General features: G+C 37.6%; 5 protein-coding genes and 5 pseudogenes across 9 annotated transcripts; 6 read left to right on the top strand and 4 right to left on the bottom strand.

The window, feature by feature from the left end:
• The first annotated feature begins 14,656 nt into the window (after nt 1-14,656).
• LOC143549329 (putative carboxylesterase 12 pseudogene) lies at nt 14,657-15,655 on the top strand (annotated as a pseudogene).
• Nucleotides 15,656-17,396: 1,741 nt separating this feature from the next.
• On the top strand, nt 17,397-24,680 carry LOC143549325 (uncharacterized). Its single transcript, XM_077040242.1, has 4 exons — nt 17,397-17,536; nt 23,148-23,265; nt 23,362-23,560; nt 24,458-24,680. Exons 1-4 carry the CDS (start codon nt 17,397-17,399, stop codon nt 24,484-24,486), a joined length of 486 nt encoding a protein of 161 aa, XP_076896357.1. The 3' UTR covers nt 24,487-24,680.
• A 6,461-nt stretch (nt 24,681-31,141) lies between these two features.
• On the top strand, nt 31,142-38,316 carry LOC143549336 (autophagy-related protein 2-like; annotated as a pseudogene). Its single transcript, XR_013138125.1, has 13 exons — nt 31,142-31,363; nt 31,675-32,636; nt 32,720-32,862; nt 32,951-33,087; nt 33,186-35,910; nt 36,001-36,113; nt 36,194-36,347; nt 36,438-36,551; nt 36,637-36,744; nt 36,841-36,973; nt 37,092-37,291; nt 37,721-37,917; nt 37,997-38,316. The product of XR_013138125.1 is annotated as an autophagy-related protein 2-like (transcript).
• A 3,283-nt stretch (nt 38,317-41,599) lies between these two features.
• LOC143549324 (pentatricopeptide repeat-containing protein At2g15690, mitochondrial pseudogene) lies at nt 41,600-43,420 on the top strand (annotated as a pseudogene).
• Nucleotides 43,421-43,594: 174 nt separating this feature from the next.
• Nucleotides 43,595-45,583, top strand: LOC143549323 (serine carboxypeptidase 1-like). The gene is made up of 8 exons (XM_077040241.1): nt 43,595-43,970; nt 44,043-44,150; nt 44,227-44,498; nt 44,573-44,818; nt 44,886-44,992; nt 45,056-45,151; nt 45,226-45,331; nt 45,412-45,583. The coding sequence occupies exons 1-8, from the start codon at nt 43,598-43,600 to the stop codon at nt 45,553-45,555; spliced, it is 1,452 nt and encodes a 483-aa protein (XP_076896356.1). The 5' UTR covers nt 43,595-43,597; the 3' UTR covers nt 45,556-45,583.
• Nucleotides 45,584-46,655: 1,072 nt separating this feature from the next.
• LOC143549334 (serine carboxypeptidase 1-like) lies at nt 46,656-70,844 on the bottom strand. The gene is made up of 8 exons (XM_077040245.1): nt 70,379-70,844; nt 70,207-70,314; nt 69,870-70,141; nt 47,468-47,713; nt 47,297-47,403; nt 47,078-47,173; nt 46,890-46,995; nt 46,656-46,804 (listed from the first exon to the last, which is right to left on the bottom strand). Exons 1-8 carry the CDS (start codon nt 70,749-70,751, stop codon nt 46,661-46,663), a joined length of 1,452 nt encoding a protein of 483 aa, XP_076896360.1. The 5' UTR covers nt 70,752-70,844; the 3' UTR covers nt 46,656-46,660.
• On the bottom strand, nt 47,736-48,723 carry LOC143549313 (serine carboxypeptidase 1 pseudogene; annotated as a pseudogene). The gene is made up of 3 exons (XR_013138118.1): nt 48,297-48,723; nt 48,124-48,231; nt 47,736-48,058 (listed from the first exon to the last, which is right to left on the bottom strand). The product of XR_013138118.1 is annotated as a serine carboxypeptidase 1 pseudogene (transcript).
• On the bottom strand, nt 57,940-63,248 carry LOC143549335 (serine carboxypeptidase 1-like). 2 transcript variants are annotated; one of them, XM_077040247.1, is made up of 8 exons: nt 62,844-63,248; nt 62,665-62,772; nt 62,316-62,587; nt 61,988-62,233; nt 61,813-61,919; nt 61,620-61,715; nt 61,442-61,547; nt 61,223-61,362 (listed from the first exon to the last, which is right to left on the bottom strand). In XM_077040247.1, the coding sequence occupies exons 1-8, from the start codon at nt 63,214-63,216 to the stop codon at nt 61,228-61,230; spliced, it is 1,443 nt and encodes a 480-aa protein (XP_076896362.1). In that variant the 5' UTR covers nt 63,217-63,248; the 3' UTR covers nt 61,223-61,227. The 2 variants fall into 2 exon arrangements, with proteins under 2 accessions (XP_076896363.1, XP_076896362.1); XM_077040248.1 differs by lacking the exons at nt 61,223-61,362; nt 61,442-61,547 and adding an exon at nt 57,940-58,211.
• A 15,499-nt stretch (nt 70,845-86,343) lies between the features above and the next one.
• On the bottom strand, nt 86,344-88,301 carry LOC143549322 (serine carboxypeptidase 1-like; annotated as a pseudogene). The gene is made up of 6 exons (XR_013138122.1): nt 87,792-88,301; nt 87,620-87,727; nt 87,283-87,554; nt 86,941-87,186; nt 86,572-86,868; nt 86,344-86,487 (listed from the first exon to the last, which is right to left on the bottom strand). The product of XR_013138122.1 is annotated as a serine carboxypeptidase 1-like (transcript).
• Nucleotides 88,302-108,802: 20,501 nt separating this feature from the next.
• On the top strand, nt 108,803-109,489 carry LOC143549328 (uncharacterized). The gene has a single exon (XM_077040243.1). The coding sequence runs from the start codon at nt 108,803-108,805 to the stop codon at nt 109,487-109,489; it is 687 nt and encodes a 228-aa protein (XP_076896358.1).
• The last annotated feature ends 34,690 nt before the right edge of the window (nt 109,490-144,179 follow it).

The raw sequence follows: 144,179 nt of genomic DNA, 5'->3' as shown, positions 1-144,179 counted from the left end.
GAAATGATATTAGAGTGCATTGTTGGACATCCTTTAACATACTCAAAGAATAATTACACATATACTCGAACTATAGGTCGAGCAATAATCACATCATGCAAGGTATTTCAAAAATTCTCCTTCTAAAAGTTCTGCAGTTTCTCTCGATGATGCGTACATCATCCTGTAAACTGTGATTATATAAACTTTTAAGAGTAAAATTTTGGTAAAAGTATGGCTAATTACATCCAACTTATCTCCCTCTTTATCAAAATATTTCCTGATTGTACGTGCTACGTTGAATTTGACTATTTAGTCCATATGCAATATCTTAACCTTGTAGAACATTTATTGATGCTTTCATGCCGATGCTTAGGCATTTTAAATCCAACACAAAATTCTTTCCATCTTAACCAATTATTGATGTGCATTCACTCCTCATGAGTTTTGATACATGAACTTGCTCATTTGCCACATCAATTTATATATCATATATCAAAACTCATATTGTACCATTCCATTAGGTACAATTTCTTCTATGTATACTTATTGGTGCACAAGAATTACATCCTTAAGATGTTTCAATTAACCTTTTAAGCATTCACGTGTTAGGAACTCTCCAGGAGTTCCAGCTATATTTAACATATAAAGTAATCATAGCATATTCAAATATGAATCTGTATACAACATGAGTCATAGTGTTGTCGAGAACATAATTTACATGATTTGATCATTCAAATCCTTAATAGACTTTCATGTAAACTTTCACTATTAACTGAATCTCAATATTTATTAGACGCATATTAATTCTCTCTTTGTATTACCAGACTATTTAGGTATCAGAAAGTAATTGCTTCCACCATTGGAGAATGTGTCTCCTAAAAATTAATCATGGATCTTTGCAAAATCCTTGTGCCATCAATTTTGCCTTATGTCACTTAATTGAATTTTCATAACTCACATAAAAGACCCGTTTGTATCTAACACATTTTACAAGTTCTGTTGTACGGGCTACTGGTTCAAAAAACTTTATGTTATTTAGAGAATTCAACTATGTCATATTTGCGTCTTTCCACTTTGGCCAATCATTAACATGTTTTTATTCATAGGCAGATCTTAAATCTTGATCCCTATCATTCCATAATTTTAAGCGCTATATTGTATACAAAAGTATAACGACGTCGAGTTTATTTCGATTCCATATATCTCATAGACATGATAATATATATTTATTGAGATCTCTTTGTTTTTAGGTACCCGAGGTTCTTCAAGAACCATCATGTCTATTGTCTTTCAAGAGACCTTTCTACTGTACCTCGACTTGACCATCTTTATTACTTGCTCCAATTTCGAGGAAATTTTACCTTTGGAACCAATTAGTCTATCACGCTTCATGCGTATGTTGGACTCATTATTAATATGTGATTGCCCTTCTTGGACAATAACATTAATTGGAACATTAGCAGTTAATATAGGTGTCTTAGCTAGACGCTCTATTTTGGTCAGTGAATCGTCTTGTGATTGATTCATTAAGCTTTATGCATGAATTATCCATTGAACTTTTAGTTCATATAATTTAGTTTGAGGATCAATGATAATTCATTCCAACTAAATTCGTTTTTCAACTGCTTTATATCTTCCCCTAATATTGGGAATATTGATTCACTAAAGTGAAAACAATGAGTCATAAACACATATTTCATTAGTGGCTCTAAGTATTTAATCATAGGTAATATTTAATACCAACATAAATTCCCAACTTCCTTTGTGGTCTCATCTTTGTGCGTTATGGTGGATTAGTTTCAACATATAACACACACGAAATATTAGATAAGAAATACTTGGTTACTGACCAAAACCAATTGCAATGGGGAGGAAGTATCATAACTTGTTGGCTCGATGTGAATGCATGTAAAATGATAAATACCCAAATAAAACATGAACTTTTGCTCTCATGATCATTGACGTTGCAACCAATTGTAGACGTTTGACGATCGTATCAACAAAATCAATTCGTCTATTAATAGTGATTTACCAAAATAAATATGAAAATCTAGAATATTGTGCTTGCTATCTCATTAGCTAAGCCACATATCACACAAACTTTATGTTGTGAAATAGATAACCATTTAGACGATGCATCGATTTAAAACACTAAATGGTATCATGTTAGGATATGTGTATCCTTTTCTCATTCCGTAACATTTAGGGATTCACACCCTCCTTTAGTTGGTAAATAAATAATTCCCCCCTGAGAGCAATATTACATGTATAATTACCAGGAAGAATCTTTTGATTCTTCAATAAAATTCACATTATTGACTCGGTGTGGTCTAACCAGTCATGCCATTAGGTAATTATGATCCATAAACTTCAGGTTTATGATCGTATATATATTATGTTTCCTTAATACAAGACTATAAATATGAAAGAGCATTGTATTATCGCTTCAAGCGGTCATGTGGTTTCACATTTGTATTTTCATATTTTGTTCGGTGGATCTAATTATTAGTATGATCATTCTTACAATCTTTTCAATTATGCCAATGATCACAACAATCAGTATATAGTCGCATTCACTTTAGGGAATGGAGTATAACCAAACCAATTTCATGGTTTGTCGTTATTTATCAAATATACTAATATAAAATCACTTCAAATGTTTCATGCACTTTAATGATATGCTAGGTTTGACTAATGAAAAATTCCTTTGTTTGATTTTTCCTCATGATTAATCTTCTCCTAATATAACAAGTATTGGGAAGTAATTATATGAATGAATCATGTAAGTTTTATCAGGCTAATATTTTAAAACCTTCAATAATGATATTTCGTAAGTGCAACACTTCGAGCGTCATATCTAAGCACGTTTATACTCATTCATGACGGTGATAATAAATCATAAATTTAATTTGGTCATGCATATAAATAAACAATATAGAAAATTATACACGAATACATGATGCACTATTATATCACTATATAAAACGAAAAAACGATAATAAAATTTATGAAAATATTGTTCCTTAGATATTATTGATAGATACAAAGGGCAAATAAAAAGAAACAAATCAAGAAACTTAAAAATTAATTTAAAAGAAAACATATACAGAAGTCTCGTGAAAATAGAGCATACCCATCCATACATGCTACATCCTTAGGAAACTAAAAAACATCTTTATTGGTTTCTTGAATAGGGATGACAATGGGTCAGGTTTGGGTCGGGTTTAGGTATTTTCAAATCCATACCCGGTTATAAAAATTCATCCCAAACCCGTCGGGTTTTAATCGGGTAATTACCCGTCGGGTTTCGGGTTTTCCCATGGGTTTTCGGGTTTCCTATCGGGTTTTGACGAAATACTCGTCGGGTATACCCGGCTCAAAACACGTAGGGTTTCTACCAGGGTTTTGAAAAAATATAATTAATCGATTACAAAGATGGTTACCTTAAAGGTAAAATATCTCAAATAATTGACATAAACAAGTTTCGACAAATAATATATTTGGAATATAGTAATATATATATATATATATATATATATATATATATATATAAAATAAGCTATATCGGGTACATAGGGTATATAATCGGGTAAATGGGTCTATGTTATCGGGTAATCGGGTCGGGTAATCGGGTATATTAGAAATCTCAAACCCGTCCCAAACCCGCTAAAAATTTCAAAACTATTCCCAAACCTGTCCCAAACCCTAACGGGTCGGGTATTACCCGTCCCATTTATGTCAGGTTTCGGGTTTTCCATCAGGTTCGGGTTTCATTGCCATCCCTATTCTTGAAAGAGTTTTAACCATATAATTAAATCAGACCCATAAATTGGATTAGAAACAGTTGATCAAATTTTTCAAAAATAATTATTTAGACACAAAATCTAAATTTTAATCAAACCTTCATAGTTAATATCTAAATAAAAATATATAATCAAATTTATCAAATCATCTTCAAAAAATCAAGTCATTAAATCTCTAATTTTGTAGATCTTTTATCAATATATAAAATTTTCTGCAAATAAATATATTCATCTTAAGGAGTCGACCTATTTGATTAATTGATATAAAATCTATGATGAACATATATATATGTTTTACTAAAGTCAAATTTATATACAAAGAAAACTTTGTTTTTAAATCAATCACAATAATATATGTGTTAGTTAATGGGCTTTGGCTGTACTACATAACTATATGGCTGACTTGTAAATTGTAACCACAAGTAGAAAACGACAGTCGAAAAAAAAATAATTTGTATGATCACATACTCAACTAATAAGATTCAAGAGTAAAAGCATTTATATGATCACCACACTCAATAAAAGGGCTAATTTATTTTATTATTTCAAACTTCAAAGTCCTTGAACAACAAAAATATTAACGTAAAACTTTTGTAAAATACGAAATCAATTTTCCGTAGCTAATTAGGATCTACTACTCTAATAAAAGAATACCATTTTGTACCACTTGTCATTCTCTTAGCTCTCCTCTTATTTTTAAACTTGTTTTGTTATTTGGATCCCGTGTGAATCATTACCCGACCCAAAATATCCATAACTATCTTTCTATCTAATAAATTAATAGGATTTTCACCAAATCTCTTTATACTATCACATGAAATTCTAAACATTGCATCTGTCCATGTGGCATTTTGTAATTTTTCCTTTCATTTTTTGACGAACTATTGTGACGAAATTTTACCCGATTTGAATTTCAAATTACCTTTGCATTTACTATTAAAGGGTTGTTTTAATCATTAACAAACTAAATGCAGCGACCAAGCATAGTATGTCTTCTTCAAAGCGTATATTGTTACTTCAACACCAAATTCCTAATTAGCTTAGTTGTTCAGTTGGTAATGTTGCTTTAACTGAAAGTACTACATATATTCTTATTAAAGTACTTCTTTTTTACTCAAAACAGTATTTTAATTTTTTCAAAGGTTCATTATTTATTTTTTGTACAAAGTGAATATATGTGATCTTCAGTGGCGACTTGCATCTTTACCGATGCGCTTAGGGGGTTTAGGCCTTCTTTCGGCTCATGATGTCGGGGTTTACGCTTTTGTAGCGTCGAGGGCTCAGTCTTGGAAGCTACAGAATCACATCTTAAGGAATAGCGGAGTTGTCGACCTGGACCCAGACTACGTGCAGGCCCTGGAACGCCTAAATGGCGCTCTCCCAGACTTTGACATTGGCGGTTTCTCTAATATGGACACCGCCCCACCAAAGCCTCAAAAAACTTTGGCGAATGCCCTTTTTGGAAAAATCGCTCAGAGCCTGGGAGAAGTTTTTGGATTGTCCCCCCGACAGAAGGCGGTTTTTGAATGCTTACAAGGTCCTCATGCCCAAGATTTTCTGACCGTTATCCCGATTGATGGCTTGGGCCAAAGCATGTCTGCGGTTGAGTATAGGGCCATTCTTAAGTACCGTTTGATGGTCCCAATGTACCCCGAAGACGAAACATGTCCGATCTGCCGTAAGGCCTGCCTGGATAAATTCGGAGAGCATGCGATTCATTGCAAGGAGATGCCTGGGTTCAAATACCGACATGATTGGGTGCGGGACGTTCTTTGGGACATCTTAAGGCGAGCTGGGATATCAGCTAAAAAGGAAGCCCCCGTAAACTTCCTTACAGACCCCACGGAAGGGAGATCCACTCTACGACCGGCAGATTTGCTCGTCTTTGGTTGGGCCGGGGGAAAACACGCTTGTGTTGACCTCACAGGGGTATCTCCCTTAGCTGGTTTGAGGGATAATGGGTTTGTAGCTGGGCAAGCAATAAAAAGGGCTGAAACGAAGAAGGTGGAGAAACATGCTAAAGCCTGCGAAGAGAACCAACATGTTTTTGTCCCTCTGGCTTTTGATACATTTGGCTCCTTGGCACCGGAAGCTATCCGTTTTCTAACCAGGGTCCAACAGGTTGTGCATAGCAATGTGTCGACTCCAAAGGAGCAGGGGTATGTCTTTAGCAGGTTAGGGTTTGCAATTCAGAAAGGGGTGGCGGCGCAGCTTGTTGCCCGCCTACCTGCTATATTGATGTAATATCTATGTTTCATCAGTAGAAATAAATTAAATTTCACAACAAAAAAAAACAAAGTGAAGAACTTAACTCAAGTGACGTTGAGGTGGTGGAACTGAGCTCTAATGATGATTGTGAGAAAGTTACTCCTGCTGTTGTTGATATGGTAGTTCATGATTGATAGGTAAGATCATTTATTTACAACCTTTATTCTTTCATGTTATTTATTTTATTTTTTTATGCCACATATTAGGCATGAACATAGATTGGTCATGATAAATCTTGAAGGCGTTGACTTTAATACTCAGGTTCGTGTTGAACGCAATATTTGCATTTGAGAAGTTCAGGGTTCATAATTGGGTAAAGTTTGCTTAAGCAAATGATCTTTAAAAGAGTGACCATTGTGTTTTTTTATACAACATAGACAAAGGTATTTTGCAACTTATTGATGTTACCAAGAACACCAAATCTATTTCTTTAGATAAAAACATCAATCTTTTCAAAGTTGTGATGTGGATGTTTGTTTCAAAACCGATTTTGTTTAATATTTTGTGACATAAAAATGATAATGTTAAATATTTAATTATGCTATTACTGTATTTTTTTTATTATTTTGGTTTTTATTAACCTACATTCCTATAAATAGTATTTAATATTACCCGTCATTCATATCAAATTTTTCGAAATTTGATTTATAAAAAAACCCCTTATATTCAGTATTTCAGTGTTGTTTTTATAGTTTCTTAAAATAAACAACGAACTAAAATTATAAAACACTAATATCATTAATTTTTAAAATTATTTTTGTTAACACTTGCTAAAAAAATGTAACCTATTTATAGGCAATTTACCGGGTTTTCAGAAAGCAAGTAAATGATAATATAATATTAAAGTATTTAAGTAAATCAATTTAAATTCTAAATTACCATTATTTTTGGTAAATATTGTTAATTGAATGATTTAATTATATTACAGATTATACTGTTATACTACTTTTATTTTTAAATTTTATGTTTATTTTGAACTTCAAAATAAGTTCTTAAAAGTTAAAACTTTACGTCACCTTTCAAGCTCAAGATTATAAAATATTTTTGTAGAATTTTATTATTTCATTATTTATTATTACTATATTGTAATTGTAATAATATTATTAAAATGTATTACTGTGTAAATTGGATGCCAGTGATCAATGATTATATTTCATTAAACCTTTTGTATTTTAACTTCAAAACTTTTGTTTACCAACAAAATTTATCATGAAAAAACTTAAAATATACAAGTTGGTCTTAAAAGTTGATGTCCCTGTGATGTTATCAAGAAATATTAATGACAAAGGTGGCATATGTAAGAGCACATGGTTAGTAATTACATCTCTACGAAACCAAAACGGCCACAAATTATATGATTAATTATGCGTAGTCATAACTTTCCACATTTAGGTGTTTTACGACACGTGACGGTCCAGCCAGTATTGGAGAGCTTTATAAAATGTGTGTGTAGTGGTAAAAAAAACCATGAATCATTACCCCTCTTTCTCTCTCCCCCCTCTCTCTCACAAAACGCCAACATTAGAGAGTTATGTACCCAACTTTGCACCCAAAATGACGCCGGGGGAGGGGGTGGGGGAGGTTGGTGTTGCTCTCAGCGTTTTAGCCCAAAACTCCACAATAAGGCCACCACTATGGATGGTTTTATTATCTCATTATGTATCATAATTTTCAAATGATAAAATAACTTGTGACTTGAAATGTTTGTTTAATATTATTTTTTACTGGCCCGTGTATCACACGAGTTCTAGCCTAGTTTCATTATAAAATTATCAATCAAATTGTTTAACTTCATTTTGATAAAACACATATGTATATTACATTATAAAAAATACTATGCACAAATATATTACCATATAACTGTCATATAATTCAATTGGAGAGATATTACCACATAATTTAATAACTATATGACCACGTCATTGAATAACTATTTTAAGTTATGGGGTAATGCAATTGAAGGAATATAAAATTTTAGATGGCAAGATATCTATTCCAAATTTAACTAAATCAATTCCAAATTTAACTAAATCAAATAAATTGAAGACATCTATTATATGATTTCCATTTTTTTTTCAATATCATACGACTGAAATATCGTAATAAATCAAACACCAAAATTATTTATAATATGTTCTGTATGCACAGTTTAAATTTTGTATTTATTTAACAATCAATTCATTATTGTACCTAAGATTTTGGTTAATGCTCTACTAATTTATCCGTCTTTACCAATTTTTTGTTTATTCTATTATTACTCACAAAAGAACTCAATTTGGCCTCAAATACTTAAACATCATTACTCCATTAAAATATTATTTTTTGTTGAAGTTACTTTACTCCCCTACGAAGCCAGAGCATACTATTTTATTTTTATTTACGGCTTCAGAAATAGGTATCACATGCAACAAAACTAAATACGATAATTGACACGATAACTCAGACCATAAGAAAAAAAAAAGAAACCTGGGCAGAAGAAAAAGAAGCATGGACACATATCCGATATAACTCGTAGAAAAAAATACGGGCCTACCTTGTGATAATACAATCCAACTCTGAAAGCAACCCGTGCTGATAACATGTTGTGAAACAAACTTAATAGCCAAACATGTGAGAAAGAGGTGTATGGAGAAAAATAGAGATTTTATTAATTATGTACATACTACAATGAGGTATAATAAGATTTATATATAGAATAGGAAAACTTGGGAGGAAGCTAATCTATATTAGGTGTTGATAACCATAATATTAATATATTTATAACAGTTTTTTTTTAAATTTACTTTATTTTATTTTTTACTTTAAGTGTTTAATGCATTTAAAAAGGAAAAAAAAAATGGTCCTCGCGTACTATGCTAGACAAAGTGAATGCCTCAACAATATACACGCCAATGGATTGATTTAATTAATGACTAGGTTAGAGCCCATGTTTTACACGTGTGAAAATATAATAAAAATAAAAAAATTATTATATGTAATACGTAAATTTAATTGTTTCATATAATAATTTTTATTTATTACTTTTCTACTAAGTTTTTGATATATTATGCATTATAATTTTAGTTTAAAACCAAATCTTGATGTTTGATTTATTTAAAATAAAACATTCATACCGATATGTTATATTAAATATTGTGTGTATAACAAAATGTTGTCACAGATTTAAAATTAAATTTACAAAGACTAAGATTTTGTTGTAAAAGAAAATAAATAAAAATACATTATATTTTAAAATAAAAAGAAAAACGATGAACAATCGTAAATGGTTGTGTTAAAGAGATATGAGAGACAATGTGATATTGTGAATTATGGAAATGCTAACAATTAAATATAATTTTAGTTTTATGAGGTTCTTATTTATATATGTTAATTCAAGAACTCAAACACAATTTCCGTTTTAGTGGAGTTGGTAAGCATGTTTGGTTAGAAACATGAGGTCTTGGGTTCGAAACTCGTATAACACAATAATTTATTTTTCAAAAATTTATAAAGCCTTACGAGTCATGGTTATAATAGAAAAATGGGTCATGGGTCATAATATAATAGGAAATAGTGACATGGCATCTACTTGACATTCTATGTAGATTGTTTAGTTAAATGCCATATGAACAACCTGTGTTGCTTTAATATAATAGTTAGATGATAAATGGTCAACGACTTTTTCAATTGAGTATGGTAAATGTATGGTCCCTTCGAATTAAATTGGATTTTGGTTCAATGTTTTTGAGGTACAATCAACTGCATTCACATGTGTGAGTGTATGAACCCAGTTGAGTTTCTAGAATGAGGGGCCACATCCTTTCGGACCTCGAGATGTGGTGCATGTATTACCCGGTTTTGTAAAAGTCCTTACTACGCTCTGAATAATCCCCGATCTGTAACGTCTCGGATTTTTCATATTTGTTTAAACCGATTCGAGAATGTAATTCGGATCTTTCGAATTATTTAAAACTTGTATTTATTGATTTTTAACTTATTTTATTTCATAACTTTTAATCATGCCAAATAGTCCTTAACAACCTTTAAATTAACTTATTTTATTTCATAACAAAATGACTAAAAATTGCATTTTCGGGAACTACATGGACTAATTTTGCCAATTCTTTCCTATTTTTGATTAAATTAACGAAACTTAAACTCCAATAAATGTTATAGCTGGCCCAATTTCGTTTTCTTAGTGTCCAAGCCAAATTTTGTTAGTTATTGTACCAGCTTTTCTCATTAAATAGCTTATTTTGTTTCCTAATCAAGCGGATTACTTCATAAACAAGCTATAACCTATTATATTCAAAACACATATCTAAACCCTAAAAACTACTAAATACCAGCCCCCATATCTATATCCCATGAAATTCTTCTTCCCCCATTGTCGGTTTCTTAAAGTTTTTCAAGCGTTCGTTGACTTTCAAGTTTCAAGACCCTTTGACACGATTATCTCTTGTTACATTCATCTTTCGGGTAAGTTGTCTTCTTCAATATTGTATATTTTTATTTGTAGGACAAAAGCCCTCAATCAATTTTTCTAATTGAGGGAGTCTCGGTGGTCAATTGGAATGAAACCCATTAAAGGGCAAAACAGTCAACAAGTTTGACTATCCGTTTTCTCATGCTTCTGGCCGGAACCGACTTTCGGTCCAGAATACTTTTATTCTCATAACGAAATTTTAAGGCTACTGCCCAAAACCTGACTTCCGAATCGCTATTCGGATTCTGGTCAGTACCGACTCGCTTAAATCTTTAATTTAACATAATCGGAGTTCTAAACATCCGTTTGAAATGATTCCAGCGGTCGCAAGTACGTTTTTACCCATATTTTCTTATCTCAAAGTTTCAGGATCTGTTGGTTTGTTTCGTTCGACGCGTTTGTGGACAACTCACTAAATTGTTAACTCGTTTATCATTATATTTATTCACTTGCCTTAGATTAAGGTGAGTTTTGTCATTCCACTATTTTACTGAATTTTCACAAAGTTTTGGGGACATATGCGCATTATCCGTATTTTGTATTATCTATATATCACAAAATAGCAAACGTGTAATTGTGTGTGAACTATCAAATATACTTGCTACCTGCTTATTTGTTTACTTTATCGCATTCGGAGAGGTCCAACATATTCTCATTAGTAGTATGATCACACTATTGGCCCACGCCCGATTCGCTTGGCAACGGTCTTATTACTTGCTCATGGTTGATTTACCGACGCCCGATTCGCCTGGCAATGGCTAATTGACACCTTATTTGCTCATGATTTGATTTAATTACCGCAATTTATTACATTTTGCTTATTTCTTTTATTTATTATATTAAGACAGAATTACAAATTTTGTCCTTTAAAAAAAGCCAAATTACGGTTCGTGTCCTTTTTTAAGTTTCCTTGCAGGCGGTGTACTTTAAACTTTTTTTTTCTACAAGTTTTGTCCTTTACGCTAACTGGGTTAGAAAAAGTCAGTTAAATCCCCTCACGTGAGGTGCATGTGAGGGCATATTGGTCTTTTTGCCTACCCTGCAACTTCTTCTTCTTCATTTTGCAGATCTTTACCTTCCCCTCCTTTCTCTCTTATTTCTCTCTCTACGCCACCACCATCACCATACCACAACCACTCCGCCCATGGATATCCTCAAACACCATCACCACCGCCACCACAGCTCCAGCTCCGACCATTCCTATGACCCAGACGCCGCCACAGCTCTGCCACCAGCCACTCCGGCCATGAATTAAGATCTGCGATTTCGATTTTTCAGATCTGCGACCACCAACCACAGCTCCGTACACCGCCGCCACCAACCACTCCGGCCACCACCACAGCTCCGCCACCACCGCTCCATCTCCGTCACTGCTTATTCGCCACCACCACAGCTCCGCCACCACCGCTCCAGCTCCGACCACTCCTATTTTTTTGTTCATGACATCTAGTAGAGATCCCGGTATAGTCCCGAGAAACGCGTCACCACCCGACCCTGATGAAGTTTATGATATGCACACCCCTTCAATGGAGTGGATTCATGGAACAACTCCTCATTTAAGATTACCGAGAACAAAAGACGTTATTGTCAAACATCTGGTGTGCATTCCGATTTGTTATTTTAACAAATTCACTCAGACGAAATGAGGCGATTTCAGAGGGGATTGGTTTTTAAGGGTGGTTGCCCTCCTCTGTGTCAACTCCGATTTTTACTTTTTTTAAAGTCAAACATCACGCCAATGATTTTCTTCACAAACCAACAACCCTTAATATTTTATGACAATGGCTGCTACTACTGTCTACATTATTATTATAATTATTATTATTATTATTATTATTATTATTATTATTATTATGACCCGTGTACTAACAGGCTATGATGATGATATTATTTCAATGTGCCTGAGTGAAATCGAACAAAGTTGAGATTATCTGTATCTTGGCGGGGCAACCCGGATGGTCATGTGATTGACTTTGCACTTTCACATGGCAACCGGTAAGTAACTATGCAGCCATGGCAGATTTATCCTCTTTGCTAGATTGTTTACAGATCTGAGCCTCGTAATTGTTTTGTCCCAATTTTTAGTCACTCCATGGGCGGAGTGGTTGTGGTATGGTGATGGTGGTGGTGTAGAGAGAGAAATAAGAGAGAAAGGAGGGGAAAGTAAAGATCTGCAAAATGAAGAAGAAGAAGAAGTTGCAGGGTAGGCAAAAAGACCAATATGCCCTCACATGCACCTCACGTGAGGGGATTTAACTGACTTTTTCTAACCCAGTTAGCGTAAAGGACAAAACTTGTAGAAAAAAAAAGTTTAAAGTACACCGCCTGCAAGGAAACTAAAAAAAGGACACGAACCGTAATTCGTCTTATTTTAAAGGACAAAATTTGTAATTGAGTCTTATATTAATATTATATCATTGCAAAAACTGGTGATAATCTCACTCAACATGTGTTGTTGACAAACTCTATTTTCTACGCATATGCAGGTTGCCTTTGAATTGAAGTTTAACGTGAAAAGGACATCTAGTAAAGACCATAAGGAATTTAATGAAGATTATATTTATCTTGATTGGATTATTTGTTTTAAATTACTTATTTGTGTTATGGATATTTATGCACTGTAATTTGAAATAATTAACTTAATAGATATTGTCATTTATATTTATGATAGTACCTTTGAGCTGTGAACAATCAGCTTACGCCCCGGCATTTCCGCCTTAGGTTGGGGTGTGACACGATCAACCGCTAGCCTTCACTCCACCGATTAATATTGGGCTAATCGGTCAATGATCAAGTCCGACCAAAATCATGATTGATCAGACTTAGTCCACTTTTTCTGACGAAGTTTTGGCCAAAATCAGCAGTTTCCAGCGTGATTTTGGTCAAAATCAGCGGTTTCCAGCGAGATACCAACCAACTTCCGGCTAAAATGTGTTTATGTATATATAAATTTGAAAATTCTACATTAAAGGCTGATCCGATTAATCCCAATAAATCTTGATTAATCTCAATTAATCATTAGTCCCACCCCACCGCCTGACTAGCGATTTCTACAATACTGATATTACCTCACATTAAAAGTTTGTAAGAGTATAAGACATGTAGGGTATTAGTTGATACTCAACTCAGTTATTCAAAATATGAATATGTGCTAACTAGTTCTTTGCCCGACGCGTTGCGCCGAGACAGGTCGATAAACCTTGGACGGTGATAAACTTAAGGGTTGTCGGTCCCGAACGTTTATGCGGTAAGTCGACGTGAATTCGGTCAGTTTCTATTATTTACGTTATGATACCGGAAATAAAATCCAAAAAAAATTAAAAAATAAATAAATAAATTAAGGTGGACCAATGGGGTAGCATCGGTCGTGAAAACTTGGGCATCGGGAAGACTCGACGTTGTTGATCCCTGACATTGAGGCGGCGAGTCTATGAAAATTCGGTTGCTTTCTGTCACGTTTGTTATGATACTTGAACTAAACCAAAAACAAAATTGGCATGCGATCGGTTTTCGTTACGTTCGTTAGGGTACCGGAATTAAAATAAATTACGATAAGCTTACATGAATCCGGTCGGTTTCCGTCACGTTTGTTATGATACAAAAACAAAAATAAAAACAAAATTGACATTACACCTGTTTTCGTTACAATACCGAGAGTAAACCAAAAAAGCAAATTACTTTGTACGAACATGGTGCCGCCAAGGTTATAGATAATAATTCAGACAATGCATATAAATTTTTTCTTTCCTTTTCTATGAGATGCTAAACTAATCTACTAATTTTAATTTTTTATATTCTAATTTTACTAAGTAATATAATTGTATAAAGGTTAAAATAGTTAAAATGTATTAGAGAATACACTATCCGATTCCCAGCTTGTTTAAAACTCAAGTTGAGTATGAAACTAAAATTAACCATATCTTTCTATTTCCACACTTTTTATGATTTACACTTTATTGTATCTTATGACTTATGAGTCATAACTCATAATCGTTGCAACAACATTTCTACGCGCATAGATGATAAATGTAACGGCTCACCAACCACCCGAATCATCATTCAATTTTAGTTCACAAAACCATAACTTCGTTCGCCTTATTTCAACCACAATTTCTTCCAATCCTCCATCAAATCATCAATGGCTTCATCAACCGAAATTGCTCATGACTTCCCACCATTCATTCGGGTATACACCGATGGTCGAGTCGAACGCCTACTCACCACGCCCCGTCTCCCACCATCCACTGACCCCGTCACGGGCGTTCAATCAAAAGACGTCATTATTTCCTCCTCCGAAGTCAAATCACGCATTTTCCTACCGAAAGTCAACCCCATTGACCCGCCACAAAAGCTCCCTCTCATAATCTACATCCATGGAGGCGCATTTTGCATCGGATCACCATTAAACATCGTCACACAGAACTTCCTAACGCTGTTAGTCTCCAGGACTCCTGCAGTCGCAGTAGCCATTGGGTACAGGCTCGCCCCTGAACACCCTCTCCCTGCAGCGTACCAGGACTGCTGGGACGCGTTCCAATGGATCGCGTCCCATGCAACTGGGTCAGGACCCGAGCCCTGGATCAATGACTACGTTGACACGGCCCGGGTTTACCTGTTGGGGGAGAGTGCTGGGGCGAACTTAGCCCATTACATTGCGGTCCAAGCGGGCGTCAATAACACCCGTTTGGGTATTCGTGGGTTGATTGCATTGCACCCGTATTTCTCTCGGAAAGAACCCGATAAGATGATTCAATACTTGTACCCGGGTGGTTCGGGTTCAGATGATGACCCGAAACTGAACCCGTGTTCAGATCCGGATCTTGATAAAATGTGCTGCTCAAGGGTTTTGGTAGTAGTGGCGGAGCATGACTATTTGAAACCGAGAGGGGTCGGGTATAGAGAGACATTGGAAAAGAGTAAATGGGGAGGTAAGGTGGAGTTTTTGGAGAATGAAGGCGAAAATCATTGTTGTTACTTGTTTAATCCATCAACCGAAAAGACCAAGGGACTAATTCAAACAATTTATATCGTTTTTCAACGAGTAATCTTTATCTATGTGTATATTGGTCATTTTCTGGTACAAGGTAAAGTTATTTTAAGTCGTTATAGTTCAACTAGAAGTCAGTGTAACTTATGATTAATTAATTAAACGGATGTACTATGAACATCTTGATTTGGTGGTTGTAAGGCTTTTGATATTGTCATCTATTATCATGTAGTGGTGGATGCAGTAATTGTTTGCATGATCTTTAGATCACATGAAACACATATTAGTCTGGGTTCTTTTGTCTAAGATAATAATGCTAGGTGTACTTATCGATTGTACCAAACAAGGTTCAAGGTACATCAAACTACAATCCAACTCGACGGTGGTTGAAACATTACTCCTTGTTTACATTCATTAAATAAATGTACGTGGGATGTGGGCTCGATTATAGATAAGGAGTCATAATTAGTTTGAGTTAAAACCTTCCGTTTAAAAATAATATCAGCTAGGCTTGGTGGAAACTTGTCTCTAGGATCCCACGGATATCGGTTTTATAAAATTTTCTTTATACTTCCTAGAGAAACTTGCGGTTTAGATTCCGCTTGATTTATTAATATATGCCATCAAAGGGTTTATAACATAGTGATATCAAGCATGTAGTAATGTGTTTCTTTAGGAGTTGGTTTGGAGATTTTGTGACGTGTGAGTTGGCAGTTCAAAGGAAAAGTTTCATCATGTACATTGGTGTACATTTAGGAGTTGGTTTGAAGAGTTTATGACGTATGAGTTTTTAGTTCAAAGGAAATTTAACGTTTGCTCACCATAGTCTTTTGTCAGCATTGTCTATTTGAGAGTATGAGATTACTTATTTACTTACGATGATATCTGTATTTATATTTAAGCATTCAACTCACATGCTAACATATTTGTTCAAGAAACGAGTGTTACTTATTTTGCCGGGAGTAACTTTGAAATGACAAAACAAATATAGCTTTTCGTTGAGTGCAAAAAAATAGGAAAGAGATACATACAGTTGGATCGCAATAGTTATGCTGGTTGAAAGAAGCCACAACTTCATGTGGGTCAATTTAAGGGTCTCACGGTTTAAGCGATTCACATTGGCTGGTTCCATGGAACCTACCAGTTTGAATAAGTCATATCTACTAAGGTTTAGGTTGTTAAAATGCGATAGTTTAATGAATTAATCAACCATCATAACTCTTCATAGAGGTGTTCATTCGAAGAGGTTCTTGGTCATCCAAAGGTTACGAAGACGCCTTTATATAACATTCAAACTTCATTGTTAAAAAAAAAAATCTTCATACACGCTGAAATTTCGTATCTCTTATACTAGATTACTACTAATTCTGTTATTGCCAAACATAATTTTTAATCACATAAAATCAGAGCCATCTCTAAGGGAAGTAAAATCAAGTTAGGCCTTTAGACCCTACTTGGATAAGCCTCCGTTTAGACTAAAGTTAGACAAAAAATATACTGAATGATGAAAATTACATCATAGTTAGACAAAAAAAATACATACTAAAAGACAAACATATTCCTGTTTTGTTATTTTTTCTTTATAACAATAAAATTCAAAAAAGGCCCCGAATTCTCGTTTCGTTTTAGGACTCTGAAAGAATCAGGCCGGCTCTGCATAAAAGAAACTCTCGTTTTGCTTTTCAACAAAGAAACAAACGTGCATGGGATTAATAAGAAAGTAAAACAAAGTGTTGAATCAAAATGGGGACCACAAACGTATAACTGGGCTGGTCGACAACGGCCCAATAGTGAATGGACCTGAAAATATTGGGTTAAAACAAACAAACGTACAAGGTAATAAGCATACCTTACAAGTCAGAAGCAACCAGTAGCAATACCATCAACGACAATGGCAAGAGAAGTATCAGAGAGCTGTATGGACAGTTTGTTGAGGGAGATAGTATCCTCCTATTCCAATGTACTCTACGCCACTAAGCCGGAGCTTGCGGCTCGGAGAATTGAAGCCATCGGCTATCAGCTCTCCGAAAGGTATTCCATCAGATCACATCGCAATTACTAATTCATTCAATCACAATTACAATTTCAGTAATGCTAATTGATTTTAGGTTTCTAGATCGAGTTAGAGGTCCTAAATATGTTTATTCGTTTAGATCTTAACCTGTTGATTTGTGAAATGTGAATGTACGTGCATTTGATTAGTTTTTAGATCGTGCTATTTATTCGTCTGGATATTGTTGTAGAATGTTGATCTCTGAACTGTCGAGTTGATTAGTTTAGATTGTGTTAGGGCTTGCTAGCAATAGAATCATGTTTATTCGTCTGGATCTTAGGATGTTGGTTTGTGAACTGTCAATTTACCGTCTATTTTATTAGTTTTCCGTTCATGTTGGGGCTAGCTAGCAATGGGATCATGTTTATTCGTCTGGATCTTAGAATGTTGATATGTGAACTGTTAATGTGCTCGTATTTGATTAATTTTTAGATCGTGCTAGGGCTCGCCAGCAATAGAATCATGTTTATTCATCGGGATCTTAGGATGTTAATCTATGAACTGTTAATGTATTTGTATTTGATTGGTTTATTTTAGAGGATACAGTATACGAGTGGTTAGGTTTACAGATCTGGATATACATTACCAAATCGATTGATATAAGCATGTTTCTGAATAGAACCTTAATATTAGCTATACATTTTCAGAATGCAACACTAAAATCAACCACAGATACATTATTTCTTGGACAAAGTTGTTCTTAAATTCTGAATGTGTGTTGTTTTAAGGTAGCTAATGAGGGAAACAGATATGATATGATCTGAATTTGGTGTTATTTTCCTCCAATCAGGTTCTCAATAGTGGTTCAACTAGGTTAGAACCCGTGTACTACACGGGATGGGAATAAAAAAATGCATTAAAGTAATTAAAATTAATAGCACACACAATGGATGCATACGATATAAATAATTACAATGTTAAATAAAGTTTGTGTCCTCTACTTTTTACCCTGGATAACGCTACAGATAACTGGTCATGCATGAAAACTGGTTCCTTTAAAAACAAACCTGCGTGATAGAGATTCTCGTTGACTTCTTTGTGCTATTAAATAAACATACTTTCAACGATGCTAATAATCCACGTTAAAGAGTGTCTTGTACGAGATGTACTCTTAGCCAATTATGTCTAATTAATCTCAAAGACCTTAGATACAACGTATATAAAGTCACATAATTAATCTCAAAGTCACATAAACAAAAACCAAACTTAGAAAACAAAAGATGTTTCAAAGGCCACATATTTATGAAAATGTCACATAATTGGCCTTTTACCGATACAACACCACAACGACTATCAAAACATAAATTCGAAGTTTGACAGTCATATTGGTAGCAAAAACAATGTGCATTTAGCATGAGTACAAAAGTGAAAAGGGTTGCTGTTTAATAGCTAATAATAAATGAGCATTTACAAACATCTGCCTTACCCTGTTTTAGGCTTCATAGAATCATAACTTGTACACACTACCAAAAGATGGATCAAAACAAATAAGGGTTTGCATCAAGATCACAACAAACAATAAAAGTAGTGCACAAAATTCAATTGTTTCCTAGGAGAAGAAACACCATTTGAAGAATTTGGCTGCCCCAAATAACAGTAGACATGACCAAACAATAACCACCTGTATCATATAATAAAACCAAAATGGTAAGAGTGTATGAAAAAAGAATGAGAAAATTATGACCCGAATTCAGGGTAGATGTCTTACAAGTTACAAATAAGAATTTCTTTGGTTTGCTGGTGTTATGGCATTCAATGCTAGTAAATGAGTTTTTAGACCTGTGTAACTCTAATGAAGCATCCTGAAAACCTGAAACAATATAAGGTGGTGATTTCAAGTTACATACTCAAGAATAATGAGTAGCACGGATAGAATTTAAACTGACTTGTGTTTTTAATGCGTAAAACTTCCTAATCATTTTATTAAAAATATTTTCTTCTTATTAAAATAATATATTTGGCATACTAACTATTATATAAAAGACTTTACAAATGTCAGACAACATGCGTTTCCGGTAGCCCAACCCAACTCATTTCGACCCGTACTAAATAATAATATTACTCATTTTGCCATGAGCATGTTACCCAATTTGTCAGTACCAGGCATTTGTCTATGATGTTGTTATTGATGACATGATAACTGATTAAGTGCCAATAGTGTGTGTTAATATTACCTTTTAGACAAACATGTCTCTACACCATTGTTTGATGCCATTATCAGTTTCTGGCAGTTCACAAATGAAGCGTTTCTTGATGTGTATACCTACAAGAATCAGTGTTCATAGGTTTTTGTATAGCATGCAGCATCATACACTGAAAATGACTTGAAGTGGAAAAATATATACTTGTAGGGGTATGGTACTAAACCCGGTTTTACGACCCTAAATTTATTATGTTTGGCTTATTTTATTATATGGACTAATACAATGTTATTGGGCTGAGGGGGTTTTGTGGAGGTAACCCTAACTGGGCTAGGCCCATTAGGGTACCATGATGGTGGCCATGAGACTCTCTATATAAGGAGGTCTCCACCTCCTTATTAAGGGGTCATGCTCAATAAGAGCCACCACCACTTTTTTATGTCTGTAAACAAGAGATCTTCAGGATTTCTTAGCAGTCACCTCCACACCCCCGAAAAACCATTGCAGGTCTCAAGCAACCGGAGAAGAAGATCAAGACGTGGTTCGTTCATCTCGAAAATCCGTGGAAACATCGTCATGGATCAGGTCAGATTCATTTCATGCTTCGACATTGGCGCCATCCGTGGGACGCGCAAGCTCTATTATTATAGCTCGTAAGCCGCCTCACGCGCAAGCTTCATTATTCTTACAGCTCGTAAGTCGCCTCGCGCGCAGCTTTTTTATTATTATAGCTCGTAAGCCGCGACTCGCGCAGGCTTTATTATTCTTACAGCTCATAAGTCGCCTCACGCGCAAGCTTTATTATTATTATAGCTCGTAAGCCGCAACTCGCGCAAGCTCTATTATTATAGCTCGTAAGCCGCCTCACGCGCAAGCTTCATTATTCTTACAGCTCGTAAGTCGCCTCGCGCGCAGCTTTTTTATTATTATAGCTCGTAAGCCGCAACTCGCGCAAGCTTTATTATTCTTACAGCTCATAAGTCGCCTCACGCGCAAGCTCTATTATTCTTATAGCTCGTAAGTCGCCTCACGCGCAAGCTTCATTATTCTTATAGATCCGTAAGTCGCCTCGCGCGCAGGCTTTATTATTCTCATAGATCCGTAAGTCGCCTCGCGCGCAGGCTTTATTATTCTCATAACTCATAAGCTGCCTCGCGCGCAAGTTATGTTACATTATTATCAAGATGCGCGCTCCATCTTTTATCAGGCCTCGCGCCACTATGATGCGTGCTATATCTTATTTATGACAGGGCACCATCATTATCATAAGGACCGCAACATGTCACCATCATGAGGAAAACCTCCCAAAACTCAAGACAATAAAGACAAGGCCAAAGAAAAGGGAAAAAACCGCCTCATAGCCTAACACACCTCATAAAGTCCAGCGCTCCACCTAGACGCTTGCGCGCCCAGGAGCAACGCTGGACTTGGGGGGCTTGTAGGGGTATGGTACTAAACCCGGTTTTACGACCCTAAATTTATTATGTTTGGCTTATTTTATTATATGGACTAATACAATGTTATTGGGCTGACGGGGTTTTGTGGAGGTAACCCTAACTGGGCTAGGCCCATTAGGGTACCATGATGGTGGCCATGAGACTCTCTATATAAGGAGGTCTCCACCTCCTTATTAAGGGGTCATACTCAATAAGAGCCACCACCACTTTTTTATGTCTGTAAACAAGAGATCTTCAGGATTTCTTAGCAGTCACCTCCACACCCCCGAAAAACCATTGCAGGTCTCAAGCAACCGGAGAAGAAGATCAAGACGTGGTTCGTTCATCTCGAAAATCCGTGGAAACATCGTCATGGATCAGGTCAGATTCATTTCATGCTTCGACAATACTTAAGCAAAGATGTCGATGTATTGGTATTTTAAGCCAAGAATATTGAGAAAATACCATCTACTTCAGGCTAAGAAAATAGGTTTCCCCAAGTCCTTTTGATCCTTAGCAAAGGTGACCATAAGAATTGTACATTAATAATGCTGGTTCAGCTACGCCTAATATAAGAAGTTGCTGCCCTCTAATTATAGAGTGAATAATCCCACAAATTGCAGTTGAGGCTAGAGTTTGGACCGCACTTCCCGCTGTATCAAATAAACATATTCAATTTTATTAGCAGGGGTGTGCAAGGGTCAGGTCGGTTCGATTTTGGGCTAAAACCAAAATGTTGGTTTTTGAGTTTTTGAAAACCGTTCAGTTTTAGCTTTCTCGGTTTTTGATTTAGGTTCTACTCGGTTTTGGTTTCTCACTTTTGCCATTTGGGCTAGAAAATTTTGGGCCGACAAAAAATGGCTAAAAATATTGTAAATGATTTAACAATTGCCTCCCAAACACAGGAGGTTAAAATTGGTCACCATCCTAGAAAGAAATAAGCACAAAATGCTCATGTTATACATTATATCCTTCTGAACTTCAAATCCAGGGTATTTTTGTCATTATCAAAAAAAAAAAAAAAAAAAAAAAAAACCTTACGAAGGCGATTGCTTGGATCTATAGCAGAACTGTATATTTTTCAAAAAGAAATTTCAACCCAATTATCCACTCTGCAGAATATTTGTACTAACTTTTTATTGTAAAGTGAAATGTAATATTAAATGGAAGTATATATTGTCAATGTAGTATAAGAAGGAAAAGAAACACAGCCAAATGAATTAACTTTAACATGTAACTATAACCCTAATAATTGAACCGCATAGCACCAAGATTATGATATGCAATACGACTATTAAATTTTGGGACAAATTAAGGGATTTTAAGTTAAGAAATTGTTAAACGAAATAGAAATTTTTATTTAGGGTTTATATGATTGATACACGAAGATAGATTTATATGAGAACCAAAGTTCTTAAGTTAGAGCATACCTTTTTGAATCGAACGGAGAAGAATGTTGAGATGGCGAATGTTAATCGATGATGGCAGAATTGAATGAGGATACAAAGATTATCAAAATACTTTTAAGGGTTGAATGTAAAGCAGCGAATTAGGAAGAGGAGCCGATGAAGATGAATCCGCAAATCAGAAAACGTAAGGATCCACCATGAATCGGCTAAGATGATTTCAAGGCATTAGAAAGATCAGGGAGATGAATTCTGGAATTGTGAACAGGGAGATGAACCCTAATCGTGAAAAAGGCTTCGCTGGAGTATAGGAATGTTAGTAAAATTAATGACCTGTGGAGAATAAACTCTAAATAAGGTATGGGCGGGAAAATAAAAATATGGGTGATTCTGGATGGGACAGCTGTCCCATATTGGGTTCCTTTATTATAGAGGTTAGGTTGGATGTGCGCTTAACATAATTGCTTCATGAAACTGAACACTCATATGCAATCTGACTGGTTTTTGTAAATTACTCTGTTAAAAAGTTCCATATTTTGTTTCTAGTTTCTAAATATTTCTTGCTGTTAAAGATAATAGTTGTTACCGAGTTTAAATCTTAATTAGGTACACAATGGAACGACCACGGTTTAGTGATCACTTGGAGGCAATCAAGTTCATCTGTAAAGATTTCTGGTCTGAGCTTTTCAAGAAGCAGATAGACAATTTAAAGACTAATCATAGGGCAAGCTTCAGCTTTCAGTTTTCACACTCCATATAGTGTATTACAGTTATAAATTTTGCAGAGGATTGATGAAGTGGCTTATTTATATTCTTTTAGGGTACATTTGTTTTGCAAGATGATAAATTTGCATGGCTTTCACGCATGTCGGGTGAGGGCTCTACTACTGATGCTGGAAACAAAGCTGCGGAAACAACTGGCATGCATCTTTACTTCCCTTGTGGGATTATAAGAGGGGCTCTTTCAAATCTGGGCATTCCTTGTGCTGTTTCCGCAGATATATCCAATCTTCCTGCTTGTAAGTTTTCAAGTGCTTCTTAGTAGGCCTGTAAACGAACCGAATGTTCATTGAACCATTTGTGGACCGTTTACTGAGTGTTCGTTTGTTTAGTAAACGAACAAACATGCACAAATGTTTGTGTTTAGTTTAGCGAACAAGCATGTACAAATGCTTGTGTTCTTTAAGTTAAACGAACAAACATGTACAAATGTTGGTGTTCATTTAGTTAAACGAATGAATATGAATGCACGTCTGGTTCATTCATTAATGTTCGTGAATGCTTATTATGTTTGTTGTTCATGTTTATTTTTGTCGGTTTACGTTTGTTTATATATTCGTTTAAAATATTTAGGCCTATTAGACTTTAGTCTAGTTTTATGAAATGAAAATATCACATCTTACAGTTTAGTCTAATTATATTGACTGTTTGTGATCAACAGATTGATGCTCACATTTTTTTTATTTGTGTTCTGTTGATCTGTTCACACCATTATGTTCGTCCATCTATGTTTATTTGTTTGTGTTCTTTTACTTTCGTGAACCGTTCATTTATACTATTACAAACGAACACGAGTGCATTCATTTTCTTAAGGAATGAACGCAACAAGAAAACCTTGTTCGTGCTAGATCGTTTGTTCAGCTAAAGTTAAACGAAGGAACACAAAGATGCCTCGTTCTTCTTTGTTCGGTTCATTTATGGGTTGAAAATCGCCAAAAGTTAAGCGTAAAATGTAAATAAAATATAAATGGTTGTACGGGCTAAAAATCATAAAAAGTGTATTCATTTACATAAGCCTGCCTTACTTACGCTAGAAAAAGGTTAGATTAGTATTGCTATACTATTAGCATCATCAAAATATAGTATTTGCAATGTTATTTAACATGCTATTTATTTTGCAAAAAATTGATGAGCAGGTTCGTTTGTGATCCGGATAAAGGTGTAACAAACATCAACTTCTTTTGGGCTGCAATTCAAGCTCTGTATTTTCCTTTTTCAGTGCTACAGCAATGTAAGTAACCAAGTTTGTAACTGTTGTTTCTGTTTTAACTGTTGATAGTTGAAATCAATCAACAAGACTTTTAGAAGGTTGGAAATGTGTGAGATTTTATTATTATCGTATCAAAAAGACGACCATATGATCATTTTTATGTGCAATGTGCTCGCAAGTGAGACTGACTGATTGCTTCAAATGATTGTGATTGCTTCAAATGATGCTTTAAAGTACTTCTAAATTTGATTGTGATTGCTTCAAATGATGCTTGAAATAGCTTTGTTTTTGTTTGAAACTTTAAAAAACCGGCGGGGTTTGCAGTGACGGATCCAGAAAATATTTTTACAAGGGTCATTTTAATAAATGAGTTAACCTGAAAATGGCTTGTTTAACATGCTAATCTGTTTAAGGGTTTCATATTTAAATAACAAATTAGACTTTAGAGATAAAAACTTTGTTATAATTTTATTGTTCGATATATTGATTATTAATTTTCATCATAACTATTCATTTCTAGAAGCGGTCTTAAATTTACCTCTTGAACTTTTCATTTTCATCAATTTATTGCATAAGTTCTAACCCATCTTTCAACTATCTATTCTGCATTAGTGTTACTTTTTTTCGTACCTTCTCACCCATCGCAAAACCCATGATATTCGTCTTTTCCATCCCTAAACCTTTTTTTAATTGATAAATTAAAATACACAAAAACTAGTGTAGAATTGATTTAAAAAATATATAACTATAATTACAAATAAAATAACATTTCGCTTACTAGAAACAAACAAGAAGACTCAAGACTAAACACAATTGTGATTGCATCACGCATATTCGTTGTTACTCTTTCTAAAGGCATAACTTCTCCGGTCATATCCATTTTGTTTTTGTCATTTATCTTTGTTGAGTGCTAAATATGGAAACACTCTTTATCATCTCTTGTTGCCTTGGGGGTATGTTTATTTTGCGAGAACTAGGGTTGATTTTGCGAGAACTAGGGTTGATTTTGCGAACCCTTAGCTTGTGTTTCGGCTTTGATTAGTTTTTGGCATTGTAAGGGCTGAATCCATTGATGGGCTTTGAAAATTTAAGAATCCGAAGAAACAATGATTTAAGATTGGTGTAAAGAAAATAAATATTTTAGTTGGTTTATACAATGATTAGGGATGGTTTTTAAATTAATTAATGGCTCCATTTTTAACGATGTTATGGTCGTTGCACATTGGGATGGTGTTGTGAGCTACTCACCGATTAGGGAAAGATAATTGTGGTGTCCACTAAGCATGCCAATGCTATCGCATGCCCCTAGCTCTCATGCAACACCCATATCGTGTCGCTAACTGTTGATTTTTTTGATTATTTTATTTGGTTCCTCTAAACCCGGCAAGATATGTAACCTAGTTTGTTGATTGAAAATTACAGATCAAGAAGCAAAGAATAATAAAAAAAGATGCCATATACAAAATCGTGCATTTGAGCTTGAGTTATTGGTTGATTAATTTGTTACTAAATTACCATGTATTACTCACCATTAACCAGGTCAACCTGAAACACGATACAAACCGATTTTTATTATGTCCAATACAAATGCAACATGAATAAATATATGGGTAGGGTTAGGATTCGTCTATTCAACCCGCCAATTAGGCACGATTGACACCCCTAGCAAAACCGGCATTTTAAAATGAAATTTAGAAATAAAAAATCCAGTTTATTAAAAAATAAAAAAAAATATATATAAATAGATGTAAAATATAATTTACAAAAATGTTAAAAACTTACAATTCGTATAATATTAGATGGTTATACGAACACGTAATAATGTCACAAAGAGGAATCAATACGTTACAAAATTATTTACGTATATGATTGTGACATTCTGAATAACCAGAATTATTAAAAAATTGTCCTTTTGGCACATTTTCCAAAGTGTTTTTTTAGTATAATAAAGCAAGCAAAATCAATTTTGTGTAAATAAAGAAAAGAAAGAAATAATGCAATCGGTGTTTGTTTTAGGTTATAAAGTCATTAAAAAATTACAAAATGTGTGACATCTTTTTTTTTCAAATTGGATTTTAATGGCGATAATAATCTCAAGTTTATTTTTATTAGTGGTCCTAAATTTTGAAAAATATATTTTTATTGGTCCCGCGTTAATAAAAAAAACTTAACGGGGGCGTTAAGTTTTTTCGAAATTCAAAATAATGTTTTAGGGTTTTTGATCGAATAGAAAACAGGAGGTTCGACCCAATTGTTGATTGAGTTTTATCTTTGTCGGTGACTCTTTCTCACTAAGGAGGAAAATCGTTGTGAGGATCTCAATGGTATTAATTTAGTTATTTGCTGAAAAACCAACTGATGTGCCATAGAAAAAATGAAAGAGTGAGGAGCTAAGGAATTGTCTGGCAACCGAATGATCGATCGGTAGGTGGTTGTTGTCTTTGTTAATGGTATTAGTGGGAAGTATCAAGGAGTGTGACAGGGCGATAAAACTGCAATCAAAAGGCTTTAACCGAAGAAGTGTAATAGGTGTTCAAACCCTGAAGTCCTAGGATGTGACCATGGTGGCGGTCAGGGGTTTTGCAAGAGGTTGATGGCAAGTTTTAGTACGATAAAGTCTGTATGTATGTATGTATGAAAGGAATATAAACAGGCTAAGTATGTAATGTGTATCTCCGGATACGTAGGTGTAAGTATGTGAATGTATGGTATATTGCCTGTTAAACTATAACTCACTCAGCGTAGTTGACTTTTAGTATACACGCAGATAGATAGAATGAGACAGCTGGCTTGAGGAGCACACATGGCATTGAAGAATAAAGGCTGGCATCGGAAGAAGGAGACCTATCATGTTTTATTATGTCTTGAATTTTAAGACATGGTTGAATGTTTGTTTAAGTTGAGATTATGTAATGATCGGTTGAAGTTTGTTATTCCCCAAATATAATTCACTCTGATGTTTAGAACTGCATTTATAAGTAAACCAAATATCTAAGTAGCACATTCGGATCCAAGGCCTTACAATTAGGGGTGTTAATCGGGTCAACCCGATCAGGTTTCGGGTTAATCGGGTCGGGTTAGTCGAGTTGTGAAAAAAAATAATCTAACCCACGACCCGACCTTATTAAGGTTCGGGTTTGTCGGGTTTGGGTTAATCGGGTTTCGGGTTATTCCGGTCTGGTTAGTCGGGTTGCTATATATTTTTAAGTTGAATTTTGTGTTGGTAACCAGTGGATTACAATATTTATCTTATTATTGCATATAGGATTGTAGACAAACCAAACGATTAGGAATGTTCATGGTTCGATACTTCGGTTTGAAACTGTTTAAACTGATCATTTGTTTAGTTTCATGGTCGGGCTTTCTTATTAACTTTCGGTCGGTCGGTTTCAAAAATTTCAAACCGCAAAGAACGGTTTGGTTTACGATTTTAAAATTTTCAAACCGTATAACCAGATCAGACCGTAAGATGAATACACTTTATTTTTTGAAATATATATATTATACTACATGTAGTTAATTAGTTATATTTTGTGTTAGACTTAATAAAAGTAAAACTTGGCTATGACTATTAACTTGCTTAAACTGTACTACTATAATGAGGCGTGTTTATGGTATTAAAATTTTCAATTCTATTTGTTATTTCATTTCAGATTAAGATTGAAGCTGATTTGTTGCATATCTATTATCAGTAGATCTAGTTGATTATTGTTAATTTTTAAGAACCTTACACATTTTCACTTTAGACAACACCACAAAACTTGAGTAGATCCTTTGTAGCATGATGGTATGCAATAAAGGAATTTTTGTAACTAATATAATTTGTTTCGTACTTTTTTTATATATATACCCAAACCGTGAAACCAAACGGTTAGTAACGGTTCAGTTTGGTTCGGTTTCCTATCTTAATGGTTCAGTTTTTGTTTTTTATTAACGTTTGGCTCATGGTTTGTCCTAAAAACCGGACCGTGAACACCCTTACAAACGATCACGTACAAGGGCATATTTGTCTTCGTTCATTTAACTTTAAACGAACACGAACACTTAATCGAACAAATATTTGTGTTCATGTTCGTTCGTTTAAAAAATGGACATGTTCATGTTCGTTTATATTCATTCATTTAAAATCTAAATGAACAGTTCACAAACATAAATGAACGTAAATGAACATATACGTGCATGCGTAAATGAACACAAACAAACATAAACGAACACAAATGAACATAATTAAATGAACACAAACAAACACCACTAATCGGGTTATTCGGGTTAACCCGAAACCCAATTTTTTTCCAAAAACGAACCCAAAACCCAACCCTATTAACAATTCGGGTTATTCGGGTCAACCCGAATAACCCGATTAATACTTTTTGACCATGTTTAACCCGACCCTAATAAGCTTATTAGGGTTCGGGTCAGGTCGGGGTAATCGGGTTCGGGTATTTTGAACACCCCAACTTACAATGCTTGCAAGCCCTATTGATTGTGAAAACATTTAAGCATGCGAACCAAAAATAAAAACAAAAACGGGGAGGACACCATAAATATAAAATGTGTGACATAAAAATGATCTTTTTAAATTCTCGTTTGCATATGATATAAGTAAAATTTTATGCCACTGGTAAATAAAAAGGGAAACAACTAAAACAATATTAAATTAATATTTTATATTCGTTATATAGGTATAACATTTTATACGGTCCAACGGATACGTGCCGATTGTTAGATTCTCTTTATTAACATTTCCTTTTGTAATTACTTTGTACTTAGTTAACTACACAACGTTATTTTTATATATAAGTTAAAGGTTAAAACATAAACTTATTTTATGAAACCACTCTAAGTTTGCCATTATAAATTAAATTAGGTAATTGACATAAATTGAACAAAAGTTAACATATAGTATAATGCATATAAATTCAAGGGCTGCTTAATCATGTGAAACTATACTAGTGAGTGTAATTATTATTAGAGTGGTGACGTCTATACAACAAAAAAAATAATTTGTATGTGTAGCTATAATTCAAATATTTTACAAAAGAGACAATAACTCAAATAAGTTATAGGTGTTTTTGTAAATCTTAATATAGATATTTGAACTAGCCGACTATTAGCGATAGATCTCTTGCACTTGTCAAACCTATCAAGAGTTCCTAAATTGATTCAACTTCAAATACAGAAAAAGAAAAGGAAAAATTGAATCAAGATTTTATATTTGTAAACTTTTGTGGTTAAATCTTTATAGGGTACAATGTTTTTTTTTCTTTTTAAGTTATAATTTAGCATTAATCTATGGGAATAATATATGTAACGGTGTGATAACTATTTTTATGATTCAGCAAATTAGACAAATGGTTTGAGCATTCTTTGATCACTTTTATTTAAATTGGTTGGTTATGTCACTGGTTGGTTGAACCAACTGAACAAATGAATGATTTATTAATTTTGTCCACTTTTACTTCATCGTTTGTTAGCATTTAATATTCGCACCAGAAGATAAAATAGTTTCACACAAATAGATAATTTAAATTTGAATTACTCATGATGCCATTCAGTTTTTCAAAAACAATCTGACCAGCAAATCAGTAAAACTACAAGTTCAATAACCGATCATCTTAGAGCATTCTCATCCCATTCTTTATCTCCAAATAAAAAATTACACTAAAACTCACTTTATTTTCTCTCTCTATTTCAATTAAATAATACTTTTTGTATCTTTTATCATTACCCTTTCTCTTTCCTTCACTCACAACCACTTTCAAATTATATTAAAAAATTATAGGGGATGAACAATAACTTTTCAAATATACAGAAAAAATTACTATTTTTTCTAAAATATAAAAACTCTTCACTCACAACACCCTGAATCACTCTATAAATAATAAAAACACCCCTCACATAATATAAGGGGTTAGATAAGAATGGTCTTACACTAACATCACAACTTTAACAAAATATTAAACACCCCAATAAGACAATTTCACATGTGAAGTCATACTGTCATTACAAACAATCGTCTTCACACACCCGTCTCTAGTTTCATAACGGTAGCGGTCCTCCTTCTCTCCTCCGTACTGATCAAGCCAATGCTAACAACTCGCCACTTCCTCATCATATATGGCCAAGAACAAAACCGTTGTTTTTTTTTGGAAAGAAAAATTAATTTCCTAACAAAACATAAGGTCACACATCACAACTTTTTAAAAGAGAAAAGCCACATAGTTACGGTATTGTATTTGAAAATACAAATATCTTATCAATTATCATAGAACGGAATGGATGCATGATAATTAATTGGGATATGTTATTCACACACGCTTTGGCTATCCACACACCCTATATTAAACCTCACTTGAAATGGAATGGTGTGTGGAAAAATCAAATGGTGCCCGATAAATAAGATAAAAAGATTCCAAGCAAGTCTCCATACAAAACTTGGAAGTTTCACAAATCCATCAAATCAAAATAATAATATCCAACATCCAAAGTCTTTGTTTTCAATCATTATTCATTCATCCTAATCTTTCTTTCTGTTTGGATGGACGCCAAACCTTTCGTCTTTCTCAATTTCCAAAACCCTAATTTTATCACTCGATCTCGTTAAATCATCATCATCATCATCATCGTCATGTTCTCCTGGAACTTTGCTAAATCGGCTGAGGCTGTGTTCTCACGGTTAGCCGTGAAGAAGATTTGCAAGTTCTTATTGAAGAAGAAATTAGGGCAATTCATTCTCGGTGATATTGATCTCGATCACCTTGATGTTCAACTTACTAACGGCACCATTCAGCTCTCTGATTTGGCCATTAATGTTGATTTTATTAATCACAAGGTTTGTCTTTCGAATTGTGTTTTCGTATTGTTAATTTAGGGTTTCGTAAGTTAAGTTAAGTTTAGAATCTGATTGTGATATGAAATTGATGTCATTTGTTGAGGTAATTTAGGTTATGAACTTTAGTTTTGAATAAATTGGTAATAGTTAAACAATAGAGTTTGATTGTGTCATGAAATTGACCTAATCTGTTATGATAGTTAGGTTATGATTATGAACTTTAATTTTGAATGTAAAGTAGTTTTTAAATTGATGATAGTTATAGAGTTTAGAGTATGAAGCATTTGATGCATTTACAATTGTGTTTTCAGTTTGGTGGATCATCTATTTTGGTTGTGAAAGAAGGATCTATTGGAGCCCTAACTGTTAAGCTTCCATGGAAGAATAGAAATTGTGAGATTGAGTTGGATGAACTTGAGATTGTAGTCGGTCCGGGCCAGAAAAGAGATTCACATATCGTGAATGAAGCCTCTACGTCAGGTCAAGATGAGTTTGTGACACCTGGACATGAAGCGGTTAACAGTAGTATGGCAACTAGTACTGTTGATCTTCATGAAGGTGTTAAAACTATTGCTAAAATGGTTAAATGGTTGCTTACAAGCTTTCATGTCAAAGTTAGAAAACTAATCGTTGCTCTAGATCTGCCTGAAGAACCGGATGGAAAACGGTGTTCAACAACTTTGATTTTGAGGTTTGGTGAGGTGGAATGCGGGACCGGGATTTCTGATGATGTTGACTCGAAAAGTCAGCAGACGGTTGACGGGTTTCTCGGGTTAAGTCGGCTTACAAACTTTGTGAAATTCGATGCGGGGACACTTGAGTTTATTCGACCGGACGGTAATGCAACGACGCCTGTCATTACAGGGCAAAAAGGTGGAGTTTCAGGGACGATTAAACTTAGCATACCATGGAAGAACGGTTCTCTAGATATCAGAAAATTGGATGCTGATGTGAATATTGATCCTTTAGAGTTAAGATTACAACCGAGTTCCATGAAAAGTGTTATGCATTTCATGAATGTTTTTGAGGAACTTGATAAAGATCGCAAGAGTTTTATGCATAACAAACCCACGGAATCTATATACCACAGTGTCTCATCATCTCATGGTTCATTTGAGTTTTCTTCTCAAAAACCTGATTCATATTCTCCCATTGAAAAAGATTCCGTATTTAACGCGTTGTTGCGAAGCTCACATTTAATATCCGACTGGATGACATCATCTGCCATCCCTGACCAAGAACAAAAAAATGAAGAATCAGAATTTGGGGCCAGGTATATATACTCTCAATACTTTTATATATTTGTATAGTTGACGTCAGTTTTGCTAACTTGTAGTTGGTCCCATCGTATTACAGTGTGGATCAATTTTTTGAATGTTTTGATGAATTGAGAAGTTCACAATCTGCATTGGGGAATAGTGGGATGTGGAACTGGACATGCTCGGTTTTCAGTGCAATAACTGCTGCATCAAATCTTGCTTCTGGGTCGCTATATATTGGTACGTGCCTTACAAATTTACAATTTTTGTGATATCTTTAGAGGTTTTAAACTTTAATTTATTCCTTTTTTTTCTAATCGTGATGCAGAGCAGAAACATGTTGAAACCAGTCTCAAAGCAAGGATCACACAGATTATGATTATGTTTTCATTTGTGGATGACGACGAGAAGAAAGACGTACATTATATAAACGCAGATATCAATGACATGCAGCTTGTGTTGCAGGTAATGAATTTTATTTTCAAATCAAGTTTTTCTTTAAACTTTTGCAAATGTTCAATCGTTATGTTCATACTAAGTTCATAATTTGATAAGGTCAACAGGTCTGTCCTCAAGAGTCGAACTTTGAAGCAACAGTCTACAATCTTGAAGTTTCTGATTGTTTTGGTAATCACAGTCTGCAATTTCAACTGATAAAAAACAAACAAGATGAAGTTGAACGCGCTTGTCCTCCTTTAGGCTTCTTAAACAATCACACGGTGTATTCTAGCACCCATCCAAGAGAAGGAAGAGGTATTTACAGGAGTGACGTGGCGAAGGTTTTGTTGCTCAAATTTTCTTCCGTCACGCGGTTTCGATATATCTCACCTTCAGTTTCCCGAGATATTAAACCTGGGCCAAAATCGTTTTCACTAAATCTCCCACCACTAATTTTTTGGGTTAATTTTCAACTTATAAGCACGGCTTTGGATTTTTTTAAAGAAATTGAAAATTCGGTTAAAAGATATGGCAAAAAGGATCTCTCTATATCTCCAGATGATAGCTTAAAAGGTTCACCTAAAGAAACAATAAGAGGCAACATTTCACTTATGGATGCAAGACTCGTGTTATGTTTCCCGTGTGAAAAGATTGAATGTTATGGAAGTTACAAAAATTACTTATCTTGGAACAAGTTTATTGTCATTGATCTTTCGTCTCCAGCGGGTATAAAAGATAGAAAAACTCGATCGAGAGACCGATTTCGTGTGACGGTTTCGAGTTCTTTGCATATAAACGTGGGAAATGTTTCGGTTTACTTTGTTTCATCAAATACTAAGCTTAAATTTCAAGCCGAAAGGGTTTTAACTGTGTTTGATAAAACTGGTCATCCTTCTGTTATCAGCATGATTTGGCAAGACAATGCTGTTACAGGCCCATGGATCACAAAACGGGCCAAGGTTGTTGCTAGTTCAGGCGGTACTACTAGCAGGAATAATAGATCCAAAGGAAAAAGCCATGGGTTTGCGTTTGTAACTACCACTAAAGATATGGAAGACGTTAATTACCGAACACGTGAAGAATTAGTTTCCAGCTCTTCTTTTATTCTTCATGTGAATCTTGCACCCGTCACTATCAATCTGGACCGTTCATTATATCAAACTTTGCATGACCATTTACACCAAGTCACTATTTGGTTATCGTGCATATCACCAGATCCGGTTGTAACTACAGAAAATCAGTTATCTCAATTGTCAGTTATCGTGGAATGCGATCTTCTTGAGATTTCTGTTAGTGTATCACCAGTGGAGAATATTAAGGCCTCAATTCAGAGCGAGCTTCCAGGATCTTGGTGCAATTTAAGGTTAAAAAGTTTTAAAATTTGACTTGCTGACTGTATCAAATACAGGTGGAATATCGGGTGCTAACTTTCTTTGGGTGGCCCACGGTGAGGGTGATCTGTGGGGATCCACCACAGGAGTTCCTGGTAAGCAGTTTCTTCTTATCTCTTGTGACAAGTCAAATCGGGGACGTGGGAACGGTGATGGATCAAATATATTGTCTTCTCGGTTTCCAGGGTCCGACATCATACACATGTGGGACCCAGACACGCTTGCGAGTCAAATATCTGTAAATATAAAGTGTGCTACTATTGTTGCGGTTGGGTGTCGTTTGGATTGGTTCGGTACCATCATATCATTTTTTAGTCTTGAAGGTGACGGTTCTAAGAATGAAGAGTCTAGAAGTTCTGGGTCTTCTTCATTCGTTCTTAATTTGATCGATATTGGCTTGAGTTATGAACCATACTCGAGTCACAACAATTCTTTTCAAGAACTGTGCGTTGGTGCTCTTTTAGCAGCATCAAGTTTAAAACTTTTAAACGTGTTTGAGACGGACTATGAAATCAAAGCTCACGATCTGGGTTTGCTGCTTTGTGAAGAGTCGGGGGTCAAGAATCTTAACGGGTCGTACAACGAGCAAACTCTTAGAAATAACGGGTATGTGAAAGTGGTGGAAGGGTCACACCTTGAAGCGGTTTTAAGAACTGATTGTAAGAACAGGTGTGAATGGGAATTAAAATGTTCCGATTCCCACATTGTTCTAGAAACTTGTCAAGATTCCACGTTTGGATTCGGTCGTCTTGCAGCTCAGATCCAGCAGATTTTTGCTCCCGATGTTGAAGAGTCGATGGTGCATTTGCAGACTCGGTGGGACAATTATAAGCTGGCGTTAAGTAAACATTCCACGTCATCAAGTTCCGACACAAATCAAGAAGTGTTTACAGTCAACTTAATGGATGAAATATGTGAAGAAACATTTAACTTGTCACACAAGTCATCTGCTAAAGTGTCGGTTCCTGTCTCGGGACCGGGTAATATAGAAACCTTGTCTTCACATGCAATATTTCCAGAGTTAATAGACGGGTATTTCTTATCTGACTCCTGCCCGTCACAGAGCGCCAAGTCAGCAACTGTTAAGGACCCCGAGGCTCAAACTGGAAGTGGATGGTACGGTGATTCACTGCTGAACATTGTTGAGGATCATGTTTTAGGTATTTGTGAAAAAACCAGTTCCAGACTTGTTGGAACCCAAGATTCTGTTTCACAAACTGGGAATGTAAAAGTTAAGGGTCTTGTCGTTTTAAAGAATATTGATGTAAGGTGGACACTTTATGCGGGTTCTGACTGGGAATATACGAGGAATAAAGCGGTTTGTTTAGAGTTTGCATTGTCTAAATTAGGTCTCCGATGCAATATATTCCCTGATGGTGAAATATGTGTTTCTAAGATGTCGCTTTCGGTTCAAGATTTTTCTCTTAATGACGTCAGCAAAGGTGCACCCTGGGTACAGGTCAGCAAGATTCTAAAATCAAGAATATTGATCATCGTGCATTTTGTTTTTTGTATAAGTTTTTTAATTTACCTTTTAATGTTTTTTCAGGTTCTTGGTTGTTATCAATCGAAAGATCGGCCACGAGAATCACGTTCTAGAGCATTGAAACTAGATTTAGAATCTGTTAGACCGCATCCTTCAACCCCTCTTGAGGAATATCGGTAAGTTTAGATTTCTTATTACTTTTTAATATTTTCTATTGTTTTTTAATTCTTATTTAAATGTATCGAGTATTTTTTAGGTTACAAATTGCAGTGCTTCCGATGCGTTTGCATCTTCATCAAAGCCACCTTGAATTCCTAATCAGTTTCTTTGGAGGAAAAAACTTATCTGATCATCCTCAAGATATACCTGAAACCGATATATCCGCAGAGGCGCTACTTCCATTTTTTCAGGCAAGTTACATTTAATTATTTATGCATACGTGTTTATCTTTTATTATTAATGTGCTCATTTGCTCAATCTTGGTTGTATTATTGTTTCAGAAGTTTAGCATATCACCTGTTGTCATTCGGGTTGACTACATTCCTTCTCATGTGGACTTAGTTGCATTAGGCCATGGGAAGTTTGTGGAACTTGTTAATGTATTTCAATGGAAGGTAATAGTAATATTCTTGATTTCAAGGTAATAGTAAAACCCGATAATATACAACTAAACAAGTAACCCATTATTTACTTCCTCAGGGAGTAGAGTTAAAACTGAAACATGTTGAATCTGTTGGTGTTTACGGTTGGAGCAGTGTGTGCGAGACAATTATTGGCGAGTGGTTGGAAGATATTTCTCAAAATCAGGTATTAGACTTATTATATAACTATCATATCTATAGGGGTATCCACATGTAATGTTACTTTCTATATAATATATATATATGGTTGTATTGTTTACAGATTCATAAACTGTTGAAAGGCCTTCCGCCAATTAGGTCACTGGTTGCTGTCGGTTCTAGTGCTGCAAAGTTAGTTTCTTTACCCGTGAAAAACTATAAGAAAGATCGCAGAATAGTCAAGGGTATACAAAGAGGTATGTAATAAATATATAAAATGGCCATTGCTTTCATTTTTTTTTCCCTTCTTTTTTTTTTATTTTTTTGTAAATATATGTTGATTTGTTTTATGTTAAATCATCAAAATTTGAGCAGGTACAATTGCATTTTTGAGAAGTGTATCACTTGAGGCTATTGGACTTGGAGCACATTTAGCAGCCGGGGCCCATGCTATCCTTGTCCAGGCAGAGGACATAGTTTCAACCAGTCCCCCGTCCTCACCTATACATATGCGAGTAAATCCTAATAATGCAAGATCCAGTCAGCCTAAAGATGCCCGTCAAGGAATACAGCAGGTAATTAGTCAACAACACAAACACACACACACACATATATAGGGATAGGTTCATTACAAAACAGTAAATTATTGCGAGAACCAAAAGAAAAAGAAAAACTTAAATTCAATTTTTTTATCAATGGTTCACGTATTTTAAAATTTTTACTTCTTACATACAAATCATATATGTGTGTGTTGTACATACACCCTCCCCAGACCCCGCTAACAGTTTTGCTATTGGTGGGATTTATACTGGGTATGGTGGTTGTTGTTGTACATACAAATCACTAAACTAATTTTTTAATATGTTTTTGTTTGTTTTACAATTTTTACCGATCATATATGTATATGTATATACATCTTTATGTGCATCTATATACGTGTATGTGTTTACAGACACATTATATGTATGTATAAGTTGATTATGACTTGATTTACTTGATGACAGGCTTTAGAGACCATGGGTGACGGTCTAGGAAAATCGGCTGCTGCTTTAGTCCAAGCGCCTCTGAAAAAGTATCAACGTGGGGCCGGTGTAGGTTCGGCTTTGTGCACTGCTGTTCAGGCGGCTCCTGGAGCCGCCATAGCTCCTGCTTCAGCTGCTGCACGTGCGGTTCACTCGGCTCTTCTTGGTGCTAGAAACAGGTCGGTTTCTCTCTTTATGTTGATATCATTAATTAAGCCCATGACAGCAAATAAACTGACCGAGATTTATTTTTTACAGTCTTGATCCGGAGCACAAGAAAGATTCAATAGATAAATATTTAGGCACGACTCAGGCTGAGAGACGTTAATATGCATACAATAGGTTATATTAAAGTGTGAAACTAACAAGCTAGCTAACTTGTTTAGCAAGAAACAAGATGAATGATGGGCACTCGAAGGGAATGACAAGTGGTAATTTTGGTATTGGTTAAATTGGATTGATGACTCCCTGGAAAGGCTAGCTATTGTGCAGATTATCCCTGTCACAGTTCATTGGAATGGTTTGTTTATGATTGTTATTGAGGCCAGGGTAGGCCAGCTTCATATTCTGATGGAGTTTTTGTAGATATTAATCATATTAAAAATTATCTATTCATATCTTGTATCTCTTGAATTCTCAAGTTGTATAAAGTTCCACATTATTTTTTGTACATAATTTATAAACCGGACTGTTATAAAGCTTGATTATTACTGTAGACCGAAAGTTTGGCAGGATAGACTTGCCATGTTGGGTTACAGGTTAAAACGGGTCTGATCAAAAAAGGCTAGAAGCTTGATGGTATAGAAGTTGGTTTGTCCTTTATATGGGTTGTCGGGTAAGGTTTTGTGACTGTCCGCAGAAACGGGTCAGTTTGGACAAACTTAACCTGGCATTCTTTTTCAACGTTTAGGCATTAGTTGAAGAACTAGTTGCTCGTGATGAATTAAATAAAATTAAAAACAAACAAAACATTCTGTATATTAAATCATTTATTTATTTACTAAATGCAAAACTTAAAGCCATCACAAGAGGGTGTGGTGGGAGATGGCACTCAAACCTTATTTTGGACAGGTAGGTTGGGGGGTGTGCAAAAATTCCCGTTGCTGTTTAATTTGGAGAGAAACAAAAGGTGCACGATTAGAGAGAAAACGATGGAGGGTCTTCAGTTAATTGGACCTGGATTATTGAGCCTTCCACCTCTCTAGAACTACAAAAATTTTGGGATGATTGCCGGGGGCGTAGGTGGAAATGGGCACTTTGGAAAAGAGGGCCGATTCACTACAAAATAGGTGGGTTCCATTGAAGATCAACCTCTTTGGATGGCGGGCGCAATATGGGTAGAATCGCGATATCGGATGCTCTCTTCAAAAGGAATGTTGTGAATGAAATAAAATGGTGCCCGCTATACGAAGAAAACGAATCGGCGGTTCATGTGCTACGTAATATGACAATTCATTAGTAGTTGGTGTGGCATAAACTCGGTGTATGCTTTTAATATGACCTATTCACCTGGAGTTGATAAGATAAACCAAAGCTATCATCCTTCTAGCGTGTTGGTGTATTTGGAAGGCTAGAAATGAAACACTTTTTTATAATAAAAGAGTCTCAGTTAATAAAATCAAGGAAGACATCAAACATCTTAGCTTTCTATGGGTGAAAAATAGGGGGAAATTTTGAATTAGGAAAGTTGTGCGTTTTTTTGTTTTGATTTTCTTGTTTTGGGTGTTTGCTGTGTCTTGTCTAGCCTCTTACTACTCTAGTTTTTTTTTGGTTTAATAATATCAGCCGTTAGAAAAATAATAAAAAACTTAAAAAAACACAAATTACATGTGTCATATAACTAAGGCCTTTAGAAACTGTAAATCATCATGTAGAAAGCATATGATGTTATGAACAACTATGAAAGGCAAAAGTAATATACATGTAATATTACAAAGATGCCAACTAAAGGCGAAGTAACTAACAAAACTATCATTACTATTAAAATATTATAAATGTTATCTACAGTAATATTTACTGAGATAACCGTCACTTCTCTTTTAATAGTTATTATATAACAGGTTAAGATTGCCATCCCTTGGTACAATTATATTTTGTTAAGTCAAAAGCCAATCGATATAAGAAGGAAAACATTTGAATATGTAGGTTTTAATGAAACCTATATCGTACACTGGATTTCCATCACTTCGATGCTTTTAAATCGTTTCTTTTACAGTCGGGTGGTTGTAACCCAGTTAGTAGGTCAGGTCAATCTTTTTTAAATTTTATGTTTGTATTTGAGAGTAGACAATTTATGTAGTTTAGCCGAACTTTATTTAAATTATGGGATCGATATGTCATGTTTGACTTGACAAATTAATAGAAAATTGAATTCAAGATACCTATAATAGTGAGTGTTGGGGAGGTGGGTTAGTTAAAGAAAACTTTCAACAAATAAAAAAAGAAAAAGAAAATATATTATTCGTTTTAAAACTTTTTATAATACCAGTATTCTTTGTTGCTTCTTAATTTCGTGTGTGAGGCATCTCATGATTCTCAATTCTCATACCACCAACTGATACTACTCAACCTAAAGCAAACGAAAAGATGTTCCCGTGTGGTAGCGGTACACTTTGCCTTGTTCCTTCTCAACCCATGCTTGTTTTGTTGCTTCTCCATTCCAAGACGTGTCTCACTTGTATTGATATAATGCGGTATCAAAGGCTAAGTGGTGGTGTGCCCCCTTGGTCTTTCTTCCACACCATCCAATATGCTAATAATTTAGGGCTGCCAAAATGAGTCTAATCTTATTTAAAAAAAAGCCAAACACGATACGCTTAACACAAATACTAAAGTAATCAAACCCGAACAAAATAAAATAAACGAGAAGAGTAAAGTGTTATTTTCGTTCTTGTGCTTTGGCAAATAATGCCAATTTAGTCCAAAAAGTTACTTTGTTGTATATGGACCATCCGCGTTTCCCAATTTTTGTCAATTACATTCAAATCACTAATCCCGTTAAATTGAATCGTTAAGATGTCTTTTCACTCTTTCTTTATTATATATATAATATAATGAGCAAAGTGCCAAAATCGTCCATGGGGTTTGGTCACATTTGCGAATTTCATCCAAAAGTATTTTTTTTCGCAATTAGACCCTCGATGTTTCCCAACCGTTGCCAATTTCGTACAAATTGTTAACTCGGTATAAATTCAAAGTTGACTCAGGGGGGTTACTGTACTTTTACATGTTTGTTTACGTTGTTGTTGTTATTATTATTATTATTACACTAAGCTAAACCCTTTATATGACTAAAATAAAGAAGAATAAACAAACGGATACTATATTGAATTCAAACATAGGAATCGTGAGATGTTATATATGTCATCGAACAAACATATACTAAATAATAATAATAATAGTAGTAGTAGTAGTAGTAGTAAGCATGTAAAAGGACGGTAACACCCCTGAGTTAACATTGAATTTAGACCGAGTTAACAATTTGGAAGAAATTGGCAACAACTGGAAAGGTCTAATTACGAAAAAAAAATATTTTTGAACGAAATTCGCAAATGTGACCAAACCTCAGGGACGATTTTGGCACTTTGCTCATTATTATATATAATAAAGAAAAAGTGAAAAGACATGTCTACTTTTGACTTAACAATTCGATTTAATGAAGTTAGTAATTTGGATGCAATTGACAAGAATTAGAAAACATAGATGATCCATATGCAAAAAATGAACTTTTTGAACTAAATTTGCGTTATTTACACTCGCAGCTACCGTACCCGACCCGTGAACCCCATATTAATCCATCTCTCACCTCATTTCACACATATCAATCATAATCATTAGGGTTTAACACCACAAACCTCAGCAATGGCTTCTCTAATGGCGATTCGCAGAGCCACTTCATGCAAGGTACGATCTTTATACTCTTCCATCTTCACTCGTAACGCTCTCAAATCATTCTCCACATCAGCCGCCCCAAACCACTTCAATTCCCAACCTCAATCAAACCCTAATAATCAGTGGAACCCACAACCCAATCACTGGAATAATAATAATAATCCAAATCAAGGATACCCAGTTCGCCAAAACTATCCCCCAAATGTTCCCAACCAAAACCCCAATCAAAGGCCCAATTTTTACCCACAAAATCAGTACCAAAACCCTAACCCTAATCACCGTCAAACTCAAAATTATCCACCGCAAGCCCCAATTCAAAATTATCCACCACAGCAACAAAACCCTAATCCTAGTGTCAAGAAAGTTGATTTGTTGAGTGTGTGTAAAGAGGGAAAGCTTAAGGAAGCTATTGAGTTACTGGGTCAAGGTGAGCTTGCAGATGCTGAGTGTTTTAATGTTCTGTTTGGGTTATGTGGGAAATTGAAGAAGCTTGAGGAGGCTAAGAAGGTGCATGATTACTTTTTGAGGTCGAGTTATCGGGGGGATGTGCAGTTGAATCATAAAGTGATTGATATGTATAGTAAATGTGGAAGCATGGTGGATGCAAGCCGGGTGTTCGATCATATGCCTGAGAGAAACATGGAGTCTTGGCATTGTATAATTAACGGATATGCTGGGAACGGGTTAGGGGATGACGGGTTGGAGATGTATGAGCAGATGAGAAACCTCAGGTTACAACCGAATGAAGAGACTTTTCTTGCGGTTTTGGACTCTTGTGCTGGTGCGGATGCTATTGAGGAGGCGTTTCTACATTTTGAATCGATGCAGAAAGAGTATGGAATTAGCCCTAAAATGGAGCATTATTTGGGTTTGATCGGTGTGTTGGGGAAACCGGGGCATCTTGCTGAAGCTTTGGAGTACATCGAGAAGCTTCCGTTTGAACCCACATTAGAAATATGGGAAGCTGTAATGAACTATGCTAGAATTCATGGAGATGTTGATCTTGAAGACCGAGCCGAGGAGATATTAATCAGTTTCGACCCGTCCAAAGCCGACCCCAAGAAAATCCCAACCCCACTTCCTAAAAAGTATACTGCTATCAGCATGCTCGAGGGTAAGTTGGTGAGTTTAGAAACCCGACACTTTACAAAGATGAAGAAAAGTTTAGGGCTGCTAATAAAGAACAGAGCTATGTACCGGATACTAGATATGTTCTTCATGATATTGATCAAGAAGCTAAAGAGCAGGCTTTGCTTTATCATAGTGAACGGCTGGCGATCGCTTATGGGTTGATATCGACTCCAGCAAGAACGCCGTTAAGGATTATCAAGAATCTTCGTGTTTGTGGTGATTGTCACAATGCTATCAAGATTATGTCAAGGATTGTGGGTAGGGAGTTGATTGTTAGAGATAATAAAAGGTTTCATCATTTCAAGGACGGAAAGTGTTCTTGTGGAGATTACTGGTGAAAGGTGTTATTGCTCCAACATGATGTGGTTATGATCTACTAGGTTATGTTTGAAGCATTAATAGATGGATCATTGTTCTAGTGCTAGCAATGAATTCGGTTTTATTGTGGCCAAATAGGGCGAGTGATGATGTTTGGCGGTTTATGATTTGCTACATACATTTTCATGTATTAAGTTTGTTACTCTTTTGTTATATTTAATCCTAGTTTTATCGTTGTAAACGGTTTCACTCGACTGTTTGATGCTAAACAACACATGATAGACGAGTAACGGATATTAAATAACATCAATGCATAACAAAGTGCTATATATGTAATATAAAACCAGCATCCTTGTATGAAGCTTAGTTATCTTTTGTTTTCCAAACAGGAAACATGGTTTTTATCATTAAAAACTATAAAATGGTTAAGGACAAACCTCGTTATTTCCCACAATATTCATATGCATATATAAATGTTTCTGTAAACATCTAAATAGCAGAACAACATAACTACAATCAATGAAGAACGGATTTCAACTGTCTATTCATTTTAGTCTACTTGTGCTTGTGTATTGCTATGGTGGCGATGGTTATGACCCTCTTGAGAACACTTTAAAGATCCAACGTTCAAGAAGACCGGCATTGAATCATGCAAGCAATGAAGGTAACACAGTCGAGTATCCAACCTCACCGGTCTACATGGGCCCACAAGGCGGGTTGAAGGATGCTGACAAGATATCAGAGTTGCCAGGTCAGCCAGCCGGAACAGAATTTGACCAGTACTCGGGGTATGTAACTGTTGACCCGATCCATGGAAGAGCACTGTTCTACTATCTTGCAGAGTCACCGGTCAACTCTTCCACTAATCCTCTTGTACTCTGGCTCAATGGAGGTAATTATAATATTTTCAATTTTTTAATGTCAAGTGTGTTCATGAACTAACAAATGATATTAACCGTTCTAGGGCCGGGCTGCTCATCGTTTGGAAATGGGGCCATGATGGAACTTGGACCGTTTCGAGTCAGTGTCGATAATAAGACACTGTCACGTAATAAATATGCATGGAACAGCAGTAAGACTCCTTAGTGTGTGCGTGTTTATACATATATATGTAACATTTTTTAAATGATGGATTGTAATCTTTGCAGTCGCAAATGTCTTGTTCTTGGAGTCCCCGGCTGGAGTTGGATTTTCTTGCTCAAACACGTCTTCCGATTATAAAACCGGAGACAAACAAACCACAAAAGACTCATACACGTTTCTAGTTAACTGGTTAGACAGATTCCCGGAATACAAAACTAGAGATTTTTACATAACGGGAGAAAGCTATGCTGGGCATTATGTGCCTCAACTCGCGCAGTTAATTCTTCAAAACAACAAGATCACTAAACAAACTGTCATTAACCTTAAAGGAATTGCTGTAAGTATTGGATTTACTAGTAACTTTTTGTTGATACCAAAGTGAAGAATGAACATGTGCATGTTATGCTTCAGATTGGGAATGCATACGTTGATTATGAAACACGATACACAGGAATGTTTGATTATTTCTGGACACACTCGTTAATTTCAGATGAAATCCATGAAGGAATCATTTCCAACTGCAATTTTTCTGAGGGTGCAACCGTAACAGATGCATGTCTTGACTATCAATATCAGACACGCGCTGCTCTGAGCAACTTCTTCCCCTATGATATCTATACCCCTTTATGCTCACCATTCAGCAATAGCACTCCATCAGTAAGATTTAACCTAAATACACATTTTTGGAGGACTGTAATCTAAATACTTCACATAATTGATACAGATATCAGGATTTGATCCATGCACTGACACTTATATTCTCGGATACCTGAACACTCCTCTCGTGCAACAGTCGCTTCATGCAAAACCGGTTCAGTGGGAATCTTGCAAGTAAGACTAACTTTTAATCTCAAAGATGTTCATCTAGCTAAAAGATTTTGTATTTGAATGTAGTAAATTCATCGGTCTACACTGGAAAGACATGCCTTTTACAGTGTTGCCTGTGATTCAGGAACTAATGGCGAGTGGAATAAGTGTTTGGATCTACAGGTGACTTAAAACAGTATATGTCTGTGTGTATATACCTAACTGACTATAACATAACAAAAAATATAAAATCACAGTGGAGATACGGATGGGAGTGTACCAGTGACGACAAGCCGATATTCTATAAACAAACTGCAAGCATCAGTCAAGATGCCATGGTACCCATGGATGTACCAAGGGGAGGTAAAAGGCCTTATATTCAATCCTTATGTAAATAGTTTCTATTATTAAGTGATATATTGAAACTTGCTTATGTTATTTAGGTTAGTGGATATGTTGTTGGATACGAAAACCTGACATTTGTGACCATAAGAGGATCTGGGCATTTCGTGCCAAGCTACCAACCAGGGCGTGCGCTAGCAGTCTTCACTTCTTTCTTGGAGGGAAAGCTTCCTCCTAATCACTAACTAAAACTTGAAGAATAGTATGTTAAGATTGATCCACACACATGGGTTCAAGCAGTAACTTTGATGTGAGTTATCATAAGTTGTATTACATCCATGATGTTTTTATCTTCTAGTTGGTATCAATTTTACATGTGCAATATACCATGAAAAGTTGACATAAATGAGTGGTGGTACAAAATTTGGATAAATGGTGTGTGGTGTTCAAGCTAAGCTAGTTGTCTTCAAGGCCCTATGCATGCGGCACCCTTGGGTGCTCGAGGACAAGCCGTACTGTCCCACCACTTATTGATATGGGTAACTGATTTTGTCCTGCCTCGGACTCTTGGAGTCACCAAGAGTAAAAGCCCAGATCGAATTAAACACGAGAATATATTTGGCACAACTCACCAGTTTTATTAATCAAGAAAATAACTCAAAACTTGATCAATTCTCTTAACCCTAACATGAATTCTTTGGGGCTATATAGAGGCTCGATTACAATTAGAGTCGCACACAACTCCTATTTATCTATCAAACAAAATTCCATCTCTACCTAATAAATAAAATAGATAATTATCTCCAATTACAATAACTAATTAATTAATGAGATTGATCCATTAGCTTGAACCGGCCCCACCTTCCCGACCCACAACTAGGTTCGGGAATTAACTCCAACAAAGAGTGGCCCCAACTCCCAATCAGTGGTACAACCAGATGTGCAAGCACTTGTAAGGATTGCAAAGTTGGCAATTAACCCGAGCGTTTCAACACAACCGAGTAGATATTATATTCAAACATTTGTGCCCTTGGTAGCACAGAACCGGGCATACATTCCCCTGGCTCTTCTAGTTTAGTCTTTTTCAAAATGAAACCAAAATTTACTCATTGATGTGTCTATGAATTCAATAAATATCTGACTACCAATTGATGCCAATCTTTCACCGCATATTAATTCTAGTTGTTGCACATGTAATATTGATATCGACTAGGAGATGAAAACATCATTAAAGTTTATGATCACCCGCAAAATGATAAGCAGCAACAAACATAGATTTAAAGAAATATTGTTCTGAAAATTACTAGCAACGAAAGTTATCACTTGAACAGTCGAACCCCCATGTGTTAGTTAGTGATTGGTAGGAAGCTTTCCCTTCAAGAAGGAAGTGAAGAATGCTAGAGCACGCCCCGGTTGGTAGCTCGGCACGAAATGTCCAGCTCCTCTTATCGTCACAAATGTTAGGTTCTCGTATCCCACAACATATCCACCAACCTAACATAACATAAATAAATTTCAATATATCATTTAATGTTATATAATAACTATTTAAATAAGGATCATATAGATGGCTTTTTACCTCGCCTTGGTACATCCACGGGTACCATGGTGTCTTGACTGATGTTTGTAGTTTGTTTATAGAATACCTACTTGTTGTCACTGGTACTATCCCATCGGTATCTCCACTGCAATTTTATAAGTCCTTTTTCCGTTACGTTATAATCGGGTTACATAAATACACACATAGATGTTATTAAACTTAGTTACCTGTAGATCCAAACACTTATTCCACTCGCCATTAGATCCTGAATCACAGGCAACACTGTAAAAGGCATGTCTTGCCAGTGTGTATTGATGAAGTAACTGCATTCAAAGACGATGTCTTGTATAAAGATCAACTGATCGAGCTAGATAATGTACATTTGTACTTGTTTTTATATATGAACATATATCTTTGAGATCAAAAATTTTATATTAGTGTATTACTTGCAAGATTCCCATTTAACTGGCTTTGCATGAAGCGACTGTTGCACAACAGGAGTGTTGAGGTATTCGTGAATATAACTCTTGGTGCAGGGATCAAATCCTGATATCTGTTACAATCATGTAAAATTGTGAATACAGCTTTGCAAATATGTGTATTTAGATTAAACTCACCGATGGAGTGCTATTACTGACTGGTGAGCATAAAGGGGCATAGATGTCATAGATAAAGATGTTGCTTTTAGCAGCGAATGCCTGACTTTGGTAGTCAATACATGCAGCTGTGATGGTTGCACTCTGGGAAAAATTGCAGTTGGAAATGATTCCTTCGTGGATTTCATCAGAAATGATCGCGTGTGTCCAGAAATAGTCAAACATTCCTGTGTTCTCCGTTTCATCATCAACATATGCATTTCCCATCTGAAGCGTAACATGAACATGTTCATATCACCAAATTAAATAGTTCAAAGTTACTAGTATATTCAACACTTACAGCAATTCCTTTTAAGTTAATGACAGTTTTATTCGTGATCTTGTTGTTTTGAAGAATTAGTTGTGCGAGTTGAGGCACATAATGGCCTGCATAGCTTTCTCCTGTGATGTAGAAATCTCTAGTTTTGTATTCCGGGAATCTTTCTAACCAGTTAACTAGAAATGTGTATGAGTCTTTTGCGGCTTGTTTGTCTCCGGTTATATAATCTGAAGACGTGTTTGAGTAAGAAAACCCAACTCCAGCCAGGGATTCCAAGAACAAGACATTTGCAACTGCAAAGTTTATAATCCATAATTTAAAAATGTTACGCATGTGTATACACACACACGAGCCTTACCGTTGTTCCATGCATATTTGTTATGTGACAGTGTCGTATTATCAGCATTGACTCGAAACGGTCCAAGTTCCATCATGGCCCCGTTTCCAAACGAAGAGCAGCCCGGCCCTGCAAGGTTATTTATCATTTTTTAGTATATGAGCACAAATGAATTAAAAAGAAATTATATTTACCTCCATTGAGCCAGAGTACAAGAGGATTAGTGGAAGAGTTAGCTGGTGACTCTGCAAGATAGTAAAACAGTGCTCTTCCGTGACTGGATCAACAGTCACATACCCTGAGTACTGGTCAAAGTCAGTTCTGGCTGGCTGACCTGGCAACTCTGATATCTTGTCAGCATCCTTTAACCCGTCTTGAGGGCCTACATAGACCGGAATATATGAATTCTCATACGTAGCAGCTTGTTTACTTACATGATGCAATGCTCTTTTCGAACGTTGAATCATTAATGCGTTCTGAAGAGGATCATAACCATTGCCACCGTAACAAGACACGAAAATGAGTAGACTGAAATGAGCAAGCAAATGGGATGCAATCTTCATTGATTTAAGACTAATGTTGTGCTGTTGCTTAAAAGATATAAAAGTGTTCATATATATATATAGAGAGAGATGGATACTCGTGGACGTGGTAAGTAACGACGTCTTGTTGAGTTTACAGTTGGAGTGACAAATCCTATGTTTTCATTGTTTGAAAACCAAAAGAAAACAATAGAAAGAAGACATCAATTTTCATTTTAATATACTTTGGATGCACAAGTTTGGGGGACTAGTCCAGAGTCAACCCCGTGCTTTTGGGACAGGTTTTAGAAATCTTATTTCCGTACCCAATTGTAAAATTGTGTCTCATCTATCCGTCAACTCATTACTTGTCGGCTTCGTGGATTCCCACACGGGTAATAGGTATATCCGTTTATGATCTTAGGTGGTTAAAGTTTACCTGTTGGGATTCTCTTCACCCGAGTCCATCTTAAACTCACATGAAAAATGACTTGAAATATCAATGCACTCAACTACACTTCAAACGTTTTTGTATTTTTAATAATTTCAATATTTATTATTATTTTTTTCATATGTGGGTAAATGCAGCAAAAACCGAACAAACATATGAAACGAATCGGCCCAGATGGAACTGGACCGATCCAACCGGTTCTGGTTTATCTTTTCTAACCAAACCGATCAAACTGGACCATAAACACTATTTGTGTCTTATATGTCGTTAAAGATGGTACCACCATTAGTAACTGCGTGGTTTAATTATAGGAGTAGATTAGGAGCCATTCAAAGGAAAAAAATAGTAAAACAAACTATTTATATTTTCTATTACTAGGGTAATATTATTGTAGTAACATAGAACCGAGCATGCATGCCCTTAGCTCTTCTAGTTCATATATGAAGAAACACGAAACGTACCAGGCATAGTTCGGATCGTCTTCTACGGGATGATGTAACCAAATCTCGCTCTCCTCCGCTCAGATCTGCAATGGTTTTTGGGGGTGTGGAGGTGACTGCTAAGAAATCTCGAGGATCTCTTGTTTACAGACACAAAAATGGTTATGGTGGTGGCTTTTATTGAGAACAACCTTAATAAGGAGGTGGAGACCTCCTTATATAGGGAGCCTCATGGCCACCATCATGGTACCCTAATGGGCCTAGCCCAGTTAGGGTTACCTCCACAAAACCCCCTCAGCCCAATAATATTGTATTAGTCCATATAATAAAATAAGCCAAACATAATAAATTAAGGTCGTAAGCCGGGTTTAGTACCATACCCCTACAAGCCCCCCAAGTCCAGTGTTGCTCCTAGGCGTGCAAGCGTTTAGGTGGAGCGCTGGACTTCATAAGGTATGTTAGGATATGAGGCGGTTTTTTCCCCTTTCTTCGGCCTTGTCTTTATTGTCTTTGAGTTTTGAGAGGTTTTCTCCATGATGGTGACATGTTGTGATCCTTATGATAATAATGGTGCACTGGCATGAATAAGATATAGCACGCATCATAACAATAGTGGCGCGGGGCCTGATAAAAGATAGAGTGCGCATCTCGATAATAATGTAATGCAACTTGCGCGCGAGGCAGCTTACGAGCTATAAAAATAAAGAAGCTTGCGCGCGAGGCGACTTACGAGCTATAAAATAATAAAGCATGCGCGAGTTGCGGCTTATGAGCTATAATATGATGATAATGACTGGCCCACAAGGGCCTCTTCTACGCAGGATGACTATCCCGGCTTGTCTTCAAAATAATAATGGAGGCACAAGCGGCCAGATAATAATAATAATGTCATAGGTGCTTGTGCGACTCGTAGCCGAACCTGCAAAAACATATCAACTAAAAGTGGATGTATTACAAGGTTCCCATCCTCGGGCAAATTATGAGGTGTGCCCAACCTACGTTGGCGCGTGGCCGTTTGGGATATTATTAGGCTCCCGACCTTTATGTTTGGCGCGTGGCCATGTGGGATATTATTAGGCTCCCGACCTTTATGTTTGGCGCGTGGCCATGTGGGATATTATTAGGCTCCCGACCCTTATGTTTGGCGCGTGGCCGTTTGGGATATTATTAGGCTCCCGGCCTTTATGTTTGGCGCGTGGCCATGTGGGATATTATTAGGCTCCCGACCTTTATGTTTGGCGCGTGGCCGTTTGGAATATTATTAGGCTCCCGACCTTTATGTTTGGCGCGTGGCCATGTGGGACATTATTAGGCTCCCGACCTTTATGTTTGGCGCGTGGCCATGTGGGACATTATTAGACTCCCGACCTTTATGTTTGGCGCGTGGCCATGTGGGATATTATTAGGCTCCCGACCTAAGATTCGGATGTCTTCCATCGCGATAATGTAGTGGTGGTATACCACGATAGTCCCCCAGTTCATTGCTGCTAAATAATGTTAGGAGCATTGAACTTGTAATAATAAACTTGTTAATAAAGTTTTAATCACATGGGCGGATGAGGGGCTGTTATGAAAAATTGGAAATAATTCCTTCCTCTTTTAAATCATTTTGCCTCTGCATGTTCCTGCCACCATTTTGAACATTTGGGATGGTTGCATGGAGTTCGTAATTGCCGGAGTTAGCGTTGAACTTCAAGAAGGTCGCATGCATTCCGCGACGGCGGAGTTTTACCCACCGGATCAAGTTGGTGGAATGGGATATGCGACTGCGCGCAAGCATCATGGTGGTGCGCGTGTAGAGTGGCGGAAGGGTTGATCTGCGACTGCGGTGGCAGAATGTTGATCCGCGGTGGCGCGCATGCGACGTGGCTTGTATTCCACCCTGCTATAGTGGTGCTGTTGCGTTACAATGGCGCTGTTGGTATGCTAGTGTGTATGTGATCCGCAGTGGCGGGTGTTAATCCGCCGTGCCTGTTTTTGTCCGCCTACGCGTATGAGAAAGCGGTTGACACGCCGTGAACGGATTACAAATAACAAGCATGGTGGTCTTCGTGATGGCGGCCTTCATGTCTTCCCACTTGAACAGTGATGCGGATGCAAGAAACCAAATTTTTGGAGGCGCCCATCCATAATGACGCGGTGTTGTTCCGCGACGGCGCCCACGCATGTGGCGCAGTGTTCTTTTGTGACGTGATTGCGTAGTGGTGATCCGCAAGTATGATGGCGGTGTGTTGTTTAGCGATGCGCATGCACGGTGGCGAGGTGTTGGATCGCGGTGGTGCGGTGCTCGGCGCCAGCGCGCATGCGTGATGGCGCGCTGCTGCTTCATAGCGGTGGAACTCATGCATGGTGGCATGCACCATGGCGGCCAGATGGTTATCCGCGGTGGAGTGTACGCGTGGTGGCGCAATGACATTACGCGGTGGCGAGGTTCACTTGTCGTGGCGCGCATGAATGTTGACGGAATGTTAATCCGCGACTGTGCGCATGTATGGTGGCGGAGGAGTATTGACCCGCGACAGCGCATCGTGATCCGCGGCGACACGCTGTTGCCTCAAGGTGGCGCGAATGAATGGTGGCGGAATGTTGATCCGCGACGGTGTGCATGCATGGTGGCGGAGTATTGGCCCGCGATGGCGCATCGTGATCCGCGGCGACGCGCTGCTGCTTTATGGCGGCGCGATGTTGCCTCAAGGTGGCACGAATGAATGGTGGCGGAATGTTGATCCGCGACGGTGTGCATGCATGGTGGCGATGTATTGAACCGCGGTGGCGCATGCGTGGTGGCGATGTATCGAACCGCGGTGGCGCACGCGTGGTGGCGATGTATTGAATCGCGGTGGCGCATGCGTGGTGGCGGTGTATCGAACCGCGGTGGCGCATGCGTGATGGCGGTGTATCGAACCGCGGTGGCGCATGCGTGGTGGCGGAGTGTTGTGCCGCGGTAGCAGACATGCGTGTTGCGTTGTTCTTCCGTGGTGACGCGCATGCATGGTGACGCGGCGACGATCTGCGGTGGCACTCATATATTGTATCGGGGTGTTCGACTGTGCGCATGCATGATGGCGCACTGTTGCTTATGGGCGCGGAATGGACGTCACAGTGGTGGTGTTGGAAAGCCAGAGCGCTTATATGGTCCGCAATGACGCGCGGTGTTGATTCACGCCTGGGCTCATGGATGGCCGCGCGGTGCAGATCTGCGGCGGCGCACATGTATGGCGCCTTGATGGCGGAGACAGCCCCGACGGAGCTGAATATAAGAAGGAGGCGGAGTCTATCTGGCCAACACTGTTCTGATGAGATTTGTACAAGACATCCCTGGATGACAAGACAATTGAAGCTGGGACCCACATGTCATGTAATGTCCCCTTTTACGTGACAAAATTGCACAGAAAATGAAACAACCACCATCCTTTTTTTTGTAAGGTAGCAGATCTAAAAGCTCATTTTTTGCATTATGAACTCGTATATGAAGATTTCTGCGCCGGATCTTGGCTGTATTGCCGGAAAAAATGCAAATCTTGCACCGTGAGAATTTTTGGCCACCGAAATAAAGTAGATCTGGACGTCACAGTCAGATCTAATTAAAACCGTCACAGATCCGGAGCATTATTGTCCGAATCTGGTAGCTTTTTCTGAAAAATTATTAGATCTGAAAAGGTTTTCAGATTTATTTCACCCTCTCGTTCTTCCAAAAAGCAGATCTAGAAGTCAAAAAAGGAGAGTCGAAGATGCGGCTCGTTTTCGATGTGGTCCCACGGATGGCGCCAATGAAGAAACACGAAACGTACCAGGCATAGTTCGGATCGTCTTCTACGGGATGATGTAACCAAATCTCGCTCTCCTCCGCTCAGATCTGCAATGGTTTTTGGGGACGTCGCAAGACTTGCTGGATGTTGTAATCAGTCAGGACTTCAATAGGATGACCATTGAAATATCTGTGAAGCTTGCGCGACGCATGCGTTAGTGATAAAACTAACTTTTCTATGATGGTGTAGCGCGTCTCAGGATCTGTCAGCACCCGACTTACATAATAAATTGGTGTTTGGATTCCCTTGCGATCCACCAATAATACTGCGCCAATGGCGCTCTCCTGCTGACAGGTACAACGTTAAAGTTTCACCAGGTAGTGGAGCTGTGAGCACAGGTAGATTTATCAGACATTCTTTTATCTCACTGAAAGCTTGCTCGGCCTCAGGCGTCCACTTGAATTGGCTTTTCTTTAAGCAATTTCTCAATGTGTTAATGAATGGGGTAGATTTGCTTGCATGGTTTGCTAGGAACCTGTTAATTGATACCAATCTACCATTCAACTTTTGAACTTTCTTCATGGTGGATGGTGAGGGCATGCCGAGGATAGCCTCCACCTTCTCTGCGTTCACCTTGAAACCATCCTCGGTGACCATTACGCCGAGAAATTTCCCTTCTTCCACGCCGAATGTGCATTTGCTCGGGTTGAGCTTCATGTTTACTTCCTTTAGGCGCCGAAGGGTTTCTTCGATGTCTTTGAGCATTTGTTTTTCCTCCCTGCTTTTAATCACCAAATCATCCACGTAGACTTCTAAGTTTTTTCCAATCTGCTCGTTGAAAATTGCATCCATGAGTCTTTGGTAAGTGGCTCCTGCATTCTTCAAACCAAAGGGCATTTTTGTGTAACAGAAAACACCCTTGTCAGTTCTGAAAGCAGTCTTGTCTTCATCCTGTGGTGCCATTTGAATTTGGTGATAGCCCTTATAGGCATCCAGGAAACATTTGAGCTTAAATGGCGCCACAGAGTCCACCTTCATGTCAATGTTTGGGAGGGGGTAACAATCTTTTGGACACGCCTTGTTGAGGTCCTTGAAATCAATGCACATTCTCCATGACCCATTGCTCTTCTTTACCATCACAGGATTGGCTACCCATGTTCAGTAGATCTTCTACTTGCTCATTCATGGCCTCTGTCTTCTCGTCTCCCATGACTCTTTTCTTTTGAGCAATTGGCTCCACGGACTTGAATGTGTTGAGAGAGTGCTGCGCCAGGTCTCGCGGAACCCCAGTCATATCAGAATGTTGCCACGCGAAGACTGACATATACGTTGTGAGCAATCTTTTCATTCTCACTCTTGTGTCATCTGATATCGTAGCTCCGATTGTGATTGTTTGTTCTGGGAATTTTGGGTTGAGAATCCATTCATCTGGCGCGTTGTTTGCCACTGGAAGCTTCATTCTCCCCTCTCGAGGTATACTTATTACTGCGCATAAATGATCTCGGTACACAAATGTTACTCCTGTTGGTGTTGGGAACCCCAACGCGCCATGCGCTGGTGACGGTATGGCGTTGAATTGGGCAATCGTTCCTCTACCCAAGATCATACTATGGCATGAAGTGGTGGGCAAGACCAGGAAGTTGACAATTTCAGCTCGCTTGTGCTTCTCATCCCCCATAGTTAGTTCAAATTGTATCTAACCTAGGGGGTGAATAATTTCGTTTGAGACACCCGAGATTGGTGCACTCTCAACTTCGAGCCTTGCTTGGTCTGCTGGATCCAACTTCTTGAAACATTGCTCATACATGATGTCTGACTCACTACCGGTGTCCATCAGGACTCTTGACACCTCATAATGAGCGATGTGTGCAGTGATGACTAGAGGACTGCTGATAGACGGGCCTCCTCTGATTCTTGGAAAGATTACTTGTTACTCGCGCCAATCCCCTTGGATTTGCGCGCTTCTCTTCCTCGATCCTTGCCCTTGCCTTCTTCCTTCAGCTACACAGATTCTTTTGAATTTTTTACTGGCTGAGGCTCCGTCTGGTTGTTCGTTCTCTGGTCTTGAATTTTTTACCAGGTGAGCCAACTTGCCTGATTTCACATCTTTTTCGATCGCATCCTTCAAATGATGGCATGCATCGGTGTTGTGCCCTGTGGATTTGTGAAACTCACAATATTTGCCACTGTTCGGTGGTCCCTTATGGAGTAATGGCCTGGGGTTTTTAAACTGGATATTCTCTGTGCTTAACACTTGCGAAGGCGTTTTGGTGAGGGGAGTCCATATTCTTGGTAGAGGTCTGTTAGGCTCTCTGCCGCCTTCCTTCTTGTCACCTTCTCCGCGATTAAGAATGTCTTTTTGGGGTTGGGGTGAACTTTGTTGCGCTTGCTTTTCTGTGGGAGAATAATTGGTTTGTTGCAACCTGGACCATACGGAGTTTTGTTTGCCCCTCCTTTCATTGTTGCGTGGTGCTTCTGTTTGATGCCCTTTATCTCTTGCTCTGTCTTGGGCAATTTGTTTTTCATTTCGCGCGAAGACTCGCGATGCTTCCATAAGCTTAGCCCAAGTGGTTGGCATGCCTTCTCTGCTCACGAGAGCTCTGCGGAGTTGATCACTGCGCGCACCTTGTATAAAGGCCACGCGCAAGAGTTGTTCAGTGATGCCTCCAATTGCAAGAGATTCCTGATTGAAACGAGTTATGTAGTCTTCAATGGTTTCAACATTCCTGCGTACGCAGTGCATGATGTCATCGGGGTCGCGCGTGTGTCTGCGCTGCTGTACAAAGTGAGCCTGGAACTTTTCCAATAGCTCTTCGAACCCATCGATTTGTCCTGTCGGCAAGCTTTCGAACCAGACACGCGCTGCACCCGTGAGGCAGCGAGCAAACATGTGACACCATGTTGGCATCGTCCAGCTTTCTAAGTTTCCAGTGTTATAAAAACCTTGTAAGAAATCATCTGGATCTGTTGTACCATCGTACTTGCCTAAACCACTTGGCATCTTGGTTTTGTGTTGAATGGGAGCCTTCGCAATGCGCTCAGCGAATTTTGAATGTTTTACCAAGATGGCTGGCCTATATGGTGTGGTTACGTCCACTTGCCCTTTCGCTTGTGGGTTGTATGGTGTGTATAAATCCATATCAGCTTTGGCTCCAGGTGCTATGTGCATGTGTGCGCGAAGCTGTGAACCTCCTGCATGAGTATCTCGCGTCTTCTTCATGCTGTGCACCTCTTCCTCATCACTAATATCAGCTTGTTCGGTGTGAACAGAATGACCGTCTTCCGGCGCGCGCGTCTTTTTTTTGTTCCCTGAATGGTTTGTTTATCAAATGCGAGCCTTTGTGTTAAATCGGCTAACTTTTTGTGTTTTACCAACTCATTGTATTTGTCCATTAAACGCCGTTGTTCGTTTATGAGCCATTCTTTAGGGTCATTGGTTTCAACTTCCGGGCCCATTGGTCCTTTTTGTTTTGTACCAGTCAGATTTTGGAACGTGAGATCGTCTGGGGGAGTTTCAGTTTGACTATGAGGTGTTGTGTTGAAGGGATGGTTACCGGTGGTGCGCGCAGTGTCACGCGGCGCCCTCAGAACCTGATGTCCCTCATTAACATCCTCAAGCTCATTATCCTCCAGAACTTGATCGTTGTTTCGAACACCGGAAACCATGGTGAAGATTTTCAGAGAGAAAATTGATGAAATAGTGGTTTTGCCGTTGTAACAGGTGATGGCGCCAATGAAGAAACACGAAACGTACCAGGCATAGTTCGGATCGTCTTCTACGGGATGATGTAACCAAATCTCGCTCTCCTCCGCTCAGATCTGCAATGGTTTTTGGGGGTGTGGAGGTGACTGCTAAGAAATCTCGAGGATCTCTTGTTTACAGACACAAAAATGGTTATGGTGGTGGCTTTTATTGAGAACAACCTTAATAAGGAGGTGGAGACCTCCTTATATAGGGAGCCTCATGGCCACCATCATGGTACCCTAATGGGCCTAGCCCAGTTAGGGTTACCTCCACAAAACCCCCTCAGCCCAATAATATTGTATTAGTCCATATAATAAAATAAGCCAAACATAATAAATTAAGGTCGTAAGCCGGGTTTAGTACCGTACCCCTACAATATACTATGTCAAAATGAAGCCAATATATATGCTTTGTCAAGGGAAAAGCGAATATTCATCATGATATAAGGAAGGGATTAGCAGAAAAGATTGCCACTCATGTGTATATCTATGAATTCAAGTGAATATTTACTGCAGAGTTGAAGTTAATCATAATTATTGACTAGTGAACTTTGATGTTTGTGCTCGCTACCACGACAAAGATTCACATCAACCGAGTGAACCAGGTAAAATTCTTGGTTTTCTTCTTTGAGTTTATATTCGTGTTGCTAATTTTAGCATGTAGGTAGCATTATATCTCTGATTACCAAATTATGTCAATCTTTTCATGGGTTATTATAACTGTTGCACATATAATATTGATACTGATACAGACTAGATGGTGTAAACATCAGGGTTGTAATACAACTTATGATCACTCACAACAAAAGTATAACTAACTTGAACCCATGATTGAAGATCAATCGTAACATACTACTATATATTACAGTTTTACTTAGTGATCGGCAGGAAGCTTTCCCTCCAAGAAGGAAGTGAAGAATGCTAGAGCACGCCCTGGTTGGTAGCTTGGGACCAAATGTCCAGCTCCTCGTATCGTCACAAATGTTAGGTTTTTGTATCCCACAACATAACCACCAACCTAAATACAACATATATAAATTTCAGTGTATCATTTACATAAGTAATATTTTAATTAGGAACGAATCTAAGGCATGCTACCTCGCCTTGGTACATCCACGGGTACCATGGTATCTTGACTGATGTTTGCAGTTTGTTTATAGCATACCTACTTGATGTCACTGGTATTCTCCCATCTGTATCTCCACTGCAATTTCATGAGTCTTTTTTCTGTTATGTTATAGCCCGTTTGGTATGTACACGCACATATATCACTAAGTTAAGTTACCTATAGATCCAAACACTGATTCCACTGGCCATTAGATCCTGAATTACAGGCAACACTATACCTTAGGGCTTAGACTTAACTTATTTAGGTCACATACCATAATGGTATTTCCCTTACATATTTTATTATTATTATTATTATTAGCTTTTATATTGCGGTTAAACTGTGACCTTATTATTAATATTATTATAATTAGTAGTAGTTTTTTATATAACTGTTAAACTTTGATTTCCTTTTTTTTGCTTCATACACATGTTCTTAGAGCCGAGGGTCTCTCTGGAAGCCACCTCTTTATTCCTTTGGATAGAGGTACGGTGTGCCTACATCCCACCCTCCCCAAACCCTACCTATAGCTCTGCTGTCGGTGGGATTTTCCTGGGTATGATTGATTGATTGATTGACTTTAAAAGGTATGTCCTTCCAATGTGAATTGATAAAGTCACTGCATTCAAAAACAATATATATGTAATTGTTTCAAACTTTGCTTAGTATAAACATGTTTAAGATCAAAGGTTAGTATTACCTGCATGATTCCCACTGAACCGGTTTTGCATGAAGCGACAATTGCACAACAGGAGTGTTAAGATATCCATGAACATAATTCTCTGTGCAGGGATCGAATCCTGATATCTGTATCAATTATGTGAATTAATTACTTACTTTCATAGTTGCATGTGAATATGTTTCTCCAAATCTGTATTTAGATTAAATCTTACTGATGGAGTGCTTTTGCTAAATGATGAGCATAAAGGGGTATATATGTCATAGAAGTAGATATTGCTTTTAGCAGCGAATGCCTGATTTTGATAGTCATTACATGCATCTGTTATGGTCGCACCCTCTGAAAAGTTGCAGTGGAAAATGATTCCTTCATGGATTTCATCAGAAATGATTGCGTGTGTCCAGAAATAATCATATATTCCTGTGTATGTGGTTTCATCATCAACATATGCGTTTCCAATCTGCAGCATAACATGAACAAGTTCATTCTTATAGCCAATATCAACAAAGAGTTTAAAGTTACTGGTAAATCCAACACTTACAGCAATTCCCTTAAGGTTAATGACAGTTTGATTCGTGATCTTGTTGTTTTGAAGGATTAGCTGTGCGAGTTGAGGCACATAATGTCCTGCATAGCTTTCTCCCGCTATGTAGAAGTCTCTAGTTTTGTATTCCGGGAATCTTTCTAACCAGTTAATAAGAAACGTATATGAATCTTTTGCGGTTTGTACGTCGTCAGTTATATAATCTGAAGACGTGTTCGAGTAAGAATATCCAACTCCAGCAGGGGATTCCAAGAAAAGAACATTTGCAACTGCAGAGTTTATAATCCATAATTATAAATATGTCATATGTATATGTATACACACGCACAAGAGTCTTACCTTTGTTCCATGCATATTTATTGTGTGACAGTGTCGTATTATCAGCGTTGACTCGAAAGGGTCCAAGTTCCATCATGGCCCCATTTCCAAATGAAGAGCAGCCAGGCCCTGCAACGGTTAATATCATCTTTTTACTTCATGAACACAAATGATTAAGAAAAAGAGTATTATTATTATTACCTCCATTGAGCCAGAGTACAAGAGGATTAGTGGAAGAGTTGACTGGTGACTCTGCAAGATAATAAAACAGTGCTCTTCCGTGGCTTGGGTCAATGGTCACATACCCTGAGTACTGGTCAAAGTCCGTGCCGGCTGGCTGACCTGGCAACTCTGATATCTTGTCAGCCTCCTTCAACCCGTCTTGTGGGCACACGTAGACTGGAGTATACGAGTTCCCGACTGTTGCATCTTCTTTAGTTACATGATTTGGTATTGTTCTTTTTGAACGTTGAATCTTTAACGCGTTTTCAAGAGGGTCGTATCCGTAGCAAGACACGAACACGAGTAGACTGCAATGAACAAACAAATGAAATGCAATCTTCATTGATTAAATGTATGTTTTGCTGCTGCTTAGATATAAGAGCATTTATATACTGTACACATGGATAGTTGCAGGAAGTAACTGGGGTGGTTCTTATAGTCAAATTTATGGTCAAAGTGACAAAACTATGTTTTCATTGCTTGAAAACTGAAAGAAAATGACAAAAACAAGATACAAGGTTCTATGTTATATAAACAAGGCGTCAGTTAATATACTTTGAAGATGCACAAGTGGGGGATTGACCAGAGCCCACCTCAAAAGTTCAGTTTTGGACTATTGTAACGGATATCCGATATACCTGTTTATAATCTTAGGTGGTTAAAATTTACTCATTGGTAATAAAATTACTGTATAATTAAACTCGATCTTAATCTCACACGAAAAATGACTTGAAACTACAAATACTAAACTATACTTATAATATTTCTTTATTTTAAGTTTCAATGTCTAATATATTTTTTAAGATTGCTTGCTCTATATTATTATTATGTTGGGAATTTCGGTTCAAGGGCGTTACTTGGCATGCAAGGCTAAGTAAACATGATTTAAGGAGTGGATAACTATAAACAATTAAATGTGCTCAGATTTAATTTTTAGTATAATTATCATGTCTTATTATTTAGCAATCCTAGTTGTAGTCTAAACGTGATAGGTTAGATTATAAATACCCGTGCTTTGGGCTTTAGGAGATTGAAATCTGAACAATTGAGTTTTATGAAGTTTTCTCAATAACAAACGTGTTCTGTGTGTTCGTGTTCGTGTTCGATACCTGGTACCAATTCCATTAGTTTTCTGATATCAAATGATACTCGTTTCCAAGGTAATATGCTTGTTGCAGGGTAGAACATGACCCCTTATTATGATCATACACAATAAGATTATCTTTAAAGTAATATTGTCCTAAAAACTCAAAACAAATAACTAGAAATCGAGGCCGTGACTGAAGATCAATCTTAACACTTTCATCCTTGAAGTTTTAGAAATCCAAATGTGGAGATTGGATAATGGTTCATGGAAGCTTTCCCTCCAAAAAGGACGAGAAGAATGCAAGTCCGCGAGCTGGTTGGTAGCTTGGGACGAAGTGTCCGGCTCCTCTTATGGTCACAAACGTTAAGTTTTCGTATCCCACAACATATCCACCAACCTAAAAACCCCAAACAAACATATATCCGTAAATAATTTAGTTAACTAAAAAATTAAGGATTGCATAAAACGCGTTCGACCTCGCCTTGATACATCCATGGGTACCAAGGAGTCTTGACTGATGTTTGCAGTTTGTTTATAGAATATCTACTTGTAGTCACCGGTACTCTACCATCTGTATCGCCACTGCATTTTTATGTTTTCTGTATGTTATAATCGGTTAAGTATATAAACACATATATTATTAAATTAATTTACCTATATATCCAAACACTTATTCCACTGGCCATTAGATCTTGAATCACAGGCAGCACCGTAAAAGGCATGTCCTTCCAGAATAGACCAATCAACTCGCTGCATTTTGTATAAAGATTATATGCACGTTTCAAAGTGTTCACCTTTTTGAAATTATAAACATGATTGTGATCAAAAGTTGGTATTAGTGTATTACTTGCAAGATTCCCATTGAACCGGTTTCGCATGAAGCAACTGTTGCACAGCAGGAGTGTTCAAGTAGGTATAGATGTATTTGTCCGTGCATGGATCAAATTCTGATATCTGTATCAACCATGTTAAGTTAATATTACTTCCGTGTGAATATAATATGGACTATGTTGAGAGCTTACTGAGGGGGTGCTATTGCTTGATGATGAACATAAGGGAGCATATATGTCATAGAAGTAGATGTTGCTTCTAGCAGCTGTTGCTTGACCCTGATATTCATCGCACGCCTGTGTTATGGTTGCATTCTCTGAAAAATTGCAGTTAGAGATGATCCCTTCATGAATTTCATCAGAAATGATCGCATGTGACCAGAAATAATCGAACATTCCTGTGTTTTCCGTTTCATCATCAACATATGCATTTCCAATCTGCATAATAGATAATACCAACATCAACATATCAAAAGGATACTTTCAAACAGATGCAGATAGATAATACATTAACACTTACAGCGATTCCTTTAAGGTTAATGACAGTTTGATTGGTTATCTTGTTATTTTGAAGAATTAATTGTGCGAGTTGAGGCACGTAATGCCCTGCATAGCTTTCGCCAGTAATGTAAAAATCTCTAGTTTTGTATTCCGGGAATCTTTCTAACCAGTTGACCAGAAATGTGTATGAATCTTTTGCGGTTTGTATATCTCCGGTTTGATAATCTGTAGTCGTGTTTGAGTAAGAAAATCCAACTCCAGCAGGGGATTCCAAGAACAGTACATTTGCAACTGCAAAGATTATATATAATATAATGCTTACCAGGTTTATGTTATTATTAAAGATATAAAAGAATTATGATTCTTACCATTGTTCCATGCATATTTATTCCTTGACAGTGTTGTAGTATCAGCATTAACTCGAAACGGTCCAAGTTCCATCATGGCCCCATTTCCAAACGAAGAGCAGCCCGGCCCTGTAACGGTTGATATCATTTTTAACTTTGCAAACACAAATAACTTAACAAAAAGAAAATATTATTATTACCTCCATTGAGCCAGAGTACAAGAGGATTAGTGGAAGAGTTGGCTGGTGACTCTGTAAGATAGTAGAACAGTGCTCTGCCATGGTTTGGGTCGACCGTTACATACCCCGAGTACTGGTCAAAGTCTGTTCCAGCTGGCTGACCTGGCAACTCTGATATCTTGTCAGCATCCTTCAACCCGTCTTGTGTGCCCACGTAGACCGGAATATACGAGTTCTCGACTTTGGCATGCTCTTTAGTTACATGATTCCGTATTGTTCTTCTTGAACGTTGAATCTTTAACGCGCTTTCAAGAGGGTCGTATCCGTTGCCACCATAGCAAGACACAAACACGAGTAGACTGAAATGAACAAGCAAATGAAATGCAATCTTCATTGATCAAATATGTATGTTGTGTTGTTGTTTAGAAGATATATATAAAGGCATTATATATTTATTTATATATACATGTGGGAAGTAACGTTTGATGTTTTGTTGAGTTTACAGTTTAGGTGACAAATCCTATGTTTTCATTGTTTGAAAACTGAAAGAAAACAACAAACTTGATACAAGGTTGCCGCCTCTTCATGGGCTTAGATGCCCATCCTCGGCTCCTCCCGAGTCGAGAATGGGTTAGTTCGGTTTGATTATTGTCTTAAACCGCACCATAACCGAACACTTCGGTTATTATAACCCCATTTGGCCATTTACAGTTTGCACACCAAGCTTTCATGATATAATATCTATAAACAAACTGTAGTTAATATTTACTAATCTAAGAAAATATATGCACCAAGCTTATAATTCAATTATAGGCTGTAAGCCACAATTACGAAGTTTTGATATTTTGTAAAATGGTTTTCAAAGATTTTCAAGTTTTTAAAGATTTCAGGTTAGAGAATATTACACATAGATGGATAGTTGCTCGGGTTTTCTCAGATCGACAGCGAACACTCTTTTGGATAACCCCTTAACTAGGTTTGTACCTATCGTGTTGCGGCGGTGTATTAACGTGCATTTGAATGATATGAGTTAAGTTCGTTAAGATACTGACATTGAATTGAAAATATTAATCCAACGCGTAAGATAGCAGCGACACCCGTATAACTCATAATAAAAGAATTAACATATTAAAAAACAAATGCAACTTATAATCAAAGCGACACGAATTTGATTGGTATTGGTTAGTTTTGTTACAATCTTGGCACTAAACACAAAGGCTATATTAGTAAACACCCAGAATACTATATACAAAAAAAATTGCATGTTAAAACGACGTTTATTCGGTTTGTAAAATCTGGGTGTTGCGGTGACGAGTTGACGCAAATTGAGTCAGGTTCGGTTGCATTTATTATGGTGTTGGAACTAAACCAGAAAAATTACAATTTTAAGCAAAAGGAAATTGGATGATGTGGCACAAGCTGATGCCGCCTCGTGAACCAATGACGATCTTGCGGCACCAACACACCAACTCATTAATTTTTTATCTTATGTACAATTAGTTATGAGTTAATTTTAACCCTATTCGTATACCAGATTCAAGTACATAATTTATATGTAAACTTACGATAAAACGCATCTGCTTGTTATGTTTTGAATCGAAAAGTTTGGGTTTGCCTTTGTAAATTAATCATTACATCTTTTAACTTATTTTAATTTTGTTATAGCTAGCTTGCACCGTTAAATCCTTTTTCCTATATATTTATATTTGAACCATAAACTACATAAAGAAAAGACATAATTCTTACACACCTAAACACCGCTTTGTTATATGTCCTTTAAATTTTTTTAAGGTCATTGAAATTATTATGGATGTTACACAAAAAGCTAACCTAAAGGATTCAAAAGCTCTTCGTCTCCTTTATCTCTAATATATGAAAGCATTCAAAATAGGTTTTCTATATCTACTTTATCTCTTAAGAATTTTACAGAATATTTAGAAAAACAGTAAATTATCACTACATCATGTCTCTAAAATAGAAAACAATCATAAAAAGCTATAGTGATTCTCTAAGTATAGAAAAAAATTATTAAATTGAATAAAGATGGATACGGTGAACAAGAGTATTCGATCTTATCTCTATAATTACAATACAAAACACTATATTTTATCTCTCATTTTTAATTAAATAATATTGTTTTATACTTTTATCATTACATTTTCCCTCTCTTCCACTCACAACTATTTTCAAAAAATATTAAAAAATTATAAAGAGCGAACAATGTTTTTCCAAATGTACTTATAAACAAAAGTTTCTCTATCTCTTCTATTCACAACCACTTACAATTACTCTACATAATAGAGAACTCACTCACGATAACATAGAGTACCTGCTAAGAATGCTTTAAGTGTGTCAAAACTGTAATCAAATTTAAATCAGATTTAAACTAGAGACCTTCTATTTATTTAAAAAGTAACTTACCAACTCTATTTAGAAGAAGTTGATGTTATATCTTATCATATTTGAACTATAAGTGAAATAACATAGTAGGTTTTTCAAAATATTTAAATTATACGTAATACACTAATACTTAGACTATCTCCAATGCATAAGATAATTTATGCCCTTGATAGTTTTTAGTGGCCTTTAACTATTGGAGGACATAGCGGCTAGTAACCAAGCCCTTTCACAAGCGCTTTGTTTCTGTTGACTTTTTTTTAAGAAATGAGTTATATATGAGATTCCTAATCACTTGATGGGGCCCGGCTGACTTTGATTTTTAATCATTTAATCACAAATAAGGTAGTTTTTAATAGTGGTGAATAAGAAAGTCGGTATAGGCGTGTAAGAGAATGTAAGAGAGTTGTCAGGTAAGAGAAACTTATTTGTATTTGAAAATGGCGAATAAAGTTAATTTCTTTTGATAGTGGCGAGTAGGGTTAATTTCGTTTGATAGTGGCGAGTAAGAGTGAAGTCATGTGACCAGGTGCTATTAACACTTAGTATTGACGAATAACCTTAATATCTCTTGATATTGGCGAGTAAGTGGCTAGTTGTATTCTACATATTGTTAATATTTCTTAAAATGCTTTAAAATTTTATTTTTTAATATTGTTATACAAAAATAAAACCTAAGTGTGAGACCACGAAATGGTTTTAGTTAGTGGAGGATTTTAAAGTTCGTATGGTACGTTGGATAATGTTCTTAATTATATATCTCTTTCATTTTAAAGACGCCAGTGTGGTTAGTAACTTGGTATACATTTATACTCGTGAGCAAAACTCTTAGGGACAAGGAACTGAGGAAGGGTTTTGTCCTGTGTTTTTAAGCTAAGAACTTCTAAATATATCACATATAAATATGAATTTTGTTAACATAACACATATATCCAATAATATTTTTTAACCCAGAAGTGGTTATATGTGATTTTTGTTAATCCAAATCAAAGCAACTAAAAGAAATATTAATTTATATTTAGAAAAAAGAATATATGCGTAAGAACTTAACATTATCTTTTAATATTTCTATTTTTGTATAACAATATTAAAAAATAAAATTTTGAAGTATTTTATGAAATATTAACAATCTGTAGAATACAACTAGCCTCTTACTCGCCAATATCAAGAGATATTAAGGTTATTCACCAATACTAAGTGCTAATGGTACATGGTCACATGGTCTCACTCTTACTCGCCACTATCAAACGAAAATAACCTTACTCGTCACTATTAAAAGAAATTAACCTTATTCGCCACTATCAAATACAAATAAGATTCTCTCACCCGACAACGCTCTTACATTCTCTTACACACCTATACCAAATTTCTTATTCGCCACTATTAAAAACTACTACCCTATTTGTGATTAAAAATCAAAGTTAGCTCCCCAAATGATTAGGAATCTCATATATACCTCATTTCTAAAAAAAATTCGTTGTTGCCTTTTGAATGTGAGGTGGGCCCAAAGTAAAAAAAAAAGGTTTTATATAAATCTTGTGTGTAATGGGAAGGTGATGAGGTAAAAATTAAAGAGGGTGAGGATATTTTTAGGGTTGGAGATAGGGGTGCAAACGAGCCGAGCCCGAGCTCACGTTTCGAGCTCCATTTTCAAAGCTTGAGCTCGTGAGTAGATTCTCAAGCTCGAGCTCGACTCATTTATTATTTATGAATTATTTTTTATATAATTATAATTATTTTTATATATTTTTTTCTATTATAATTTTATGTATAAAAATATATATTATTTAGTTATTTTTATTTATTTTTTCATAAATTATATATATTAATTAATTATTATTGAATATATATTTAAAAAAATTATATAAATGACATGCTCGTTTAGGCTCGCGAGCCGGCTCGGGCTCGGGCTCGATTATTAAACGAGCTTACTTTTAGGCTCGAGCTCGGGCTAGGGCTCGATGAAGCTCGGCTCGATCTAGCTTCTTAACGAGCCGATCTCGAGTAGCTCGTGAGCAACCCGGCTCGTTTGCACCCCTAATTGGAGATGAAATTAAGATTTTTAAGAATTTGTATGGATATTATGTGGCAAATAACATGAGAGTCAAGAAAGCTTAGAATATATTTATTCTGGTTATGATGTCATTCAATGCATGTGACCTGGTAACGTGTTTGGTTTCAGAATGTTAAAATAGATAAAGAGAATTCTTAGTCTTGCATCCCAGTGGCGGATGTAGTGTAATAGGAGGGGTAGTACCCCTCAACTTTTTTTCGGTAGTGTAAAAAAAAAAATTAGGCTGGCTTTCGTGTTTTATTATCACTGAAAAAAAAAATAACGTTAACCCTATACGTTTTAAGCCCAACAATTTGAAAATTTAACCCAACTAAAGCCCAACAAAGGTGTAAAGGCCAAACCAATAAAACCCATTAACCTTTAAAATAATATATGCTACACTTAAAACAAAATTGTTGTTCCTCAATTAATTAAAAACTGCCACCACTGTGACCAGACACCACTACGCTACTGCAGGTTGCCCTATGTCAGTCTGCCTTCTCCTCCTTCAGTTCACCTGACCAAGTGACCTCCACCGCTCCACGCTGCAGCCGAGAAGAGGTGGTTCACCGGTCCGAACCCTCTTTCACGGTTCGACCTATAGTTTCTTAATTTAGGTATTCTTCAGCTTTTAACTAAAATTATAATTGTTTATATAAATTATCGATATAGAACAATCGTAGGTTTGTTAAAATTATTCCCGGAAGTTGTTGAGGTACTTGTTTTTATTAAAGAAGATGGAGAGAGTGTGTAGCAACAAACTAATGGGAAAAGTATTCTTAAGTATTTTAAGAGTCTTGATTTTGTGTTTTATATACACCTGTTAGACGATATTTTAGGTCTCACAAATGCTTTATCAAAACATTTTCAAAAAAAATCAAGACTTGTTAGAAGCGTGTAAGTTGATAAGCGGGGCAAACCGAGTATTGAATCATCTTTGACAAGATGTTGGCTAGAGTGACATTTTTTTTTGTGAAAAAAACAAGATTAAGATGTTAGATATGACAGAAAGTTATGGTAATCAACAAAACCGAAAGAATATAATTATTAATCGACATCATTTTGAGGTTGAAGTTTTTAATACCGTTTGGATATGCAAATTCAAGAACTTGGATTTATTTATCAACTAGTTTTAATATAGTTTAATACCTTTAGTGAGGTCTCAACTAGTTTCAAAAACCGAAAGGGCGAAATATGCAGCCCATGTGTTTAAATTTATTTATCACCGTGTTTCTATTTTTGTTTAGTTTACACCGTATGAAATACGGTTAAATTTTTTTTTAGCATCACCCTTGACATTTGGTTCTAGATCCGCCACTGTTGCATTCGCTGAGGCGTTCATTTTGGTCACCGCGAGCTCCAGGTCAGCTGCACTTACAAATCAAGCTTTTCTTCAATCCCTTAACCATTTTCCAGGGGTTATTAGATCGACTAATCAATTTTTTTTTATTTAGCGTTATTAAGTGATATATAATTCTTTTCATTGTAAATTGTAGTTGTTGCACATATATAATATTTATACAACTTATGATGATCACTCGCTAAAATGATAAGCTCTAATAGAAGATTGATTTAGAGCAATATTGTCCCAGAAACTACTCACAGCAAACGTATAACCCGAACCCATTTGTATAGCATATTATTCTTCAAGTTTTAATCAGTGACTGGTAGGAAGCTTTCCCTTCAAGAAGGAAGTGAAGAACGCTAGAGCACGCCCCGGTTGGTAGCTCGGGACAAAATGTCCAGCTCCTCTTATTGTCACAAATGTTAGGTTCTCGTATCCCACAACATATCCACCAACCTAACATAACATAAGTTAAGTTATTACGTATCATTTAATATTATAAACTATTTAAATAAGGATCGAATAGAATTGCTTTTCTACCTCGCCTTGGTACTTCCACGGGTACCATGGTGTCTTGACTGATGCTTGTAGTTTGTTTATAGCATACCTACTTGATGTCACCGATACTCTCCCGTCTGTATCTCCACTGCATTTTGTATAAAGATTATAAACGCATTTCAAAGTTTTCTTTTTTTTTTTGTTAGATAAAAAAGTTGGTATTAGTGTGTTACTTGCAAGATTCCCACTGAACCGGTTTCGCATGAAGCGACTGTTGCACAGCAGGAGTGTTCAAGTGACTATGGATGTAGTTGTCACTGCATGGATCAAATCCAGATATCTGTATCAATCATGTAGAATTGTGAATTACTTCCATGTGAATATAAATATGTCTGATTAGATTAGTTCTTACTGATGGGGTGCTATTGCTGAATGGTGAGCATAAAGGGGCATAGATGTCATAGAAGTAGATATTGTTCAAAGCATCGTATGCCTGATATTCATACTCTAAACATGCATCTGTTCTATTTGCACCCTCGGAAAAATTGCAGCTGGACTTGATCCCTTTGTGAATTTCATCAGAAATGATGGCGTGCGTCCAGAAATAGTCAAACGTTCCTGTGTTTGCCGTTTCGCTATCCACGTATGCATTTCCGAGCTGAAGCATAACATATTAACATGAACATGTTCATTCTTATATTCAGGATCAACAAATAGTTTAAAGCTATTAAGAAGTTCATTGTTCAATACTTACAGCAATTCCTTTAAGGTTAATGACAGTTTGATTCGTGATCTTGTTGTTTTTAAGAATTAATTGTGCAAGTTGAGGCACGTAATGCCCTGCATAGCTTTCGCCCGCAATGTAAAAATCTCTAGTTTTGTATTCCGGGAATCTTTCTAACCAATTGACTAGAAATGTATACGAGTCTTTCGCTGTTTGTGTGTCTCCGGTTTTATAGTCTGAAGACGTGTTTGAGTAAGAAAATCCAACTCCAGCCGGGGATTCCAAGAAAAGGACATTTGCAACTGCAAAGATTACATACTATTCATACTCGGTTTTTGTTGCTATTAAAGATATATACAAGTCTTACCGTTGTTCCATGCATATTTATTTCGTGACAGTGTCGTATTATCATCATTGACTCGAAAAGGTCCAAGTTCCATCATGGCCCCGTTTCCAAATGAAGAGCAGCCCGGCCCTGCAAGGTTATTTATCATTTTTTAGTATATGAACACAAATGACTTAAAAAAAATTATAATTACCTCCATTGAGCCAGAGTACAAGAGGATTAGTGGAAGAGTTGACCGGTGACTCTGCAAAATAGTAAAATAGAGCCCTCCCATGGTTCGGGTCAACGGTCACATACCCTGAGTACTGATCAAAGTCAGTTCCGGTTGGCTGACCTGGCAAACTGGATATCTTGTCAGCCTCCTTCAGCCCATCTTGAGGGCCGATGTAAACCGGTGAGGTTGAATACTCGGCTAGTTGAACTTCGTTACTTACATGATTCACTGCCGATCTTCTAGAACGCTGGATCTTTAAAGCGTGCTCAAGAGGGACGAATCCGTTACTACCGTAGCAAGACACGAAAACAAGTAGACTGAAATGAAGAGACAGTTGAAATGCGATCTTCATTGATTATAGGTGTCTTGCCCTGCTGTTTAGATGATACAAAAACATTTTTATATAAATGCTAAAATTATGTTGCTTGTAATGGAAGGCAATATTGTGAAGAAAAAAGTTGCTAGATAATAACCAAGTTTCATAATTGTTCTTTTTAGTTCATTCAATTTAAACACTTATGAAAAGTTTTAGAGCAATAAAACAATATTGAAACTTAAGTGAGTTTTATAGTTAAGAAAAGTGCGCATTTATTAGAACAATATTGAGACTTGGTTACTATTTTGTGTTTCTATCCGCTAAAAATATGTTTCTTTGTTTGAAAAACGAAAGATGACAACAAGGCTTCACAGTAATATGTTATTCGAAGTTTTTAGTTTTGTAGCTAAAATTATGAAACAAAATACCAGTACATCAATGAATGAGACAGAAAAATGAAACAACACATCCAAGTTCTGTAAACAACCAAAATAAATTTATGAATTTGATTTGAATAATATAATAACCTAAACTTTTGTATTAGATAACAAACGAATAACCATAATTTTAATATAAATATTATTTTAAACTGTAAATGGTATAATTAATAATAATAATAATAACATCAACGGATGAGTGTTTTGAATAAAATATGAAATTTAAGAATTTGAGTTTGAGCAAGTTTACAACTTGTAACATTCCAGCGAAAACTTGAGCAACAAACAACTAACTTATTTAGGAATTTGATCACGCTTATAACTCGTTTAATATATATAAACAATAACATTCCAAATATATTCATTCATCAAAAACCCAATAAATCGTATCCTTTTCTCTGCCGTAAACCCACCACCGCTACCACCTGCCATTCGAACACCACCAGCGTCGTCACGCTGCTTCGCTGCGGCCACCACTTCCTGTTGTCACCGGTGTAAAACATCGCAAACGCATCAATTGTTTGAAGGAAAAGCCACCGCCACAGGAAACCGATTGAGTACCACCGCCACCGCCCTGCAACTCGCCGGAGAAACCGCTGGCACCACAGACATCGCTACACGGGTCCTCGTTGACGCTGCCAGTGGTCATGTACCACCGCTCGCCTCTGTTTTTCTGTGTTTCCGCATAAGGCCGCTTCACCCAGTAATACTCTACCACTACCGCGGCACGTTAACGAAACCTTTGAGGTAACGCTACATGCGGTTTTAATTCCATTATTAATCAAACGTTTTGAACTGTAAACCAGAGTTTGATAAAGAAGATAAAACTGGTTTTCAAAATAAATAAGTTCGGCGTTGGAACTTATGCTTTGCAACCTACTCTTTAAAAAAAAAAAAAACTAAATAAATAAATAACATGGGTGGACTACGTGGGTTATGGTGGTACATATGAATACGAATTAAGTGATTTAAATTATATGTATACATATCAATACGTGAATATGATTTCATAGTACTCGTGGTAGTTTTAACATTTAATTATTTATATTATTATAAAAATTAAGGTATATTTAAGTTATATAATAAATTCACAACAATTAATATATATGTGATTAGTAATGAGGATTATAAATACACAAATAGTGAACTTATTTTCAAATCTTAAAAACGAGAGACTACATGTAAATACCATAATATAATTTACGTTACAATAATATTGTAGGTTATTGTGACGTTTAATCAAGTTTAAGTCTTCTTACAGTTTTTGCCATTTCGCTTATAAGGTACGGTTTCTGTTTTGTTACTCTTAGTATTAATTATATTCTGTTACTTGGTAGTACGGTTTCTGTTTTGTTACTCTTAGTATTAATTATATTCTGTTACTTGGTAGTACGGTTTCTGGTTTCTTTCTCTAATAGTATTAATTATATTCCGTTACTTCGTAGTGCGGCTTTTGTTCTCGTTTACTAATAGTATTGAATCTATTCCGTTACTTTGTAGTACGGATTTTCGTTACGTGTCGGTTATATTTTGAGTTCAGTTATTTTATATAATATATTTTAGTTATATGTTTTTAGTTTTAGTACTCTGTTACCCGAGCATTTCTGACTTGTCGTTGGGGCGTTAACGACATGGCACTTATCGTGACAGTGCGTAATCAAAGTTCACGGCGTCTCTAACTAGTACTTGTGAAGTATTAGGGCCACTTGGAGGCGTATAGATCGATCTTAGCTCCGACTCCTGACTCCTGACTCCTGACATGGCACTTATCGTGACAGTGCGTAATCAAAGTTCACGGCGTCTCTGAAAGTACTCATGTAGTACCTTGGCCACTTAGAGGCGTATAGATCGATCTTAGCTCCGACTTCTGACTCCTGACTCCTGACTCCTGACTTCTGTTTGAGATGGAACAATGTGTGCACGCCACCCACACCGTCTCTTTGGTGCATGGACTAACTAGCTGTGTACCCCTCTGTTTCGGCTCTGGGTGCTTCCGTATTACACGACCTATTTATTTTAACATCATCGTCGTGTATTTTAGTAATTATATTTTGTTTCGCTATATTTCTGGTCCGTTTCGATATGTGTATATGCATTTGGTTAAATTTGAGTATATTCAGATTACGTTCCGATAGGGTATCGGATTATGTTTCGCATCTAATTATAGTTCGGTCTAAAACGTGGTTTTATATCCGCAATAGTTTCAGTTTTACTTCAGTATGTGTTTTGTCTTATGTGTGCCTTTACCTATACTATTGTTCTTTCCGTTACTGGGCAATTTTTGGCTCAGCCGTATTTTCTTGTTTGTGTCTGTCTTATTTGCTAACAGGTAATTCGGGAAATCGGGGAGATCAGTGATGAGAGTAAAATGAAGCTCAAGAATAAGGACTTGGTTTAATTTTCTTTAAGCATTTAATAAACTGGACTTAGAATTTCTTTCAGTGTTTTTAACACTTTTGGTTGCTGTGGGATTCTTTTCATTTCTTTTAAATGGTTTTTGTTTGGTCTATGATATCTGTAATAGTAACACGTCAGCCTGCTCCGGGTTGGGGTGTTACAGTTATGGTATCAGAGCCCAGGCTCTTTCTTGTAGAAAACTTACACGAAAATAATTAAAAATGTTAGTTAATGGGTAGACGTCGGGTTAGGATTTTCCTTTTCGTCTTTCGCGTATTCCGTAAATCTTTATCGTTCAATTCATACGTTATCTTACTTTCAGATGCCTCCTAGAAGACGTGTTAACCGCCAAAACGGGAATGATGCTGGAAACGACCCACCTCTTGCGACCCTTGTCGCTAACGCCGTCAATGCGGCTATTGCTGCGGCAGTCCCTAACATCATACAACAGTTGCAGCAGAACAATGCCGGTGGCAACAATGTCGGTGGTAACAACGCCGGTGGCAACAACGCCAGTGGAAACAATGCTGGAGGCAACAATCATCCTGTTGGTATTCATGTCTGGCTTGAGCGTTTTCAAAAGCAAAAGCCAAAATCCTTTAGTACTGCTAGTTCTCCAGTAGAAGCTGAAAACTGGATCGCGCACATCGAGAAACTGTTTGAAGTGCTGGGTGTTGAAGATGTGTTTAAGGTTCGATTAGCTACTTACAAGCTCGAAGATGACGCTCACAGATGGTGGAAGACACTGAAAGCTGCCCGTGGTGGAGATAATTATGCTGCTACACTTCCTTGGAATGAATTCCGTACTTTGTTTTACCAACAGTACTTCACTGATGCTGATCGCAGTGAATATTTGAGAGAATATTCTTCAATTATTCAGGCTAATGATGAGCCCATCGTTGAGTTTAAAAATCGTTTCAGTCGATTGGTTAGTTTTCTTGGCCCAACTGTAGGCACGCAAGAACAACAGACCAACCATTTCAAGTGGGCCATTTGTGACCGAGATAGGAAGTTTATCTTGAACCTCCGTTTTAATGACATAAATGAGATAGTTGATGCGGTTAAGAACCTTGATAATGATAAAAAACACCGCCAGAAATCTTTTGATGAAAGTCGTAAGCGGCCTAGAGAAAATAATCAGGGTCAATCTTCTTCTCAAGTTGGAACCGAACAGTCCCTTGTACCCCGAGACCGTAGACAGCGTACTGATAGAAATTTCAACAATCAGCCACGAAATGGGGGAAATCGAAATCAGAATCATAGGCTCGCACAGAATAATATGCAACAACATCATAAACCCCCCAGAGCTCAACCACTAAATCAACAAAACCGACATACTCCTCTGTGTGGCACGTGTGGGAAACGTCATGGAGGTGCTTGTCGTCGAGCTGAAGGTCGTTGTTTTAGATGCGGAGATGCAAAACACATGATCAGAGACTGCCCTCAGCGGGACCCTAGGGCTAATACTAGGGAAGATGTTAGATCTGCTGCAGGAGGACGAGTTTTTACACTTACAGCTAATGATGCAACTAATGCCCCAGGTATGGTTTCCGGTAATTTACAAATTGGTGATCGTGATACGTATGTTTTATTTGATACTGGTGCGACACATTCTGTGGTATCACTCTTATTTGCTAAACATTTAATGACTATGCCTACTGCCTTAGAGTACCCTTTAGTGATATCTACTCCTCTGAGAGACACCACTGTTATCTCTCACGTTTATAACGAGTGTCCAATCCGAATCAATTCAGTTATCCGTGCCGCAGACTTGTATCCTATGCATATGAGCGACTTTGACGTTATTCTGGGTATGGACTGGTTATCGCAACATAATGTTACGATCGAATGTCAGACTCGTCGTGTTTTATTTGGAAATCCTCAGTGTCCCGAAATTATCTATCAGGGGACCCAGCCTCGAAAATCTTTAAAAATTATTTCTGCGCTTAAGGCTCATAAGTTTCTATCGCACGGATGTGCGGGATTTCTTGCTTCAGTTAAAGCTACATCTTCAAACGAACCCAAAATCTCTGATTATCCGACTGTTTGTGATTTTCCGGACGTTTTTCCTAAAGAATTGCCTGGACTTCCACCAGATCGCGAGGTAGAATTTACTATTGATCTTGTCCCTGGTGCCGAGCCGATTTCTAAGGCACCCTATCGTATGGCACCTTTGGAGCTTAAGGAGCTCAAAGAGCAGCTACAAGAATTATTGGAACTGGGTTTTATTAGACCGAGTGTCTCTCCTTGGGGCGCACCGGTCTTATTTGTGAAGAAGAAGGACGGTTCATTAAGACTCTGTATTGACTACCGGGAGTTGAATAAAATCACCATTCGAAATCGTTATCCCTTGCCTCGTATCGATGATCTATTCGACCAGCTTCAAGGCGCCAAATGTTTTTCTAAGATTGATTTGAGATCTGGTTACCATCAGCTTAAGATCAAAGATTCAGATGTTTCTAAGTCAGCCTTTCGTACTCGTTATGGCCATTATGAATTCTTGGTGATGCCGTTTGGGTTAACCAATGCCCCCGCCGTTTTCATGGACTTGATGAACCGAGTTTTTCGAGAATTTCTTGATAAGTTCGTGATAGTCTTCATCGACGATATTCTAATTTATTCTAAAAGTAAAGCGGAACATGAGGATCATCTTCGTATCGTACTCGAGATTTTATGTAAAAAGAAGCTTTATGCAAAATTCTCAAAATGCGAGTTCTGGCTAAGCAATGTGGCATTTTTGGGTCACGTTGTGTCGGCCGAAGGCATTTCAATGGACCCGGCTAAAATCGAGGCAGTCACTAATTGGCCTAGACCTACCTCAGTCTTAGAAGTCCGTAGTTTTCTCGGCCTTGCCGGTTATTATCGCCGATTTGTTGAAGGTTTTTCCGCCATCGCCCTACCCCTCACGCAACTGTTAAGGAAAGGGGTTAAGTTCTCCTGGAATGATGATCGAGAGAAAAGTTTTGAAGAACTAAAGAAGCGATTGGTTTCTAATCCGATTCTTACACTTCCTTCAGGCTCGGGTGGATACCAAATTTATAGTGATGCTTCTAAGAAAGGTCTCGGCTGCGTTTTAATGCAGCATGGTAAAGTCATTGCATACGCCTCACGACAGTTGAAACCTTACGAGGTTAACTATCCGACGCATGACCTCGAACTCGCTGCAGTTATTTTCGCGTTGAAAATCTGGCGTCATTATCTTTATGGAGAGACTTGCGATATTTTCACTGATCATAAGAGCTTGAAATATATCTTCACTCAGAAGGAACTGAACATGAGACAGAGACGTTGGTTAGAACTTCTAAAAGATTACGACGCTATCATACAGTATCATCCGGGGAAGGCAAACGTTGTAGCCGATGCTCTTAGTCGGAAGAGTTCCGGAACGATAAATTCTTTTCAGCTGCAACCTCATATCCTCAATGATCTGGATAGATTGGGTATTGGTCTCCATTTTGGTGATACCAATGGATATCTAGCCAGATTTCAGATTGAGCCTGATCTAATTTCTCGAATCAAGAGTGCGCAATATGAAGACGGAGAAATTTGGGCAATTATACAGAATTTGGAGGTTGGTAAACAGTCAGAATTCAGAGAAGACGAGCATGGCGTAGTTTGGTGTGGGAAACGGTTATGTGTTCCTAGCGATTCCACCCTACGGGAGTCGTTGTTAGCCGAGGCTCACAGTTCACCGTTCTCAATCCACCCCGGATCCACAAAGATGTATCGGGATCTTCGTCAACATTTTTGGTGGAGCGGTATGAAAGAGGACGTGGCCAGTTATGTCAGCAGATGCCTTACTTGTCAGCAAGTTAAAACTGAGCATCAAAGAGCTGGGGGTTTACTTCAGACACTTGACATTCCGGTATGGAAGTGGGATGATATCTCAATGGATTTTATTACCGGACTACCTAAAACGTTCAAAAGAAATGATGCTATTTGGGTTGTAGTCGATCGTTTGTCAAAATCGGCTCACTTTCTTCCGATTCAAAAAGGATTCTCAGTCAGTAAGTTATCCGATATTTTTACTCGAGAGATTGTGAGACTCCATGGCACCCCCGTCTCTATTGTTTGTGATCGAGACCCACGTTTCACTTCGCGTTTTTGGAAGGGGTTGCAGGCCGCATGGGGTACTAGATTGAGATTCAGTACCGCGTTTCATCCTCAGACTGACGGTCAGTCAGAACGTACCATTCAGACACTCGAAGATATGCTTCGAGCATGTGCTTTAGAGTGGAATGGAAACTGGGACGAGTATTTAAGTCTGGTTGAGTTTGCCTACAATAATAGTTGGCAAGCTAGCATCGGTATGGCGCCATTCAAGCTTTTATATGGTCGTAAGTGTAGAGCCCCTAATTGTTGGGATGAGGTTGGTGAGAAAATTATTGAAGGGCCCGAGTTGGTACAGATTACAAATGAGAAAGTTACCATTGCTCGTGAGAAGCTAAAAGAGGCTCAGAGTCGACAAAAGAGCTATGCAGACCGACATCGTCGAGCTTTGGAATTTAATGTCGGTGATCGGGTATTCTTGCGAGTTTCACCTTGTAGAGGCGTTCAACGTTTCGGAATCAAGGGAAAACTTAGCCCAAGATTCATCGGACCGTTTGAAATTCTTGAAAGAGTTGGCGAAGTCTCTTATCGTTTGGCTTTACCACCTCAGTTATCTCATGTGCATAGGGTCTTTCACGTATCTCTTCTTAGGGGGCATAATTATCACCCGTTACATGTTGTTACCTATCCGCTCCATCAGATTCGCGAGGATTTATCTGTTGAAGAAGAACCTGAAGCTATTCTTGATCGTCAAGAACGCATTATGCGAAAGAAAACTATTCCATTCGTTAAGATTCTTTGGAAGAACCATTTTGAACGAGAAGCTACATGGGAAATGGAGGATACAATTCGTTCCCAATATCCGTATTTATTTCCGTTTTAGCACTTGGTGATTTCAGTTAGGATGGTTTTGATTTCATATGAATTCTGTTTTATTTGTCCTAATATTTGTTTCCAAGACTTTGCAATTGTCATGTCTGAATTTATGAAAGTTTTAAGTTTGTTTCGTTTCCGTGATATCCGAAAGTATGTGTCACCGTCTTACAATTTCGAGGACGAAATTTTTTTTTAGGGGAGTATAATTATAATAACCTAAACTTTTGTATTAGATAACAAACGAATAACCATAATTTTAATATAAATATTATTTTAAACTGTAAATGGTATAATTAATAATAATAATAATAATAACATCAACGGATGAGTGTTTTGAATAAAATATGAAATTTAAGAATTTGAGTTTGAGCAAGTTTACAACTTGTAACATTCCAGCGAAAACTTGAGCAACAAACAACTAACTTATTTAGGAATTTGATCACGCTTATAACTCGTTTAATATATATAAACAATAACATTCCAAATATATTCATTCATCAAAAACCCAATAAATCGTATCCTTTTCTCTGCCGTAAACCCACCACCGCTACCACCTGCCATTCGAACACCACCAGCGTCGTCACGCTGCTTCGCTGCGGCCACCACTTCCTGTTGTCACCGGTGTAAAACATCGCAAACGCATCAATTGTTTGAAGGAAAAGCCACCGCCACAGGAAACCGATTGAGTACCACCGCCACCGCCCTGCAACTCGCCGGAGAAACCGCTGGCACCACAGACATCGCTACACGGGTCCTCGTTGACGCTGCCAGTGGTCATGTACCACCGCTCGCCTCTGTTTTTCTGTGTTTCCGCATAAGGCCGCTTCACCCAGTAATACTCTACCACTACCGCGGCACGTTAACGAAACCTTTGAGGTAACGCTACATGCGGTTTTAATTCCATTATTAATCAAACGTTTTGAACTGTAAACCAGAGTTTGATAAAGAAGATAAAACTGGTTTTCAAAATAAATAAGTTCGGCGTTGGAACTTATGCTTTGCAACCTACTCTTTAAAAAAAAAAACTAAATAAATAAATAACATGGGTGGACTACGTGGGTTATGGTGGTACATATGAATACGAATTAAGTGATTTAAATTATATGTATACATATCAATATGTGAATATGATTTCATAGTACTCGTGGTAGTTTTAACATTTAATTATTTATATTATTATAAAAATTAAGGTATATTTAAGTTATATAATAAATTCACAACAATTAATATATATGTGATTAGTAATGAGGATTATAAATACACAAATAGTGAACTTATTTTCAAATCTTAAAAACGAGAGACTACATGTAAATACCATAATATAATTTACGTTACAATAATATTGTAGGTTATTGTGACGTTTAATCAAGTTTAAGTCTTCTTACAGTTTTTGCCATTTCGCTTATAAGGTACGGTTTCTGTTTTGTTACTCTTAGTATTAATTATATTCTGTTACTTGGTAGTACGGTTTCTGTTTTGTTACTCTTAGTATTAATTATATTCTGTTACTTGGTAGTACGGTTTCTGGTTTCTTTCTCTAATAGTATTAATTATATTCCGTTACTTCGTAGTGCGGCTTTTGTTCTCGTTTACTAATAGTATTGAATCTATTCCGTTACTTTGTAGTACGGATTTTCGTTACGTGTCGGTTATATTTTGAGTTCAGTTATTTTATATAATATATTTTAGTTATATGTTTTTAGTTTTAGTACTCTGTTACCCGAGCATTTCTGACTTGTCGTTGGGGCGTCAACGACATGGCACTTATCGTGACAGTGCGTAATCAAAGTTCACGGCGTCTCTAACTAGTACTTGTGAAGTATTAGGGCCACTAGGAGGCGTATAGATCGATCTTAGCTCCGACTCCTGACTCCTGACTCCTGACATGGCACTTATCGTGACAGTGCGTAATCAAAGTTCACGGCGTCTCTGAAAGTACTCATGTAGTACCTTGGCCACTTAGAGGCGTATAGATCGATCTTAGCTCCGACTTCTGACTCCTGACTCCTGACTTCTGTTTGAGATGGAACAATGTGTGCACGCCACCCACACCGTCTCTTTGGTGCATGGACTAGCTAGCTGTGTACCCCTCTGTTTCGGCTCTGGGTGCTTCCGTATTACACGACCTATTTATTTTAACATCATCGTCGTGTATTTTAGTAATTATATTTTGTTTCGCTATATTTCTGGTCCGTTTCGATATGTGTATATGCATTTGGTTAACTTTGAGTATATTCAGATTACGTTCCGATAGGGTATCGGATTATGTTTCGCATCTAATTATAGTTCGGTCTAAAACGTGGTTTTATATCCGCAATAGTTTCAGTTTTACTTCAGTATGTGTTTTGTCTTATGTGTGCCTTTACCTATACTATTGTTCTTTCCGTTACTGGGCAATTTTTGGCTCAGCCGTATTTTCTTGTTTGTGTCTGTCTTATTTGCTAACAGGTAATTCGGGAAATCGGGGAGATCAGTGATGAGAGTAAAATGAAGCTCAAGAATAAGGACTTGGTTTAATTTTCTTTAAGCATTTAATAAACTGGACTTAGAATTTCTTTCAGTGTTTTTAACACTTTTGGTTGCTGTGGGATTCTTTTCATTTCTTTTAAATGGTTTTTGTTTGGTCTATGATATCTGTAATAGTAACACGTCAGCCTGCTCCGGGTTGGGGTTGTAAAATTTTCAAAGAATGAGCAGTGGGATGATGAGATTGAGATGATTGGTGAATCCAAATATAAGAGTCAACAATTGGAACTTTTGCTTTTTAGAATGGCAGTCAACATTTGGAAATTACTATGTAGAAGCTCAACCATAAGCTAGTATTAGAACATAAGTCCACAAGTCAAGTTGATGTTGATGGAGGGAGTGAGTTAACACCTTAAATTTGTATAATACAATATGATATTATCTATAATATATATAAACGAAAGCGTTTAAAAGCTCTCTGGTTGCTCTCTAAATTCTCTCAAGCCATCAGATTAATTTATTTGTAAATGAAGGTTTCTCATGCATTTGACCCAAATTCAAGGGTATGGGTCTCACCAAACCCAGATATCTCTTAAACGGGTTATAACATCTCATTAAATTAAAAATTAATCTTACCAAATATTTGATGTGAAAATCCTATAAAATAGGGATATACTAAAAATCAATATTTGATTTTTTTTAAAAAAAAGGATATTATTATTTATAATTAAGAAACAATTTTATAGTAAAAAAATTAAACGGGTCATGGGTCACCAAATCCAGATAGCTTTTAAACGAGTTATAACATATCATTTATTTGTGAAACTCTTTCATCATCAAACCCTAATAGGGTATTTGGGATTCCTTATTTTTTCCAACTTGTAACTTATTAACTTTTATAAGTTAAAAAGGTGTTGGGTAATGTGACTTTTTTAAGTTTTTAAAGAAGGAAAAAGGAGGTTTTGATAAGTTTGGAGGGAGTAACTTATAAAAAACAACTTATATAAGTCAAAAGGAGGTGCAAATAAGGAATCCCAAACATAGCCTAAGTATATTATTAACTTTCTTAAAATAAAAAAAATTTAAAATCTAAAAAATAAATATTAAAAACGAAAAATGTAAAACAACTCCCGTAATACGGGAGATAAAACCTAGTTATTATATAAAAACTATTGTTTAAAATATATAATTTAAATTATTTTTTAATCAGTTTTAATGTATATTTTTGTGAAACAATTAAGCATACATTTGTATTAGTCATATTTTTACATTGTAAATGTAACTATGTTATAATTTGTTTTGTTTGTTACTTTTCAATAACATTATCTACTTAGAGCACTTCCAAAGCTTGCATTTGTTGGGGGCGTTCGCTCCAAGCGGACACCTAGGTGGCAGACTAGTGGCGATGTTGAAATCCCAACGTGGAAACAGACAGAAGTTTTTTAAAAAGCCTACAAGTTTTAAAATATTACCGTTTTGAAATAGTTAAAAAAAATCTTTTCACCCCATTAATCACTTATTCTTCTCTAGATAAACCACCTGTTATAAATGGAATCCAATCATCGCTACCCTTTCAAAAAGGTGGAACAATACTTCGATTCCGAAACCAGATCCATAAAATGTATATGAAAAATCCCCAGGTTGTTGAGCCGAGCACCACTTTGGTTGGCGAACCGTACAATTATCTAGTTGTTGAACCAAACAACTCTTGTAGTTAAACCGCACACGCTCTCGTTTTAGAAGATGATCAAGCGGACGACGAGTGGGATTTATAACGGTCCCGATATAGATGGTTGGCATTATAATAAATTAGATCATCCATGTTTTGATCCTTATACCCATGAGGAGAGTTCAAACTCCTCAAGTGATGATTGCCACCGGAAGTAATCAAAGGTTATTATACGTATTATTTTTATTTATGTGGTGTTTTTAATTTCTGATTTTAAATTATGTTTATTATTAAAATATATACGAAATATAAAAAAACAAAATATTATAAAAGTATTTTTATTTATATAAATTAGTTGTAGAAGTAGGTGATGATGTGAACTAAAGAAACATGAGTTCAACCATGGTTGGGGGGGGGGGGGGTTATTTCACAGGGTGTAGCTAACAGAAAGTCTTGAATCTAAGGGTGTTGAGTATTGAGATCTACGAGTGTAAGATATTGAGAAAGCAATCGTGTAGTGGATGTTATAAGGAAGAGACGCTTTCAGCTCAGACTAGCGCCATCATCACCTTCATAATGGTTTCCCCGTGCATATAAGTGTATACAGTACAAAGAGGTAGTAGGAGTTTAGAGAGAGTTAGAATGGAATCCTTTATCATTTGGTGGAGCCTCCTATTTATAGCTGGAGGTGTGGAGTGTTGTGAAAAAAACTATTAGGCCACGTGACGAGGGAATATCCGGTCTGTCCATTCTTAAGCCGCCATAGTGGAGGTCGTGGATGCCTTTTTGCGTAGGGTCCATTGTTTAGTACCATTGTCTCCTTTGTGTGGCCATTGTGGTGGTCCCTCGCATACCTGCCGTATAGGCGCCATTTCTCTGTTGGTGCCTTTACCTGTATAGTTCTGGTGTTGCCAGTGGTCCTAGTTATAACCTTCTCTTACGCAATGTATTGGATGTATTCGCTCTGGTGTGCGCTTGCAGGTGTGTTCCTGGTTCATATCTAAATCTAGGGTTTTGGTTTTGTGGGGTTTTGGTGTTATAGAAGAATTAGGTGTTTATTAAGGAAAGTTTAGAATCTATTACTGTAGTTGATCCAGCAATTTTGTAGAGTGTTGTTCGTAGATGCTCTCAGCGACTTACTGAAATCACAAACCAAAGTTGAAGTTTGGAAGCCCAAATTACAATCCAAATTGCTCGGCCCCACCCCACCCCACACTTGGACTTACATAGTCAATCACCCTTAAAATCTACGTTTCATTTATCACAAAGAGACACATGGTTGTGACTTCCATGAGCCTTCTCATCCCTTTATAGCACACGACACGACTATTTTATTTAAACTTACATAGGTATAGGGTATGTTTGGCAAGGAGCTTTTATAAGTTTTTAGGGGCTTTAAGCTTCAAGCTTTAAAAAAAAACTCCTACCTATCAAAAAACCTTGTTTGGTTCAATGAGCTTGAAGCTTTTATATTATGAGAAAAAACTCTTTTTTTAAACGCTACCACTACTAGCTTTTAGCTTTGCTTGGTTCAATAAGCTTGAAGCTTTTATATTAGGAGAAAAAGCTCTTTTTCTAAACGGGTACTACTACTAGCATTTGAGAAAAAGCTACAAGCTTTTACAATTGAATTTACAATTTTAGTACTTGAACCTTCATTAACTTTTGTTAATTTATATAATAGTTACATATTTTACCCTTATTCAAAACTAATTACCCCCATGACTCTTTAAAAATCCATAACTTTTTCACACGTTAATATTTTTTTAAACACATTACATCATAAAAAAGAGCATTTTATTCTCTTCAATTTGAGTATGATATTGATATACTTCTTTACCGGTTATGATGGGCAACAAGTCGAGTCAGACGAGCTCGGGTCATGTTTAAGACCAAATTAGGGTCGGAACGAGTCGATAAAAAAGGGTTAATTTAGTTCGGTTCGTGTCGGTACGGTTTTGGGTCGAAAGAGGCCAGGTCAGAACATGTATCAGATTAAAACGGTATCGGGTCGGAAAGGGTTTCAAATCAAAAAAGGTGGGTTTAAAAAACTATCTATTTGAAATTACTGTATATTTTAGCTTTGTTTCTTGATTTTCGTCACGATTACACGCTTGCTGCCTTTGCATGAAGTACACGTCTGCATTCGGGTTATGCGTGCACTAATATCAAGTGAATCACGTACTGACACTGATTATGCGGTTGATCTCAGGTTAGGCGCGCACTCCGCCGCACCGCGCTGGCACCCAATTAGTTTTATTAAAAGCTCCAGCTACTACCCCTCAACTTTTTTCGGTAGTGTAAAAAAAAAAATTTAGGCTGGCTTTCGTGTTTTATTATCACTGAAAAAAAAATAACGTTAACCCTATACGTTTTAAGCCCAACAATTTGAAAATTTAACCCAACTAAAGCCCAACAAAGGTGTAAAGGCCAAACCAATAAAACCCATTAACCTTTAAAATAATATATGCTACACTTAAAACAAAATTGTTGTTCCTCAATTAATTAAAAACTGCCACCACTGTGACCAGACACCACTACGCTACTGCAGGTTGCCCTATGTCAGTCTGCCTTCTCCTCCTTCAGTTCACCTGACCAAGTGACCTCCACCGCTCCACGCTGCAGCCGAGAAGAGGTGGTTCACCGGTCCGAACCCTCTTTCACGGTTCGACCTATAGTTTCTTAATTTAGGTATTCTTCAGCTTTTAACTAAAATTATAATTGTTTATATAAATTATCGATATAGAACAATCGTAGGTTTGTTAAAATTATTCCCGGAAGTTGTTGAGGTACTTGTTTTTGTTAAAGAAGATGGAGAGAGTGTGTAGCAACAAACTAATGGGAAAAGTATTCTTAAGTATTTTAAGAGTCTTGATTTTGTGTTTTATATACACCTGTTAGACGCTATTTTAGGTCTCACAAATGCTTTATCAAAACATTTTCAAAAAAAATCAAGACTTGTTAGAAGCGTGTAAGTTGATAAGCGGGGCAAACCGAGTATTGAATCATCTTTGACAAGATGTTGGCTAGAGTGACATTTTTTTTTGTGAAAAAAACAAGATTAAGATGTTAGATATGACAGAAAGTTATGGTAATCAACAAAACCGAAAGAATATAATTATTAATCGACATCATTTTGAGGTTGAAGTTTTTAATACCGTTTGGATATGCAAATTCAAGAACTTGGATTTATTTATCAACTAGTTTTAATATAGTTTAATACCTTTAGTGAGGTCTCAACTAGTTTCAAAAACCGAAAGGGCGAAATATGCAGCCCATGTGTTTAAATTTATTTATCACCGTGTTTCTATTTTTGTTTAGTTTACACCGTATGAAATACGGTTAAATTTTTTTTTTTAGCGTCACCCTTGACATTTGGTTCTAGATCCGCCACTGTTGCATTCGCTGAGGCGTTCATTTTGGTCACCGCGAGCTCCAGGTCAGCTGCACTTACAAATCAAGCTTTTCTTCAATCCCTTAACCATTTTCCAAGGGTTATTAGATCGACTAATCAATTTTTTTTTATTTAGCGTTATTAAGTGATATATAATTCTTTTCATTGTAAATTGTAGTTGTTGCACATATATAATATTTATACAACTTATGATGATCACTCGCTAAAATGATAAGCTCTAATAGAAGATTGATTTAGAGCAATATTGTCCCAGAAACTACTCACAGCAAACGTATAACCCGAACCCATTTGTATAGCATATTATTCTTCAAGTTTTAATCAGTGACTGGTAGGAAGCTTTCCCTTCAAGAAGGAAGTGAAGAACGCTAGAGCACGCCCCGGTTGGTAGCTCGGGACAAAATGTCCAGCTCCTCTTATTGTCACAAATGTTAGGTTCTCGTATCCCACAACATATCCACCAACCTAACATAACATAAGTTAAGTTATTACGTATCATTTAATATTATAAACTATTTAAATAAGGATCGAATAGAATTGCTTTTCTACCTCGCCTTGGTACTTCCACGGGTACCATGGTGTCTTGACTGATGCTTGTAGTTTGTTTATAGCATACCTACTTGATGTCACCGATACTCTCCCGTCTGTATCTCCACTGCATTTTGTATAAAGATTATAAACGCATTTCAAAGTTTTCTTTTTTTTTTGTTAGATAAAAAAGTTGGTATTAGTGTGTTACTTGCAAGATTCCCACTGAACCGGTTTCGCATGAAGCGACTGTTGCACAGCAGGAGTGTTCAAGTAACTATGGATGTAGTTGTCACTGCATGGATCAAATCCAGATATCTGTATCAATCATGTAGAATTGTGAATTACTTCCATGTGAATATAAATATGTCTGATTAGATTAGTTCTTACTGATGGGGTGCTATTGCTGAATGGTGAGCATAAAGGGGCATAGATGTCATAGAAGTAGATATTGTTCAAAGCATCGTATGCCTGATATTCATACTCTAAACATGCATCTGTTCTATTTGCACCCTCGGAAAAATTGCAGCTGGACTTGATCCCTTTGTGAATTTCATCAGAAATGATGGCGTGCGTCCAGAAATAGTCAAACGTTCCTGTGTTTGCCGTTTCGCTATCCACGTATGCATTTCCGAGCTGAAGCATAACATATTAACATGAACATGTTCATTCTTATATTCAGGATCAACAAATAGTTTAAAGCTATTAAGAAGTTCATTGTTCAATACTTACAGCAATTCCTTTAAGGTTAATGACAGTTTGATTCGTGATCTTGTTGTTTTTAAGAATTAATTGTGCAAGTTGAGGCACGTAATGCCCTGCATAGCTTTCGCCCGCAATGTAAAAATCTCTAGTTTTGTATTCCGGGAATCTTTCTAACCAATTGACTAGAAATGTATACGAGTCTTTCGCTGTTTGTGTGTCTCCGGTTTTATAGTCTGAAGACGTGTTTGAGTAAGAAAATCCAACTCCAGCCGGGGATTCCAAGAAAAGGACATTTGCAACTGCAAAGATTACATACTATTCATACTCGGTTTTTGTTGCTATTAAAGATATATACAAGTCTTACCGTTGTTCCATGCATATTTATTTCGTGACAGTGTCGTATTATCATCATTGACTCGAAAAGGTCCAAGTTCCATCATGGCCCCGTTTCCAAATGAAGAGCAGCCCGGCCCTGCAAGGTTATTTATCATTTTTTAGTATATGAACACAAATGACTTAAAAAAAATTATAATTACCTCCATTGAGCCAGAGTACAAGAGGATTAGTGGAAGAGTTGACCGGTGACTCTGCAAAATAGTAAAATAGAGCCCCCCCATGGTTCGGGTCAACGGTCACATACCCTGAGTACTGATCAAAGTCAGTTCCGGTTGGCTGACCTGGCAAACTGGATATCTTGTCAGCCTCCTTCAGCCCATCTTGAGGGCCGATGTAAACCGGTGAGGTTGAATACTCGGCTAGTTGAACTTCGTTACTTACATGATTCACTGCCGATCTTCTAGAACGCTGGATCTTTAAAGCGTGCTCAAGAGGGTCGAATCCGTTACTACCCTAGCAAGACACGAAAACAAGTAGACTGAAATGAAGAGACAGTTGAAATGCGATCTTCATTGATTATAGGTGTCTTGCCCTGCTGTTTAGATGATACAAAAACATTTTTATATAAATGCTAAAATTATGTTGCTTGTAATGGAAGGCAATATTGTGAAGAAAAAAGTAACTAGATAATAACCAAGTTTCATAATTGTTCTTTTTAGTTCATTCAATTTAAACACTTATGAAAAGTTTTAGAGCAACAAAACAATATTGAAACTTAAGTGAGTTTTATAGTTAAGAAAAGTGCGCATTTATTAGAACAATATTGAGACTTGGTTACTATTTTGTGTTTCTATCCGCTAAAAATATGTTTCTTTGTTTGAATCAACAAAAGATGACAACACAGGCTTCACAGTAATATGTTATTCGAAGTTTTTAGTTTTGTAGCTAAAATTATGAAACAAAATACCAGTACATCAATGAATGAGACAGAAAAATGAAACAACACATCCAAGTTCTGTAAACAACCAAAATAAATTTATGAATTTGATTTGAATAACCTGTGAAGTTGTAAAATTTTCAGAGAATGAGCAGTGGGATGATGAGATTGAGATGATTGGTGAATCCAAATATAAGAGTCAACAATTGGAACTTTTGCTTTTTAGAATGGCAGTCAACATTTGGAAATTTCTATGTAGAAGCTCAACCATAAGCTAGTATTAGAACATAAGTCCACAAGTCAAGTTGATGTTGATGGAGGGAGTGAGTTAACACCTTAAATTTGTATAATACAATATGATATTATCTATAATATATATAAACGAAAGCCTTTAAAAGCTCTCTGGTTGCTCTCTAAATTCTCTCAAACCATCAGATTAATTTATTTGTAAATGAAGGTTTCTCATGCATTTGACCCAAATTCAAGGGTATGGGTCTCACCAAACCCAGATATCTCTTAAACGGGTTATAACATCTCATTAAATTAAAAATTAATCTTACCAAATATTTGATGTGAAAATCCTATAAAATAGGGATATACTAAAAATCAATATTTGATTTTTTTTTAAAAAAAGGATATTATTATTTATAATTAAGAAACAATTTTATAGTAAAAAAATTAAACGGGTCATGGGTCACCAAATCCAGATAGCTTTTAAACGAGTTATAACATATCATTTATTTGTGAAACTCTTTCATCATCAAACCCTAATAGGGTATTTGGGATTCCTTATTTTTTCCAACTTGTAACTTATTAACTTTTATAAGTTAAAAAGGTGTTGGGTAATGTGACTTTTTTAAGTTTTTAAAGAAGGAAAAAGGAGGTTTTGATAAGTTTGGAGGGAGTAACTTATAAAAAACAACTTATATAAGTCAAAAGGAGGTGCAAATAAGGAATCCCAAACATAGCCTAAGTATATTATTAACTTTCTTAAAATAAAAAAAATTTAAAATCTAAAAAATAAATATTAAAAACGAAAAATGTAAAACAACTCCCGTAATACGGGAGATAAAACCTAGTTATTATATAAAAACTATTGTTTAAAATATATAATTTAAATTATTTTTTAATCAGTTTTAATGTATATTTTTGTGAAACAATTAAGCATACATTTGTATTAGTCATATTTTTACATTGTAAATGTAACTATGTTATAATTTGTTTTGTTTGTTACTTTTCAATAACATTATCTACTTAGAGCACTTCCAAAGCTTGCATTTGTTGGGGGCGTTCGCTCCAAGCGGACACCTAGGTGGCAGACTAGTGGCGATGTTGAAATCCCAACGTGGAAACAGACAGAAGTTTTTTAAAAAGCCTACAAGTTTTAAAATATTACCGTTTTGAAATAGTTAAAAAAAATCTTTTCACCCCATTAATCACTTATTCTTCTCTAGATAAACCACCTGTTATAAATGGAATCCAATCATCGCTACCCTTTCAAAAAGGTGGAACAATACTTCGATTCCGAAACCAGATCCATAAAATGTATATGAAAAATCCCCAGGTTGTTGAGCCGAGCACCACTTTGGTTGGCGAACCGTACAATTATCTAGTTGTTGAACCAAACAACTCTTGTAGTTAAACCGCACACGCTCTCGTTTTAGAAGATGATCAAGCGGACGACGAGTGGGATTTATGACGGTCCCGATATAGATGGTTGGCATTATAATAAATTAGATCATCCATGTTTTGATCCTTATACCCATGAGGAGAGTTCAAACTCCTCAAGTGATGATTGCCACCGGAAGTAATCAAAGGTTATTATACGTATTATTTTTATTTATGTGGTGTTTTTAATTTCTGATTTTAAATTATGTTTATTATTAAAATATATACGAAATATAAAAAAACAAAATATTATAAAAGTATTTTTATTTATATAAATTAGTTGTAGAAGTAGGTGATGATGTGAACTAAAGAAACATGAGTTCAACCATGGTTGGGGGGGGGGGGGGGGGTTATTTCACAGGGTGTAGCTAACAGAAAGTCTTGAATCTAAGGGTGTTGAGTATTGAGATCTACGAGTGTAAGATATTGAGAAAGCAATCGTGTAGTGGATGTTATAAGGAAGAGACGCTTTCAGCTCAGACTAGCGCCATCATCACCTTCATAATGGTTTCCCCGTGCATATAAGTGTATACAGTACAAAGAGGTAGTAGGAGTTTAGAGACCCGTTACCGGTAACCCTACTTTCGTGTTGGATTTACTCATAAACACAGTTCTAACTATCAGAGTTAATTAAAACATTTACGCGGAATATAAAACTTTCATAAAACTTTACATAATTCATAACTTGTCTCAAAACATTTATTGTCTTTCACATTAAAGCATTAAAATTAACACATCATAGGTCTTCAGATGTCAGATTCTTGTTCAGTGCCATGTGTCTCCTCAAGCGAGCTGCCTCATTCTACTCACCTGCGTGCATAATAAAAGTCAGCTACGCTGAGTGAGTTCTAGATAATCACATAATCATACCATTCACATAACATTATATTCTTTCATTCATACTTTTATACCTTCATACTTTCATACTTTCTTACATTCATACTTTCTTACTTTCTTTTGTATTAACTTACTTTCATATCTTATGTTATAAAGAGCATTACGCCCTACATTCCTCGAGTATTATTAGGGCTCGGTACCCTCTTTCCTCGAGTATTATTAGGGCTCGGTACCCTTTTTCCTCGAGTATTATTAGGGCTCGGTACCCTCTTTCCTCGAGTATTATTAGGGCTCGGTACCCTTTTTCCTCGAGTATTATTAGGGCTCGGTACCCTTCTTCCTCGAATATTAGTAGGGTTCGGTTCCCTAGTTCTCGAATATTAGTAGGGTTCGATTCCCTCTTCGTTACCATACAACCATACATCATACCTCGAGTATTATTAGGGCTCGGTACCCTTTTCGTAACCATACAACCATACATTATCATTTCTTTCTTCTATTATCTCTATCATGTTCATACACATAAACATACATAACATACTTACCTTATACATAGTGTTACAACCTGACAGTACGTGCAATATCCGAAGATCGTTCACGTACCATCAAGCAATCATTCATACATTTCACATTATCCACATAAGGCATACACTTATCTCTTAGGATAAGTGTATTAACAAACATGTTGAGTATGCACACAGTCCCGAAAACATAACACATAAATGGGGCTAGAAACTCACCTGAACACGGTTACGTTCTCCGTTGATCGTAATCCCTTTCTTCAGTTGTGCACGGCTGACTGTATAACAAGTATACATATCAATTTAACTATCACTACTTATAACATCTTTCTAGTCTTAATTACTACCCACAACGAACGGGGGTCCGGGGGCAGCGCCCCTGGCAGCGGGGTCTAGGGGCGGCAGCCCCTAGCAGGGTCCAAGGGGCAGAGCCCCTGGCTGGGGTCGAGCTGCCAGGTCAGCTTGGAAAAATTTTATTTCCATTAACTGTCTTAACACATTTTTCATTAGATTTTTAATTTATTTTCTAAACGAACTTGGCTTTAGGCGAAGTTAAACCTCAGGCGAACTTGTCATCAGGCGAAGTTAAACCTCAGGCGAACTTAGCTTTAGGCGAAGTTAAACCTCAGGCGAACTTGGCTTTAGGCGAAGTTAAACCTCAGGCGAACTTGGCTTTAGGCGAAGTTAAACCTCAGGCGAACTTCGCTTTAGGCGAAGTTAAACCTCAGGCGAACTTAGCTTTAAGCGAAGTTAATCCTCAAGCGAACTTAGCTTTAGGCGAAGTTCATCAGGCGAACTTAGCTTGCAGGCGAAGTTCATCGCTTGAAGGCGAAGTTGCCCAGATGAAGGCGAAGTTGCCCAGATGTCCGCTGTTTCGGTTTCTGATCAACATTTCGGGCGATTTTAACACCCTTGTTAAGGTTCAATACCACCCACTACACTTCCCGACCATTTTCGGTGGTTTATACACTAAAAGCTCGGATCTTTAAACTTCCAAGATCAAGAATCATACCTTTTGAGCTTGTTTGGATCTCGTTTATCTTGGTATCACCACTAATCTTTCTCTCTTACCCGGACCTCGCTCGATCCTTCCTTCTTTCTCGGCCCGGCCGGCGGCGGTTTTGGGTGTGCTTGGTGTGTGTGTATGTGTGTGTTTAGGAGAGTGGGGGAAAATGAAGATATTTTGGGATTTTGGGGGTATTTATATCCCTGAAATCCCATTCTCATTTAACCCATCTCAATTAATCCAAGTCCAAGACCCGCTCCTTCCCCGACATTAATCAATTACGCGAAATCACTAAACATAACTTCCTTTATTCATCATTAAAATTTTAGGATGTTACAAGTCTTCCCCCCTTAAAGAGGTTTCGTCCCCGAAACCTAACTATTACATAAACAAACTAGGGTAAAACTTGCGCATCTCATCCTCGGCTTCCCAAGTAGCATCTGATCCCTTGTGGTGTTTCCATATTACTTTTACCAAAGGTATAATCTTGTGACGAAGCTGCTTCTCCTTGCGATCAACGATCTCTATCGGTTGCTCGATGTAGTTCAATTGTTCATCAACCTCAATGTCCATTAATGGCACGTGAGACGTGTCATCAGCTAGACACTTCCTCAGATGAGAAACATGGAAGGTTGAATGAATTCCTTCTAACTCATAGGGTAAATCCAGTTTATAAGCTACTTCACCCACACGACCTACAATCTTGAACTGTCCAATGTACCTCGGACTCAACTTTCCTCTTTTCCTAAAACGGATAATTCCTTTCCAAGGCGAGACCTTGAGCATCACATAGTCACCCACGCTAAACTCAATTGGTCGTAGCCGCTTATCTGCATAAGACTTTTGTCTGTCTTGCGCGGCTTTCAATCTTGCTTTGATCTGATCGAGCTTTGAAGACGTTTCTTGAACTACTTCTAGGCTTCCCATTTCTTTCTGACCAATCTCGCCCCAACACACCGGGGTTCTACATCGTCTACCGTAAAGCATCTCAAACGGTGGCATACCAATACTTGAATGGTAACTGTTGTTATAGGAGAACTCTGCCAGATGCAGATGATCATCCCAACTTCCACCAAAATCTAAAACACAAGCACGTAGCATATCCTCAAGGGTTTGGATCGTCCTTTCGGACTGTCCATCAGTTTGAGGATGATACGCCGTACCGATGTTCAACCTCGTCCCCATAGCTTCATGGAATTTCTTCCATAACCTCGAAGTAAACCGTGTATCTCTATCGGACACGATCGATAACGGTACTCCATGCTTGGTTACAACTTCCTTGATGAACAAGCTTGCTAACATTTCTGACGAGATGGCCTCTCGTATGGGCAGAAAGTGAGCACTCTTGGTCAAACGGTCCACAATCACCCAGATGGTATCATGTTGCTTAGCTGTACGAGGTAGCTTAGTTATGAAATCCATGGTGATGTGTTCCCATTTCCACTCAGGTATCTCTAGCGGTTGCATCTTCCCATAAGGCTTTTGGTGCTCGGCCTTGACTTGTAAGCAAGTTAAGCACTTACTAACACAATCCACTACATCATTCTTCATTCCTGGCCACCAGTAATCTCTTTTCAAGTCTTGGTACATCTTTGTAGCTCCAGGATGGATTGAGTACCTTGACTTATGAGCTTCATCTAAGATTCGACTTCTAAGATCACCATGGCGTGGAATCCACATACGGTCAAATCTAGTTTTAACTCCATGAGTGTTTTCCATCAACTCATCTTGCTGGCCATAAATCCTTTCTTTCTTTACTAACCCTTCGTCTACTAACACTTCTGACTGCACTTTGATGATTTCTTCAAAAAGACTTGAGTTCATGATCAACTTATATGACTTCACTGTTGCAAGGACTTCCTCATTCTTACGACTTAACGCATCAGCGACCACGTTAGCTTTACGGGGTAATACCTAATCTCACAGTCGTAATCCTTTATCAATTCTAACCATCTTCTCTGCCTCATGTTCAGTTCTTTCTGTTCGAAGAAGTACTTTAAACTCTTATGATCGGTATAGATAGTACACTTAGTACCGTACAGATAATGCCTCCATATCTTAAGAGCATGCACTACAGCTGCTAACTCCAGATCATGCGTCGGATAAGTACTTTCATGGACCTTCAACTGTCTAGACGCGTAAGCTATCACCTTCCCCCGTTGCATCAACACGCAACCTAACCCTTGATGTGAGGCATCAGCACAAACAACGAAATCCTCGTCGCCATCGGGCAAAGTAAGGATTGGAGCTTGCGTGAGCCTCTTCTTCAATTCTTCAAAGGCTTCTTCCTGAAACTTTCCCCAACTGAATACTATCGACTTTCGGGTCATACCGGTCAGCGGTGCGGCTATCTTGGAGAAACCTTCGATGAATCTCCTATAGTAGCCAGCTAACCCTAGGAAACTTCGTATATCAGTCGGATTCTGCGGAGTCTTCCAATTCGTTATCGCTTCAATCTTAGCTGGGTCCACGGTAATCCCTTCAGGATTAATCACGTGACCTAAAAATTGCACTTCTCTTAACCAGAACGCGCACTTCGAAAACTTGGCATACAACTTCTCTTTCTTCAGAGTCTCAAGTACCTCTCTCAGATGCTCAGCATGTTCAGACTCGCTCTTTGAATAAACCAATATATCATCGATGAAGACGATAACCGACTTATCCAACATCGGTCGACACACCCTATTCATCATGTCCATAAATGCTGCAGGAGCATTGGTTAGACCGAATGACATTACGAGGAACTCGTAGTGTCCATACCGCGTTCGGAACGCTGTCTTAGGGATGTCTGCCTCTTTCACCTTCAGCTGATGGTAGCCTGATCTGAGATCTATTCGTGAGAACCAACTTGAACCTTGCAGTTGGTCAAACAGATCATCAATCCTTGGCAACGGATATCTTTCTTTACCGTAAGCTTATTCAACTCACGATAGTCTATGCACATCCTCATACTTCCATCCTTCTTTTTCACGAACAATACTGGTGCGCCCCACGGGGAAACACTCGGTCTTATGAAACCTTTGTCGAGGAGTTCTTGCAGTTGTGACATCAATTCTTTCATCTCGGACGGTGCTAGACGGTAAGGCGCTTTTGCGACAGGTTGGGCTCCTGGTATTAAATCTATCTGAAATTCTATCTCTCGCTCTGGCGGCAACCCCGGAAGATCCTCAGGGAATACTTCTGGGTAGTCGCGCACAATAGGAACATCTTTCATTTCTTTCGTCTCGGCCGTAGCGTTGACGACATACGCCAGGTAGGCACAACACCCTCGCCTTAGCAAACCCTCGGCTTTCATCATCGAAATGACATTAAGCCCAGAACTTTCCTTATCACCATAGACCGTTACCGCGCTACCATCCAATGACTTTAACCTTATAATCCTACTCTTACATACTATCTGAGCCTCAAACTCAGACAACCAATCCATACCCAAAACCACATCGAACCCTCCCAAGGTCATAACGTACAAGGTAATCGGGAACTCATGTCCTTCCAATTCTATCTTACAGTTCTTAACCATTTTTGTTATTTTAACCGAAGTGTCACTGGCGGTTTCTACTACAAAAGTTTCAGACACTCGGCAACATTTCATTTTAGCTAGTTTACTAAATGGTGTGGCGACGAAACTTTTGTTTGCGCCCGAATCAAATAATACAGAAGCGGAAATACCGTTCACTAGAAACGTACATGTGACAACATCCGGAATCTGCTTGGCTTGTTCTTGGGTCAACATGTAGGCTCTAGTTCTTGGCCTAGCTTGATCGGCATCCTTCCTTCTACTACCTCCAGCTTCACTCTCGGTACACTCCCTAGCAAAATGACCCGTCTTACCACACTTGTAGCATGCAGGCTTAGAACTGCACTCATGAGCATAATGACCTGCCTTCCCACACTTATAGCAAACATTCGACCCAAATTTACATTCTCCGGCATGTATCTTTCCACACTTATGACATGTATCCGAACCCCTTCCCCACCTACACTCACCACTGTGCGCCTTGCCACAAGTCTTGCACGACCTGTTCTCCCAAACTCTCGGCTGCTTGTTCTTAGGGTTCCACATCTGGGTACCGGGTCGTTTAGCAGGAGCGACCCCTTTCCTCTCTTTCTTCTCATCTCCCACCACCACATCATCCGCAACCAAGTCTGCGTAGACCATTTCTGCGAGTTCGACAGCAGAATCGAAAGTAGTAGGTTTACTTGTTCTGACTAACATGCGAACTCTCTGTGGTAATCCCCTCACATAACACTTGATCCTTTTAGCCTCAGTGTTGATCATATCGGGCACCAACCTAAACATTCGATTGAACTCGGTGGTGTACTCACGATGCGTCATTGTCCCAGCTTTCAAATTTAGGAACTTCATCTCCGCCCTTTCAACCTCGGCGTCAGCACAAAACTTCTTCATTACTAACTCCTTCAGGTCGTCCCACTTCATTTCTTTGATCTCTTCACGGGTCTTCCTCTGCTCCACACTCTCCTACCAATACATAGCCTCATCTTCAAACGATTGGGTGGCATAACCGACAGCTTGATCGGGACGGCACTCGCTAATGCGGATAACCTTATCCATGGCGGTTATCCACTGAAGAGTAGCGATTGCGTCTCCTAAACCAGTCAGCTTAGGCGGGTCACAACCTTTGAAGGACTTATAGTTGCAACCGCCTCGGCCCTTCTTCCTATCATCATCTTTCACAGACCTTACCTCACTTGAGTCATCCCTTTCCCTCCCGTCATCCTTCCTACCATTACCACCTGCCCCTTCAACAGTTCTTTCACGGCTTCCAGTAGACCTTCCCGGGGTAATATTTTTCACAGCAGTGGCTACAGCTTGAACAATAGCTGCTTGAATTGCAGGATCCAGTTGAACTCCTTCATTGTTTTCCGGGTTCCTTCCCGCTGCGCTTCCTTCAGCTTCAGTGTTGGAAGCGGTCTCAACCGAAGGTTGCTGGACACGACGAGGCCTGCCGCGTCGTCCAGTGCGACCTCCAGCTCCAACAATGTCTCCGGCTCTAGCCATCGTATTCTAAAAGGGAAAACACAAACATCATCATTCAAGGAACTATTTAGTACAAGGATAGCAAGGCTAACAGGTAATAACAGTGGCCAGCTGTGACTAGCTGATCACATTGCTTTCCGTGTCCTATACACTTCCCTTTATGAGTCTATTTGTGCTGGTTCTACTTAAGCAATTAGTCAAATCAACATTCAATTATTCCTATCCCTTTTGTTCACATATATTTTCTTTCTCATTAACATATATCATTTAATCATACAATTTACCTTTACTAATCTTGCTTGAGCGACACATGGCATTCTTGGACTGGCATCTTCTTTAATTTCTTACTTATATCCCATACTCTGTTCGAGTCTAAGCATGTAGGATGCTTAAATCTCTCGAACTTTGCTCTGATACCAACTTGTAAGGCCCCGTTACCGGTAACCCTACTTTCGTGTTGGATTTACTCATAAACACAGTTCTAAATATCAGAGTTAATTAAAACATTTACGCGGAATTTAAAACTTTCATAAAACTTTACATAATTCATAACTTGTCTCAAAACATTTATTGTCTTTCACATTAAAGCATTAAAATTAACACATCATAGGTCTTCAGATGCCAGATTCTTGTTCAGTGCCATGTGTCTCCTCAAGCGAGCTGCCTCATCCTACTCACCTGCGTGCATACTAAAAGTCAGCTACGCTGAGTGAGTTCTAGATAATCACATAATCATACCATTCACATAACATTATATTCTTTCATTCATACTTTTATACCTTCATACTTTCATACTTTCTTACATTCATACTTTCTTACTTTCTTTTGTATTAACTTACTTTCATATCTTATGTTATAAAGAGCATTACGCCCTACATTCCTCGAGTATTATTAGGGCTCGGTACCCTCTTTCCTCGAGTATTATTAGGGCTCGGTACCCTCTTTCCTCGAGTATTATTAGGGCTCGGTACCCTTCTTCCTCGAATATTAGTAGGGTTCGGTTCCCTAGTTCTCGAATATTAGTAGGGTTCGATTCCCTCTTCGTTACCATACAACCATACATCATACCTCGAGTATTATTAGGGCTCGGTACCCTTTTCGTAACCATACAACCATACATTATCATTTCTTTCTTCTATTATCTCTATCATGTTCATACACATAAACATACATAACATACTTACCTTATACATAGTGTTACAACCTGACAGTACGTGCAATATCCGAAGATCGTTCACGTACCATCAAGCAATCATTCATACATTTCACATTATCCACATAAGGCATACACTTATCTCTTAGGATAAGTGTATTAACAAACATGTTGAGTATGCACACAGCCCCGAAAACATAACACATAAATGGGGCTAGAAACTCACCTGAACACGGTTACGTTCTCCGTTGATCGTAATCCCTTTCTTCAGTTGTGCACGGCTGACTGTATAACAAGTATACATATCAATTTAACTATCACTACTTATAACATCTTTCTAGTCTTAATTACTAACCACAACGAACGGGGGTCCGGGGGCAGCGCCCCTGGCAGCGGGGTCTAGGGGCGGCAGCCCCTAGCAGGGTCCAAGGGGCAGAGCCCCTGGCTGGGGTCGAGCTGGCTTTAGGCGAAGTTAAACCTCAGGCGAACTTGTCATCAGGCGAAGTTAAACCTCAGGCGAACTTAGCTTTAGGCGAAGTTAAACCTCAGGCGAACTTAGCTTTAGGCGAAGTTAAACCTCAGGCGAACTTGGCTTTAGGCGAAGTTAAACCTCAGGCGAACTTGGCTTTAGGCGAAGTTAAACCTCAGGCGAACTTCGCTTTAGGCGAAGTTAAACCTCAGGCGAACTTAGCTTTAGGCGAAGTTCATCAGGCGAACTTAGCTTGCAGGCGAAGTTCATCGCTTGAAGGCGAAGTTGCCCAGATGAAGGCGAAGTTGCCCAGATGTCCGCTGTTTTGGTTTCTGATCAACATTTCGGGCGATTTTAACACCCTTGTTAAGGTTCAATACCACCCACTACACTTCCCGACCATTTTCGGTGGTTTATACACTAAAAGCTCGGATCTTTAAACTTCCAAGATCAAGAATCATACCTTTTGAGCTTGTTTGGATCTCGTTTATCTTGGTATCACCACTAATCTTTCTCTCTTACCCGGACCTCGCTCGATCCTTCCTTCTTTCTCGGCCCGGCCGGCGGCGGTTTTGGGTGTGCTTGGTGTGTGTGTATGTGTGTGTTTAGGAGAGTGGGGGAAAATGAAGATATTTTGGGATTTTGGGGGTATTTATATCCCTGAAATCCCATTCTCATTTAACCCATCTCAATTAATCCAAGTCCAAGACCCGCTCCTTCCCCGACATTAATCAATTACGCGAAATCACTAAACATAACTTCCTTTATTCATCATTAAAATTTTAGGATGTTACAGAGTTAGAATGGAATCCTTTATCATTTGGTGGAGCCTCCTATTTATAGCTGGAGGTGTGGAGTGTTGTGAAAAAAACTATTAGGCCACGTGACGAGGGAATATCTGGTCTGTCCATTCTTAAGCCGCCATAGTGGAGGTCGTGGATGCCTTTTTGCGTAGGGTCCATTGTTTAGTACTATTGTCTCCTTTGTGTGGCCATTGTGGTGGTCCCTCGCATACCTGCCATATAGGCGCCCTTTCTCTGTTGGTGCCTTTACGTGTATAGTTCTGGTGTTGCCAGTGGTCCTAGTTATAACCTTCTCTTACGCAATGTATTGGATGTATTCGCTCTGGTGTGCGCTTGCAGGTGTGTTCCTGGTTCATATCTAAATCTAGGGTTTTGGTTTTGTGGGGTTTTGGTGTTATAGAAGAATTAGGTGTTTATTAAGGAAAGTTTAGAATCTATTACTGTAGTTGATCCAGCAATTTTGTAGAGTGTTGTTCGTAGATGCTCTCAGCGACTTACTGAAATCACAAACCAAAGTTGAAGTTTGGAAGCCCAAATTACAATCCAAATTACTCGGCCCCACCCCACCCCACACTTGGACTTACATAGTCAATCACCCTTAAAATATACGTTTCATTTATCATAAAGAGACACATGGTTGTGACTTCCATGAGCCTTCTCATCCCTTTATAGCACACGACACGACTATTTTATTTAAACTTACATAGGTATAGGGTATGTTTGGCAAGGAGCTTTTATAAGTTTTTAGGGGCTTCAAGCTTCAAGTTTTTAAAAAAAACTCCTACCTAACAAAAAATCTTGTTTGGTTCAATGAGCTTGAAGCTTTTATATTATGTGAAAAAACTCTTTTTTTAAACGCTACCACTACTAGCTTTTAGCTTTGTTTGGTTCAATAAGCTTGAAGCTTTTATATTAGGAGAAAAAGCTCTTTTTCTAAACGGGTACTACTACTAGCGTTTGAGAAAAAGCTACAAGCTTTTACAAATTGAATTTACAATTTTAGTACTTGAACCTTCATCAACTTTTGTTAATTTATATAATAGTTACATATTTTACCCTTATTCAAAACTAATTACCCCCATGACTCTTTAAAAATCCATAACTTTTTCACACGTTAATATTTTTTTAAACACATTACATCATAAAAAAGAGCATTTTATTCTCTTCATTTTGAGTATGATATTGATATACTTCTTTACCGGTTATGATGGGCAACAAGTCGAGTCAGACGAGCTCGGGTCATGTTTAAGACCAAATTAGGGTCGGAATGAGTCGATAAAAAAGGGTTAATTTAGTTCGGTTCGTGTCGGTACGGTTTTGGGTCGAAAGAGGCCAGGTCAGAACATGTATCAGATTAAAACGGTATCGGGTCGGAAAGGGTTTCAAATCAAAAAAGGTGGGTTTAAAAAACTATCTATTTGAAATTACTGTATATTTTAGCTTTGTTTCTTGATTTTCGTCACGATTACACGCTTGCTGCCTTTGCACGAAGTACACGTCTGCATTCGGGTTATGCGTGCACTAATATCAAGTGAATCACGTACTGACACTGATTATGCGGTTGATCTCAGGCTAGGCGCGCACTCCGCCGCACCGCGCTGGCACCCAATTAGTTTTATTAAAAGCTCCAGCTACTCTGCCAAATATCTAAATATATCTAAAAAGTTTCAGCTACTCTGTCAAACACCTAAATATATCTAAAAAACTACAGCTAACAGCTATCAGCTTCCAGCCTCTAGCTACCAGCTACCAGCTTCTAGCTAGTTTTGTCAAACATATCTATAGTCTTGTGAATCATTGTCATGTTTTCTTTCTTTCCCTACGACATATGGTGACACAATATTAAATACTCTCGGATTTAGACAGAAGTTTTTTGGATCAATTACAAATAGATGTAACGTGTTAAATATAATTAGAGTAATTGTATTAACGCTAGAATAACTATTAGGTTTTGAACAACAGTGATTATTATTAGTTTGTTAATCATAATACATTTTTAGTGTAATTATGCTAGTTATTTGTATGCTTAATAGATTAATTTCATTTGTACCGTATATACATGGCCGATCATAGGATAGTGCGAGCCGAACAACCAGCCAAGGTTTGTAATTTTTGGTGGCCGAAATTTTATTTTATATATATTTTAATTTTTGTGTTATAAAATAGGTAAAGATCTTAATCATCTTAATTAAATATATTGGGTCCAAATCTTTTTTTATCCATCATTCTATTGAGCCCAAACTTAATTTAAAAACTTTAAAAAAAATCAAATAACTCTTTAGGACCTACAAGCACTATTATTTTGGCTCGACTGAAGTATTTAAATCATTGGGGCCGGCCCTGCCTATATATATATACATGTCTATTATAAATTTAATCAAATTCAACAAAGCTCTGCTAAGTTACACCCAGTCACACATCAACTTAATCGGATTTGTTGCGAAATGTGAATCAATTGATGAGAGTATGTGACGAGATTATTGAATGCAGCCAAATGCAAAGTCAAATGTGAAAATTAAATTAAATACATTGAACCTTTGTTTTACGTGAACTCTCATGCTTCAAAAAAGAAATAATCAAAGTATACTTCACAATATTATTAATATTTAATTAGGTTGTTAGAACTTGGTTAAGGAGGGTTGATAAATGTTGATTCAGTTTAATGTAATTTAAAATCGAACCATAATTGAGAATTTCGTTCATAAGCTTAATAAAACCAATTGGTTTCGGTTATATGATGGTTTGATTGTCGGTTTTGCATGTTGATTCGGTCTATTAATAAACAAAAAATTTAATAGATTTTATTTATTTCTCTTTTACTAGTTATGATTAATATTCATGGAATAAAATATTAGATTTTTTTTTTTTGTTCTTATTTATTGTTTGGATAAATTAAACCTTTAATTCTGGATTAAGTGGTGTATGAAAAATGAAATTTTGTGTTAAATAGATGGTCTTAATGACGATATTAACTATTTTCCACTAATGACGAAAGCATTATTTTATAAGACATTAATTTGAGGCCCGTAGTATAGTATACGGGTAATTCATTAAAATTTATAAGCTTTAATACTTGAGTGCAATATAATAAAACTATCATATATTAATAACAATTTACATTAAAATTACAACAATTAGAAAACAAAACTCTTTCAAATATTTTCAAATAAATAGGAAATAAGTATTGAATTAACAATTTTTACAGCATAGATTTTAGGAACGGTACTGTTGTGATAAATAAATTATAAATATTTTTAAAATAAGTTTAAAAACAGGTAACATTTAATGTAAATGTGATAAGTGACAAAATGTATAGGTTTTTATTAAATAGTATAGATATATATAGATATCGATTTCAATAGAAAATGCAATATGGGTAATGCAAACAATATTCAATTCTGTGTGATCTCGAAATAAAACACTAAAGATTAATTTGTAGAGTACCAGTATTAGAATTATTAATTTACTAGCATCATAGATATAAAGTATTAAGTTATGCAACATTAAATATTCTCAGCGTATCATATGAAAATAAAAAAGTTGAAGCGAAGGGTGTAAGCTATTTCCTTGAAGTGAGGTGGAGTGAAAGATGATAAAATAGGTGATGTGTTATAAACGTGAAGTTAATTACATAGGTAGTGTTTGTTTTTTACCTGAATATCTTTCTGGCCTCTTATGTCTGCGTCGTGCAGATCACGCGCAGACCTTTAGTCTTGCAGACTGTTTTTCGGAAGACATTTCATTAAAAAACATCTTCGCGCCCTCTTATCCTAGAAGACATGAACCTTCCTCTTTTCAGATCTTCTGCATCTTCTATCTTATTCTAAACCCTTGCCCCCTTTCATTCTACTTTCTCCTCCCCTTCATCTCCTCCCCTTCACCACCGCGACCTCCATTGCCGTGCCGCACCACCGCGACCTCCACCTTGGGCACCGCAATAGCTGTCGCCGCCACTGCTCCTCCCTAGCCGACCGCCGTCGCTGCTCCACCACCTAACCCAGCCGACCGCCACTGCTCCTCCACCTACCCCAGCCGACCGCCACTGCCTTCCTTTCTCCCCGCATCACCGCCGCCGCACCCTGCTCCGCCACCTCCAGCCCTAGCTGCCACCTCCACCACCATCTACCTTGGCATGCTTATCTCTTCAAGATTTGATAGTCTATTCACTATTATTGTAATTGTTCTATTATTACTAGTTTGTTGTTGAATAAAGTTTGTAGAAGAATTAGATTTATGAATGTGTTGTTTGATTTTTTGTTAAAATTGTACAATTATTACTAGGTTGTTGTTGATTAAAGTTTGCAGAAGGTTTATGAATATTTGTTGTTTGATTATTGTTAAAATTGTACAATTATTACTAGTTTGTGTTTAAAAATCGATTTATTTAATTTTTCAACTATTATAGCAGTCTACAAACGTTAAAAAACAAACAGTCTTCTTGTTGCAGACTGCAGAGGTTTGGTCCACCTCTTCTACTGCATATGCCTGTAGATATGGTCCACAGACTGCAGACGTTTTACCTCTTAAAAAACAAACAGCACCATACTCATTGCCTTAATGCCTTATATTAGCTCATTAGATTTAAATAATATAAATTCTATACAGTTGGGCCTCGCCTAATCCAAAAGCCAAAATGCTAAGGAGCTAGTGGTAAAGAAGAGATTTGGTGTTTTACGTGGTCTAGGTTCAATTCATGCCCCATCATTTAGTTTCGGCGGCACCATGTGATGATGGAGACTAGAAGAGTATGTGGCATTCACTAGTTGAACCCTTGAACTTAACAAGTTTTATCTCACAGAGCTGTCATGCCTTCAGACGTATGTTCACGGGTGTTGGCCTTATGTGAGGAAAATGTGATGAATTTAGTCAGTAGCCCATTTAAAAAATTCGTTGATCGTTCAAAAAAAAAAGAAGAAATCTGAAAGCCGAAATCTAACATGTGTTACGCTCTAGTTAGAATACAGTGTTCATCCCTAATATAGAAATACATAACAATGATTCTCACTGTAATTAGATTGCTTCGTTTTACATGTGAACATTGTGTGAGTATTTGGGAAATCTCACTAGATTTGATTGATGAATGGATATTAAGCAAATAGGGAAAACAACAAGTGTGACTGGTATTTGGATCGGATTGTGTATATATTTTCCAAATAGTTAGGAATTAACACTATGTTTGGTATGCTTTTTTTTCTTTTGGTGATTTCAATGTCGTCTACTTATTTGGGTAATTGAGATTCACTTAAAAGACCGAATGATAAATTATAATAAAAATTTATATGAGTTAGGATGCATGAAGTACATGCTTGATTAAGACTATTATGACTTCGAGCACCACGGAACATCAATGGTTCTTAAATGAGGTTTCAATTGATGTTTCCCACTTTTTTTTTGTTTAACGGCCAATAAATATAGATTGCCTAGGTACCCCGTAGGGGGTGACCCAATGGCAAAAGAACACTGCCAGCTGGCCCAACCCAACCGTACGGAACCCTTAAGCGCCTCCAAGTTATCTCCAGTTCCGCGGAAAACCCACCGCCTGAAGGCCCACTGGTGGTAAAACCCGGATGCCCTCAAGATCGAACTGAAAATCACAAAGATATCAGTTTACCTTCATTGAGTCTCCATTAAAAAACCCAAACTTCCTACCACTGTACCGCATTAGATGGATAATTGATGGCCTTGTTATGCTTCTTTGTATGTTATTTTCCTCCACGTTATTTGGCAGTATTTATTATTGTTTTTAGTAAAAACAAATGTCAATGGAATCGAAACCAAATGCAAGAAGTCAAAAGTTTTTTTGTCCGCTAGTAATAGATCGTTGGTCGCCAATAACAAACTCGTGTCTTACAATCAATTGTTAATTATAAAAATGGATAAGTTAATGTATTATTCAAAGATGGTTGGTGCTTATTTTTAATACAAAAATATAAAAATATGGGCTTTAAATTATCTGCATATACGATTTAATCGTTCACTTGTTCAACTGTTTAAAAAAAGTAATATTCCATTATTCCCACATGCTTTAAGAGAAATTTATATATATATATTTTTCTTTTGGTGCATGGAACATGTAAGTTACTAGAAATACTAGTTTATTAAATTTCATTAAGTAATGTTTACTTCAAACCATCTGTAATAATTAGTTTAATAGTTAAATTGGTTTTACTACTGGAGGATTTAGTATTTCTAACTTTGACATGCTTGTCAGCATTAATCGTAACTCGGAAAAATGTTTAGAGACAATCTAAACTTTTAACGTAATTTCTTCCAACGATCCCACAATAACTAAAAGCTAACCTAGTTAGTGTTTTGATGACATGGACGGTAGAACCACATTACTTTAATAGGTTCTTTTGCCACATAAGTAGGTCATATAATCAAAAAACTAATATGGTTAACTTTTAGTTAATGTGAAATCGTTACAAGAAAATATATTTTTTTGAGTTGAGATTAATCATGTCCAACAGATTAAATTTGATATTATAATCCAATAACACTTTATTATATACCAAAGTGTGCGTACATGGGGAGTTCCTTTCTAGTGGTAAATGGGGGTAGCTCAAGTCTTGTTGCGGGCAAAGTGATTTGATTTATGAGTAGATTAAAAGTGTACGTAGTTAAGACTTAAGATGTTAAATACTTAAATGTAATGTTGTAAAAATCCTGATTAAGCGTCGATTAATTTTTGATTAATCGTTAGTCGCCACTTCACTAATTAATTTAGGGATAATCGGTCAATGGTCAAATCCGGCCAAAATCAGGATTAATCGGCTTTCTCTGATAAAGTTCTGGTCAAAATCTGCGATTTTCGGTGAGTTTCCAGCCAAAATCAGCGTTCCAGCGAGATTACAACTAATTTATGCCCAAAATATGTTTGTGTATGTATAAAACTAAAAATTAGGTATAAAACTGTGTGCGTGTGTATATAAAACTGAAAATTATACATTAAAGTCCGATCTGATTAATCGTTTCCCGACTAGCAACTAGCGATTTTTACATTAATGCTTAAATGATGTGTAATTATTTTAAAATATTAAAACTACTAGTTTTAGAGCCCGTGTCACACACGGGATAATTCAAATTATAAATTACAAGTAAAGAAAATAACTACATAGCGTATATGAAAAATGTATTACATTTATGCTTGTATCTATACTATGTATACATAAATTGATTTTATTTATATCATAAATGATTTTTTTTAAATGAACTTAATAAAAAAAATTGCTCGTGCAAAAACGTACCCGAGGATGCTTCTTTTTATTGAAAAATTCATTCACAGTGTCATATATTATGAACCAATTTCGAAAATAAGACTTCTCATACGATAGTAGTTCTAACCACTGAGCCTAAATACAAAAGGAGCGTTACCTTTATTGATATATTTATCAATTTACCACCCATCAAAGGAAATGAGAACATTAAATTGTAACGACGGATGTCTTCAAGAACTATGTTTTTCTGAGCAATACCATGAAAAGATTTTGATAACTTTCATAGGGCTTCTCGACTTTGTCATAACGACAGTATAAAAAATAACATGTTAAGCTATTCAATTTTGTGAATATTTTGTTTCATTTGAGCACAGTTTTGCATGACATGTTTCCCATACAACATTCTGATCATCATTGAAAAAAAGAGTTAATGTTGACATAAATATTTAAAATTTGATAAAAGTTAGAAGCATTGATAGACATGGGGTGGCATGTCGAAATTGTTCGCAATATTATTATTAAATTTTAACAGTCGATGGAAAAATAGTTAAATTGTCAAATCCCGAACCTTTTGATTATTTCAAAAATTGATGTTAAAAATAAATTTGAAACCCGAATCATGTTTAAAATTCTAACTTTCATACTTTTGACATTTTCAAGTCAACAATTTGAACCCATAACAAATATGATGATAAATCTATTTGCATTCTCAAACTTTTAAAAATACTCAATTTTTACATTTTTGACTCGTAACAAATTTTGACATAAATGTAGTTAACATGTACCAAACAATCTATTTACCAACTTTTGACCCATAAAATCAAATTTAAGTTCCACAAAAAACCCGAAACAATCCTTGATAAAAAAAACTAAGAAATTAAAAACTTTGTTATGTCTGAAAGTGATTTGTATATACTATCCTTACATTTTAACATATATATAGTTTACTAAATTAATCAAAAAAATAAATGGATAAATTTAAAACATATATTTTTAATTTATAAATTTTTATGACAATTTACAACAACAACATAATAGATAAATGGATTGCTTTTAAAAAAATTGATTGGTTTTTAAGCATATATTTATAATGTAATTATTAAAAAATTACTTTGTAAAATGAAAGCATATTCGAGTTTTGTTTTTCTTTACAATCTTCTATAATATACATAGTATAATATGTGAATGAAAGCATTTGAAATTATATTCTTTTTAATATTTAAGAAACATGATTTGTCATTGATTTTTGGAAGAATTCACTAAGTATTTTAAAATATATAGTAAAATAATATGTTAATATTTATATTTATAAAAAATTATAGATATAATATAAATAGAGTGTAAAAGGAAAGTGAATAATTATTGATGTATTACATATATTAGGGTATCTTAGTTTTGGAGGGAAAAATAATTCTAAAAATTAACCGAAAAATAACACGTGTCACAACTATTTTACTTTATTAGAATACAGGTAAATATTACTATTACTATTATTTTATAATATTACAAAAAGAATAAGAAAAAGGCGGCTGATGACTGACTTCCTACCACAACTTAATATAAACCCACCCACTCTCCATTAACGCCACCAATCAACCGCCATGGCACCACACCTTCTACTTCCATCTCCAACACCCGACTTCAACTTCAACTTCAACTTCGACATCACCAGCACTTCCCCTTACGCCAACGCACCTTCAACCCCTAAAATATTATTCCCCAAAGAAGATATTGATATGGACTTTGCTTTTGATTTCAGCGGCCAGTTGGAACCACCGTCAATCTCAGACGCCGACGAGTTATTCGACGGCGGAATAATCAAACCCTCAGACCCACCACCAGTTCCACCGTCGAAGTTAGCTCCGGTGAGTTCCGGGTCAAAAAATTTAGAATCATTCTCAGAGGCATTACGTCGAACACCTGGAGTGCAAACGCTAAACCCACCTCCACAAACTCAAATTCAACCTCAAAACCAATCATCTCTGATGGGTTTCACGTGGTACAATAAATGGAACCTGAAGAACCTGTTGTTGTTCCGGAACACGTCGGAGGGAAGTGCGGCGAAGATAACGAAAGAAGATTTAAAAGCTTCAAGCTTTAGAAGCTGTGATGGAAGTGGGTCAGTGAGGAGGATGAAGAGGAAGATGTCGGCGCATGAAATGCATTACACGGCCAACAGGGCGGTGGCGGAAGAGAGGCGCCGGAAGACTTCCTTGCCGTACAAGTCAGGGTTATTGGGTTGCTTAGGGTTCAGTCATGATCTTCGTGATGTTTCTCGCAGAAGATGAATGAATTTTGAATTTTATTGGCAGCGTCAAAATCAGTATACGATAGTTTACGTCATATCTCGGGCTTGCTCATTAGTCTGTTAGTTTTTTAATGTAATTATTGAATTGTTTGATTTGTAATTTTTCTAAGATTGTTTTTGACTTTTGATTATTATTTGTTCTGTAGAGTTTAATGAAAGTCTTTATTCATACAAGATATATTTTGTTTTCGTAACTTAAAAGTTAAAGAAATATACGACTTTGTCATTTTAATAATGATAACTTAAATCCAAAAACTGGATTGACATACACATTTTGGAAAATGAGAAAAATTAATTAAAAATAGATTATAGGGTAAAAGTATTGTGGGGTTAATGGGTTGTGAGTTGACTGGTTGAAATATTGTTTGACTAGAACATGACTTGTGTTTTCATTTGGGTTAAGAAAACATCAACCATAATTTATACACACTTAAAATTGTATAACCCTAACATTATGCGTTTAACTCATCTATCTAATCTAATCAAACATGCATCACGTTTTTTTCGTCTTTAATACTGACTGGTGTTAAAAAAGAAAAAATTGCCTAAAGTTATAAAAAAATAATTCTTTATTTGAATAGATAAAAAGTAGGGGTGTTTATCGAATCGAATAACGGATTTTCAAGTTAAATCGAATTGAATAATCCGAATAATTGTTTTTTTGCCAGTATTCGTATTCGATTAAAAGTTGAACTATTCGATTCGTATTATATGCCCAATTCGAAATTCGATTCGAATTCGTATTAAAAATTCGAATTCGAATAAATTCAATTTTAATTCGAATAAATACAATCTAACTCAAGCTTACCTATGCCAAAAATTCGAAAACCATAATCATAATTGCAAAAAAATATATAAATTTAAAGTAGCTACAATACCACATGATAATAAATTCAAAACTAAACTACAAATAGTATAAATTCAAAATATTTAAAACGAGAAGTAAATAACACCCATATTAGTATAGGCTAGGAAATAATCTGGCATATTAGGTTTAATAATTTGTAATTGACATTTGTTATTTATGGAGTTGACACAAATAAAAAAATATTATATATATAAATATATGTATATATAATCTGAATTCGAATTTCGAATCGAATCGAATAATAAATCATATATTCGTATTCGATTAGTATTTGATTAATATACTCGAATACAAATCGAATTGAATTGGAATTTTTTAAAACCGAATTCGAATCTTAATAATCGAATTTGAATCGAATCGAATCGAATTTCGAATGTTTCGAATGCGAATCGAAATCTGAACACCCCTAATAAAAAGGCAATTCTAAATTTGTTAACTTAGTGTTTTCTAATATAATATAAGATTGCTAAATATAGATAGAAGATAAGAAGTTGATAACTATAACCGTGTTCTTCAAGTTTCCTTTCAGTTTGCTATTTTATTTATCTATAAGATGTATTCGAAATAACATTTTACATTTTTTATATCTTCACCTTAACAAAGAAAACCATCTCATCTCATAAATTAATGCCGATGACTCTTAGTAGCTGTTTATTCTTTACTAAAGTGATACAAATTCAATTCCTAGAAAATAATATTTGACGAATTTTAAAAGTAGATTTTGAGAAAGCATACATACGTGTGTGTTTGCCAATAAAAGATCGAATATCATAAATTAATACACCACCTGTTAAAATTTGAAACCATGCATGAACGACTTATTTATGTAAAGTAGATTTATGTCCATTATTCCGGAACCCACATGCATTGTTCTCATTATTATGGCTGCTTTTCTTTGTATTTGCATTTATGGTCCACCCACCCCTCCTTTTCTTTTTGCTCAAAAGCATATCATAATTCATACCCATCACAAATCATCGAATTTTATGGTACGTTCTAACGGTTGAAATATAGCCCTGCTTGCTGTGCGCACATATGATGTATATATGTGTGAACCCTCGGGTGGGCAAAAGTGAAATTGCACTAATTTTGACGTTATTTTACTAATCTCGTGAAAATAACGTTAAAAGTGACGGACGGTTAATCAGGCATCATGTAGTGGCGTTGATAGCCGAAAGACAAGGGTACATGCACCGATCAGCCTGTCCCGATGATTGAGTGCTATGTGCCTTATGTCCAAGGCTTGATGCAAAACTACTATCGAGCCGGGGGTCTCACCGGAAGCAGCCTCTCTATCCTTATGGGGTAGAGGTAAGGCTGTCTACATCTTACCCTCCTCAGACCCTACCATAGCTTTGCTATTGGTGGGATATACTGAGTACGATGATAATGTTCTAACGGTTGAAATAAATGATATAATCTAAGATATCGCTTCCAAATGCCAGGACTGAAGAGTTAATCAAACCCAAGTCCATATGTATGATGCGTTACGAAAAAGGAGAACTTGGTTTGATGTCTAACAATCAGGTATTAAGCTACGTAATCGAAGTCTGTTTCCTTAAATAGAACTTCGTAACGGCGCCGGGCATGCTTTTAGAATTGATTTGAATTTTCAGCATGAGCTATAGGTTTGAATGTTGGTATAAATGTTTGCTTGTTATTTTAGAGAATCTTTGTTGCACTTATAACTTGTGCATTTACATGTAGAAGGTATACATGTACGTAGATATTTGGTGCCAATAATACATTGTAGATAACTACATATTTTTCAAAACCTAACAATATATATATCAAAGGATTTTTTTAGGGTCCTGCTAGAGACATTCACCACACCACCCTATACGCCACGTATAGGGCTATACGCGGCGTATTAGGGTACGATCCGACAACTCTATGACAGAGCCAGGCTAGGACGTCAAATCGTACCCTAATACGCCGCGTATAGCCCTATACGTGGCGTATTGGGTTTTGTATATTATTGGAGCCCGGCTCCCTCCCCTCCCTCTCCACCATTTCTTTTTTACTTTTTTTTTTCATAACCCTCACCCTCATCCTCTTCATTCAACCAACACCAACAACCATATATATTTCCGGCGACGGACGAGGAGATGTCGGACGGTGCTAACGGTCAGTCGGAATTAAACTATGTTTCGTTTTATCTTTATTTAGTACATGTTAGGACATAGTTGTAGATGTTATGACAGAAATTTGGTGAATTGTTTACTTTTGAAATTTGTCTAGGCACCGACCGTTTTACGGTAACCCTAGTTCACCGGGCCTCCCAAACTTAAAATAGATTTCCCATACTGTTACCGTTATTGTTAAAATTTTTATTATATTATTACTATCAAAATATTAATATTATTATTAAGATATTGTTGTTATGAAAATATTATTGTTAATAAAATAAAATACTATTATTGTATTTATTAAAATACTATTAATATTATTAAAATAATAATTTTAAAATACTATTTAAATATTAATTATTATTATTATTTTAATATTATTAAAATAATAATATGAAAATACTATTATAATATTAATTATTATATTATTATTATTTTTATTCTAAACATATAATTGTTAGTATTAAAGCATTAATTTTTATATTATTATTAGTACTAAAATATTATTATTATTAGGTACCTGATGTACGCTAGAGATTCAGATGCCGGGGTTAGGCGGCGACGCCAGACGTTCGGAGGTACGTGCGTATAATATAATATAATATAATAATATTATTTTATTATTATATTATATTATGTTATATTGTATTATGTTATATTGTATTATATCAAACGGATGCTAGTTAGGTTAGTGAGTTTTTCTAGAAAAGCCCACCAGTGTTGTCGTATTATGGTTTTTTTTTCATTTTTTTATTTCCTTTCTTTTCTTTTCTTTTGTTATTATTAATGTTATTTATGATTATTATTAATATTAATTTTATTTACTTTTCAATAACATATTATTATTCAAAATTCGATAACGGGCGTTCAGTAGCAGGACTTATTTGGGAAAATTGACAGGGCGAGACGAACTTTTAAATTATTGGCTGGTTTCGTTATGGGCATCTTGAATTAGTTCAGTGGCTTACTTGGGAAAACTGGCATTTCCAAACGAATTTTAATTTCTTGGCTGCTTTCGTTATCGACATCTTAAATCTGGCTCTTCGATTTCTTCGAACTCCAACGGTCTTGACCGACGGTCACCACTGATAACCGTAGTTGTGTTCACTCAAACACATATCAGTCGTCACTAAGCTTAAGCTTAGGCTTGTTATTAGTTTTATTTTTAGTTGGGGGCATTCTAAGTTGATCATGTTGCGTATATTAAAGAATTATCGGCTTATATATACGTATATATATATGGTAGATGTGCGGTATAAGAATTCATTGCGCCGACATAACCAGCAGCAGATCGAGATACTAGTTTGATGATGAAGAGGTATGTACCCGCCTCAACACGGAGCAAGGCGGGTCAACCCACAAGATAAAGACAAGAAGCTTGAAATCAAGACATTATGAAGGCACTAAGCCAAAACCTACGCGCATGGCGCATATCACATATGCTCAGGCATCATATGCCCAGGCACCACACATGCTCAGGCATCATATGCCCAGGCACACATATGCTCACGCATATCACATATGCGCGCGGCGCATATCACATCTGCGCATGAAACATCTGCGCGTGAGAATAAAGAGAAGACCTCGCGCATCCTCAGGATTGGCGCATATCACACATGCACATAATCAACCTCGTCCTTATCCAAATCAGGATTAGGGCAACCCTGATTGTGCACGTCAGACAACCTTCCAGAAGGTATCTTTTTAAGGAATAAGAATATGCTGATGTTGACAGCTGCCAAATGAAAGGTCGACAACTCAGCATGACACATGTGCTACCACGTGATTACAACCAATGAGAAAGCGCCAGGTGTCCCAGAGGACACGTGGCGCAGAGCAATTGGAGGAGGCCAACAAGGCTGAGCCCAATCAGTGGAAACCCTAGCACTATAAATACAGCATCAACTCCACAAGGAGAAACACTCAATCATATTCATTCATTCACATTCAATCATATTCAATTACATTCAATCACAGACAGTTACAGCCAGTAACATACACAATCATATTCAATCACAGAGTATTCAGCTATCAAGCAATACTCCCGAGATTTCCTTACTCTCATATTATTATCTTCTCCACAAATACTTATTCTCACACCGGAGGGTTACCCCAAAGAGGACCCCTCTGTCCCTTTCTGAGGGGTAAGTTGACGGTGCTGTTCATTTTGTAGGTGGAAGAACCCAGATCCAAGAAAACCATCGGTGAAATAGTATAATCACACCCGAGGAAAGTAGATCGTCTACCAGTGAGTCGATCCACGTCTCTTCATTGGCGCCATCCACTGTTACAACGGCAATCAGATCTCATCAGATCTATATATAAAAAAACAAAAATCACCATGGTTTCTGGCGTTCATAACGTTGATCAAGCTCTGGAGGATATTGAACGTGAGGATGTTAATGAGGGACAACAGTTTCTGAGGGCGCAACGTGATTCTATGCGCGCCACCAGTAACCGTCCTTTCATCACAACTCCTCATGGCCAGACTGAAACTCCTCCAGACGATCTTACGTTACAAAATCTTGCCGGCGCGAAACAAAAAGGACCAATGGGTCCAGAAGAGGAAACAAATGATCCTAAAGAATGGCTCATAAACGATCAGCGGCGTCTAATGGACAAGTATAATGAGATGGTCAAGCAGAAAAAGCTAGCCGACTTAACACAAAGGCAAGCGCTTGATAAGCAAACTGTTCATGGAACAAAAAGGCCGCGCGCGCCGGAAGAAGGACATTCTGTTCACACTGCACACACTGAGTTCAGTGATGAAGAAGTGCATAGCATGAGGAAGACGCGAGATACTCATGCAGGAGGCTCACAGCTCCTGCCCACCACATCTTGCCACAATATGATCTTGGGTAGGGAAACGATTGCCCAATTCAACGCCATACCGTCGCCAGCGCACGGCGCATTGGGGTTCCCAACACCAACAGGTGTAACTTTTGTATACCGAGATCATTTGTGCGCAGTGACAAGTACTCCGCGGGAGGGGAGAATGAAACTTCCAATGGCAGACAACGCGCCAGAGGAATGGATTCTCAACCCGAAATTCCCGGAGCAAAAAATCACAATTGGCGCTACGATATCAGACGACACGAGGTTGAGAATGAAAAGGTTGCTCACAGCATATATGTCGGTCTTCGCGTGGCAACACTCTGATATGACTGGGGTTCCGCGAGACCTGGCGCAGCATTCTCTAAACACCTTCAAGTCTGTAGAGCCAATTGCTCAAAAGAAGAGAATCATGGGGGATGAAAATGCGAGGGCCATGAATGAACAGGTTGAGGACCTATTGCGCGCAAACATCATCCGCCCGATACGATACCAGACATGGGTAGCCAATCCTGTGATGGTAAAGAAAAGTAACGGGTCATGGAGGATGTGCATTGACTTCAAGGACCTCAACAAAGCGTGCCCAAAGGATTGTTACCCCCTACCAAACATCGATGCAAAGGTGGACTCCGTGGCGCCATTCAAGCTAAAATGTTTCCTGGATGCCTACAAAGGCTATCACCAGATTCAAATGGCACCACAAGATGAGGACAAGACCGCATTTAGAACCGACAAGGATGTTTTTTGCTACACAAAAATGCCATTTGGTTTGAAGAATGCGGGCGCCACCTACCAAAGACTTATGGATGCCGTTTTCAGCGAGCAAATCGGAAGAAACCTAGAAGTCTATGTGGATGATTTGGTGATCAAGAGCAGGGAGGAAAAGCAAATGCTCAAAGACATCGAAGAAACCCTTGGGCGCCTAAAGGAAGTTAACATGAAGCTCAATCCGAGCAAATGTACTTTCGGCGTACTAGAAGGAAAATTTCTAGGTGTAATGGTCACCAAGGATGGTTTCAAGGTGAACCCTGAGAAAGTGGAGGCCATCCTTGACATGCCCTCGCCATCCACCATGAAAGAAGTACAGAAGCTGAATGGTAGATTGGTCTCAATCAACAGGTTCCTAGCGAACCATGCAACCAAATCTACCCCATTTGTCAACACATTGAGAAACTGCTTAAAGAAAAGTCAGTTCAAATGGACTCCTGAGGCCGAGCAAGCTTTCAGTGAGATTAAAGAATGTTTGATAAATCTGCCCGCGCTCACAGCTCCACTTCCTGGTGAGACTTTGACATTATACCTATCAGCAGGAGAGCGCGCCATCGGCGCAGTATTATTGGTGGATCGCAAGGGAATCCAAACGCCAATATACTATGTGAGTCGGGTGCTGACAGATCCTGAGACGCGCTACTCCATCATGGAAAAGTTAGTTTTATCACTAACACACGCGTCGCGCAAGCTTCATAGATATTTCAATGGTCATCCCATTGAAGTTCTGACTGGTTACAACATCCAACAAGTTTCAATGGTCATCTCAGGAAGGCTGACAAAGTGGGCGCTGGAATTAGGCGAGCACACGATCGCCTATAAGCCCCGTCCAGCAATAAAGGGACAAGTCTTGGCTGATTTCATAGCCGAGGTCCCCGAAGAAGAGTTGAAGAGGCTCAGCGAGAGGTAGACCCTCCGCGAGCCAATGATGAAGAAAATGTTTGGAGATTGTTCACTGACGGAGCTTCAAACAACGAAGGGTCCGGCGCAGGCCTAAAACTGGTGGATCCAGAGAATCATGAATATACTTACGCCATCAGGTTGGACTTCAAAAGCACCAACAATGAGGCTGAGTATGAAGCCCTGTTGGCTGGCCTGCGCATCGCGCAAAAGTTCGGAGTTAAAAAGCTAGAGGCCCATGTTGATTCATACTTGGTAGCAGCACAGGTCAATGGCCTTTATGATGCCAAGGAGAACACCATGCCTCTATATCTAGAGCAGGCGAAAAAGCTCATCGAGCAATTTGACTGCTTCAGAATCATTCATATTCCGCGCAGTGAAAACAAATCTGCAGACGCGCTGAGTAAGATGGCATCAACCAGTTTTGATCACTTTGGCAAAGATGTCAGGGTAGAAGTAATGAGCAACCCGTCGGTAGTAGCGAAGTCTGTCCTGGTAACTCATACAACCCCTTCATCATGGATAACTCCAATAATGGAATTCTTGAAGGAGGGAAAGGTACCAGATGATCGCGCGCAAGCGAGAAAGATAAGACACAAGGCGCAGAACTATGAACTGCTTGATGGTACATTATATCGACGCTCTTATCTTGGGCCGCTCATGAAATGCCTAGATGCTGAGGAAGCAAGCTATGTGATCAGAGAGATACACGAAGGAATCTGTGGAATACATGCTGGCCCGCGCATGGTGGTTGCCAAGGCAATGAGCGCAGGTTACTATTGGCCTGGCATGTACTTGGACGCTCTAAAAGAGATCCAAAAATGCAAAGCATGTCAGAGCTATGCGCCAAACACCATGCGGCCAAAGAACAACTTGATTCCGGTAACCTCCGCATGGCCTTTCCACAAATGGGCAATCGATATTGTGGGTCCCCTACCGCAAGCGCCTGGGCGAGTAAAATTTTTGGTAGTGGCAGTAGACTATTTTACAAAATGGGTCGAAGCCAAGCCACTAGCAAAAATCACAGCCGAAGCGATGAAGCAGTTTATCTGGAGCCACATCATATGCCGTTTTGGCTTGCCCATGGAAATTGTGAGCGACAATGGCAAACAATTCACTGACAAGAAGATATCCAGCTGGCTCAAGGAATTGCGCATCAACCAAATTTTCACTTCAGTTTATCACCCTCAGGGGAATGGACAAGTGGAACGCGCGAACCAAAGCTTGTTAAATGGGCTGAAGAAAAGGTTGGAGGGAGAATCCCATTCTTGGGTCGAAGAGCTACCTAATGTCCTGTGGGCACACAGGACATTAAGCAAAACCAGCAATGGCGAATCCCCCTTCAGCCTAACCTATAGAACAGAGGCAATGATTCCAGCGGAAATTGGATGCCCATCCCATAGAGTGCTCATGATGAGCAAGATTGATAACGAGCGCGAACGAAGGTTGGATCTCAACTTACTTGAAGGGCGCAGAGAGGCAGCTATCATCAGTGAAGCCAAGTACAAGAAAAAACTGGAAAAATACTACAACCAGCGTGTGAAAGAATGCCACTTCAAGAAAAATGATTTTGTCCTTCGAAATAATGAAGCTAGCCGCGCGATACCCCCGGGAAAAATGACCCCCAACTGGGAGGGACCTTATCAAATCTCAGAAGAATTGGGGAAAGGCGCATATGCTTTAAAAGATTTGAATGGAAAGAAGATCCCGCGCGCATGGAACGCGGCACAGCTTAGAAAATGTTTCATGTAAATGTCAAGTTTGTAATCAAGGCTTTTTAAGCCATTATGAATAATGATACGCGCTACTTCTCTTAATGTGGATTCTATTACCTTTTGCATACATGTTTCACACTTCCCTTTATTAATTTTGAGCAATATGACAACATCGTATTGACATCAAAACAAAATAAAACGAAGTAAAACATACATGCGCGAGCTTCAAGCTCAAACGCGTTAAAGAGTCTTAACTCTAAAACGTCAGGGCCTTAGCCCAAAAATGTGAGCCTTAGCTCAAACAACTCACAACATCCATCCTGCATGCTGCGCAGCCTGACCATAAAATACCTAAACACAACTAAGGCAGAGCAAGCGCCAAAACATAGTTGTTAAGGTCTCAGGTCGAGGTCGCGCATAAAATTGTAATGGATATCTGAGTAACACACTGACGCGTAAGGCTAAAAAACTCATAATTCCATAAACGCGCGATAACGTCGCGCAAAAGAGGAATAATGAAAGCGCCAAGACACGTGTCAACATAATCAAGATATGGCAAAGTCACTTACAATATGACAAGGGTTAAGTATAATAAATCCCTTACAACCTTGTTCTTATTCCAACGTGCAAGCCTATCTTATATTCAACAAGCAAACATGCGATATAAAGAGATGAATGGGAATGCGCAAGATGCGAAGAAGGGAAAAAACAACATTTCATTCAAAAGCAGTGAAATTTACAAGTTTACAAGATGAGATACAAACTACAAATAAAAAAAAAAACATGAAGGGCTTCTCAAGTCTCCACGTTGACATCAGCCTTTTCATCATCCTCATCATCGCCCTCAGCATCTAGCGCAGCCTGCTCCTCATCATCTCCAAACTGACCGTAGTCAAGTTGTTCATCTTGAATGGAGTCTTCTACCATGACAGTGTCAGGAGCGGATCCCTTGGCCACGCCAGAGCCGCTAGCAACGCCAGCATTCGCCGCGCCATCATCGCCGCCACCAGCCCCTTCGCACTCGTCAAGTAATTTCTTTAGCGCGACGAGATCGGGCTGGTCAGCAAGCGCGGATATCTGCAAATCATAAGCAAAAATATGAGTACAAAAAGACTTAGAAAATAAGTCAAGGTAATCTCATTAAGGTTAAAATACCTGCGCAAGGATGGGAATGGGAGTGTTCATATACTTCTCCCCCATCGCGGCCATTTCTACGCAGGCAGCGTTGCTCTGATAAGGGTACTCGGATGGGTTCTTCTTTAACATGCAATATTCGTAACCATCCGTGAACCCTTCAGCTCGGCCCACCAAGCGCGCGGCAGCTTTGCAGTCCATCACAAGAGCCTGAAACTCGTCTGAATATTTCATCGCGAAAGCGCAACGAGTCATGCCCTGTGAGATGAGCCAGTGGCGATCCTGAGCGAGGACAGCAACAGACGTCTCGAGGGAAGGAACCTGAGAGTTTAATAACTCAACAGTTTCCTTAGTCTTTTTCAGCTCCTCTTTGTCAGACGCTGCTGCCGCCAAGATTTCTTCTTTCTCCGCTCGCGCAGCATCAAGTGCTTCCTGGCTAGACGCCGCCGTCGCCTGGGCTTCATCTTTATCGGCCTGCGCGGCCGCCAGCTCCCTCTTCAGGCGCGCAACCTCACTCTCCAGTGATGATTTTTCAGTGATAGACTGGACAAGAGCTTGGTCACGCGCCTCCGCCTCTAACTCCAAGTCGCGCGCCCTGCGCGCGAACTTGGCCGCATCCGCCTCCGCCGCCTGCAGCTTCTCCCGCGCCGCCTGAAGCTCATGCCCGCGCTTCACGAAGGCGCTGTTGGCACTGGCTCTGTTCTCACTGAGCTCGGCTTGGAGCTTTTCAGCTCTCTCGCGAGCATCAGAAAGATGCCAAGCAGACACCTTAGCCTCTTGCTTGGCTTCCGCAAGAGCATCACGTACTTTTACGTAATCAGAGCGAAGCTCTTGGGAGGCAGCAATGAAGGCCGACCCAGCAAACATATGATCATTGAGCAGGTCGTCGCGAGCGCGGTCCTCCTGGAACCTCCTTTCAGATGGAGGCACAGCATGAGCCTAGAATTCCGCACACACACCCATGGACTGAAAGGTGCTGTCTTCAGTTATATTCCATCTCGGGCGATAAGTGTGATCGGCTTCCTGCAAAAAACAAAGAAATTGTCTAAGTCATCAAAACATTAAGATGGAAGTCCGCGCAGCGGAGCAAAAAAGAAACTATACCTGCGGGGACGAAGCAGAAAAGTCAGCGCCAGCCCCACGAGATGGCTCCGCCGCGAAACCTCGTGGCGCTGCAGGGCTGGCGCGGGCGTCGTAGGAGTCTTCAGCATGAACCTCCTCATCCTCCTCTGAAATAGGCCTCTTCTCCTGCGACCTAGAATCAAAATCGGTCTCGCGAGGAGGGCTGTGCGCAGGAGGAGGTGAGGGAGGTCTCGGCGCCGCTAGGTCGGCGCGCAAAACGGCCTCCTGGTCCTTAGTAATCCCAATAAGGGGAGATTCATCGCTTGCAGGAGCAGGAGCAGGGCCAACGGCGCTGGCGCCGGCGCAAGGAGTGCCGCCAGAAGCCTGTACGCCAGCTACAACTTCTGTGAAAAAATCAACAAAAAAAAAAAAATGGTTCATGACTTGGTCTAAAAGAAAGTCAGGAAAAAGAGCGCAATACGTACCTTGGCGCAACTCCGTTCGCGAAGCAAACATCGCCATGAAGTCCATTCTACCCTTCTTTGAGGGTAAAACGGGGGACTTCGAAGCGACCTCCGGCGCAGCCTCGGCATCTTGTTGCGCTGTCGCCGGCTCTACAAACATTTGAGTGAGCAAGATTCATTAGTACTTCAATCAGAATCGCGCTCATAGAACCATAAAGGATAAGCAAAGTTTACCTGTCGCGGGCGTTTCCGCCGCGCGAAGGGAAGAGGTAGTGGCACCATGCCTCAGGTGGACAGGAGGTCTGCCCACTTTTATAGGCAGGGAAGACAAGGAAACCTTGGTGGTAAACTCCTGGGTTTTCCCAAATCCCCCCGCCTGAGTAGGAGGGTCCTGAACAACAGGGGCAACATCTTTTTTCTGTTTCTTACTGGCCCCTGCGCCAGTTTTCCCCTTAGCTTTACGCTTTAGTTGGGGCGCCTCCTCCTCCTCCTCCTCCTCCTCTTCCGCGAGCTCCAGCTCGTAGTTTTCGAGCGCATCTACAATACATGCAACAGAAGTGTTAGCAAAATTTGGTATTGTAAAGGAAAATGCATAAGTACAAAGGCTTACCAGGCGCATCGCTGTCAAAGACAAATCCCAGATCAACAGGGATGAACATGTCATCAAAGCGATCCGGGAAACCAACCTCCCCAGCGCCAAGCGCGACGGAGCCACCCTCCATGTGCTCATCATAGGCAGCATGGATATACTCCTTGGTGACTGCACAAATCAAGTCAAATGAGTTCAGCAAAAAGAATTATATTCGCGCAGGAGTAAAGCAATGAGATAAAACTTACATAACCCGTCGACTTGGATAACGGGCTCAAGCGCGCTGTCCGCCCACCTCTTGCTCATACCAACCCCCACCAGCGCCTCCTCACAAATGTTCTTGGCGGGGGATGGTTCAGCGGTCAGCTTATTAACCCAGGCGCCAGTTGGGTTCTTGAGGACACCCACATCCGCAGGCGCAGAAGAAATCGAGCGCATGGTCATACGGATGGGGATCACACCAGCCCTTATGTAAAAGAACCTCTCAGACCAGTCATGAAGGCTCTTGAATGAAACAGTGGAGCACTTCACCTTCTGACTGCGAGGAACAAAAGAGAACCAACTGTCTTGGATCTTGGGCTTGTAAAAAAACTGAAAGCGCCGAGGGGTGGGCTCCTCGCGCTGGGATTTGCACATGAACTCAAAGTGAGTCATGCGCACAAGTCCAAACGGATGGACTTGGGATATATGAATCCCATAGAATTGCAGCAGTGCACCCACAAACCTTGTCATCGGGAGACGAAGGTTGCAGTGGGTGAAAAAATGGCTATATAGGGATATATAGCCGGTAGGCGGGTCCGCCGCCGTTTGCCCGGCCACAGGCAACATGCAGCCAAACAGGGTGGGAAAACCCTGAGAGGCGATAAGGCTGTCAAGATCAGCCTGCCTCAATTTGCAGGGGATTTCATTCCACCTCTTCACCGCCTTGGTCCTCCCTACCTCCTCCGATGAGCCCTCAGCAGCCTTCTTCCCCTTGCCGGTCTTCTTCAATGTCGACATTACTAACGATTTTCTACGGCAATGTATGGGGGTGATTGTGTTGTCTGAGCTATCAGACATACAACGGTGACAAATAACAAACGATGCTTCTGAACAACAGATATTTGGGAAGCAGAACAATGATAATCAGAAGACAAAGAAAGAAAAGCTCAGAAGAATGAACAAGAAGATGAAGGATAAAAAAAATCTAAGGGCTGGCTTTTATAGGCCAAGGAGAGAGAAATTTAAATGCTGAACGGACTTCACGCGCCCCCACTAGCAGGATTAAGCCACTACGAGCGCGACACGTGTCCCTGACACTGTGTGAGGGGACATGAAAGGAAACTATACGGCTGCTGCCAGAGTTCACGCACCACCACTCGCAGGAACGGACCAACGCGAGCGCGACACGTGTCCCTGACAGCATGTGAGGGGACACGAAAGGCAACTGTAGCACCTCGAGCACACGAAAGGCCTGACACGTCTCCATCACTGAACCACGTCAGCAACAACCAACCACGTCCAGGGACGATTCGTTTGCAACCAAGAGGATAGAATTTCGCGCAACGGTGAATAATAAGAAGAAAAAGACAAAACACCTATTAACAGAGCAAACTATTTAGTCTAACATCTATCTTACCTCGCTCGCGCGAGACAAGACACACATTAGACTGGGGGGGCTTGAAGAGGTATGTACCCGCCTCAACACGGAGCAAGGCGGGTCAACCCACAAGATAAAGACAAGAAGCTTGAAATCAAGACATTATGAAGGCACTAAGCCAAAACCTACGCGCATGGCGCATATCACATATGCTCAGGCATCATATGCCCAGGCACCATACATGCTCAGGCATCATATGCCCAGGCACCACACATGCTCAGGCATCATATGCCCAGGCACACATATGCTCACGCAAATCACATATGCGCGTGGCGCATCAGCGTGCGGCGCATATCACATCTGCGCATGAAACATCTGCGCGTGAGAATAAAGAGAAGACCTCGCGCATCCTCAGGATTGGCGCATATCACACATGCACATAATCAACCTCGTCCTTATCCAAATCAGGATTAGGGCAACCCTGATTGTGCACGTCAGACAACCTTCCAGAAGGTATCTTTTTAAGGAATAAGAATATACTGATGTTGACAGCTGCCAAATGAAAGGTCGACAACTCAGCATGACACATGTGATACCACGTGATTACAACCAATGAGAAAGCGCCAGGTGTCCCAGAGGACACGTGGCGCAGAGCAATTGGAGGAGGCCAACAAGGCTGAGCCCAATCAGTGGAAACCCTAGCACTATAAATACAGCATCAACTCCACAAGGAGAAACACTTAATAATATTCATTCATTCACATTCAATCATATTCAATTACATTCAATCACAGACAGTTACAGCCAGTAACATACACAATCATATTCAATCACAGAGTATTCAGCTATCAAGCAATACTCCCGAGATTTCCTTACTCTCATATTATTATCTTCTCCACAAATACTTATTCTCACACCGGAGGGTTACCCCAAAGAGGACCCCTCTGTCCCTTTCTGAGGGGTAAGTTGACGGTGCTGTTCATTTTGTAGGTGGAAGAACCCAGATCCAAGAAAACCATCGGTGAAATAGTATAATCACACCCGAGGAAAGTAGATCGTCTACCAGTGAGTCGATCCACGTCTCTTCAGATGAGTTTGAATCTCTCGTATCCGCGGTATCCGCTAACGGCAGCGAGAACGGGAGCCCTTACTTTGGATAGATAAGTGAAAATTCGGTCATTGCTCCAACATAACAAGCACCAGATTGAGATATTAGTTCGGACTTAGCTGAACCGGTTAACACGTATGCAGACGTGGATTTAGGGGTCGGTGTTGACGCAGATATTAACACATTTGTTTACAGCATTCGTTGACACGTTCGCATAATACACAATGAAAGCACAAACTCAAACAACAATCCATACAATAGCAATTGTCTTCGTTATTTTTCTCTTATTCTTGTTTGACTGGTCGTTTAAGAGAATTGCTATTGTATAGATTGTTGTTTGAGTTTGTGCTTTCATTGTGTATTATGCAAACGTGTTAATATCAGCGTCAACACCGACCCTAAATCCACGTCAGCATACGTGTCAATCGGTTCAGGTAAGTTCAGGCTAATATCTCAGTCTGGTGCTCGTTGAGCTGGAGCAATGACCGAATTTCCACTTATCTGTCCAAATTATGGGCTCACGTTCTCGCTGCCGTTAACGGATACCGAGGATCCGAGAGATTCAAACTCATCAAACTAGCGTCTCGATCTGCTGCTGGTTATGTAGGCGCAATGAATTCTTATAACGCACATCTACTATATATGTATACGTATATATACGCCGATAATTCTTTAATATATGCAACATGACCAACTTAGAATACCCACAACTAAAAATAAAACTAATAACAAGTCTAAGTTTAAGCTTAGTGACGACTGATATGTGTTTGAGTGAACACAACTACAGTTGCTGGTGGTGGCCGAAAGTCAAGACCGTTGGAGTTTGAAGATATCGAAGAGGCGGATTTGAGATGCTGATACCGAGAGCATCCAAGAAAGGGTTCGTTTGGCACTGTCAGTTTTTCCCAAGGTAATCACCGTAACTGATTCAAGATGTCCATAACGATATCAGCCAATAAATTGAAGGGTCGTTTTGCAATGTCAATTTTCCCATATAAGCTCTGCTACCGAACACGCTTTGCCGAATTGTGAATAATAATATATTATTCATAAATAAAATAATATTAATAATAATAATTATAAATAAAATAAATAACAAAAAAAAAGAAAAAAAAACATAACAAGACAAGCTGGTGGGTTTTTCTAGAAAAGCTCCCTTATACGCCGTGTATAGACCTATACGCGGCGTATTAGTTTGATTACTACCTGCCCTGCAAAAGCTGGGCTGGATCCATACAAACACAAGTTTTTAGCCTGCTGAATCGACAAACGCCGAAACTACGGCGAAACTATGACGAACCGAGTTGAGAGCCAGCACGCAAATCTGAAAAGGTACCTCAATGGAAACAACAACTCGCTCGACACAATTGCCAGGCAAATCCTTAAAATATTCAACTCGTAGATGAAAGAAATCGATAAATCTTTTGAAGCCTCCCGTTCGAAGGACATCGACAGCACGTCTGGTTGAAGAAGCTAACAAACAGGGTGTCGATTCACGCTCTGGGTCTACTTGTGAATAAGTATGGGTTGATACACAAGATGTGTGACGGCGGCGCTTCATGCGACCACCATTTGTATTCGTCTTCGGGGCTGCCATGTGCTTGTCGGATTGAGGGATACATAGTTAACGACATGTGTATCCCAATAGAGGATGTTGACCCGTTCTGGAGGAGGCTTGATTTTGATCCAGCCTGTCCGTCGAACGAAGAGCCAGACTACGCAGCAGGTCTACGGGACATCACAGATACGCTATCGTCCATAGATGAGCCTAATCAAAAGAAAAGTTTTTTCGCGAAGCTCATATCTGCTATTCCAGGGAGATCTAAAAAGAAGGAGCCAGAAAAAAGAGAGGATCCTCGGGGGCGTCCCAAAAAACCAGATCCCTCGAGGCACATCGCACCCCGCTCCAGATCTCCCCAGACATAGCTCCTACAACCCATCCTCGTCACAGGGCCCAGCCAAGAAACCCCCACCCCATTCTCACTGACTCGTTCGTTGTCCCAGTCAGCGTTACTGTTTAAAACTCCTCGTGGAGGACCTAAGACATCGAAACCTACGGGAGCTCACCTCGGGTTTCCTTTGATGGTTTCGCCAGCACAAGTACCGTCGATAAAAATGTTTAAGAGCGTCATTCCTAGCTGGGCCCAACCGTTCGTCTCAGACATCACAAATGTACGCCTAGACTGTAACTGCGGTTTTCGATCAATCGCCGTGGGTTTGGGGATACATGAGAAACACTGGCCGGATATTAGGTGGGCAATGCAGAACGGGCTGGAAACGAACGAAGGGTGCTGGAGGGCGATGTTCAACAAAGAGGATGACAGATTGTACGGCTGGGTTCATTCCATCATCCGTACTCCAACACGGTCAAACCGGCGCCGCCAAGTCGTTGGTTCAGCGTACCCGGTCACGGGCACGTGGCTGCTCAGATATATGCGTGTGTGTTAGTCAACCTAGCTGGCAATCAGACCGAATCTTACTTTCCATTGAGAATCGGTACTGACTTGGTTCCAGATCCACTGGTTATAGGCATCGCTAACTGGGGAGGTGATCACTGGATATATATCAACCTGGTAGGGGATTTCCCAATACCTACGCCAAACCCTAATTGGGCAAGAAGCGCCGTACCGGCAGCGCTCTAATGGAAAACACGGTTCGGACAACGTTTGAAGGAGTACGAAGAGATACGCCAGGGTTGGCAAAGGGAACCCTCTAACGTAGATCTAGACAGCTTATAGAAGACAATGTATCAATGGATGGAAAGTCTATAATAATAATAATAAATAATGATAATTAAATAAAAAAAATAGGCAGAATATGCCGCGTATAGGCCTATACGCGGCGTATTTGTGCCCCTTATATCAGCAGCCGGCTGCTCAACTGCCACTTTATTTCAAATTTCAAACTCCCGCCCGAGCAACCGAGCATCCACGCACGAGTTTATTTTGGACCGACATCGACCGGAATACGACACGAGCCGAGGAGATTTGACCCGACACCGACACGACATGGAGGTAATTTTTTAATATTATGTTGATGATGAAGATTATGTTAAGATGATGATGATGATGATGTATTGTTGATGATGTGATGATGATGATGCTATTGTGTGGATGGATAAAACCGTCGCCGGAGTCCGGCCGTCGGTTTGCAGGGCCTATCAGCGGCGGCGTATAGCCCTGTACGCCGCCTCTGATATATAATTTTTTTTAATTATTATTATTATTATTGCTGTTGTTGTTATTATTATTATTGTTATTATTGTAATTGCTATTGTTATTGTTATAATAATTATTATTATTTGTTATTATTATAGTTTCTGGACGACGAGATTGAGGAGGAGCTCGAGCAGGAGTACGAGCAGCAGATGGGGCAGGGCCGGGGCCAGGGCCGTGGGGGGCTGCGGACCCCCACAGGGTGACAACGTGTTGGTCACCTACCCTCATGTGCAATTCATTGAGGGTTCTGACGCCCACACACGATACATTCGCCTAAAACAGATGCACCCGTTTCGCAACTCGATTATATCCTGGTCGTTTTTGGAGTCCTGTGACGCTCACCAGCGGGCGGCTGAGTACATTGGACAGGATACGCCCTGGAGCCGATGCTTCAGTATGCCACCATCAGCCCACCGGGAGCTGACACTGGAGGTTTACTGCACGATACGCGTTACGTAAGTTTACTCCACGTTGTTATATTATATTATATTATATTATATTATATTATATTATATTATATTATATTATATTATATTATATTATATTATATTATATTATATTATATTATATTATTGCAGGCCCCGCGCGTCTGGTACGCCAGAGATTCAGATGAGGGTGCCAGGCGCCGATACGACACAGTCGGAGGTTTACTTCCACATGTTCGGGCAGGACGTCCATTTCTCGATGAAGGAGTTCGCGGTTGCTCTGGACTTATACACCGCGCAGGAGGTACGCAGCCCGATATACACAGAGAGCATCCACCAGATGCCGAAGGACGACCTGCAGGTATGGTGACGGGCCATCAGCGATCACGACTTCAGGGATAGGCCCTTGAACACCAAGTCCAAGGTCTCGGCTATTAGGGACCCGTTGCACAGATACGTTCTTAAAATGTATTGTATTGTTTAATATAATATAATATAATATAATATAATATAATATAACATTATATTATTATCATTGTTAATAAATTATATTATCTTATATTACACAGGTACCTTCACAGGCTGATTGCGATGTCCATCGCGGGTCGCAACCAGGGTGCGGAGTAGTGCAGCCTGCACGACCTGTTTTTTTTAGGTGTCTGCTGACTCACACGCACTGCAACCTCGCTAGGGGGTTTGCAGACTATTTTGTCGGCTACCAGTTCAGGCAGGGACGAGGGTCCTTGATGGATGACGGGTACGTCACCCAGCTTACGATATCTCTGGGCCATGGAGCCCTGATAGACGGCCTGCGTATTGTCACTTGTTATTTTGTTAATGACATTTCAGTAATTTGGTAATTGTTGTTGGTGATCAGTAAATGAGGATGTGAGTTTTAGTTGGTATTGTATATGATATACATGTGTCGTTAAATTACTAATGATTAGTAAGTCTAAATTTAAGAGAGTTACTATGATTATATATATCTATGTCATGAAAAATATGGTCAAATGTTTTTCTAAATGATTATAGAAAAAGTTTTGTAGTTATGATTTGGCTGTTCAAAAAGAAAACTTATGCTTATATGCGGCATATGATCACTGATTATTTTATGTATATATTCACAATTTCAAATTAAAACCACACAAAACTTTTTCTAATTACCGAAATTTTGTTAAATGTCTCCACGTACCTATTTTAATGTATAGAATAATATTATTAATACTAATAATAATAATTATTATTATTATTATTATTATTATTATTATTATCATCATCATCTTTAATATTTAATTTAAAAAAGAAAAAAATAGTTAACGGATATTGAGAATATCGAACTAACTCATGATGTAAGACATGAACTAATTTGGCTCGACCTGCTTCGTTGATATGAATTTTCAAGCAAAGATCGAGCTGGAGGTAGCTTGCTTATATCAACCTTTTTATTCTAACTAATATTTTCAAGCCGAGGGGGTGGGGGGGGGGCTGTTGCGGGGGAGGGATGATCGATTTAAATGGTTTCATATACAATAAAAAAGTTGGCTGTCACGTGTAGAGTCAAAAACTATGTTACAAAAGATTAAGGTTTCTACATATATGTAGGTTGAATAAGAATATATTTTGAATTATATGATTGTTACAAAAGATTAATGTTTGTACATATATGATTTCAAAAGTGTGAGGATTATATTACATTATTACTAGCCAAACAAAAACATAAAGGGAGTACAACTCTAAACAAAGTATAAAATCACAATGCCAAGTTTAGTTGAAAACTGAAATTGTATGTTAAATCAAAGGTACAAAACAAACAGAATAATGTCCAACTCAAGTTGCACAAACACCAATAAGACTTGAAGTATATGCTCATGATGAACAACTCTTCCAAAATTGTATATCTTAAATATATATATATAAATGAAATCTTTATAAGCTTTCTGGTTACTTCTTACATCCTCTCAAGTTATCAGATTGCTTTATTTATAAATGAAAACTTCTTATACATTTAACCCGAATTTATGGGTATGGGTCCCACCAGCCCTTAAATGGGTTATATCATCTCATTATATTAAAAATTAATCCCACAATTCTATAAAATAGGGATATACTAAAAATTACTATCCATTTTTTTTAAATTATATTATTTACAATTAAGAAACAATTTTATAGTAAAAAAAATAAGTGGGTCATCATGGTCTCACCAAACCAATATAGCTTTTAAACGGGTTATAACTTCTTATTTGTTTGTGAAACCTTTTCATTATCAAGCTATAAGTATATTATTAACTTCTTTACAATAAATAAAATCAAAATCCAAAAAAGTATATAAATATTAAAAATGAAAAATGAAAACAACTTCCGTAATACGGAGGATATATATATAAATACGTCAATAAATTGATATTCTCTTTCCAAGACATCTAATTTAATATTATTGTTATCTTTTTATTTGAAACTCGTATAAAAAAACCCCACACATTTATTAACGTAAAAGAAAAGAAAAAAAAAAAAGAAAACAATTCATCGAACCATCAGCTGACTTTAGTTGGTTACAAATCGATCATAGACTCAACTTCTAGCTTGAATTGAAGATTAAGAGCCGTGTCATCCTAGCTCGTATTATCATGAGCTCAAGCATAAATCAATATCAACCAAGTTGGACTCACTTGTTTAACAACCCTAGTCAACATTTAATTAGAATAGAAGATAAGTTAATATAACGGAAAGTTGTGTTTCCTGAGGGTTCATGGCATGATGCCACATGCCACCACTTTGTTGGTAACAAAACCTTTTGTAAGCATGGAGTTTACAACTTAAAAGCCAACATATATAAAGGGCAAAACAACCAAAAGAAAGTGGCCAAAAGAGACAAAAGAGCTACATCACGGGGACGCCGAGTGAATCATATCATACACAAGATATATTCAACTTAAAAAATAACTTATTTTAATTAATATTTGTTAATAAAGAAAATTTGTCTGTCAATCATAACTAACAAGTTACTAACTATAAAGAAAGTAAATTAATTTTTAAACCACTCAAAATCCAAGTTTACCTCTTTTCACGCGTATTTTGTAAATCGTTAGTATTGATCAATTCACTTGAATGGTTTCTCAATATTATAAAAATATTGCGTTGTAGCGGAAGACTTATAAAAAAAATTCATGAAATGGATTTATAACCACAGTGGAATAGAAGTGTGACCAAAACTTGGACCAAAAGACACTATAGTTACATATACAATGACCAACTAGCTATAAAATCCATCTGATCTATCCCTAGGTTAATTGTTCATTTCTAGAAAAATGTTTTGATGTCTTACATGAAAGTATAATGTGGCATGTTAGAAAATTAAATGGATTCATATAAAGTTAGAAGTTCATAAAGCGGATTTTAAACAAAGAACCACAAAATTACTATGTTTTAACTGTGTTTGTAAGTTTGGCATTTCAAGATATACGAATAAGCTCCCATTTTTCTATCAAGCATTAAAAAAATATATAGAATAACTAGTTGATTACAATAAGTACGTAATGGTTAATACTCCTTAACTATTTAAAGGACATTTTTCATCACATCATCACTCTTTTTATCAAAAAAATATGTGTAATAGTTAATGCCCTTTCAATTATTACCACTTCAAGCCACACAGAGCTTTTATTAGAGGGCGGGACACTAACAAGAGTAGACTCCGTGACTTTGAAACCACATAGTAAAATGACCGCCCCACGACCCATGCGGGTAGGCTGGTAAATTGTGATTATTGCAAACGTTTGATATGTTGATATAACTGTCGGAAGTTAATATATCTAGGTAGTATTTAATTCAATGTGTGTGTCATTTGACAAGCTCAACAATATTTAATTTAATTTATGTGCTATTTGACGAACTCAACTCACATATAGGTGGTATTTTAATTGACAAACAGTCAATTTGTGTTAAATTTACCAACGGTTATATTATTTAACAAACTTTATATATTAACCATTCTCCTCCCCTCCAATTCACTCCAAATCATAGTCAAAAAATACACCATCTTTCTCATTTTAGCCTGGATAGACAAACAATTGTGGGTGGTTCAAGCAAAAAATCACGAGGGGTAGATTGAAGCAAACGAGGGGGGCGGTTCGACCACACGAGGTGGCGGTTCAAGGACACGATGGGGAGATACAAACAATCCCGAGGGGTTGGTTCGAACAAACTAGACGCGTACACATCAAGTAAGGAAGCGGCGGTTTAAGCGTTGGTGGCTAAAAAACAGCAATTGGAGGATTTTAGAACGTTGATTGCGGAACAACGCGAGAGTGTCGGCAAAGGGACGTATGACAGAGCCTTTAAGACCTATACGAGGCCACACGATCATCTAGAGTGAGACGTGAAGAACATCGCTATAGCCCGCAAACGAGAAATTGCAATATATATATATATAAAATTGACCGAATGATCATTTAGTTTAAATTTTCATAATTTAATTTTTTGGTTTAAATTGTCGTATTTTATTCTTCCTGTTTTCAATAATGTAGTATTTTTAATTTTAATGAAATCTCAACATTAATACATTTAATTGTTTAATTTATTCTAAATTAAAAAAAAAACAAAAAGTTCTAGGGTGCGTGTGGGTAGATGTTGCTAGTGGTTTTATAGTTTGCGAGTACTTGAATGTAGAAATAAGATGGCAGTGCAAGATTGGTCGGCACATGGGTTGGTACCCATAAGCGCCCATTCCCCTCTTAGACTATGCGTAATGGGCTACAAACTGAGGTGTAATGGGCCCGACCCTGCGATAGGGTCTCACCAAACCCAAATAGCTTTTAAATCAGGTTATAACATCTCATTTATTTGTGAAACCTTGCCATCATCAAATCTTAAGTCAATTATTAACTTCCTTACAATAAATAAAATTAAAATTCAAAAAAGTATATAACTATTAGAAACAAATAATGTAAAACAACCCCGTAATACGGGGGAAAAAAACCAGTGTGTGTGTGTGTAAGGTAAGGTTAGAATAAGAAGTGAAGTGTGTCTAAGAAGTATAGTAAGTGATCCGGTGCATTGGATTGTGTGATCTAATGGTTAAGATTCGTTGCAGTTTTTTTTTGGAGTGTGCTTTATTTTTATACTTGCTTTATAACACTGCAGGGACATAAACGTCATATGTGTTGTATTATCTATGGGAATATTATCAATCTATATTTATTACCTTTTAAACCAAATTTATAACACAACACCAAGAACATCATAAGATATATTACAGTTTGTTTAAAATCAAATAATAATCAAAATTTAAAAACAACACCAAATGTTAATCCAAATTTAAAACATAACACCAAAAACAAACACACACTTTTATTAACAGAAATACACCAGCTGAAAACACAATATTATTCTATTTGAATTATGACATCAAAAACGAGTTACATTTATTTATAGAAAGTATTAACAAAAAGATCGCAAAGGTTGACTTTTAGCTTATTTTTATTTACAAAGGTAATACTTTTTTTTTCGAACGAACGAACAAAGATAACACATAAAACCATTAAATTTCAAGTCAACTAACTATTAAAGTTCAATCCTTTGATGATATATTATATAGTACGTATGTTAGTTTAACTGTGGTTTATGACTTGTACCGCTTTTAACGTCAAACCAAGATTTGAGTATTGGAACTAATGACCACCTATTTTTGACATAATTTAACAAACTTTAACTCAAATATCACAATACATTTCTCCTATTGATGATATTAGTGTATAAATTTTCCATACGTCCGCTACCGACTATCTTATTTATGATATTTTCCTCAAAAACATTAGCTAGTACAAACGATGAATCATGCCCTGTTACCATCTAGGTCAAATGCCTTCTTAAGGGGCTCCATAACTAACTGCTGCAAATAGCTGCTAAATACCAAAAGGTTGTCCTTGTAAGGAAGCGCCACCATATCCTATTGAAACCAATAAAAAAATAATTGGTTTTTCAAAGTGAACAAATAGCTTAAAAGTCTAATGTAGATTTGAAAACAAAGATATAATTTGTTATTGTTTAAGCAGATATTACCTTTAATCCTATACCACCAGAAGTGATGCAGGAGCACCGATAATCTTTTTTATTATTAGTTTATCTTTTATTATTTTACAATTATTTTATTTCCATGTTTATCTCCTTATCTTTTAGTATAAATAGGGTTCTAGGGTTTCTATGTTAATTAGTTTTTGAATAAGTTTATATTAAAAGAACACTGTTCTTGGAACTTCGGTTCGATTTATAGTCTTTTGTTAATCATGAGTCTCTCGAGCCATTGATCGCCTCCAAACTGCATCAGTCGATATCAGAGCTTTGGTTGTTCAAATGGCTCTATGTGAAGGCGAGTGTTTTCTTGTTCGAAGAATCGCAGACCGAGGCATCGACAAGAATATTGGTGGTTCAAGTGCCCGTGGAGGAGATCGACACCCTATTCGCAGATTCGCTGACCGAGGCTGCGATGGAGTCTATCCCGACCCATGGGATTACGAGATCAAACGACTCAAACAACGAGTCCGCGATCTTGAAATAAAACAAGAGATCAAACGGCTCCGTCAACGAGTTTGAGATCTTGAGTTACAACGGGAGAGGCGCGTAAAGGAAACCGAATCTGGAACATTCATCTGGGACGATGTGAACGAGGAAGAGGATCATCCTTTAGACCATCGCGAATCTCAGTATTGTGAACCGATCTATGAAGACGAACCCAATCAGGATTTCTTACCGGACGAAGAATCTCGATACGATGAAGACGGTGTCAGACCTAATGATGAAGAATTTTAGTTTATTCAAAAAATTCTTAGCGGACTTACTCGTGATGAATCAATAGGTGAGATTGGTAATGTTGAAGAAGTAGAAGGCAGTGATTCTATGGTGGCCAGTGATAAGACGTCAATCAATAAAGTTTGTTTCGAAGTTCCACTATTTCAGCCACCAGTTACGAATGTTAAATTGCATAAGGTATTATCTCCCAAATATATTGAAACTCAACATGATATGTATGTTCAAAATGGAAATAGTTTTAAATTGAAGGAAAGTCTACATATACTATTTATGATGCATGCTATGTAAGGGAATTATTAAATGGTGCTAGTGTAGAAAATAAAAAGATTTTGAGTGGTCCGATGGCTAGTACTACATATGAACCAATCCAATATGGATTAAGAGGGGTTGGGTCATGTGATCCTAACGGGTCTGAGGATGATGTTGGAGCAAAACAACAAATTCAATTTGGGCTCCTCCTAATCAAGATAAAGGAAGTGGGAGCTAAATTATTTAAGCGAGTCAAGTCAATGGTGGACGGAAAGCGAACGATGCTCCTTTCGACCCAGGTGGAACAAGGCAAAAGCTAAGCGAACCAAACTGTAAAGTTGAACTAGCTACATGGGTTGTGATAATAATAAATAAGGAGCGAATTGGTTTTCCATTTAATCCAGGTGGATTTGATCTAGAGACAAAACTCGAGGACGAGTTTTTTTCAAGAGTGGGAGTCTGATGCAGGATGCATCCGGTCCATTAAGCCGGCCCGGCCCAAATGCTTATTTTATTTATAAATAGGGTTGTTAGGTCTTTTGTTTAGTCAGTTGATTGATTTTAATAAAGAATCTGTAAGCTTTAAGCTTTATTAACCGAATCATTCGGTTCGAATCGTTTAAATAGAATCATTGTGTTCTTGAGCCATTTAATTGCTAGTCAAAACCACATCAAGAAGGCCAGTACCAGCAATGCTGCATGCTTGGTTTTTACCTAGCAATGACAGCATTAATCAGGTATGGGTTTTAAGTGGAGCAGCAGAACAAACTGTTATTTCTGATTTACGAAATGTGTGCTCTACTACTTATTGCTTCGAGGCGAGTGCTCTTTATCCTTAAAGCAATTTCACCACCTTCGGTCGTTCGAATTGTGTGCTACGGGTATTGAGGAATTGCCTCCCAAGATACAATGAAGCAACATCTGTAGATTTTGTTGATCGTCTCTTGCACAACAGAGAAGATAACTTGGTTGAACTAGTGAGGCTACAAGGATTTCGGTTTACAATTTTGCTTCTATAGCAAGAAAACTAATTGCAATTCTAGTGTGTAAAAAGAAGAGAGTTTAGAATGTATTTGTGTGTAAATGAAAAAATAAGGATGAAACAAATGAAATGGGATGAGCCCTATTTATACTTTTCTTGAGCCTCTTTCAAAAGACGCGTTGGTTCGAAATTGAACACAATTTATTGTTTTGAAAAGATGCAACGTTTCATGTGACGGTTAAATTAAAAGAAAAGATATGTCATATTTATTATTTAATAAATATCCATAAGTCAAATTAACCGTTCCTTTTGTCGGTTGAACTAAATGTCAAACAAAGGAAATAATTAAATGACATGCATTTATTTGAAACATATGCACATTTGAGTGTGTACTCAAAATATTATTCTTTTCTTTTTCATTTATATTCCATAAAACAATACACATATAAAAGTATTATATATGCCATAATTTTTCTATTACAACTTTTATGAAATTTATATCATAAAAGGATTGTGTCACGAACGTATCCAACGCCACTTTTATCATCCATTCAGATCATTTTTCACATCAAAAATAATCACCAAATATTATTTATATCTCTCATTTTTATTCTAATCGAAAATAGTTTTGACTCTAATTTGAAAATCAATTTTCTAACAACCCCCTACCATTTTCAAAATAGATTTTTTTAATAGAACTAGATTACGAAATCCTTGGGGGGGGGGGTGTTACGCATAAATAAAGGTGGAATCTTGCACCTTGAACCTTTACGTAGTGAAAGCGCTCAAGCCTAACTAGGAATAGAATGGTTGAACCATAGTCATTGAACCATCTACCTTTATGTGTTAGACGGAAACGCTTCTCGCATATCCTTCCGCTCATTTATTCAATCCACTTTGAGCCGACCCAATTAAACTAGCCATGAGTCTTATCTTGGTTTCTCAGAATGATTTTAGAGTCAAGCCCTTAACTCATAGGAGGCGGCCTCACTTCCACATTCAGATAGGTGGACATTATCAAGAGTATTTCCGTAACTTAAAATACTCTAAACACAATATGTGTTATAATTCCATTAAGAATTTATTCAACCTTCCTTTTATTATGTGTCAAGGTTTGCTAATCCTGGGATGGAGTTTACAATCTTTGCAAAACTTCAGTCACTTTCAAATGATGTACTTTTGCTTGATCTCAAAACTTGGTGAAATACCAAGTGTTAAGTCAAGGTTCCATCAAGGGCGACTACTTATAGGTGGGCTTGAGTCCCATCCCATTTGAAGTGCTTTCAATCAGTTTTCTAGGTAGTCCTTTTGTAAAAGGATCTGCCAAGTTCTTACTTGATCGTAAGAAACTTACGGTGATCACCCCATTATTTATCAACTGATTTACTTGTATGTTTCTAAGTCCAATGTGCCTAGACTTACCATTGTAGACATTGTTATATGCTCTAGATAGTGTGGCTTGACTATCACAATGTATAGAGATAGGCAGCATAGGCTTTGGCTATAACGGGATGTTGATCAACAAATCCCTTAGCCATTCTGCTTCTTTACAACAAGAAGCTAATGCTACAAATTCATCCGCCATAGTAGAGTCAGATATACAACTTTGTTTCTTTGATCCCCAAGATATAGCTCCTCCTCCAAGTTTGAAAATCCAACCACTTGTGGATGCATAATCTTCTTGATCTGTGATCCAACTTGCATCAGTGTATCCTTCTAATTCCTATCCTTCTAATTCCTGAAGATACCTATTGTATTCCAGACCATAATCCATGGTTTTCTTCAAGTATTTAAAAATTCGATTTATAGCTTCCCAATGTTGTATTCCAAGATTACCAGTATGCCTACTTAGTCTTCCTACAGCATACGCAATGTCAGGTCTAGTACAAGTCATAGCATACATTAAGCTACGTATGACTTTAGCATACTCATTTTGTTCTACCACCCTACCGGTGTTTTTATTTAATTTAGAACCTACTTCTAATGGGGTGCTTACCGGTGAACAATCGAATTTATTAAAGCGTTTCAAAACTTTTTCTATGTAGTGAGATTGGGATATCATAAGTTTATTTTCACTTCTAAAAATTTTGATGCCAAGAATGACATCAGCTTCTCCCAAGTCTTTCATATCAAAGTTTTCTGATAAAAGTTTCTTTGTTGTTTGCACTTGTTCGAAGTCAGATCCAAATATTAACATGCAATCTACATATAAGCATATGATTACTCCCTTTCCATTAACAAATCGGCTATATACACATTTGTCTGATTGATTAATCTTAAAACCATTAGACAGAATCACTTGATCAAATTTTTGATGCTATTGTTTGGGAGCCTGTTTTAATCCGTACAAGGATTTAATAAGTTTACAAACCTTATTCTTTTGTCCTTGTATTACAAAACCCTTGGGTTGTTCCATATAAACTTCTTCTTCTAATTCACCATTCAAGAATGCAGTCTTGTCATCCATTTGGTAAATTACCAGTTTATATATGGAAGCTAAGACAATCAATACCCTAGTGGTTGTAGTTTGTGCTACAGGTGCATATGTGTCAAAGTAATCAATTCCTTCTTTTTGTGTAAAACCCTTGGCGACTAAATGAGCCTTAAATTTTTCAATGGTGCCATCAATTCTCATTTTCCTCTTGAAAATCAATTTACTTTTGATGGCTCTTGTACCAGGAGGTAGGTTAACCAAAGTCCATGTGTTATTTCCTAATATGGAACCTATCTCGTCGTTTATAGCTTCTTTCCAAAATGAAGCATCATGAGATTTCATTTCTTTTGAATATGTTTGGGGATCTTCATCCAAATTATAAATAATTGGATATTGGTGTGTCGATCCATGCTGGTCACCTTCAAAGAGATACATTTCAAAATCAGGCACAAAGGTTCTTTGCCTTTTTTGGCGTTTACCTCTTCTAGGTTCTTTTACTTGTTGATTCAAATTTGAATCATCTTCTTCTCTTTCAATTTTTATGGAAATTTCCGTAGATACTATTTCCTTAGACAGTTCATATGCCTTAGGAATAGTTTTGAACCTTTGTTCGTCAAAGTAGGCATCTCTAGATTCGATGATAGTATTAGTTGATATAAAATCATTTGGTTCTATCACCATAAATCTATATGCTTTGCTATTTTGGGCATAACCCAAAAATATGCATTCAATGCCTTTGTCACCTAATTTCCCTTTCTTAGATTCAGGTAGTCGTACTATTGCTCGACATCCCCAAATCCTAAGATAATGTAATGATGGTGGCCGTTTGTTCCATAATTCATAAGGAGTTCATTGACTTTGTTTACTTGGACACCTATTGAGTATATAGCATGCTGTTAGCAATGCTTCCCCCTAGAATCCAGAACTTAATCCAGAATAAGACATCACAGAATTGACCATTTCCATGAGTGTACGATTTTTTCTTTCAGCAACACCATTTTGTTGTGGTGTATATGGAGCTGTAACTTGGTGAATAATTCCAATAGATTCAAAGTATCTAGGATCAAAGTATTCACCACATCTATCTGATCGCAGACATTTTATTTTGGTTTCACATTGAAGTTCTACTTCGGTTTTGTAGATCTTAAATTTTTCAAGGACTTCATCTTTTGAGTGCAAAAGGTATAAATAACAATATTGAGTATAATCTTCGATAAAAGTTGCAAAATACTTTTTTCCTCCAAGTGAAGGTGTTGCATGTAAATCACATATGTCACTATGGATTAATTCAAGAATTTTTGTAGTTTTTTGAATTTTAGGAAAAGGCTTTTTAGTAATCTTATTAGTATGCTTACATGTTTGACAATTATGGTTTTCATCCTTTAATGTAGGAACTAAGTTAGTTTTAACCATATTTTGTAAATGTTTAAAATGCACGTGACCAAACCTACTATGCCAAAGTAAAGAAGAATCAGAGTAAATAGAACTAGTAGAGATTTTATTGACATCATTCATAGGTACAACATTAGCTGATGCATTATAAGCATTGCTTGGTTCAATCATAAGTACATCATTCACACTATCATTAACAACATCCTTAACACTAAGTTTAAACATTCCATTGTGGTAACCAAGGCCAACGAACTTGCCACCCTTTGAGAGTATGAATTTATCTGCTTCAAAGACAAGCTTGAAACCATATTTGTTGAGAGCTGATCCAGACACTAGATTCTTGCGAACATCCGGGACATGTAAGACATCTTTCAAAGTCAAGGTGTTACCAGAAGCAAACACCAAGTCAATGTTTCCTTTTCCTTTCACTTGTGCGGTTGCATGGTTCCCCATGTATATTGTTTGGTTTTTAACCTCGTAGGTTTTAAACATTGAAGTGTTGTTGCACACGTGCCGGGTAGCTTCAGAGTCCACCCACTATGATTTGTCTTCTTCGAGGGAGAAGGCCTCGGATATCATAGCAACAAAGTTGTTACCTTTTTCATGTTTCACTTTATCTTTTTCTTGCTCATTTTTCTTTTTCAACAATCGGCAGTCACGTTTGTAATGACCTGGTTTGTTACAGTTGTAACAAACCACACTCTTCTTGTTCTTTTTGAAATTTCCCTTTCCTTTATTTTCGAAGCGTTTCCTCTTTTTACCTTGTTTGGAAGATTCTCCTTTTGCTTCCATCATATGAACCTTGGAACTATCATCGTTTGTCTTGTTTTCCAAACGATATTGTTCTTCAACAAGAAGATGGTTTCCAAGGTCTTTTAAAGATAGGTCATCTTTACGATGCTTAAGATTTTTCTTAACATCTTTCCATGAGGAAGGTAGTTTATCAATAATGGATGAAACTTGGATAGTTTCATCCATTTGCATTCCGTTTTGTGCGAATTGACTAAGAATGTGTTCAATCTCATACATTTGGTCCATAATTGGACGTGTGTCAGACATTTTATATGAATTAAATTTAGAGACAACGAATTTCTTACTGGTTGCGTCTTCATTGAAGTATCGTTCCTCGAGAGCATTCCAAAGTTCCCTTGCGGTTACAATGTTTTGGTAAACATCAAAGAGCGGGTCAGACGTTGCATTCAGAATATGCCCTCGACAAATGAAGTCATCATTCTCAAATTTAAGGCGATCACGTTGAGTTGATATAGTTTCATTTTCAACTTCTTCGGGAAATGGTTTGGTGAGAACATAGGAGACGTTGAGTGTCGCTAAGAGAAATTGCATCTTCTTTTGCCAATGTTTGAAGCCCCCACCATCGAAGCGTTCTAACTTAACGATGCCACATGACATTTGTTGAAGATTCTTGGAAGCCATTGTTATTGGTAAATTGCTTTAAGATTGTTATTTCTGATTTACGAAATGTGTGCTCTACTACTTATTGCTTCGAGGCAAGTGCTCTCTATCCTTAAAGCAATTTCGCCACCTTCGGTCGTTCGACTTGTGTGCTACGGGTATTGACGAATTGCCTCCCAAGATACAATGAAGCAACGTTTGTAGATTTTGTTGATCGTCTCTTGCACAACAGAGAAGATAACCTGGTTGAACTAGTGAGGCTACAAGGATTTCGGTTTACAATTTTGCTTTTATAGCAACAAAACTAATTGCAATTCTAGTGTGTAAAAAGAAGAGAGTTTAGAATGTATTTGTGTGTAAATGAAAAAACAGGATGAAACAAATGAAATGGGATGAGCCCTATTTATACTTTTCTTGAGCCATTTTCAAAAGACGCGTTGGTTCGAAATTGAACACAATTTATTGTTTTGAAAAGATGCAACGTTTCATGTGACGGTTAAATTAAAAGAAAAGATATGTCATATTTATTATTTAATAAATATCCATAAGTCAAATTAACCGTTCCTTTTGTCGGTTGAACTAAATGTCAAACAAAGGAAATAATTAAATGACATGCATTTATTTGAAACATATGCACATTCTGAGTGTATACTCAAAATATTATTCTTCTCGTTCCATTTATCTAACTATCTATATAATTGCCTACCATTGGAGACCTCACGTTGCTCCCCACATCCTCTCGTGTCACCAGATTGCTCCATTTCAAAATGGTGGCCTCTCATTGATTTGTGATTTTTAAAAGAAATTCACTGGTCAAACGGGTCTCAAATGGATCCTCCAAACCTGGATATCAACTAACCCGTTTCTTCACCATTCTAAACACTAACCTTTCACAACCGCTACCCTAGGTCCTGATTACAGCCTTAATTGACCTCCAAAGCACAACCAGTGGTGGTTACTCCTTCAAGATGGATGCCGATTGAATGCTTTGATTCATTTATTGCGAAGTATAACGATTTCCATCGTTTGCTCGATGCAAGATAACAAGTTCTTTATGTTATTTATAAGATTTGGGTTATGTGGCTGCAGTTGAGACAATCATGTTATGTTTATATTTTGATGAAGATTATGGCCTCCGTTTTTTTGTCGTTGAAGCAATGATGGTCTCCTGAGCTTTGACCAACATGCACTGTTGCTATTGACCTGATTTGGGTGTTCACCGGAACTGCGATAAGATGCTAATGGGTGAAAACCTACTTTTGTTCTTGATATGCTTGCTGTCTGCTAAAAACCCAAATCTTTTAGGGCTGCGATGTTGTTGTGGGCAGCCATTTCCGCCCTTCTATGGCGATGGCGGGTTTTTGAACATTATTTTGATCTGTTGGCTTATGGCTTTGATGATGATTCGGTTATTGGCGTGGCATCTTTTGTTGATTTGATTTTTGTCGTGGCGAATTTTGTTGCAGCCATGATACAGTTCTGAGCCTTTTATGATTAGGCCTTTTGACATTCATTTTGTGGTTATGATGATACTCTGAGTATATTATATTCTTATTTTCACAGTCTTACTAAATGCTTTGTTTATTTCACATTATTATGTTATAATGCATTTTGTTTTCTGGGAAATGGAATTGCTTCAAATGCCAAAAAATTCCAACTTTGTTCCCATGGTTCAGTGGCCTCTTTTTATCTTAGCCAGCAAGGTTAATAAAAACAGTTTCAAATTTTGGTCTACATTTCATTTTTATTATGTGAGATTTATCATTAACGCTATATTTTTTTATTGTTATGTTTAGATATCCATTGCTAAAGATATGGCAGCCGAGAGCGACTCACAACAGGAATCGTGGAACACGAGACGATTACATGAAAATATGCAGTTGTTGAGTGGTTTTACACTACAAGCTGATTTTGACCTTGGCTTTAGACAAAGATGGTAAGGCGTGGTAAATGCATCTATAATTAACGTGTTAAAAATGATTAAACGTCACTATATTTTTACATTGATAATCTCAACTTTGAAATAAAATAATTTAGGAGTTCATTTATGTGTTTTGAATGCAGGGTTGAAAGAATATACGATGATATCTCAACAAGTATAGGAAATAGAACCATTTAAGTTGACTTCCAACTGAAGAAACCTGCTCTTATTATTCAAAAAGTTAATGTACTTATGGGATTTTGGTCGGTATTTATTTACTTTTTATTTTAGACATGCAATATATATTTCACTGCAATAATGTCGTTTGCATTTGCATATGCAAAAAGAAGTTGGGACCCCTGAACTGGAGACGGGTGCAATTAATGTTGCTCTTATGAAGTCATTATGATTGATTTTTGTAGTGTGAATATATATGAGGTGTGCTTCAATTTATAAGTTTTGATTTCTCACTTTGTTAACATTAATATATGCTTGATGGGAATTTTGTGCTATATAACAGAGTGGAGTATGCTGATAAAAGCATGAAAAGAAGGTCGTTTGCTTGCAAGCATTAAGTGGCCAAGATACCTTGAATTGGTACATTTGATTTTTGAAAAACTTTATATATTTTTATTCTAAATTATGTTTAATTTTAAAAGTTATTTAAATATGAAGCACGTGTTC

The sequence above is a fragment of the Bidens hawaiensis genome, unplaced genomic scaffold (assembly GCF_021521415.1).
Source record: "Bidens hawaiensis isolate Kalapana, Puna unplaced genomic scaffold, B.hawaiensis_p1.1 tig00015542_1, whole genome shotgun sequence".
NCBI classification, from domain to species: Eukaryota; Viridiplantae; Streptophyta; class Magnoliopsida; order Asterales; family Asteraceae; genus Bidens; species Bidens hawaiensis.
Note: the sequence above shows the minus strand (reverse complement) of the source record. Positions and strands in the feature narration are given on the sequence as shown.

What these genes read in the sequence shown, in the direction of transcription:
- LOC143549335 (XM_077040247.1), bottom strand. Translation starts at nt 63,216, where the DNA reads ATGAAGATTGCATTTCATTTGCTTGTTCATTTCAGTCTACTCGTGTTT. An exon ending in TGTACTCTGGCTCAATGGAG is followed by an intron (nt 62,773 to 62,843) that starts GTAATAATAATA and finishes CAACCGTTACAG; the next exon opens with GGCCGGGCTGCTCTTCGTTT. An exon ending in CAAGCAATAGCACCCCCTCA is followed by an intron (nt 61,920 to 61,987) that starts GTAAGCTCTCAA and finishes TGGTTGATACAG; the next exon opens with ATATCAGAATTTGATCCATG.
- LOC143549323 (XM_077040241.1), top strand. Translation starts at nt 43,598, where the DNA reads ATGAAGAACGGATTTCAACTGTCTATTCATTTTAGTCTACTTGTGCTT. An exon ending in TTAACCTTAAAGGAATTGCT is followed by an intron (nt 44,499 to 44,572) that starts GTAAGTATTGGA and finishes GTTATGCTTCAG; the next exon opens with ATTGGGAATGCATACGTTGA. An exon ending in ATAAGTGTTTGGATCTACAG is followed by an intron (nt 45,152 to 45,225) that starts GTGACTTAAAAC and finishes ATAAAATCACAG; the next exon opens with TGGAGATACGGATGGGAGTG.
- LOC143549334 (XM_077040245.1), bottom strand. Translation starts at nt 70,751, where the DNA reads ATGAAGATCGCATTTCAACTGTCTCTTCATTTCAGTCTACTTGTTTTC. An exon ending in TAAATATGCATGGAACAACG is followed by an intron (nt 70,142 to 70,206) that starts GTAAGACTTGTA and finishes TAATCTTTGCAG; the next exon opens with TTGCAAATGTCCTTTTCTTG. An exon ending in TCAGTAATAGCACTCCATCG is followed by an intron (nt 47,404 to 47,467) that starts GTGAGTTTAATC and finishes TGATTGTAACAG; the next exon opens with ATATCAGGATTTGATCCCTG.
- LOC143549325 (XM_077040242.1), top strand. Translation starts at nt 17,397, where the DNA reads ATGGCAAGAGAAGTATCAGAGAGCTGTATGGACAGTTTGTTGAGGGAG. An exon ending in GGCTATCAGCTCTCCGAAAG is followed by an intron (nt 17,537 to 23,147) that starts GTATTCCATCAG and finishes AATCTTAATTAG; the next exon opens with GTACACAATGGAACGACCAC. An exon ending in TATATCCAATCTTCCTGCTT is followed by an intron (nt 23,561 to 24,457) that starts GTAAGTTTTCAA and finishes ATTGATGAGCAG; the next exon opens with GTTCGTTTGTGATCCGGATA.
- LOC143549328 (XM_077040243.1), top strand. Translation starts at nt 108,803, where the DNA reads ATGGCACCACACCTTCTACTTCCATCTCCAACACCCGACTTCAACTTC.